Here is a 119039-nt window from a genome sequence, read left to right as displayed (position 1 = left end):
GAGGTGGCGCTGCAGAGTTCTCTCACAGCATTGGGACCGCCCCCAGTGCTGCGAGAGAACTCATTTGCATACCGACAAAAAACGGGATTTCTACCGAACGGCGGCGCAGAGAAGACATCTAAAGGTAGGAGACGAATAGCCATCTTAAGGCTATTCCTACGTGTTAGTCACAAAAAAAATTGTTTTTTAATGATAGGATCCCTTTAATAAGACGAAGGCAACCTTCATTCACAGGAAATCTGACAAGTCATGGCGGCTTATAGCAATGACCTGGGGTGTGGTCAGGGGCCTCCGCCTTGTCCTCTGTATATAATGGTCGACATCTCTTGGTTCTTCTCCTCGCCCCAGGAGACGTGCGGCCTCGGGATGCGGGACATCTGCTATAAGAATTGTCCATCACAGTCCCACGTCCACCATTACCTCTGAAGCCTGGGAAAGTCACAGAGCAGCTGCGCGGTGGGAGGAGTCGGGGTGATACCGGGGCCCCGCAAAATGTGCAAGGCAAGAATGGCTCCTACACGGTGGGCACGGAAAGGTCTGCAACAATTCTGTACGTGACTTAGGCAAATGATGGCTTCAGCTCTGCTACATCTGGATGGTGCCATTACAATTCAACCACAGGGGGGCGCTGCAACCTCAGAATGGAAGATCAAGTGTAAAAACCGCTACGCGCCAGGAGCTTGTAATGTGAGGCGTTGGATATACGATGGCAGCTCCGTATATTTTTTAGAGGAGGGGGATACAAAATGTCACACAAACCCCGAAAAGTGAGAACGAAGATTCTTTTTTTTTCCTCGGAAAAATACTTTCAGATGAGTGAAAACCGCAGAGCGAGATTTATAATCGCCATAAAAACGGACAAAGCCAGATTGACGAACCAGTGCGAAGTGAGACGAAAGACCCGCCCACTTCTGCTGCCATAACGAAATTGTTGATATAGAAATCGGAATTTTTTTCGGACAAATTTTTTCACCGATTCCAAAAAGACCAGATAGATTGCGATTTAATTTGCGACACTTTCGTGCGTTTATTTGTGTTGTCATCTCCGGGATGTGATGATCAGTAACAGAACCGCGTTTTAGCCGGCGACATTGAAAGCGAGCTGTCACCTGATTGGTTGAGGCAGGTTACCTGGTGCGATGTCATAATATGAACGCTCGCAGACGGAGAATTGGGACATTTTTAGTTTTTTTTATTTTAATTTATTTTGCAGAATCCGAGGTCTCGTAGACAGTTTAACAAAATTAAAGCGCAATTTGTTTTTTTTCAGAATTTTTGTTCCGATAATATAAATTTCACGCCGGGTCCAGGGGAAAATCGCACAGTTGTGTAGATCCCAATTTTGCTTGATACAGAAAGTTGTCTTTAAATTGACTTTGGCGAATTCCGAGCGATTTACGGCAATGGATATTTATCTATAAGCTTCAGTCCCGCCACGGGACAGAAGCGTGGCTACAGATATTAGTCTCATGGCTCTTGTTTTGGCCACCTTCCTATGGGGGCGGTGGTGCCCGGGGGGTTCAGGTGCTGCCAGGGCACGGCTTTAACCCTCTCCAGCCTGGACGTGGTGCTGCAGACTGGGAATACACAAGGCTCCTGTGACAGGAGGGTGTGAAGTGGGTGTAAGGTGTGCACTGGGGGGAGCACAGGGTAGGGGGGAGAGACTTAACTCCTTCATGCCAAGAGCAGCTAAACTGGGCAGGGTTGAGCAGGAGTGAGGGGACTACAAGTGCCATCCTGCACCGCAGCCCACCCCCTCCAGGACATGCTAGGACTTGTAGTCCCTCAGGCTGCAGTCAGGGTAGATCGGTCAGGGGCTGGGGGTGGGGGAGAGGAGGAGGGAGAAAGGTGCTGAGGGGCAGACACAGCAGGACCGGTGGGCAGGAGGCTCTGGGGGAGGGAGGAGAGGAGGGGCGGCCGGATCATCTGCAGCAGCTCCGGGCTCAGACACCGACCAGTCCGCGGGGCACGAGCAGCCGGGGCGCACAGGGGTCACCGGGGAGGAGGACGGCGGGCACCGGAGGGTGAGGGGGCAGTGCAAGGGGCTGGAGGGGGCAACAAGCAAAGGGCAAGTGGGTGATAAAGGGTCTTATTCAGAGGGAAGGGGTAAATAGGGGGTCAATTTAAAGGGGAAGGGGGGCAACCAAAGTGGAAGGGTCAGTGTAAGTGAGGGCTGGAAGGGGGGCAGAAACATTGGAAAGTAGGTGAGAAGGGGGTCAATAGGAAAGTAGAGGGGGGCACTTTAATTGGGGCTGCAGGAAAGGAGGGGCAGGACAAGAGGAGGAGTCACTTAAGGGTAACAGGAGGGGTCTATAGTGGGGCAGAAGAGTCTATGTGGGGTGTAGGGAGGGGTCCTATTATAGGAGGGGGCGATACATAGAGCAGGGCTGGGGGTATTTATAGGACACACACAGGTGAGGAGCTCATTGGCTCCTCAGGGGAGGGACAGGGAGGAGGAGACACTCCAAGAGGGCAGAGGAGGCTGGAGGGGCGCCCCCTGTCTGTCACCATGAGGTCCCTCCAGTTGTTATTGCTTCTGCTCCCTTTCTGCACCTCATCGCACCCCGCCGGCCGGACCCACAGCGGTAAGTACCCCCCCATTGGGTTACCCTTACATACACACAGATGTGTAACAGTGATGCTAAGACGTCGGTGCTGCGGGTCTTCTGACCTTGTCCGTTTTAGAAGAAACCGCAGAAGGTTCACTAGATCCCGTGTCCGTCGGGGACCTTAGTGATAAAAAGACGCAGGAAGGTAAATCCGAGGCTCGCCATAAGGGCGCAGCGATGTCCCAGCCCAGGTATCCAGGCAGCGGCCCACATTGGTAAACATCCAGGTCGCGTCCGCGTGGAGCGATTGTACCAACACCAGGAATGTGGAGAATTTATTTACTGACGTCACTTTTCTCCTGTGACATTGACCCGGTGACGTGGGTGAGAGATTATAGGGCGCCCCCATTGTCCTGCCTGGTATGTGTCCCCTCCGCCGTGACGTAAATGACCCTCCATTGTAAAACTACCGATCTGTAACTTTCTAACGCTTCTGCTTGCTGTCAGTGAATGGACACGGTATTGTTTATGTGGAGGTGGCCGTGTTCACAGAGCTGAGGGTTCGTTACAGATGTTTCCAGTCTGGATACTTATAGGAGCCCGGAGTCATAGGTTACCTGCGCCGATACACTGTAACAAACTGTGTAGACAGGAGATGTCACAAATGAAACAAATAGCTTGTAGAACTATTATTTGCCCGGTGATGTTAACCCCTAATTTGCTGGATAGTTCTGTGGGTTACATATGCAGTCAAGGTCCTTCTAGCTGTTGGAGTACTACAAGTGCCAGTACGACGGGCTGCCGACTTACAATGCAGTATTAGCTCCCCTGGTTTGTTCTTCGTTACCCGATACAGGGTGGCAGGGCTTCTGTGCATGCTGGCATTGGTAGTGGGTTCTTGTGCCATCTATAGGATAGGATGCCCTTATAGATGATTGACTACCTCTGCCCCCGTACAATGCCCCCAGGTCCTCCGAGGTGTAAATGAACTGGCCTTAGTTGACCTCTCCTAATAACAGTGTGGTATTCCATGGGTTAAACACGTTCTGTCGTGTGTGTCCGTATACGATGCCTATATCTTCTGATACAAGACTACATTAGTGTGACACTCCAGCCCCCTGGGATCCAGCGGTGACCCCCAGGCCATTCCTTTCACTCTTATAACCACTAGATTTATTGCTTATGGACATATTGGTTGTCACCCAGCTTTCCCGGAAAATGATATGACTAACAAATGACTGGTCCAATGTGACGGCAATGGAAATGTCCGGGAGGTGAAGTCATTTAGAAACAGAAGAACTCCACGAGCAGATGTGCGGAGTGTCCGGAGGGGTCACGGACGTCACCAGGGTGCACCGGGCTTTGGGAAGAATTGTGTTTGTGCAGGAGTTAATGGAAACACTACAAGTGCCACAATGCAGCGCAGTAGAGACACCGAACCAGCAGGGGCCAATAGTTAGGCATGATGTCCTGCAGCAGAATTGTGAGTGCAGCTCTGGATATGACTCGAGTAGAAAATGTGATGTGACGGCAGAATTGCGATTTCAGCTCTGGATGTGACTAGGGCATAACATAATGTAAATGCAGAATTCTGAGTACAGCTCTGGATAGGACTGAAGTATAAAATACAATGTAAAGGAAGGATTGTGAGTATAGTATAAAATATGATGTGACGGCAGAATTGCGATTTCAGCTCTGGATGTGACTAGGGCATAAAGTGTAATGTAAATGCAGAATTCTGAGTACAGCTCTGGATAGGACTGAAGTATAAAATACAACGTAAAGGAAGAATTGTGAGTAAAGTATAAAATATAATGTGACGGCAGAATTGCGAATTCAGCTCTGGATGTGACTAGGGCATAAAATACAATGTAAAGGAAGAATTGTGAGTATAATATAAAATACGATGTAACGGCAGAATTGTGAGTGCAGCTCTGGATATGACTAGAGTATAAAATGTGATGTGACGGCAGAATTGCGATTTCCGCTCTGGATGTGACTAGGGCATAAAATGTAATGTAAATGCAGAATTCTGAGTACAGCTCTGGATAGGACTGAAGTATAAAATACAACGTAAAGGAAGAATTGTGAGTACAGTATAAAATATAATGTGACGGCAGAATTGCAAATACAGTTCTGGATAGGCCTATAATATAAAATACGATGTAATGGCAGAATTGTGAGTGCAGCTCTGCATCTCTTATTTGCTACTTTCGGTAAGCAGCTACCATTGCGATTGTGGTTGTATCCTAAATTCTTGACCTCTTTTTTTTTCACCGTTTCCACGTGTCGGCTTGCCCCGTTAATACTCACAATGCTCTCAGTATTCCCTCTCGCTGCGACCTGATACGCGACGTTCAAACAACAAATCCGTCTCTTACATGGAGGGTTATTTGCCAAGTTCAACTTTCCAGTCAAGTTCCTGGGCAGCAGACACATCATTTATGGGATTTAGTCATTTCAATATTTCAAGTAGGACAGGACGCTGGAGGAGAACAGAGGCGGCCATTTTCATGAGTCCGAGTCTCAGGTAAAGGCCGTCATTATGTGACTGGGGATAAATTTAGTGCAAGTTGTAAAACTACATGACCCAGCAAGCCCATCCCGGTGAGAGGCGAGAGACTGTTGTATATCACTAACAATGGTCGGTTTATCTGTAAGACAGTGTTCACACAGATCCTAAAAGGTTCCCCATACACATTAGAGCAAAGTTGGCCAAACTTGCAGATTTCTGCAGGCTGCCGATAGAGAAGTCCCAGGGGACAGAGAGGTCTGGAGAGGGACAGAAGGTTCTGAAAAGGAGGCAGACAGTGGGGTCCGCAGGAGGAAAGAGGGGTCTGGAGGGGGACTGAGAACTGGGATGTCCAAGAAATGGGCAGATAGTGGGGTCCGCAGGAGGAAAGAGGGGTCTCGAGGGGGACTGAAGGATCTTGAGAGGAACTGGGATGTCCAAGAAGTGGGCAGAGGGGTCTAGAAGTAACCAAGGGGGCTGGAGGGGTACAGAAAGTCTGGAGGGGAAATGAAGTATCCATGAGGTGCACAGAGGGGTCCGGAAGTGACCAAGGAATCTGGATGGGGAAAAAAAAGGTTCTAGAGAAGAACTGAGGTGTCCAAGTGGTGCATAAAGGGGTCTCGCAGGAGGCTGAAGGGAGTATAGAGAGGTCTGGAGGGGGGACAGAGAAGTCTGACACTAATTTACTCTTCCCCCTATTCAGAACACATGCACCCTCTGCTTTTCTGAGTCTGCATGTGTATGGGGTCTCAGGGCCGAGTGTTTGGTGGCCAGCTATGGATGGTGTATCGCTACCTGTTCACTACTGAGTCTTTAAAGCATCATCATCTTGTTGCAGCTATTGGAAAACAGATCATATGGGGGGGGGGGGTATATAACTGCGCAACCAAGCAGATTCTCCATCTACATCTCTATCATGTCAGGTGACGGTCAGTAAAGACACGTTGTGGAGTCACGAAAAGATGAGCGACAACCGCCATTTTTTGCGCCATTCTCACCACTTTCTTAAAAGGGCGATTTATCCGTTTGTCCGTATTCTTAGATGGCCTGGTCTAACGTTACACCATTTAATAGTTAACTTAAAAAATTCTTGACGTATTTTTGGCGCTCAATGTCACAACTGGCCACACCCCTTTTCACAGACCACACCCCTTATGGCGTAAACCGTGTCTAAAACACTTGATAAACATGGCAGACGGCGCGTTAGACACTTAAACGTGGCGCTCCTGGATTTATACAACAGGTGAAGATGGAGAAGTCAAGTATCTCGTCGTGTCTCCAAATAAGCAGAAGGTACGGTGGAGGAATGGCTGCCAAAGTGTGACAGAAACCAGAGGCCGAGCGTTACCTCACAGAGAGCGAGGAGGAATGCGGCCATGATGTAAGCGAGGGCTCGGCACGGAGAACTGGACTGAGGCGTTAGCCACGCTCCTTATATCTACTGTAGGCTACAGAATATTACATAAGCATAATATTACAGCAGAGTCCGCTCACCTTTGCCGCCATCTTTGTGGTTTATCACCTCATAAAAACCAAGAGAAAAATATGGACCAATCAGAGATCAGCTCTCATTTTACCAGACAGTAGAAAATGAAACAAGCAATTTGATTGGATTCAGTGAGAGGAGTTCGGCAACCAATCACGTGATTCCTTAGCTTTACCCACAGCAACCAATCACATGACTCCTAAGCTTTACCCACAGCAACCAATCACATGACTGCTGCATCTGCCGATCTAGAGCAATAAAGCTGAGTGTTGATTGGCTACTATAGGCAACAAGTCCTGAGACTTATTCCTATAGTGACAACATGGCGTCTATCTAGTCATGTGATCAATGTGAATAAACTGAAGACGTTCCTAAGTTTTCATATCCTGAAACGTCTTGTTATGCCTATAGCCTACATAGCTCCTCCCACTCTATACCAACATCCAATCAAATCTATGCTTTCACTTTTAAACCATCTAATTGGTTGGTATAGGCAACTACTACTACTTTTGTACGTTTATGGTACAAAATTCTGGGAAATTGGCACCCCAAGTAGCCTGGGAAGGCCCTCTCGTTTTGGGGGGGCTGGGATAACAAACTTTAAGGCCAGGGCCCCACGGGCCGGAAACGCTGCGTCGTTATTAGTTATATTTAATATGTCGGACTAAGGCCCCCCGCCCTACCCGATATTTGCACTTGTGGCGAGTACGTTGCGGAAACGGGGGAAATAAGGGTGCCCCAATATCTGTTAACCTCTCTCTCTCTCTCTCTCTCTCTACAGGTGTTGATGAATGCGCCCTGGGCACAGATAACTGCCACATCGATGCCATATGCCAGGACACGCCAACATCATACAAGTGCGTGTGCAAAGCAGGATTTAAAGGGGAAGGCACAGCTTGTGAAGGTGAGGGCTCCATGGATTAGGATAAGACCCTCTACCATAAGCTGCAATGACGGCGCCAACGAGGGTGCAAAATATCACATAGGACGTATTCACGCCATTCATCATAGAGCCGCAGTCACGTGTTATATATGTATTTCCCCGATACACACTGTATTTATAAGGGCGGGCTGCACTTACTTTTGTCTGACCTTTAATCCATCACGTCCTCCTAAGGCACAATAAACATGTAATGGGTCATGTAAGAGATTTAACAGGACACCACGGAGAAAGGCGCTTGTGGGTTTAACCCTCTCCGGCAGGGCCAGCTCGCCTCATCAATCAGCCGCTCTGTCACTTGATACCACACTCACTCGGCAGCCACTTCAGCTGGGAGAGAAGTGCAACAAAAACACTTGATTTGCAAGACAATCTGGCTCTTAAAGGGCCGGCGAGTGTTTTCACTTGTGTCACTGAGCTGTGAAGGCCTTTTCTAGAAAGCTGAGCATCCATCATAATCACTTGTGTCTTTATCCCGCAGACATTGATGAATGCGATAATGAGTACAATGGAGACTGCGTCCACGAGTGTACAAACATTCCAGGAAACTACCGCTGCACTTGCTACGACGGATTCGAGTTGGGGCACGATGGGCACAACTGCCTGGGTGAGAATGTTACGTGTGCACATGCATGTGATTGAGATAACTGGGACCTAGACTGACAGCACGACCCCATTGCAGCCCCATTGCGCCTCAATGCAGATTTTGCAACACTAATTGTGCACCAAATACACGACGTGCGAAGTTGGTCTAAATCGTAGGTACTAGGGAAGCGCAGAGGTGACAGTTCCTAGTGATCTGATGATAAAGCAGGACAGGACTGCAGGGATCAGATATTATAATGTGAACATTCACTGACAGCAAGCTGAGATCTTGAGAACGGCGAATAATTAAAACACAAAAACTTATAAAGAACTTGTATGTGGGTTCGTGGCGCAGGAGCAGGGGGTGAATGGAGGGTCTCGGATCAATTACTTTCCATGTGATTGGAGAAAGGATAAGGTGTGATGAGATCATGGTGAATGGCCCCCGTGTCATCATTAACCTCTTCACTGCTGCCTTGAGTGCTCATGTTCCATGAAAAATGTGGATCAGCCTCCAACAACTGTAGCTGACCGAGATACTATATTAAACTTCTCAGTATAAGAAGCTGCTATGGCCATGTTTGCACATAGGTAAAAATAAAAGAAATATGATATATGGGGGACAAGATAGTGTAAGAAAACGCAGTGTGACCTAAAAACTATTGACCGTGTTGACCTCTTGCTGAAATACATGTAGTGGAATCTCTTCCATACTGCACAGTGATGATTCTCTCCGTCCTCTTATAGATGTGGATGAGTGTAAGTCAAATAACGGAGGCTGTCAGCAGACATGTGTCAACACCATGGGCAGCTACGAATGTCGCTGTAAAGAGGGATTCTTTTTGAGTGACAACCAGCACACATGTATACATCGCTCTGAAGGTGAGTGAAACATTACATGGTTTTATTTGTTTTCTTAATTTTCCTTTTCCTGTGTACAAGAATATAACTACTATAATACTACTCCTATGTACAAGAATATAACTACTATAATACTGCCCCCTATGTACAAGAATATAACTACTATAATACTGCTCCTATGTACAAGAATATAACTACTATAATACTGCCCCCTATGTACAAGAATATAACTACTATAATACTACTTCCTATGTACAAGAATATAACTACTATAATACTGCTCCTATGTACAAGAATATAACTACTATAATACTACTCCTATGTACAAGAATATAACTACTATAATACTACTCATATGTACAAGAATATAACTACTATAATACTGCTCCTATGTACAAGAATATAACTACTATAATACTGCTCCTATGTACAAGAATATAACTACTATAATACTGCTCCTATGTACAAGAATATAACTACTATAATACTACTCCTATGTACAAGAATATAACTACTATAATACTACTCCTATGTACAAGAATATAACTACTATAATACTACCTCCTATGTACAAGAATATAACTACTATAATACTGCCCCCTATATACAAGAATATAACTACTATAATACTGCCTCCTATGTACAAGAATATAACTACTATAATACTGCCCCCTATGTACAAGAATATAACTACTATAATACTGTTCCTATGTACAAGAATATGACTACTATAATACTACCTCCTATGTACAAGAATATAACTACTATAATACTGCTCCTAGGTACAAGAATATAACTACTATAATACTACTCCTATGTGCAGGAATATAACTACTATAATACTGCTCCTATGTACAAGAATATAACTACTATAATACTACTCCTATGTACAAGAAGATAACTACTATAATACTACTCCTATGTACAAGAATATAACTACTATAATACTGCTCCTATGTACAAGAATATAACTACTATAATACTGCTCCTATATACAAGAATATAACTACTATAATACTGCTCCTATATACAAGAATATAACTACTATAATACTGTTCCTATGTACAAGAATATGACTACTATAATACTGCCCCTATGTACAAGAATATAACTACTATAATACTGCTCCTATATACAAGAATATAACTACTATAATACTACTCCTATGTACAAGAATATAACTACTATAATACTGCTCCTATGTACAAGAATATAACTACTATAATACTGCTCCTATATACAAGAATATAACTACTATAATACTGCTCCTATATACAAGAATATAACTACTATAATACTACTCCTATGTACAAGAATATAACTACTATAATACTGCTCCTATGTACAAGAATATAACTACTATAATACTGCTCCTATGTACAAGAATATAACTACTATAATACTACTCCTATGTACAAGAATATAACTACTATAATACTACTCCAATGTACAAGAATATAACTACTATAATACTACCTCCAATGTACAAGAATATAACTAATATAATACTGCTCCTATGTACAAGAATATAACTACTATAATACTACTCCTATGTACAAGAATATAACTACTATAATACTGCTCCTATATACAAGAATATAACTACTATAATACTGCTCCTATATACAAGAATATAACTACTATAATACTACTCCTATGTACAAGAATATAACTACTATAATACTGCTCCTATATACAAGAATATAACTACTATAATACTACTCCTATGTACAAGAATATAACTACTATAATACTGCTCCTATGTACAAGAATATAACTACTATAATACTGCTCCTATATACAAGAATATAACTACTATAATACTGCTCCTATATACAAGAATATAACTACTATAATACTACTCCTATGTACAAGAATATAACTACTATAATACTGCTCCTATGTACAAGAATATAACTACTATAATACTGCTCCTATGTACAAGAATATAACTACTATAATACTACTCCTATGTACAAGAATATAACTACTATAATACTACTCCTATGTACAAGAATATAACTACTATAATACTACTCCTATGTACAAGAATATAACTACTATAATACTGCTCCTATATACAAGAATATAACTACTATAATACTACTCCTATGTACAAGAATATAACTACTATAATACTACCTCCTATGTACAAGAATATAACTACTATAATACTGCTCCTAGGTACAAGAATATAACTACTATAATACTACTCCTATGTGCAGGAATATAACTACTATAATACTGCTCCTATGTACAAGAATATAACTACTATAATACTACTCCTATGTACAAGAAGATAACTACTATAATACTACTCCTATGTACAAGAATATAACTACTATAATACTGCTCCTATATACAAGAATATAACTACTATAATACTGCTCCTATATACAAGAATATAACTACTATAATACTGTTCCTATGTACAAGAATATGACTACTATAATACTGCCCCTATGTACAAGAATATAACTACTATAATACTGCTCCTATGTACAAGAATATAACTACTATAATACTACCTCCAATGTACAAGAATATAACTACTATAATACTACCTCCAATGTACAAGAATATAACTAATATAATACTGCTCCTATGTACAAGAATATAACTACTATAATACTACTCCTATGTACAAGAATATAACTACTATAATACTGCTCCTATATACAAGAATATAACTACTATAATACTGCTCCTATATACAAGAATATAACTACTATAATACTACTCCTATGTACAAGAATATAACTACTATAATACTGCTCCTATATACAAGAATATAACTACTATAATACTGCTCCTATATACAAGAATATAACTACTATAATACTGCTCCTATATACAAGAATATAACTACTATAATACTACTCCTATGTACAAGAATATAACTACTATAATACTGCTCCTATGTACAAGAATATAACTACTATAATACTGCTCCTATGTACAAGAATATAACTACTATAATACTACTCCTATGTACAAGAATATAACTACTATAATACTACTCCTATGTACAAGAATATAACTACTATAATACTACTCCTATGTACAAGAATATAACTACTATAATACTACCCCTATGTACAAGAATATAACTACTATAATACTACTCCTATGTACAAGAATATAACTACTATAATACTGCTCCTAGGTACAAGAATATAACTACTATAATACTACTCCTATGTGCAGGAATATAACTACTATAATACTGCTCCTATGTACAAGAATATAACTACTATAATACTACTCCTATGTACAAGAAGATAACTACTATAATACTACTCCTATGTACAAGAATATAACTACTATAATACTGCTCCTATGTACAAGAATATAACTACTATAATACTGCTCCTATATACAAGAATATAACTACTATAATACTGCTCCTATATACAAGAATATAACTACTATAATACTGCTCCTATATACAAGAATATAACTACTATAATACTACTCCTATGTACAAGAATATAACTACTATAATACTGCTCCTATGTACAAGAATATAACTACTATAATACTGCTCCTATGTACAAGAATATAACTACTATAATACTGCTCCTATATACAAGAATATAACTACTATAATACTGCTCCTATGTACAAGAATATAACTACTATAATACTGCCTCCTATGTACAAGAATATAACTACTATAATACTGCTCCTATGTACAAGAATATAACTACTATAATACTGCTCCTATGTACAAGAATATAACTACTATAATACTGCTCCTATATACAAGAATATAACTACTATAATACTGCTCCTATGTACAAGAATATAACTACTATAATACTGCTCCTATGTACAAGAATATAACTACTATAATACTACTCCTATGTACAAGAATATAACTACTATAATACTGTATACAGTGTATGAGAGAGCCCAGTGGATTGTTCAACTTAATCTTTCTCCTGTGTTCCCCATTTACCCCTCGTCTATAATTTAGTATTAGTAAATCTGCCCCAATGTCTTTCTTTCTGTTTCGCTCTTTGTCGTTCTCTATCTCCTTCTCTGCTGCTCTCTCTGTTCCCCTCTCTCTGTTTCGCTCTTTGTCGTTCCCTCTCTTCTTTCTCCTTCTCTGCCGCTCTCTCTGTTCCCCTCTCTCTGTCGCTGTGACTCTCTTATTTGCATTCATGGAGCAGTCTGTGATATTTAGTGCTGTCTATAATGTATTCTCCATGTAAATAAGGCATCGGGGGACACAGAGCGCCATCGCCCCGTTGCTTTGCCTTTTATCGGTGAACTGTTTTATGTGTGTTCAGTGAACTTTATGGCGCTACCTGCTATAGAGGGGCCCCGTCCCCAGCGGCCGAATCCGCCAAGAGAAAATGACTTTCGTTAAACAATAATAAAAACGAAACAGTTAATTCCCGCAGTTAGTTAGTTGTCGGATCGCATTGCGCTTGTTAGCGCCGAAATGTCACGGGGGACAGCGGCATTAATACGACTAATTTGTGTCCCCGGAGCGGTGATTGACAGCGGGACGGTCCGGGCTCTTTCATGTCTTGCACATTTGCTGGGATGGAGGAATCTTTGTTTTGTGTGAAGTTCTCACTGTGGGAAAAAAAGGATCAAAAAGCCAGCTGGGCGGAATAATGGTAATCGGGCCGACCTCAGCTCCATTGTTGGAGTAGGATGCTCTCTGGGGCCATAATGTCAAAGGCAAGGCATTCAGACTAAGTGACTAATTGAGATGTGATTGAAATTCACGCACCCTCTTCACACCGGGCACTTCTTTAAACTCGTTAAGTGATTACGTGGCCCCTCCTCTGCACGCCACGAGGGGCCGGCCAAAGATCTGCACAAACCGGGGCTGCGCTCATTTACTATGGCCTGTATGCACAGTGTCTATAAAAAGTATTCCCACCCCTGGCCTTCACGGAAGGTATCTGTAATGATTGCAAAAGTATTCACACCCTTCACCCATCAAGTCAGCATTACAGTCTTTGTTCGTTTCGGCTATGAAGATTCCCCCCCCTTTCTTTGTTCACATATTTTATGGGGATTGCGGGTTAAATTCTGGACTCTTGGGAATATGACATGAGAGCCTGCTATAGAGAGGTCTGCACACAGCGCCCCCATCAGCGTTCCAGTGGGGGTGACGTGTTTTTTGCTCAACAGCTTCATTATGAGGCTTCAGAGCTGGGGTTCACTGGAGTTTGTACAAGTCCTCTTACCACTCCCTTCACATCTGCGTTGGTATTACATCTGGGGGAGTCCGCATGGGACCCCCCCCCCCCCCCCCCCCGAATGGAATGCCCAACAAAATTGCAAGCGCTGTGCAGTAAAAGCTCAGGGACTCCATAGACTATAATGGGGTCCGTGTGCTTACCCTGCGCTGCCCGCATGAATCATGTGGACAGGTAAGTAGATTGTGAACTACTTTCCTGTCTGCATGATCCCTGCAGAGATCTGGCGCAAGCACATGGACCCCATTATAGTCCATGGGGATCTGTGTGCTTTTATTGGCATACCGCTTGCAGTTGCCAACGGTATTTCCCTACTTTGCAGGTTGATAAGATTATGAATGGCGTCCCCTCGCTGCTGCTAGCAGTAAGTATTCTACACCTGGCTGAGGATTCAACGGCTATGTTATGTCTTCTAGAAACAGCATCCGTTTATCATGGGGTTAGATCTGGATCATTGGCCCCCCAAATCCTCTGATTGTTCGTCAGGTTCTCAGTTTGTGGATTTCAGTGGCGATGTTTTGTCTCCGGGCGCAGATTATTTTCTATCTCCTGATCGGTTGTTTCTCTGATTCTTCTGTGTTTTCATTCCGATCATGACCTGCAGCGAAAACCCAGTGCAAGAGAACTGTAAATAGTGTAAAGCATCCCTCCGAGCAGCGCTATGTAACTGCTATAGGGGGTATCTAATCCTAGCATGTCCTGAGATCCAGCAGCCTTACATTCCTCATCATTTGCCGCTGCAGTGACGTATCTAAGCCCTGGCCTGTGTGATATTGCCTGCTGAGCTCTGTGTAATCCAGAGATGTTGGCTGCTTCGTTCTGACTTCTGTGTTGTGCACCTCGGATACATTTCAGTCTCCCATTATGAAGTACATGTAGGGCTTCCAGCAGATTAATTTCCCTTGCCCATTGTTGGTTTGGTCACCATGGCCTGGTTGTGGTTCATTCATCTCTATTCTTGGTTTGGTCAGTTGCCCAGTTGTTGGTTTATATTTGGTTGTGCTTTGGTCACCGTTGCCGATAATGCCCAGTTGCTAATTTTGTTCCAGTTGCCTGATTGTTGGTTTGGTTTTCACTATCTGGTTATTGATTTGGACACTGTTGCCCAGTTGTTGGTTTGGTCACCATTGTCCATTTTTGGTTTGGACATTTTTGCCTGGTTGTTGGTTTTGTCATTGTTTCTCAGTTATTGGTTTGGTCACTTTGGCCTGATTGTCGGTTCGGTCATTGTTACTCAGTTATTGTTTTGGCCACTGTTACTTAGTAGAGATGAGTGAGTACTATTCGAAACGGCCGTTTCGAATAGCACGCACCCATAGGAATGAATGGAAGCAGCCAGCACGCAGGCTGCGTCCATTCATTCCTATGGGTGCGTGCTATTCGAAACGGGAGTTTCGAATAGTACTCGCTCATCTCTTTTACTTAGTTGTTGGTTCGGCCATTGTTACTCAGTTATTGTTTTGGTCACTTTCGCCTGGTTGTCGGTTCGGTCACTGTTATCCGGTTATTGGTTTGGTCACTTTTTCTTGGTTGTTGGTTTGGTCTCTATCGTCCCTTGTTGGTTCGGACACCTGTGACTGGTTGTCATTTCGGTCACTGTTGCCTGGTTATTGGTTTGGTCACTGTTACTCAGTTATTGTTTTGGTCACTTTGGCCCAATTGTCAGTTCGGTCACTGTTGTCCAGTTATTGTTTTGGTCACTTTTGCTTGGTTATTGGTTTGGTCTCCATCGTCCCTTGTTGGTTCGGACACCTGTGACTGGTTGTCATTTCGGTCACTGTTACCCGGTTATTGGTTTCGTCACTTTAGCCTGGTTGTCGGTTCAGTCACTGTTACCCGGTTATTGGTTTGGTCACTGTCGGATGGTTGTTGGTTCGGTCACTGTTACTCAGTTGCTGGTTTGGTCACTGTTGTTTAGTTATTGGTTTCGTCACTTTAGCCTGGTTGTCGGTTCGGTCACTGTTGTTCAGTTATTGTTTTGGTCACTTTGGCCTGGTTGTTGGTTTGGTCTCCATCATCCCTTGTTGGTTCGGACACCTTTGACTGGTCGTCGTTTCGGTCACTGTTGCCCAGTTGATGGTCCAGTCACCATTGCCTAGTTGATGGTCCAGTCACCGTTGCCCATTGTTGGCTCCGTCCCCGATGCAGCTCCTGTTACCTGTACAGGAATTCTTGGTAACTCCGTTCTGGCTCATTTATTCTGGCTGTATAATGAGGAGGGGGCAGGAAACAGCCGCCCCACGGGTTCTGATGGGGGTTGTAGTGTGGTGTGTAATTGCACGCGTCATTGAGCTATATTACCCTGCTGACTGGGACTGGATACTGTTACAAGCTCAGACAAGAGGGCGGCAGAGTGAGGAAAAGCACAGGAATTGGGGGCAATTTGTTGCAGAGCCCTCAGGGGTCAGAGGTCGCCCGGTGGATGATTACAAGGGCGCATTAAGTGTAATTTAAAGGCTCAGATTGAGACAAATGGACTGGGCTGGATCAGTTGAGGAAATGGGGGCCCCCACCGAGAGCAGGTGCTGGCCGAGCGGAGCCATTTGTACTGTATAAACATCCCCCCCTGCAGCACAGAGGAAGATTCTGCGATTTATTTAATGGGGTTTCCAAAGTTTAGGAAAATGTGACAATAGTAAACTCCTGAATATACGTTACGCCCAGATTCATGTTTGTATTGGCGCCGCTGATCTCTGGCTCGCCTGCTGCTCCGCTGTTTATTGTTAGTGCTTCACTAATGAAGTGACGCAGTCGGGGGCCGCGGTGCTATTTGGCGCTGTGTATAGGGCAGACTGTATTGTATAGGGAAGCCAGGCCGCCAGGGGCTATATTACATCATCTCATGGTAATAGTGATCCTAGATTACGGCTCCGTCACCGCTCAGCTGACTAAAGGGGCCACATTGTTACGGCAAACACTTCACTGCTTACCAGACAGCGCCATACTTCTCTAGTAGCGGCTCCTTGTACTGTAACTCTTTGCAACCCACTTCCTTTTACCTGCAGTACCGGGCACAGCCACTAAAGGATGAACAGCGCTGTGTAAATTCACAGGAATGCGCCAGCCCGTCCATCAGCTGATCGGAGAAGGTGTTAGGGACCCCATATGCCCTGAGGGGCCCCATATAACCAGAGTGCTTCCATTTGTCATCCTTTTCAGCATCTCTCCTTGCTGTCAGTGAATGCATACATTTATCTAGAGGCTTAAAGGGGTATTCCCATGTTAACAAGTAATGGGGTTCGCTGGCCAATCTGACTGGCCAGACCCCCACCAATCACTGAACTTGCAGGTATAACCACCCACAGCCTCCATTCTGATAGGAGCAGTGGTCGGGCCGCTGTGTGCACCATTCTATTGGATGGCCTTGGCTATAGTTTGGCTATCTCCCACATTTCCGTTGAGTCGAATGGAGCGACACACCTGCTGGCAGAACCACCGCACCCCTTCAACTGAGCACTCGGGAATGGGAATACCCCTTTAAAACCCATTTGGCCTTGTCCTGCTCACACAGATGAAGGGTTTGCATGCAAAAATGTGCCCATTCCTTGACAGCAAGAAGAGATCTTGTCTATGATGAACAACCGAAACACGATTTACGGCGCGGAAAGCTCCAGATTTATTAAAGGCACATGCCACCATTTTGGCGCGGGTTTAGTTGAGAGGACTGTGATCTCCCCAGATCGCTGGTGGTGTGCGTTCCCAGGCTCTCCGGCTCCTTAGCCAGTGACCCGTAAGCGCCCGCTGCAGACCCCGACCTGCTATTACTCAACTTTTGACCCCGTGATTACGAGGCAGAACAAAAACCCTAACGAAATCCAGAGACTTTGTGCCGCGCGTTCCAGCAGCCAGAGCCGCTACTTTATAGGCTGTTACATGGTTGGCTTCGGTTTCATAGACGGCGAGCTGTTTTCTTTAGCAGTCGCTGACTATTTTACAACACCTGAATTATACATGTACAAGTTCCCGGCGTTTTCCCATGGATTCATTCCCAGTATTCGGAGGCCAATACAAACGTCTGGCGTTTCCAGGATCTCGCCCTGCGGTCGTCCTGGTAATACCGGCAGTCGGAGTTGAAAAAAAATCAAGTGCGCCCGCGGGGTTTCGTTGGCAGAGCCGCCATATTGTAGCAGCGGCCCGATGCTCAGGATTTATAGACCAGCCAGCACTTGCGTATTACACAATAAAGGGATCGTGTTTCAGGTCAGATCAGACGATGACAGATCCGTCTTAACTCCGCCGCCCAGCGCTGATCTCCCCCGATCTCCGGTTACATTTATTCTGGCAGATAAATTCAACCAAAGTTTTAAATTTTTGTCTAGAATTTGTGAGAGAAAAAAAAAAGACAATGTAGAAAACATATGTTTGTGCGTCGCGGAACGGAAGTTGGAGGCGGCCATTTTGTTACCGGATAAAGTGCGACTTCCTTCTTTGTTACAATCAGGTCATTGTAATAGAATTTAATATTGTAATAAAATCTAGTCATTTTTGCACATTTTATGACACTTTCTACATCAGGGTCAGTTACTGGCTCGGATCTACAATAGGCAATCTACATCTCCAATATGGTATAGATCATGAAAATGATCAGTGATCACATAGTGTGGCTCCACCTAGTGTTCATAGTGTATATCAATGTGCACGTCCACCTACTGGTCTGAGTGATGGTGGACGCACATGCTCAGTCACTGTTCTTAGAGCCAGGTCTGTGCATAGTGATCCTCTGTTCACTGTAGGGCAGACAATAGGAATCACCCATCCATCCATCCATCCTGTGATGAAAAGTATCCAGACACCTGGCTGAGAATGACTTACAAGTTGGTGGCGCCCTCCATCGGTAATGCTGGAATTCAATATGGTGTTGGCCCACCCTTAGCTTTGATGACAGCTTCCACTCTCGCAGGCAGACGTTCAATCAGGTGCTGGAAGGTTTCTTGGGGAATGGCCGCCCATTCTTCACGGAGTGCTGCACTGAGGAGAGGTATCGATGTAGGTCGGTGAGGCCTGGCACCAAGTCGGCGTTCCAAAACATCCCAAAGGTGTTCTATAGGATTCAAGTCAGGACTGTGTGCAGGCCAGTCCATTACAGAGATGTTATTGTGGTGTAACCACTCCGCCACAGGCCGTGCAGTATGAACAGGTGCTCCATCGTGGTGTAAGATGCAATCTCCATCCCTGATTTGCTCTTCAACAGTGGGAAGCAAGAAGGTGTTTAATACATCAATGTCGGCCTGTGCTGTGATAGTGCCACGCAAAACAACAAGGGGTGCAAGCCTCCTCCATGAAAAACACCGCCACACCATAACACCACCGCCTCCGAATTTTACTGTTGGCACTACACGCTGGCAGATGGTGTTCACCGGGCATTCGCCATACCCACACCCTGCCATCGGATCGCCACATTGTGTACCGTGATTCGTCACTCCACACAACATTTTTACACTGTTCAATCGTCCAATGTTTACGCCCCTTACACCAAGCGAGGCGGCGTTTGGCATTGACCTGCGTGATGTGTGGCACCCAATCACCTGACCATGTTCAAAGCCCGTGAGTTCCCCCTTCTGCTCTCTCACGATGTCTAATGTCTACTGAGGTCGCTGATATGGAGGACCTGGCAGTAGGGGCAGCACAATGCACCTAAAATGAAAAACGTATGTTTTTGGGGGTGTCTGGATACTTTAGATCACATAGTGTATCTATCCAAAGATACAGATGAATAGATTTGCCTGAGGGAGAAGGAGACTGACTGGGAACATTATAGGGACTATATTCTTATCTGCAAGGAGGGGAAGGAGAGTGACTGACTGTGAATCATGTGTATCAGTCATCCCACGCCTAGGTGGCACTCTAGCTGTCTGACTATTTGGAGAGCCGGGCCATATACCATATCCTTCTGTTACAATTCTGCCAGGTTTTGTGTTTCCCAGCCATGACTCTATTCTCGGTTTGTGTTTTTCAGAAGGACTGAGCTGCATGAACAAGGATCATGGCTGTGCCCACATCTGCAGGGAGACCCCTCGGGGCGGTGTGGCCTGTGACTGCAGACCCGGCTTCGAACTTGCCAAGAACCAACGAGATTGTATCTGTGAGTTTTCCCCTGTCAATAAGAAGTGCCCCATCAGGGGCCAACAAGGAAGCAGATTATGGAGGGGAGAGGGGTTCACTCATTTATTGGACACCCTATTCTTCTTCCTCGCCACCCCATCTTATAAATGTTCCTGCAGCATAGGGGTATTCAGTTGTTATTTTGCCACCTCATTCACTTCTATTTGATTTCCCGAGATAGCAGAGAACTTCTATTAGAGAACGATCCAGCGCGAGCTGCCCCTCCAAATTGTGTAACAAGTCCATTGGTTAGACCTCCACCACTCAGCAAGTTATCCTTTATCTTTGGGATATGTAATAACTTGGAATTTCATGCAGCTTCCTGGTCTGTATATACTGCCCCAAAGGGACAAAGTGACTCACAGACCCCGCAATGGTCGTTACACTGTAGTCAGACCCCGCAATGGTCCGCGCACTGTAGAACAGAATAGACTCCTTATTGCTGGGTTCACTGTAGTCTGAATTCTCATTGGTCGGTTCTCTATAATCAGACTCCTCATTGGTCAGTCCACTGTAGTCAGACTCCTTATTGGTCAGTCCACTGTAGTCAGACTCCTTATTGGTCAGTCCACTGTAGTCAGACTCCTTATTGGTCAGTCCACTGTAGTCAGACTCCTTATTGGTCAGTCCACTGTAGTCAGACTTCTCATTGGTCAGTCCATTGTAGTCAGACTTCTCATTGGTCAGTCCATTGTAGTCAGACTCCTCACTGGTCGTTTCACTGTTGTCAGACTCCTCATTGGTCAGTTTACTGTAGTAAGACTTCTTATTGGTCAGTCCACTGTAGTCAGACTCCTTATTGGTCGGTCCACTGTAGTCAGACTCCTCATTGCTGGGTTCAATGTAGTCAGCGTTGGTTGGTTCAGTGTAGTCAGACTTCTCATTGGTTGGTTCACTGTAACCAGACTCCTCACTGGTTGGTTCATTGTAGTCAGACTCCTCATTGGTCAGTTCACTGTAGTCAGACTCCTCATTGGTCAGTCCACTGTAGTCAGACTCCTTATTGGTCGGTCCACTGTAGTCAGACTCCTCATTGCTGGGTTCAATGTAGTCAGCGTTGGTTGGTTCAGTGTAGTCAGACTTCTCATTGGTCAGTTCACTGTAGTCAGACTTCTCATTGGTCAGTTCACTGTAGTCAGACTCCTCATTGGTCAGTCCAGTGTAGTCAGACGCCTCATTGGTCAGTCCACTGTAGTCAGACACCTCATTGGTCAGTCCACTGTAGTCAGACTCCTCATTGGTCAGTCCAGTGTAGTCAGACGCCTCATTGGTCAGTCCAGTGTAGTCAGACGCCTCATTGGTCAGTCTACTGGACGCCTCATTGGTCAGTCCACTGTAGTCAGACACCTCATTGGTCAGTCCACTGTAGTCAGCATTGGTTGGTTCAGTGTAGTCAGACTCCTCATTGGTCAGTTCACTGTAACCAGACTCCTCATTGGTCAGTCCACTGTAGTCAGGCGCCTCATTGGTCAGTCCACTGTAGTCAGACGCCTCATTGGTCAGTCCACTGTAGTCAGACGCCTCATTGGTCAGTCCACTGTAGTCAGCGTTGGTTGGTTCATTGTGTTCGGTTTCTTCATCTCTATATTCAACTCATAAAGTTTTACTTCAATAAACAAATGAGGGAATTTCTGCGCCAAAGAGTAAAACAATAGTAAAGTGTGAGAGGTCCCGCCTGTTGGCCGGCAGCTTCTCTCCATCACATACACGTCCACCAGCCATTCCTCCACACTATAATCCCCCCCTCTTTAAGAATAGTGCTGGATCCAGGGGGTGGGGGTGCTAAATAAACTAGTGGTGAGGGGAGAGTGTCCATCATTGGGGTGCGGTAGAGGCTCAGATTTCAGTGCAGTAACTAGAGGGCAGATTACACCGGAGATAGCAATGAACATATGACCTGTAGGGGGCAGCACAAAGGTCCAAGACATGACAGGATCTGTCCTGTAGTCCAGAACTTATTCCAGCAATCATGAACCAATGAATGTTCATGAGCCTGGAATTCTCATTGTCATGCAATGTCCTGTCTGTCTCTTCACAGTGACCTGTATTCACGGAAATGGCGGATGTCAACATACGTGTAATGATACAGACACCCGGCCAGTCTGCATGTGCCACCCAAAGTACAGCCTGCAATCTGATGGCAAGACCTGTGTTGGTAATTTAGTTTTGTGGTTCTAAAGCCTTAAATGATCTGATCTGACATCTAATAATTTACAAATAGAAATAATTTACATAGTGTGAGATTATACCCCGGATCAAAGGACGTATTTCTGTTTCATGAGAAGAGGCCAAACAGCAAAATCTGACACAGGGTGCAAGTATACAGTAGAAATATATATATACATTGTATTTACTGATTCATTATTTATACTCCAGAGCTGCGCTCTCTATTCTTCTGGTACAGTCACTGTGTACATACATTACATTACTTATCCTGTACTATACTCCAGAGCTGCGCTCACTATTCTGCTGGTACAGTCACTGTGTACATACATTACATTACTTATCCTGTATTATACTCCAGAGCTGCGCTCACTATTCTGCTGGTGCAGTCACTGTGTACATACATTACATTACTTATCCTGTATTATACTCCAGAGCTGCGCTCACTATTCTGCTGGTACAGTCACTGTGTACATACATTACATTACTTATCCTGTATTATACTCCAGAGCTGCGCTCACTATTCTGCTGGTACAGTCACTCTGTACATACATTACATTACTTATCCTGTATTATACTCCAGAGCTGCGCTCACTATTCTGCTGGTACAGTCACTGTGTACATACATTACATTACTTATCCTGTATTATACTCCAGGGCTGCGCTCACTATTCTGCTGGTGCAGTCACTGTGTACATACATTACATTACTTATCCTGTATTATACCCCAGAGCTGCGCTCACTATTCTGCTGGTACAGTCACTGTGTACATACATTACATTACTTATCCTGTATTATACTCCAGAGCTGCGCTCACTATTCTGCTGGTGCAGTCACTGTGTACATACATTACATTACTTATCCTGTATTATACCCCAGAGCTGTGCTCACTATTCTGCTGGTACAGTCACTGTGTACATACATTACATCACTTATCCTGTATTATACTCCAGAGCTGCGCTCGCTATTCTGCTGGTACAGTCACTGTGTACATACATTACATTACTTATCATATATTATACTCCAGAGCTACGCTCACTATTCTGCTGGTGCAGTCACTGTGTACATACATTACATTACTTATCCTGTATTATACTCCAGAGCTGCGCTCACTATTCTGCGGGTTGTTATTGAAATTATGGGAAACAGTCATCAAACTTGTGAACAGAAACACCTCTAACTTGAAGTTCTTTATTTTTTGTAACGTTTTGTTAGCTTCAGGAAACCTTTTAGTTGTGTCCTGATTGACAACCGTTGTCTCTTTTATCCACCAGAGAAAGAGGAATCTGACGGCAATTCTACGTCTGTGGCTGAGATGGATAAGAGGGTGAAGCGCAGACTGGTGATGGGTAAGATGTTGCGGGTCTTTCTGCGGTCTGTATAATGTCCTTGTCTCTCCAGTTTCGGCTCTCTCTATAATTCTGTATGATGACACGTCCGGCGCAGTCGTAGATGGCATATCATTTTATATAGAACAATCCTATCATCTGTTGCTGTAATGGTGTCGCGTCCCCTTTAAGTCTCCCCCCCCCAGTGGTTGTGTGATGTGAAACGCTCTGTACACGAACCGTCCTGATAATGATTTCTCTGTCTCGGCAGAAACGTGCGCTGTTAATAACGGCGGGTGTGACCGGACGTGCCGGGACACATCTACGGGTGTACGCTGCAGCTGCCCTGTTGGATTTACGTTGCAATTTGATGGCAAGACATGTAAAGGTGAGCGAGGTGGTAATTAAGTCTGGAAAGCGCCGTCAGCCGCAGGCGGAGCGGGCCCTAACCGCCACTTGGATTCGGCACTTTGGTCTCTGTGCCAAGTAGAGCTGGATCCATCCAGGAGGAGAATGATTTATGGATTTGGCCTTCATTCCCACACTCAGGACGATCCATCTATGGAGTGTCATCCTAAAAAATAATCTTTTACCCAACTGAATGAGTTGTACAAACAACGCCACCTATTGGCCAGATTAACAATATTATCAGGGAATTTGTGGATTGTTTTATACTTCAGTTTACCTACAAAATTTGCAGAGTAGTCTCATAATAACCTGAGGGGGGATTACAGATGTCTGCAGCTGCCTCAGAGGGTCTGTCAGCAAAATAGGATCTCCAGATAAGATCAGGTTATATATTAGAAATCACTGTACCTGATCCCCCATATCTGGGTCAAATATGCAAGTATCCGGTATGAGTATAGGGGAGTCTGCTCCCACCAGAGCCCTCTGTCCTCCCCACCAGACTCCTCTGTCCTCCCCACCAGACTCCTCTGCCACCACATCAGACTTCTCTGTTTCCTGCTTCCAAACTCAGACTCTGTCCCGCCTTCCAGATTCCTCTTTACCCCCTACCAGACTTCTCAGTTCCCCTCCGCTAAACCCCTTTGTACTCCTTCAAAACTCCTCTATCCAGCACCAGACTTCTCTGTCCCCCTCCTTCCAGACTCCTCTGTCCCCCTCCTTCCAGACTCCTCTGTCCCCCTCCTTCCAGACTCCTCTGTCCCCCTCTTTCCAGACTCCTCTGTCCCCCTCTTTCCAGACTCCTCTGTCCCCCTCCTTCCAGACTCCTCTGTCCCCCTCTTTCCAGACTCCTCTGTCCCCCTCCTTCCAGACTCCTCTGTCCCCCTCTTTCCAGACTCCTCTGTCCCCCTCCTTCCAGACGTCTCTGTCCCCGTCCTTCCAGACTTCTCTGTCCCCCTCTTTCCAGACTCCTCTGTCCCCCTCTTTCCAGACTCCTCTGTCCCCCTCTTTCCAGACTCCTCTGTCCCCCTCCTTCCAGACTCCTCTGTCCCCCTCTTTCCAGACTCCTCTGTCCCCCTCTTTCCAGACTCCTCTGTCCCCCTCCTTCCAGACTCCTCTGTCCCCCTCCTTCCAGACGTCTCTGTCCCCGTCCTTGCAGACTTTTCTATCCCCACCAGACTTCTCTGTCTCCCTCCTCTAGACCCCTTTGTCCCCCTCCTTCCAGACTCCTCTGGCCCCCCCACCAAAACTCTATCTCTCACCCCTCCAGACTTCTCTGTCCCCCTTCTTGCAGACTTCTCTACCCCCCACCAGACTGCTCTGCCCCCCTCCCCCCAGACCTCTGTCTCTCACCCCTCCAGACTTCTCTGTCCCCTCCTTCCAGACTTCTCTGTCCCCCTTCTTGGAGACTTCTCTACCCCCCACCAGACTCCTCTGCCCCCTTCCCCCCAGACCTCTGTCTCTCACCCCTCCAGACTTCTCTGTCCCCCTTCTTGGAGACTTCTCTACCCCCCACCAGACTCCTCTGCCCCCTTCCCCCCAGACCTCTGTCTCTCACCCCTCCAGACTTCTCTGTCCCCTTCCGGGAATACCACCATGAGCAGTTTGTTCCTATACTTAGGTAGCTCCAAACTAAACACACAATTTAAAGGGGAACTCCATATAAGTGTATGGTCTCCTCCTTTAACATGTGACTATTGATTAATAATGATACAACATCTAACATGATCTTTGGTTAGACATGATTGATTAAGTTAAAGGCAATCATTGCCCATGTGGCGCCATATTGTACGTAGCCTGCCATACTGCGATCCTCCCTCCATACAGACATTGTACTGCAGCTTAATCTCTCATTTCTTGTCTTCCCTTCAGATGTTGATGAATGCCAGGGCAATAATGGAGGTTGTGATCACTTCTGCAAAAACACGGTGGGCAGCTATGACTGCAGCTGCAAATCGGGGTATAAATTGCTGACCGATGAGAAGTCCTGCCAAGGTAGGCAGCGCCAGTCGCTGGCCTGAGGTGTAACCATAGCTGTAACCAGTGCTCGGTGGTGGGTAGTCTGCAGCGGGCACCCCCGATGACCCCAGTGCATGATGGTACCATGAAACATAGGGGTGTGGGCATTTATTCACAGAAGTGACCCTGGAGAGGGGGTCCACGTGGATGCTGATTGCGTCTATGTATTATATATTTTAGGGGGGTGAGGTCCTTGAATATGTGGGTGTGTCATGTGACTTGTTGAACGAATAAGCTGTATGCATATCCCCCGACATAGCGGTGGAATAATTGGGGGTAGAGGGCCCTGTCTCCGGTGAAATCCTGAGTGACCCCTCTCTTCTTCCAGATGTCGACGAATGCTCCTTTGAGCGCACCTGCGACCACACCTGCATCAACTACCCGGGATCGTTCACCTGCACGTGTGACAGGGGTTATACTCTGTACGGAATAACGCACTGCGGAGGTAAGGGCACGGTAGAGATCTGTAGGTATAAAGGGGTCCTCCTAGTTTAATTCCAATCTCTTGTTTGTAATTCTTGCAATTGTTGTAGAACTACAACTTTCAGCATTCCTAACAGTTGCAGGCAGTGCATGCTGGGACTTGTAGTTCAGGTCACAGGTCGCAGACCCCTGACGTAATCTACCTTCCGCATAGGTCGCACCATTCATTGCCAGTTGAGCCCTGCACTGCACAATGCTAATTTTCATGGAAAATACCCGCTCTGGTTAAATATGCCCGGATTGTCTTCTGTGAGCGACGCAATGAGCGCGGCGTCTGTGGGTAAACGTCTGCTATTTATACCTGACTCCAGGGCGTTTGTTTGCGCAGTAGAAGCTACACTGAGGTTATTATACTGGTGCAGGCTGTGGATTCACTGCTGGGTGACACATTATCTCCCCTCTGAGGTTCATTCCCTGCTCTCCGACCATGTACACAAACCGCGCTGCGATGTCACGGTCTGCACCCAGGGTGTCACTGAATAGGGCTGCAATGTAGTGGAATAATCCAGCAACATGCTGCAAGTCTCCGGAGAGGTCAAGGATGTAATACTCTGCAGAATGTATCAGTCAGGAGGTAGAGAGGACAGAGCAATGTTCTGCAGATCTCTAAAGATGTCAGAGCTGTAATAATCTGCAGAGCACATGACTATGTATCTGTGAGGAGGTAAAGGGGACAGAGTGATGTTCTGCAGATCTCTAAAGATGTCAGAGCTGCAATAATCTGCAGAGCACATGACTATGTATCTGTGAGGAGGTAAAGGGGACAGAGCGATGTTCTGCGGCGTAATAATCTGCAGGATACATCACCAGGTATCTGTCAGCAGCTACAGAGGACAGAGCGATGTTCTGCATCTCCCCAGAGAGGTCATTGCTGTAACAATCTTGAGTGTCTTCCCTTACATGACGGGGTTAAACCATGGGTATCGCACCCTCTCAGAATTAAAGTGTCAGTGCAACCGCACTGTAGACTTTTGTGGTTTGGCGTCTAACCACCGTGAAATTATAAAACGCCAAAAATACGGTTTCCTAATGCCAAGTGGTTCCTTGTGGTGCGAGAAACCTCACAGCAATTTATTCAACCGTTTCTTGGCAGCTGGAAAGTTCTGGGGATGAAAAAATATTCCTTGTTGACGGAGCGGTGAGGAGGGACGTGTGCGCTCCGCAGCGGCTCAGACTCAGCGAGAGCCCAAAATATTCTGCAAACTTTCTCCAAAACGCTTGTGTGAGCCCTGGCGCCTCATGCATGAGAGATATTATATATTACAACCTGGCGCCTAATACACCAGAGACGGTATATTCTAACCGGACACCCAGTAGTTGGGACTATTGGAAGGAACAAGGACCACAGCAGCACAAAGTATTAAAGGAGAGGAGTGTTCTGATCTTGTGAAAATCACACAGCAGCACAGAGTATTTTCTGACCTGACGTCTTGTTCTTTCTTTCTTAGATGTGAATGAATGTAGCATCAACAATGGCGGCTGTGAATACACGTGTGTGAATACGCCGGGGGATTATTACTGCCAGTGCCCGCCTCGCTTCAAGTTACATTGGAACCGCAAGGACTGTGTGGGTAAGACGCGGCGGCGGCCACCTGGGTAGAGATTCCATCCCTTCATCCTCCGGACGTGTCTGTCTGTGTGACGTCACCTTTGTCAGTAGCGGGGTTCTTCTTAAATGTGAAATAAAACAGGAGATACTTCATGTGTGACCTTTCCGTTGACCTTGCGTGTTGCATGTTCCATGTCTGTACAGATGATGAACCCTGTACTAATGCTGTCCTGTGCTCCATACTCACTCCGTACCACGCTGTCCGCTTGCAGTGCATGCTGGGAGTCACATCGACATCGGCCGTTCTATGGTGTCAGCTCAGGACAAGTAACGACGGGGAATGGGTTAAAATTCCTTGGCTGATACAAAGTCACAGTCAACTAGGGATCTATAGAGCGGGTGGATGTGCCTTAACCTTTGGCGCGGCGTTGCCAGATACCAACAAAGGCTTCATAGATGCCGCAGATCCGAGGTGACGGTGCCAGGATCCGGTGTCGGTTCAGTTCTGACCATTGTTCTTGCTTTATGGCCGTAAATCAAATATTTTATTATTTACGAGCCCAGAATTTCCAACTCCGCTGTGTCATGTGACCCCCGGCCTCTGCAGGCGAGATTAACCGCGCATAAACCATCGACCTCACGACTTTACTGACACATTTGTTGCAAATAGTGAATCGCATTGTATTGTTTCCTACAGCCGATCCAGGAGGTGAGTGACCCCCCTGATGTACAGAATGTTCCCCACTGTTATGGCCCGGGGCCCCCGCGCTCCCCAATATAAGGGCCAGGCTGTGTATTATTATTTTATTGATTGTTTTGTCTATCTTCGTGTTCGATGCCTTTGTTGTGTTCTTATATTTCATGTACATATTGTTATTTTCTAATATTTTTGTGTTTGATGTGTTTGCTTTGTTCTTATATTTCAGGTTTATTTTCTAATATTTTCGGATGTAATGTTTTATTCTTATTTTATGTACATGTTACTATGTTTCTAATATTCTTGCTATAGCTTATATCTGCCCCAAATGTGATTGGATAGGGTGTTGTCCTCAGTAGGTTTAGGGGTAAGGTTTGTTACCTGGATGTTGTGCGTTCCCTATTTGGATTTCTGCTTTTATCTTGCTCAGAGGTAGAGAGCCTCATGTTGGACTCTGCGCCCCAAAAGGCTGTTCTACAATGTATAAAGAATGGTGGAAGCGAGCGTTGCCTCATAAACTGCCAATCCCACGTCTACAATGTCCCTGGTAAGTGCGACTCTTCTCCATCCTCAGTGACCGCTGTGTTCCCTTCATGTCGCAGCAGCTTAAAGGGAACGTCGCCATGAAATCTAATCCAACAGTCGCTGATTATAGAGCAGGAGGAGCAGATGGTACATAGTGTCAGATCTGTAGGCAGCAGGTTATAGAGCAGGAGGAGCAGACTAGACTGAGATGCAATTTTTGCGGAATGATTCAGAATAGCTTGTAATTTATTGATTAGATATAGAAGTCCAGTGTGAATTCCTACTCTGTGACTGGTAGGTTTCCCATATGGTTATACATAGATAGCTGTCACTCTCTGAATAGAACCGACTACTGGACTTCTCAGCCTAGAAATAGCAGCGATATCAGTCAATAAGTGACAAGTTATTTTGAATCTTTTCTCACATAACTATACTTCAATCTGCTCAGTAACCTGTATGATCACAACACTACAGCGTTAGTCGCAGAGCTGCGCTCACTATTCTGCTGGTGCAGTCACTGTGTACACACATTACATTACTTATCCTGTATTATACTCCAGAGCTGCGCTCACTATTCTGCTGGTACATTCACTGTGTACATACATTACATTACTTATCCTGTATTATACTCCAGAGCTGCGCTCACTATTCTGCTGGTACAGTCACTGTGTACATACATTACATTATTTTTCCTGTATTATACTCCAGAGCTGCACTCACTATTCTGCTGGTACAGACACTGTGTACATACATTACTTATCCTGTATTATACTCCAGAGCTGCGCTCACTATTCTGCTGGTACAGTCACTGTGTACATACATTACATTACTTATCCTGTATTATACCCCAGAGCTGCGCTCACTATTCGGCTGGTACAGTCACTGTGTACATACATTACATTACTTATCCTGTATTATACTCCAGAGCTGCGCTCACTATTCTGCTGGTGCAGTCACTGTGTACATACATTACATTACTTATACTGTATTATACTCCAGAGCTGCGCTCACTATTCTGCTGGTACAGTCACTGTGTACATGCATTACATTACTTATCCTGTATTATACCCCAGAGCTGCGCTCACTATTCTGCTGGTACAGTCACTGTGTACATACATTACATTACTTATCCTGTATTATACACCAGAGCTGCGCTCACTATTCTGCTGGTGCAGTCACTGTGTACATACATTACATTACTTATCCTGTATTATACTCCAGAGCTGCACTTACTATTCTGCTGGTGCAGTCACTGTGTACATACATTACATTACTTATCCTGGTCTGATCCCGAGTTACATCCTGTATTATACTCCAGAGCTTCAGAGCATAGTGAGCGCAGCTCTGGAGTATAATACAGGATGTAACTGAGTATTGTGGGTAATAATTCCAGATATAAATCATGAACTCTTTGTGACTTTCTCTCTTTTTACTTACCAGGTCTGCAGGATTCTTACACAGTCATCTGTGGGAAAGTGAAGAACCTCAGGGTCAATGAATCTCTCAGTTCAGGTACTTTTTGTTCCATTTTCCTTGTTGTCAGTTTCCCTGTATACATCGCACTGAATACATTATAGGAGTATTCTATCATTGTAGACTCGCTGTGCCACTGAATGGATTGGATTTCGGGCGTCTTGTTAGAGGGCGTTATCTGTGAGGTCCTCCTGATCTTTGCCCTTCATCCTCCATATGAGGATGTGGACCTCACTGTAGGGATCCACCAGGTCGCTGCCTCTAGGACTGGTGCTCCATGTAATAGCTGGTGATCCAGAGGGACATCGCAGTCACTGGCAGAGACTTAGTCTATGGGGAGATTGAAGTCAGGCCAGAGTCTGTTCACTACAGTATATTGACCAGAAGGTGTATGGGATTCTTAAAGGGGTTTTCCTTTTCATACTGATTACCTATCCACAGAACAGGTCATCCATATACAGTACAATCTGGGGGCCGCGCACAGATTAGCCGTTGTGGCAGCCTTTAGGGAATGTGCACAGCATTGACCCTATTCAAGCAATAGTAGCAGCAGCCCCATCACTGCATTGTGGTGGTTTTGGGGAACTGCACCTTTGCTATTACTTGGATATAAGAGGCACAGCATTCACTTCGGGCACCCAGCTGACCTGTGCAGGGTCTGAGTGGATAAGTTATCAGTATGAAAAATCTATTTGGGGCTGGAAAACCCCTTTAAGGCTCATTTCCTCTGTAACTCAGAGACTGTTAGAGAGAAAATTTCAGAGAAGCCACATGGAAACTGCAACTGAAGATGACTTTTATGGGAGATTGTTGTGGTCATGCTCTGTGTGGAGGAGGGGCGCTGTTAAAATTACCTACTGACTTATATTGAAAGAATAATGACTATGCTCTGTGTTCTGTGTAGAGGTAATTGTGGACGGACGGGGAGGAGGTGAGCTATGATCATCACGTACGAGATTGGAGAGTATAGTGAGCATGCTCTGTGATATATGCAGAGGTCATTATGCAGGGAGGGGAGCAGGTAACGTGTGGCCACCATCTATTCTATGGAAGAGTGTTGTGGTCATGCTTTCTGGTCTGTACAGACTTTGTTATGCAGACAGAAGTAAGATGTGAGCTATGGCCATACTTATTGATTTCCATAGGAGAGTGTAGTGGGCATGCTTTGTGTTTTCACAAGGAAGAAGGAGGTGAGCTATGAACATTGCTATTGATTTCTATAGCAGAGTGTAATGGGCATGCTTTGTGGTTTCAGCAGGAAGGAGGAGGAGGTGCTGAGCTATGACCATAGCGATTGATTTCTATAGAAGAGTGTAGTGGGCATGCTTTATGCTTTCAGCAGGAAGGATGAGGTGAGCAATGACTATAGTTATTGATTTCTATAGCAGAGTGTATTGGGCATGCTATGTGTATTTATCTGGAAGAATAAGGAGGTGATCCATGCCATAACTATTGATTTTTATTGAAGTGTATAGTGAGCATGCTTTGTGTTTTCAGCAGGAAGGAAAAGGAGGTAAGCTATGATCATATTTATTTATTTCTATAGGAAAGTGTAGTGGGCTTACTTTGTGTTTCTGCAGGACAAGGGAAGTGACCTGTGACTCTCAGCTATTCACTATTGACCTCTATGTGAGCCCGTAGTGGTTGTGGGCATGCTTTGTAACCTGTGCCAAAAGGAGGAGTTGTGAACTGTAACAAAAAACACCCTATGGACACAGATAATGCTGCATAAAGGCATCATCCTACTGTCCAGAGTGCCGCGGACTCCTAGAGACTTTCCAAGTCACCTCTGATGGGATCAATAATCTATTGACTTCTATAGGGGAGCGTAGTGGGCATGCTCTATGACCTGTGCAGAGGTCACTGTGCTAGGATCAGGAGTAGCTGAGCTGTATCCATCTCATATTGTAAATGGTGAATTTTCTATTATCAGTATATGAGCGTTACTTGCCATATTACCCCTACCTATGATGATAATAAGGTGATCTCCACAGAACAGGGAGTGTCAGGCTATTGTGAAGCTCAGGCTTCAATGTGAAATCTGCAGAATTACAGGATTATGTCTTTATACACACACAGGATTATATAGAGAGATATAGTCACCGACTTGGAAACTTGAACTAAAAACCTCCCTAGAAATTCTTATAAAAACACTTAAAGATGTTCTAACAATCCCGGGTAAGTCTTCTGGGGTTGTCTTGTTTCTGCAGCGATGATGAACCCCCCCCCCCCCCCCCCCTGCAGATCCCCGCTCTGAGATTACAGTCATTTCTAGATGAGAAAGATGTTTATCTCAGACTTGTTGGTTTTATCTCAGACACATCCAGTCATCTGAAGCCTCCTACACCATCCGGCAGCGCACAAATCACAGGTGTCGGGGCCCCAGAAGGAGACACAATGTCATTATATACCGTCTGCGGCTGCACAGATTACAGGGACAACTCTCTGCTTAACACTCAGAAGTTGCCAAAAGCCTAAATATATGAGATGTCACATTCACCGGCCTGTGATAGTGTAATATACAGTAGAGCAGTAATGTAGTGTAATATGGAATAAGGAGGAGAGGTTATTGTATAGTATGTGCAGTATAATGTTAGATCTATCTACAGTCCTATGAAAAAGTTTGGGCACCCCTATTAATCTTAATCATTTTTTGTTCTAAATATTTTGGTGTTTGCAACAGCCATTTCAGTTTGATATATCTAATAACTGATGGACACAGTAATATTTCAGGATTGAAATGAGGTTTATTGTACTAACAGAAAATGTGCAATATGCATTAAACCAAAATTTGACCGGTGCAAAAGTATGGGCACCCTTATCATTTTATTGATTTGAATTCCCCTAACTACTTTTTACTGACTTACTGAAGCACAAAATTGGTTTTGTAACCTCAGTGAGCTTTGAACTTCATAGCCAGGTGTATCCAATCATAAGAAAAGGTATTTAAGGTGGCCAATTGCAAGTTGATCTCCTATTTGAATCTCCTCTGAAGAGTGGCATCATGGGCTACTCAAAACAACTCTCAAATGATCTGAAAACAAAGATTGTTCAACATAGTTGTTCAGGGGAAGGATACAAAAAGTTGTCTCAGAGATTTAACCTGTCAGTTTCCACTGTGAGGAACATAGTAAGGAAATGGAAGACCACAGGGACAGTTCTTGTTAAGCCCAGAAGTGGCAGGCCAAGAAAAATATCAGAAAGGCAGAGAAGAAGAATGGTGAGAACAGTCAAGGACAATCCACAGACCACCTCCAAAGAGCTGCAGCATCATCTTGCTGCAAATGGTGTCACTGTGCATCGGTCAACTATACAGCGCACTTTGCACAAATAGAAGCTGTATGGGAGAGTGATGAGAAAGAAGCCGTTTCTGCACGTACGCCACAAATAGAGTTGCCTGAGGTATGAAAAAGCACATTTGGACAAGGCAGCTTCATTTTGGAAACAAAAATTGAGTTGTTTGGTTATAAAAAAAAGGCGTTATGCATGGCGTCCAAAAAGAAAGAGCATTCCAAGAAAAACACATGCTACCCACTATAAAATTTGGTGGAGGTTCCATCATGCTTTGGGGCTGTGTGGCCAATGCCGGCATCGGGAATCTTGTTAAAGTTGAGGGTCGCATGGATTCCACTCAGTATCAGCAGATTCTTGAGAATAATGTTCAAGAATCAGTGACGAAGTTGAAGTTACGCCGGGGATGGATATTTCAGCAAGACAATGATCCAAAACACCGCTCCAAATCCTCAGGCATTCATGCAGAGGAACAATTACAATGTTCTGGAATGGCCATCCCAGTCCCCAGACCTGAATATCATTGAACATCTGTGGGATGATTTGAAGCGGGCTGTCCATGCTCGGCGACCATCTAACTTAACTGAACTTGAATTGTTTGTCCAAAATACCTTTATCCAGGATCCAGGAACTGATTAAAAGCTACAGGAAGCGACTAGAGGCTGTTATCTTTGCAAAAGGAGGATCTACTAAATATTAATGTCACTTTTCTGTTGAGGTGCCCATACTTTTGCACCGGTCAAATTTTGGTTTAATGCATATTGCACATTTTCTGTTAGTACAATAAACCTCATTTCAATCCTGAAATATTACTGTGTCCATCAGTTATTAGATATATCAAACTGAAATGGCTGCTGCAAACACCAAAATATTTAGAACTAAAAATGATTAAGATTAATAGGGGTGCCCAAACTTTTTCATAGGACTGTATCTATCTATCTATCTATCTATCTATCTATCTATCTATCTATCTATCTATCTATCTATCTCCTATCTATCTATCTATCTATCTATCTCCTATCTATCTATCTCTCTCTCTATCTATCTCTCTCTATCTATCTATCTATCTATCTATCTATCTATCTATCTATCTATCTATCTATCATCTATCTATAGTATAGTATTCTGGATGTAGCATACTATGTGCAATATAGTGTTAGATCTATCTATCTATCTATCTATCTATCTATCTATCTATCTATCTATCTATAGTATAGTATGTGTAGTATAGTGTTCTATATAGTATAATATAGTATGTGCTATATAGTGTTGTATATGTAGTATAATATAGGATGTATATATTATATATTATATATATTCATATATATTATATATTCAGCAAATTGCTACTGTTGATGGTTTGCCTTCTCTGGCGTTTCGGCAGCTCTCAATCTGTTCTGCTGCTGAACTTGTTCCTTTTACCTTGCCTGTGATTGTTCCGGCATCTCAGCAGCTCGCTGGGACGCCATATTATGAGCGTGTTGTTGGGGTCGATGATCCGCCTGCTCCAGTGTTTCAGCAGCTCTCAAGCTGGTCTGCTGCTGAACTTGTTCCCGCACCGTGCCTGTGATTATCTCAGCAGCTCGCTGGGACTCCATATAATGAGCGTGTTGTTGGGGTCGATGATCTGCCTGCTCCAGCGTTTCAGCATCTCCCAAGATGGCCTGTCGCAGAACTTGTTCCTCACACCATGCCTGTGATTGTTCCCGCAACTCAGCAGCTCACTGGGATGCCATATAATGAGCGTGTTGTTGGTATCGATGATCCGCATGCTTTGGCGTTTCGGTTGCCCTAAGAGCCGCTTGACGCCTAGCTTGCTCAATCCTCCTGAGCTCCGCTTGCGGAGAAGTCTGTTGACTTCCAGCTACCTTCATAGCTTTCATGATTTTAGAATTTTGCAACAAATTAAGATTTTTGTTTTTCTGGTATGTTTAAAATTGGCCAACAGCCAATTTGGATTAAAGGGGTTTTCCCATCTTGCACTGGAACAGATCAGATAATATGCAAATACTCGTACACAATGGACTCAGTGTTATCTGTGTGTTTACATAGTGAGATAACAGACCAGGCTTTATCAGCAAACTCCAATTAGCCGATAGTGCTGCTGCAAGAGTAGTGTAATATAGTATATGAACATAAATTCATAACAGTCGTCAAGCCATGTCATTTACCGGGATAATAAGTAGCCGATGTGTTAATCGAGGTTACAAACTATCTATGTGCCAGATCTCATCCAAATCCGTTCAGTAAGTAGTATAGTATGTATTATAGCGTGTGTGTGTAGTAGAGTGTGTGTAGGATGTAGTCTGTGTCATATGGAATTGCTATGGAATATGTTGGTGCTATATAAATACAATGTATTATATTAACCTATAGAGTATTTTTTTCTTTTTTCCATTCATCCTTGTTGCTTCCCCTCTTAGACACGGTGCGAGCGAGCGTCACGTTCAAGCTGAATGATGGCGCGTGCAGGGTGAGGAGGACGGAGCTGCACCAGGGCCTCACTCAGCAGAAACTGTCAGGTATGAACTCGCCCCAAAAAAGTTAATTGTGCAAGATTTAATTACAATTCTGGAGAATTCCGAGTTTTATCAGCAGTTTCTGAGCTGAACGCTAAAGTGTCTGCCCATTGTAGAGGCCAATAATGGAGAAATCTGTAGCCAAGGTCTGGGAAAGTTGAGTGATCACCATTATGGCCAGCACTGATAGGGTTACTCTCCACGTCCTCTCTTGGGAGGTATATAGTCTGTGTACACACAGTGTAACCACACAGGATAATACCGTAATCACATGATCCTATAATGGTTATTATGGTTATACCGTACACATTACCGCAGAGTTACTTCAGACATAACATCACAGCGATGAGCGGAATCTGAGGATATAAACATCCATTTCTGTGGCGTTGGCACCGGCGCAGATAACAGAGGGGAGAGGGATAAATGGGGTGTTGCGATGTTACATTGTATCCGGCACTGTCATTACCGCCCTGTGGAATTACCGCGGCTGCCGCTTCTCTTTCATCTCCTCTTTCCGCACAGAGAGACAGTCCCACGTCTACGAGAGTCTTTCCTTCGTCAACATAACGTGCAAGAGACGGGCGGGCGGACGCAAGCCATCTGCCAAAGAGACTCTTCTAAGCGCTCACTTTGAGCTGGACATAAACCAGAAGGAGGTGACAGGTTGGTTGGTTGGACGTTTTCGTACCGCGCTTTCGCTGTCCTGACTCCTCCCGCTTCTGCTTCTTAATGACAAGTATCTCCTGTTTTGTGTTGTGTGTGGGGTGACGGTTCTCTAGGCCCTGTGTCGTAACAAGGCGCGATGTACTCCACGCTTTAGAGCGTCAGTGCTAAAGCTACACCCTTCTATGTTTTCAGAGACCTGCACGCTCAGCTGTGTGCGCGGGAAAGCAGAAAAACGGCTGCGCAAGACAATCCGGACCCTGCGGAAAGCGATCGGCAAGGACAACTTTCACCTCCGACTGTCCGGAAAGGACTTTGAGGCTTCCAGAAAATTGCCGCGATCATCAGAAAACCAGGAGAAGTGCGGAAGCGGGCAGATACGAGTGGACAATCGATGCGGTAAGCAGCGACACACTGAGCACGACGTGGCGATAATAAATTGACCATAATCCATCATCGCCATCCGGGACCGGAACGCACATTTAAAGGGGTTGTGCAGGATTACAAAACAGGGCTGCCATGTTTTTTATTCCTGCACAACCATGGTCGTTGGTCACATGGCCACGATCGTATTCATTGGTCGCATGGCCATGATCGTATTCATTGGTCGCATGGCCATGATCGTATTCATTGGTCGCATGGCCATGATCGTATTCATTGGTCGCATGGCCATGATCGTATTCGTTGGTCGCATGGCCTTGATCGTGTTCGTTGGTCACATGGCCTTGATCATGTTCGTTGGTGCATGGCCTTGAATATATTCATTGGTCGCATGGCCATGATCGTATTCGTTGGTCACATGGCCTTGATCGTATTCTTTGGTCACATGGCCATGCTGCAGCTCAGTCCCAATCATTTTAATGGGACTGACCTGTAGCATTGTCACGTGACCACTGCACTTTAAGAAGAACAAAGCAGCCATGTTTTCTTTCCCTCCCGCACATCCCCTTTAAATAGTAAGATTTGTTATAATGTATTTGGTGGTGTGCGGTGGGTTTTGGGGGGTCGTGGTCTATTTTATGCATCAAATCCATAGACCAATCTACGCAGCGGCGGCCGCAGAGCTCTCCGTACTGACTGAAGATTGTAAATAACCCTTTAATCCCCCCTTTTGTCAGTACCATTCTGTCACGGCGGTCCTGGCGTGTAAACATTGGCGGGCCCCGGCACGAGGTGACGCTCATGGGATGTGACAGGCCTTCTGCAGGCTCTTTGTTCCTGGAAGGTAATTACAAGCTGAACGTGCGGCATGGCTTCCATAATCCGCCAAGGATTTCAGGCCGTTATTGAGATAACATCTGACCCTTGTCCCTAACACCTTGTCCGTCACGGTCGTTTATCATCCGGCCGGCTCGACACATTAATGGGCCGCAAAGAAAACGGCCTCAGAAGCCGCCGAGAGAATTCGAGTTAAGTAAATAGTCAGATTGTATCAAGATGAAATCCTCGTACCAAGCGCGGTTTGCCGTCTCTGCGTCTGGCTCTATTCACCGCCACTCAGGGTAATGGATAGAAGGACGCCGCCAAGACTCCGATATACCGGCCGCTGTACGCGGCGCTTATCGGTCACAATATTCAGTGTTTTACTGTATGTCACATCTGTGTCTGCTCTTCTCTACAGTGTCTGGGAAGGAGCTTGTAAGTCTGTTCATCCTGAGCCCCCTGGTTCATGAATAGAATTCCAGACCAACAGTACAAACTGACACACAGGGTAATTTTATATGTCAACCAGGATCACAGCCTGATACCGAGGGAGATAAAACAGCGCCCCTGGTGGTTACTATGTGGCATAAACATTTTCCACGCATCATTAAGAATCTGACGCGCCCCCTCCCCCACCGCCGCCTCTTTCATGTTATTTTTAACACTGATCTCAGATGAATTGTAGGCAAAAATAACAGAGAGAACATTGTACAGCCAAAACACTGCAGAATTTACTACAATAGCGCCCCCTTCTGGGCCTCTTCATCACGTACAGCCAATGGAAGACCTAGTGTACCGTATGTGTAGGGGACGTCCAAATCCACTAATCTGGTATTAACTTGAGTTTTTGGGGTCATTTCCGGACTATGAGGCGCCGGATATAAAATATCAGAAATATACGGATAGCGATGTCACCTCTGGGTAGTCCGCCATCTTTGCATCTCAGGTCAGCAGAATTTCCGGATTATCAGATGCTGTCACTGGGAATATTTCAATCGCCCTGACCAAGGATTTCCCAAAATTAGACCCAATTTGTTAGCAGAGTCGGAAAAAAAATCGGAATTGCGGCGACACTTTTGGGGTGGGGCAGAAGGAAGAAGCTGCTCTGACCTCGTAGTCGAGTTCACATTCAATGACTGAGAGCGCCGGGGCTTTTTCTGCGGCATCAGATACTAAAGGACACAATGTGTGAATGGAGGCGAGGGGCCTTTAAATGTCTTTGTGGCCACTAATCCGGAGCGCCCCCTGCGGGGCCCCATTTTGCATCACAAAAGCCCCAGAGTATTAAAAACCAGCTGTGCGGAGACCCCCGAATGGGCTCTTAATGGTCACTGGAGACTCACAAAAGACCCCACTATGAAAATGAAGTCTGCCGAAGCCAATTGCTCCATTGTCCGAGGCCAAAGACGAAAGGGATTTGAATTCTTGATTTTTTAATACCCGGAGTCAATGGGGGTCTGAAGTGCAGCCCTGGAGCGCAGGCGTCATATCAGGACCCTCTAATATCGCCATATACACGCTCGGACATGAAGGTCAAGGAGTGGCGTTCAGTCCTGAGCCAGTTGCATAATTCCTGGCGCCCCCCATTGTTTATAGACAGGCATTTGTTAAACGTGGAGTGAAATAAAACGTATCCGAGGATTTCACAAGACTTTTCGGGAATCCTGCGTCGCGGGTCAGAGGCGAAAACCTGACAGCTGAGCCGAGGCAGATCCCGCAGCTCAACATATACACAAGACATGGCTGTTCTGCTTCAGACGGGTTACACCTGGTCTGCATCAAGACTGAAGCCAAGTCTTACTACACAGATGTAGCAGAGCTGATTGAGTCACTGCGAGAACGGCTTCATTTGTGTATCGTGATTAGCAGTCCTATGTAACACCCTGCGATAATCTATCACCTGCTGCCTGCAGACAGGACACTGTATACAATCTGCTCCTCCTGCTCTATAACCTGATGCTTACAGATAGGACACTATGTACAATCTGCTCTTCCTACTTTATAATCTTCTGCCTGCACATAGGACACTATGTATAACCTGCTCCCTGAAGTTAGGACACTATGTACAATCTGCTCCGCTCCTCCTGCTCTATAACCTGCTGCATGTAGATAGTACACTATATACAATCTGCTCCCCCGCTCTATAACCTTTTGCCTATAGATAGGACACTATGTACAATCTGCTCTGCTCCTCCTGCTCTATAACCTGCCGCCTGCAGATAGGACTCTATATATAATCTGCTCCACTCCTCCTGCTCTATAACCTGCTGCATGTAGCTAGGACACAATGTACAATCTGCTCCTCTTGCTCTATAACCTTCTACCTATAGATAGGACACTATATACAATCTGCTCCTCCTGCTCTATAACCTACTCTCTGAAGTTTGGACACTATGTACAATCTTCTCGGCTCCTTCTGCTCTATAACCTGCTTCATGTAGATAGGACACTATGTACAATCTCCTCCTCTTGCTCTATAACCTTTTACCTATACATAGGACACTGTACAATCTTCTTGGCTCCTCCTGCTGTATAACCTGCCGCCTATAGATAAGACACGATGTACAACTTGCTCTGCTCCTCTTGCTCTATAACATTCTACCTATAGATAGGACACCATACAATCTGCTCCGCTCTTCTTGCTCTATAACCTTCTACCTATAGACAGGACACTGTACAATCTGCTCCGCTCCTCTTGCTCTATAACCTTCTACCTATAGATAGGACACCATACAATCTGCTCCGCTCTTCTTGCTCTATAACCTTCTACCTATAGATAGGACACCGTACAATCTGCTCCGCTCCTCTTGCTCTATAACCTTCTACCTATAGATAGGACACTGTACAATCTGCTCCGCTCTTCTTGCTCTATAACCTTCTACCTATAGATAAGACACTATGTACAATCTGCTTCTCTCCTCCTGCTCTATAATCTTTTGCCTATAGCTAGGACACTATGTACAATCTCCTCCTATTGCTCTATAACCTTTTACCTATACATAGGACACTGTACAATCTTCTTGGCTCCTCCTGCTGTATAACCTGCCGCCTATAGATAAGACACGATGTACAACTTGCTCTGCTCCTCTTGCTCTATAACATTCTACCTATAGATAGGACACCATACAATCTGCTCCGCTCTTCTTGCTCTATAACCTTCTACCTATAGATAGGACACCGTACAATCTGCTCCGCTCTTCTTGCTCTATAACCTTCTACCTATAGATAGGACACCGTACAATCTGCTCCGCTCTTCTTGCTCTATAACCTTCTACCTATACATAGGACACCGTACAATCTGCTCCGCTCTTCTTGCTCTATAACCTGCCGTCTTAATAGTTTAATGAGGCACAAAAAGTGTCTAAAACATTAAATTTGATGCAAAGCATGCGGCTCAGAATAACAGTTGTTATTGGAAACAGTCAGCAGGCCTGTGGACAGTGTTACAGCTTGCCTGAGCTCCTTTAATGAGGGGGGGGGGGGGTAAGGTCTTACTGCGAAGCTGTTGGTGTAAGGTTGCGGCTCCTCTACAGAAGACTGTATTCCACTTTATTGCTTGTTTTGCTTGCTCCTGCTCAGCGCTTGTCTCGCTTCAGCCGCCATTAACCAGCGCAGTTTTCTCCTCTTTCTATCAGCTAGCTGCCGTGCCGGGACGTACTACGATGAGGACAAGGAGCAGTGCGTCTTATGTCCACACGGAACGTATCAGAACGAGGAAGGGCAGATCACGTGTGAAATCTGCCCCGACAACCGAGACAACCCAAAGTATGGCGGCGCTCGAGACATATCTGATTGCGGAGGTAATAGCCGCAGGCCTGGTGTCCGGGGAGCGCACTGTATGGGATAGCTTGCAGCATTTCAGGGGTTAAAGTGGCACACACTAGATTCTTCACTTATCTTGTATTGTTCTTATGTTGCATGTTATACTCCGGTCACATCTAGAGCTGCGGGGAGAATTTTAGGGGTTATCTGTTAGGCCTGTCCCATGTACAGTATCCACAATACTAAAGAGCAGGATGGTGGGGATAGGAGTCTGCCCGCGCAGTGCAGATGGACACCAAAGTGGCAGCCTTAGGGGCGTGCTTGCAGATCTGGATGTGGCTAGAGGAGTCAGACTGTTACAGAGTGAATGATAAAGATAAACTTAGAGGAGCCTCTTGTATGGGGGGAGTGTGCAGTATGTAAAGGAGAGGGGGGATCCCCAGAAAAGTGGTAGAGCCGAGAATAAGGGGTATCCTGAGATACAATGGGAGGGGCTATAACCCCGGGACACAGTGCCCAAAATAAACCATAGATTGTTTTTTTTTTCACTTTTTATATTTTCTTTAAATAATGTGAAATTCCTCGTCTGAGCCGAGAAATGTGAAATGTTCTCATCAGAAAGTTGTCAGAAATGACCGGAACGCGGTGAGCGCTGATGTAACGCCGCCATCTAGTGGTCAGCTGAGATATTGCAGGAATGTGAAATGGTAGAGATTGGAGTAGACCATAGTGCACACGACCAAGTCTCCAAACCCTGACCGTCATCCTACAATAAAGTCTACTCCATCTGTTTATACCCACAGACTCTAAGCTCTTCTCTTCCTTATCCCCCTCATTCAGGCTTGTGTCCCCCGGGAGAATTCTCCTCAGATGGTTTTCGGCCTTGTGGTCCATGTCCAGCTGGAACGTATCAGCCGGAATCTGGGCGAACGTCTTGTTTTCCCTGTGGTGGAGGACTAACAACGAAACACAGCGGAGCCTCATCCTTCCATGACTGCGAAACTAGAGGTGAATGTTTGTAACTCCAGCAGAATAGTGAGCGCAGCTCTGGAGTATAATACAGGATAAGTAATGTAATGTATGTACACAGTGACTGCACCAGCAGAATAGTGAGTGCAGCTCTGGAGTATAATACAGGATAAGTAATGTAATGTATGTACACAGTGACTGCACCAGCAGAATAGTGAGTGCAGCTCTGGGGTATAATACAGGATAAGTAATGTAATGTATGTACACAGTGACTGCACCAGCAGAATAGTGAGCGCAGCTCTGGAGTATAATACAGGATAAGTAATGTAATGTATGTACACAGTGACTGCACCAGCAGAATAGTGAGCGCAGCTCTGGAGTATAATACAGGATAAGTAATGTAATGTATGTACACAGTGACTGTACCAGCAGAATAGTGAGCGCAGCTCTGGAGTATAATACAGGATAAGTAATGTAATGTATGTACCAGCAGAATAACGAGCGCAGCTCTGGAGTATAATACAGGATGTATATTGGGGTCACACAATGATGACTTTTGTGTCTTTTCTGATGGTTCTTACAGTTCAGTGTTCACCGGGACATTTGTATAACACGACAACACACAGATGTATTCGCTGCCCAATCGGAACGTATCAGCCAGAGTTTGGAATGAACTATTGTGTTTTCTGCCCGGGGAACACCAGCACTGACTTTGATGGATCTACAAACATCACTCAGTGTAAAAGTGAGTGACTACAATAATGAGTATCCTGCCTCATTAGTGACATCAGATCCTAAAATTCTCTCACTGTCCATCCTCCAGCTGTATAAAGAGGCAGATTTGACATTCAGGAGTGTGGGAAAGCTGGGTGACTTGACTTGTGGTAGCCGTATCGTTAGCACCCAGATTACACTTACTATGGATATCTGTTTGGGTAAATACAGTAATAGGGAGGGGGGGGGGATAGTTATTTCCATTACTGGAAGTAGCAGAAGAGGATTAGTCAGTGACTGGGGATGACTTCAGTGTAGAGGGGGTTACATATCTGCGCGCTGCATGTCACGGGTTAAGCACCTAGATGGCAGGCAGCTGTGATATTTGGCACCACGTATCTCAGCCAGCCGCTGTTTTCCATCACTTTCCAGAAACGCGGCGTGACACCAGGGGGGGCGATTCTGTGTTCAGCGCTCGGCCAGCACGCGCCCTCGTCACCGCGCCAGCTGGAAACTCCATAATACAGACACTTAAGACTTGGAGTAAATCCTTATTGATACAATGTAAATCTCAAGAAAGATGAGATACAATGTAACAGCACAGGACTGTTTGAGAGCGGGGGGCATGTGAAACTCTGCCCCCTAGAGACTGAACGTCTCTGCCCATTATTACCCACAAGGAGGGAATTCCTGCCAGTTATTACCCCACCGAAGGCATTCTCTGCCTGTATACAACATGGCGTCCGGTATAACGTGCCATCTCTTCCCTTCAGATCGGCAGTGTGGTGGAGAGCTTGGAGATTACTCCGGTTACATCGAATCTCCCAATTTCCCCGGAAATTACCCCGCCAACACTGAGTGTACGTGGAACATCACCCCGCCCCCCAAGAGGCGGATCCTTATCGTGGTGCCAGAAATCTTCCTACCGATAGAAGACGACTGTGGAGATTATCTGGTGATGAGGAAAAGCCGTGAGTAACTCTACACCGGATATTGTAACTAATCCTTACTGATAATTAGTGCGAATGCAGCCCAGATAACCCATTATCTAGTGTTCAGGTTACAGCATCCCTTATCCAGTGCTCAGGTTACAGCATCCCTTATCCAGTGCTCAGGTTACAGCATCCCTTATCCAGTGCTCAGGTTACAGCATCCCTTATCTAGTGTTCAGGTTACAGCATCCCTTATCTAGTGTTCAGGTTGAAGCATCCCTTATCAAGTGTTCAGGTTACAGCATCCCTTATCTAGTGTTCAGGTTACAGCATCCCTTATCTAGTGTTCAGGTTACAGCATTCCTTATCTAGTGTTCAGGTTGAAGCATCCCTTATCAAGTGTTCAGGTTACAGCATCCCTTATCTAGTGTTCAGGTTACAGCATTCCTTATCTAGTGTTCAGGTTACAGCATCCCTTATCTAGTGTTCAGGTTACAGCATCCCTTATCTAGTGTTCAGGTTACAGCATCCCTTATCTAGTGTTCAGGTTACAGCATCCCTTATCTAGTGTTCAGGTTGAAGCATCCCTTATCAAGTGTTCAGGTTACAGCATCCCTTATCTAGTGTTCAGGTTACAGAATTCCTTATCTAGTGTTCAGGTTACAGCATCCCTTATCTAGTGTTCAGGTTACAGCATCCCTTATCTAGTGTTCAGGTTACAGCATTCCTTATCTAGTGTTCAGGTTGAAGCATCCCTTATCAAGTGTTCAGGTTACAGCATCCCTTATCCAGTGTTCAGGTTACAGCATTCCTTATTAGTGTTCAGGTTACAGCATCCCTTATCTAGTGTTCAGGTTACAGCATCCCTTATCTAGTATTCAGGTTACAGCATTCCTTATCTAGTGTTCAGGTTACAGCATCCCTTATCTAGTGTTCAGGTTACAGCATCCCTTATCAAGTGTTCAGGTTACAGCATCCCTTATCAAGTGTTCAGGTTGAAGCATCCCTTATCAAGTGTTCAGGTTACAGCATCCCTTATCCAGTGTTCAGGTTACAGCATCCCTTATATACTGTTCATGTTACAGCATCCCTTATCCAGTATTCAGGTTACAGCATCCCTTATCCAGTGTTCAGGTTACAGCATCCCTTATCCAGTGTTCAGGTTACAGCATCCCTTATCCAGTGTTCAGGTTACAGCATCCCTTATCTAGTGTTCAGGTTACAGCATCCCTTATCTAGTATTCAGGTTACAGTATCCCTTATCTAGTATTCAGGTTACAGTATCCCTTATCTAGTATTCAGGTTACAGCATCCCTTATCTAGTGTTCAGGTTACAGCATCCCTTATCTAGTATTTTGGTTACATCCCTTATCTGGTTATCAGATTTCTATAGGTTGAAGAATCTTTTCACATTGTCTCATGACAATTCAGTCACTGCCTCTCTATTTCTTGTAAAGCTTCTTCCAATTCAGTGACGACCTACGAGACTTGTCAGACCTACGAGCGTCCGATCGCCTTCACCTCACGCTCTAAGAAGCTCTGGATACAGTTCCGGTCTAATGAAGCAAATAGCGCCAAAGGCTTCCAGGTCCCGTACGTCACATATGATGGTAAGACTGGATAATAAGAGTTAACCCCTTCTGGCCACCACCAAGAATACAGGCTAGACTCTGCCATTCCATTTCAGTGCTGACCCCTCCCCTTTGGAATGGATGGCTAGCTCTTCTGCCCAGGACTCTCACAGCCTTTCTTTGATCTCTCATAATCTGTTTTTAATATTTTTTTACAGAAGATTATCAGGAGCTCATAGAGGATATAGTGAGAGATGGGAGATTGTACGCGTCTGAAAATCATCAGGAAATACTAAAGGTGAGGATTATATCTGTCACTGCGACACAGAGCGATGAGCTGTAGTGATAAATACAGTCTACTGCTCCCTGTTATCAGCCATGTCAGGCCAGGGGGAGGCTGAATGTATGACAAGTCAATACAATCTATTACTATCTGTTATCAGCCATGTCAGGAGAGGAGAGGCTGACTGTAGGACCGGGGAATACAATCTATTACTATCTGTTATCAGCCATGTCAGGAGAGGAGAGGCCGACTGTAGGACAGGGGAATACAATCTATTACTATCTGTTATCAGCCATGTCAGGAGAGGCCGACTGTAGGACAGGGGAATACAATCTATTACTATATGTTATCAGCCATGTCAGGAGAGGAGAGGCCGACTGTAGGACAGGGGAATACAATCTATTACTATCTGTTATCAGCCATGTCAGGAGAGGCCGACTGTAGGACAGGGGAATACAATCTATTACTATCTGTTATCAGCCATGTCAGGAGAGGCCGACTGTAGGACAGGAGAATACAATCTATTACTATCTGTTATCAGCCATGTCAGGAGAGGAGAGGCCGACTGTAGGACAGGGGAATACAATCTATTACTATCTGTTATCAGCCATGTCAGGAGAGGCCGACTGTAGGACAGGAGAATACAATCTATTACTATCTGTTATCAGCCATGTCAGGAGAGGCCGACTGTAGGACAGGAGAATACAATCTATTACTATCTGTTATCAGCCATGTCAGGAGAGGCCGACTGTAGGACAGGAGAATACAATCTATTACTATCTGTTATCAGCCATGTCAGGAGAGGAGAGGCCGACTGTAGGACAGGGGAATACAATCTATTACTATCTGTTATCAGCCATGTCAGGAGAGGAGAGGCCGACTGTAGGACAGGGGAATACAATCTATTACTATCTGTTATCAGCCATGTCAGGAGAGGCCGACTGTAGGACAGGAGAATACAATCTATTACTATCTGTTATCAGCCATGTCAGGAGAGGAGAGGCCGACTGTAGGACAGGGGAATACAATCTATTACTATCTGTTATCAGCCATGTCAGGAGAGGAGAGGCCGACTGTAGGACAGGGGAATACAATCTATTACTATCTGTTATCAGCCATGTCAGGAGAGGAGAGGCCAAATGTAGGACAGGGGAATACAATCTATTACTATCTGTTATCAGCCATGTCAGGAGAGGCCGACTGTAGGACAGGAGAATACAATCTATTACTATCTGTTATCGGTCATGTCAGGAGAGGCCGACTGTAGGACAGGGGAATACAATCTATTACTATCTGTTATCAGCCATGTCAGGAGAGGAGAGGCCGACTGTAGGACAGGGGAATACAATCTATTACTATCTGTTATCAGCCATGTCAGGAGAGGAGAGGCCGACTGTAGGACAGGGGAATACAATCTATTACTATCTGTTATCAGCCATGTCAGGAGGGGAGAGGCCGACTGTAGGACAGGAGAATACAATCTATTACTATCTGTTATCAGCCATGTCAGGAGAGGAGAGGCCGACTGTAGGACAGGAGAATACAATCTATTACTATCTGTTTCACTGTGTAATACTGCCACCTGCTGGACATACGAGTAACTTCTATACTGTTTGGATCTGAACCTCTGCAGGATAAGAAGCTGATCAAGGCGCTTTTTGACGTCCTTGCACACCCACAGAACTACTTCAAATACACAGCTCAAGAATCCAGGGAAATGTTTCCGAAATCCTTCATCCGACTCCTGCGCGTTAAAGTCTCCAGATTCCTGCGACCGTACAAATAAGGGGTTATAGTGTGGTCTGCTGCACCGTGATACATTATCTGGCCTGAGCTCTCATCTCACACCCCAGGGGTCGGGGTCAGTGGCGCTATTCCTGGCAGGACGCGTCGCTGTTTTCCACGGACATTGATGACCCATTGGCTGCCATATTTTGCAAAGCGCAACCTAAACCAGGACAACGTCTCAATGGACCTTTCGAGTCATCGAGAGCATCTGAGACGGCTGAACTTGTTGGACTTTCCTTATATCGATGAGATGGAATCGAAGATGTTACTATTGGACTCAAAGCTGAGGCCGTGAAGGTAGAAGGTGATCGGTGACATCACTGCGGATGGACCGAACCGCCAGGAACATGGCGGAATATAAGAAAAACGTGACAATGAGGCCAGCGGGTGGGATTCTCTTTGGAGTAAATGGGCTCGCTGGCAGCTTACTGACACTGAGCTAAGCATTCATCCATTCCTTAGGGGTGCACCAAGTTTTGCACCGACATTTGACACCAATTTTTAGGCCTCAAAAATCACAAAAATGGTGAAAAAAGTGCAAGAAAGGCAAACGGTCAGTGAAGCTTTTCCCCAGGAGGTCATAGACTTACAGTGCTGGACGCTGAGGTCGACTCCATGTACTGGACTGTTGGGGGAAGGGGGGGGGGGGTCTCCGCAGAGTATTGGACTGAGGTTTATCACACTGGTTCTGCAGAGCATTGCAGGTTCTGCAGAGGACGCGCCCTTTCATGTATTTGGCTGTAAATGTTGTACAGAGTTTTTACGCACTATAAATATACACCGTATACTCTTTACAAGAGTCCGGGGCGGCCGTAGTGTCCTAGATTATCGGGATATTAAGAGAATATTTTTTTAGTTTTGTGGATTAATTAAAGCGCTTATTCCCTATAACTCAGTCTGGAGACGAGATGTAATACGAGAGACTCTCTGTAATATGGACGACTCTCTAATACAGACCACTCTCTGCCGGTGACAGCTCTCTATAATACAGACTACTCTCTGCCGGTGACAGCTCTCTATAATACAGACCACTCTCTGCCGGTGACATCTCTCTATAATACAGACCACTCTCTATAATACAGACCACTCTCTGCCGGTGACAGCTCTCTATAATACAGACCACTCTCTATAATACAGACCACTCTCTGCAGGTGACCGCTCTCTATAATACAGACCACTCTCTACTAGTGACAGCTCTCTATAATACAGACCACTCTCTGCAGGTGACAGCTCTCTATAATACAGACTACTCTCTGCCGGTGACCACTCTCTATAATACAGACCACTCTCTGCCGGTGACAGCTCTCTATAATACAGACCACTCTCTACTAGTGACAGCTCTCTATAATACAGACTACTCTCTGCCGGTGACAGCTCTCTATAATACAGACCACTCTCTACTAGTGACAGCTCTCTCTAATACAGACCACTCTCTGCCGGTGACAGCTCTCTATAATACAGACCACTCTCTACTAGTGACAGCTCTCTCTAATACAGACCACTCTCTGCCGGTGACAGCTCTCTATAATACAGACTACTCTCTGCCGATGACAGCTCTCTATAATACAGACCACTCTCTGCCAGTGACAGCTCTCTATAATACAGACCACTCTCTGCCAGTGACCGCTCTATAATACAGACTACTCTCTGCCGGTGACCGCTCTCTATAATACAGACCACTCTCTGCCGGTGACAGCTCTCTATAATACAGACCACTCTCTACTAGTGACAGCTCTCTATAATACAGACTACTCTCTGCCGGTGACCGCTCTCTATAATACAGACCACTCTCTGCCGGTGACCACTCTCTATAATACAGACCACTCTCTACTAGTGACAGCTCTCTATAATACAGACTACTCTCTGCCGGTGACCGCTCTCTATAATACAGACTACTCTCTGCCGATGACAGCTCTCTATAATACAGACCACTCTCTGCCGGTGACAGCTCTCTATAATACAGACCACTCTCTACTAGTGACAGCTCTCTATAATACAGACCACTCTCTGCCAGTGACCACTCTCTATAATACAGACCACTCTCTGCCGGTGACCGCTCTCTATAATACAGACCACTCTCTGCCAGTGACAGCTCTCTATAATACAGACCACTCTCTGCCGGTGACCGCTCTCTATAATACAGACTACTCTCTGCCGGTGACCACTCTCTATAATACAGACCACTCTCTACTAGTGACAGCTCTCTATAATACAGACCACTCTCTGCAGGTGACAGCTCTCTATAATACAGACTACTCTCTGCCGGTGACCACTCTCTATAATACAGACCACTCTCTGCCGGTGACAGCTCTCTATAATACAGACCACTCTCTACTAGTGACAGCTCTCTATAATACAGACTACTCTCTGCCGGTGACAGCTCTCTATAATACAGACCACTCTCTACTAGTGACAGCTCTCTCTAATACAGACCACTCTCTGCCGGTGACAGCTCTCTATAATACAGACCACTCTCTACTAGTGACAGCGCTCTCTAATACAGACCACTCTCTGCCGGTGACAGCTCTCTATAATACAGACTACTCTCTGCCGATGACAGCTCTCTATAATACAGACCACTCTCTGCCAGTGACAGCTCTCTATAATACAGACCACTCTCTGCCGGTGACCGCTCTCTATAATACAGACTACTCTCTGCCGGTGACAGCTCTCTATAATACAGACCACTCTCTGCCGGTGACCGCTCTCTATAATACAGACCACTCTCTGCCGGTGACAGCTCTCTATAATACAGACCACTCTCTGCCAGTGACAGCTCTCTATAATACAGACCACTCTCTGCCGGTGACAGCTCTCTATAATACAGACCACTCTCTGCCAGTGACCACTCTCTATAATACGGACCACTCTCTATAATACAGACCACTCTCTGCCAGTGACCGCTCTCTATAATACAGACCACTCTCTGCCGGTGACAGCTCTCTATAATACAGACCACTCTCTGCCGGTGACAGCTCTCTATAATACAGACCACTCTCTGCCGGTGACCGCTCTCTATAATACAGACCACTCTCTGCCGGTGACAGCTCTCTATAATACAGACCACTCTCTGCCAGTGACAGCTCTCTATAATACAGACTACTCTCTGTCGGTGACAGCTCTCTATAATACAGACCACTCTCTGCCGGTGACAGCTCTCTATAATACAGACTACTCTCTGCCAGTGACAGCTCTCTATAATACAGACTACTCTCTGCCAGTGACCGCTCTCTTTAATACAGACCACTCTCTGCCAGTGACCGCTCTCTATAATATAGACCACTCTCTGCCAGTGACCGCTCTCTATAATACAGACCACTCTCTGCTGGTGACCGCTCTCTATAATACAGACTACTCTCTGCCAGTGACCGCTCTCTATAATACAGACCACTCTCTGCCAGTGACCGCTCTCTATAATACAGACCACTCTCTGCCGGTGACAGCTCTCTATAATACAGACTACTCTCTGCCGGTGACAGCTCTCTATAATACAGACCACTCTCTACTAGTGACAGCTCTCTATAATACAGACTACTCTCTGCAGGTGACCGCTCTCTATAATACAGACCACTCTCTGCCGGTGACAGCTCTCTATAATACAGACTACTCTCTGCCGATGACAGCTCTCTATAATACAGACCACTCTCTGCCAGTGACCGCTCTCTATAATACAGACCACTCTCTGCCAGTGACCACTCTCTATAATACAGACCACTCTCTACTAGTGACAGCTCTCTATAATACAGACCACTCTCTATAATACAGACCACTCTCTGCCAGTGACAGCTCTCTATAATACAGACCACTCTCTACTAGTGACAGCTCTCTATAATACAGACCACTCTCTGCCGGTGACCGCTCTCTATAATACAGACCACTCTCTACTAGTGACAGCTCTCTATAATACAGACTACTCTCTGCCGGTGACAGCTCTCTATAATACAGACCACTCTCTACTAGTGACAGCTCTCTATAATACAGAACACTCTCTGCCGGTGACAGCTCTCTATAATACAGACCACTCTCTGCCAGTGACCGCTCTCTATAATACAGACTACTCTCTGCCAGTGACCGCTCTCTATAATACAGACTACTCTCTGCCAGTGACCGCTCTCTATAATACAGACTACTCTCTGCCGGTGACAGCTCTCTATAATACAGACCACTCTCTGCCGGTGACCACTCTCTATAATACAGACCACTCTCTGCCGGTGACCACTCTCTATAATACAGACCACTCTCTGCCAGTGACAGCTCTCTATAATACAGACCACTCTCTGCCGGTGACCGCTCTCTATAATACAGACCACTCTCTGCCAGTGACCGCTCTCTATAATACAGACCACTCTCTGCCGGTGACCGCTCTCTATAATACAGACCACTCTCTGCCGGTGACCGCTCTCTGTAATACAGACCACTCTCTGCCGGTGACCGCTCTCTATAATACAGACCACTCTCTGCCGGTGACAGCTCTCTATAATACAGACTACTCTCTGCAGGTGACCGCTCTCTATAATACAGACCACTCTCTGCCAGTGACCGCTCTCTATAATACAGACCACTCTCTGCCGGTGACAGCTCTCTATAATACAGACTACTCTCTGCAGGTGACCGCTCTCTATAATACAGACCACTCTCTGCCGGTGACAGCTCTCTATAATACAGACTACTCTCTGCCGGTGACAGCTCTCTATAATACAGACCACTCTCTGCCAGTGACCACTCTCTATAATACAGACCACTCTCTGCCAGTGACCACTCTCTATAATACAGACCACTCTCTGCCAGTGACAGCTCTCTATAATACAGACTACTCTCTGCCGGTGACCGCTCTCTATAATACAGACCACTCTCTACTAGTGACAGCTCTCTATAATACAGACCACTCTCTACTAGTGACAGCTCTCTATAATACAGACCACTCTCTGCTGGTGACAGCTCTCTATAATACAGACCACTCTCTGCCGGTGACCGCTCTCTATAATACAGACCACTCTCTACTAGTGACATCTCTCTATAATACAGACCACTCTCTGCCGGTGACAGCTCTCTATAATACAGACCACTCTCTGCCAGTGACCGCTCTCTATAATACAGACCACTCTCTGCCAGTGACAGCTCTCTATAATACAGACTACTCTCTGCAGGTGACCGCTCTCTATAATACAGACTACTCTCTGCCGGTGACCGCTCTCTATAATACAGACCACTCTCTGCCAGTGACAGCTTTCTATAATACAGACCACTCTCTGCCGGTGACCGCTCTCTATAATACAGACCACTCTCTGCCAGTGACCGCTCTCTATAATACAGACCACTCTCTGCCAGTGACCGCTCTCTATAATACAGACCACTCTCTGCCAGTGACCGCTCTCTATAATACAGACTACTCTCTGCCGGTGACCACTCTCTATAATACAGACCACTCTCTGCCAGTGACAGCTTTCTATAATACAGACTACTCTCTATAATACAGACCACTCTCTACTAGTGACAGCTCTCTCTAATACAGACCACTCTCTGCCAGTGACCGCTCTCTATAATACAGACCACTCTCTGCCAGTGACCACTCTCTATAATACGGACCACTCTCTATAATACAGACCACTCTCTGCAGGTGACCGCTCTCTATAATACAGACCACTCTCTGCCAGTGACCACTCTCTATAATACAGACCACTCTCTGCCAGTGACAGCTCTCTATAATACAGACCACTCTCTGCCGGTGACCACTCTCTATAATACGGACCACTCTCTATAATACAGACCACTCTCTGCCAGTGACCACTCTCTATAATACGGACCACTCTCTATAATACAGACTACTCTCTGCCAGTGACCGCTCTCTATAATACAGACCACTCTCTGCAGGTGACAGCTCTCTATAATACAGACCACTCGCTACGAAGTGACAGAACTGAAAATGTCTGGTTAGGATTTTTAACAACTAGACAGACAACTGAAGGATTTATCATATCTACTGCAAAAATCTCCAGGGCAACAGAAAGAAAGCAGAAGGAACCGTGTCCAAGGTCAGCGAGGAAGAATCTGCAGCTTTATCTCTGACGCGCGGGATACCAGGATGATGGAACGCTGACGGCAGAAAATCCAGCCCGCACTGGGGCATTAACCCGCTCGTACAGGGCATTTCCACACTATACATGGAGCAGCAGCCTCTCAACTTGCATCACATTACCTTGTCAGAATTGCAACACTTTCATGAAAATCTGTATAGGACTTTGTATGCAGTGAGCTCCCCCTAGTGGTGTCTATATAATCTGTATATGGTGAGCTCTCCCTAGTGGTGGAAATATAACCTGTATGTCGTACGCTGCCCCTAGTTGTGGCTGTATAATCTATATAGGAAGCTCCCCTTAGTGGTGGCTGTATAATCTGTATGTAGTGAGCTCCCCCTAGTGGCGGCTGTATAATCTGTATGTAGTGAGCTCCCCCTAGTGGTGACTGTATAATCTGTATGTAGTGAGCTCTCCCTAGTGGCGGCTGTATAATCTGTATGTAGTGAGCTCCCCCTAGTGGTGGCTGTATAATCTGTATGTAGTGAGCTACCCCTAGTGGCGGCTGTATAATCTGTATGTAGTGAGCTCCCCCTAGTGGTGGCTGTATAATCTGTATGTAGTGAGCTACCCCTAGTGGTGGCTGTATAATCTGTATGTAGTGAGCTATCCCTAATGGCAGCTGTATAACCTGTATGTAGTGAACTCCCCCTAGTGGTGGAAATATCATCTGTATGTAGTGCGCTCCCCCTAGTTGTGGCTGTATAATCTATATAGGAAGCTCCCCTTAGTGGTGGCTGTATAATCTGTATGTAGTGAGCTCCTCCTAGCAGTAGTTGTATGATCTGTATGTAGATGAGCTCCCCCTAGTGGTGGCTGTTAGTAATGAGTGAGTAGTATTCCATCGAGTAGGTATTCGATCGAATACTACAGTATTCGAAATATTCATACTTGATCGAATACTACTAGCTATTCGCAGTAAATATTCGATTCAGAACCAGCGTTGATTGGCCGAATGCTATACAGCTATACTCCTAAACACTCTCCTCCTGCTATTCGTGGACTTGGTGACTCTCCTTTAGTTGAATAGTGGTTTCCCCTGAAATGAGCATTTTGTCCCTTAGACTATAATGGGATTCGATTGAGTAGTCGAATATTGAGGCTCTACTCAAAACGAATCTCGAATATTTCACTGTTCGCTCATCTCTAGTGACTGTATAATCAATATGTGGTGAGCTCCTCCTAGTGGTGGCTGTATAATCTGTATGTAGTGAGATCCCTCTAGTGGTGACTGTATAATCTGTACGTAGTGAGATCCCTCTAGTGGTGACTGTATAATCTGTACGTAGTGAGATCCCTCTAGTGGTGACTGTATAATCTGTATGTAGTGAGCTCCCTCTAGTGGTGGCTGTATAATCTGTATGTAGTGAGCTCCTCCTAGTGGTTGAGTATAATCTGTATGTAGTGAGCTCCCCCCAGTGGTGGCTGTATAATCTGTATGTAGTGAGATCCCTCTAGTGGTGGCTGTATAATCTGTATGTAGTGAGGTCCTCCTAGTGATGGCTGTATAATCTGTATGTAGTGAGCTCCCTCTAGTGGTGGCTGTATAATCTGTATATAGTGAGCTCCCTCTAGTGGGGACACTATAATCTGTATGTAGTGAGGCCTCCCTCCTTGTACTGTTGGCTGTATAATTTTCTCCCTCTAGTGGTGGCAGTATAATCTATAGACAGCAAGCACCACCTGTGGGTAGTAGGTAAAAAAAAGCCACATCACAACGTATAGTGGTATTACAGTAATTCTAATAGTGTTACATGACTGTGTACAGCCTTATTACAGTGCAGTTAGTGTCACATCACTGGATCAATCTTAGTACAGTACAGTTATATTAGTGACATCACTACTACTGTATATTATTCACATCACTATGTACAGCCATATTATAGTACAATTATAGTGTCACATCTCTCTAAGTACAGTTTTATTACCATTATAGCAGTGTCACATCCAGTCTTCCAGACTCCGCTTATAATAAGAGCAGAGATTAATATCAGGCTGCTTTGTGTATTATTGGGACGTTTTGGAACCAGTGAAATGATAATCTCTCCTAAACTGGAGCCGCCAGTAAGTAATGGCAGGACAGATGTCAGGGGCTTTATGGGGTTTCCATGGCTGTCTGGAATGGATAATGGGAGTTGTTGTTGTTCGAAAGATCTTACAATAGGACATAAAGTAGTCGTCAGCCCCCGGTGATCCAGTGATATATACAGAGCCCAGCCCCTGATGATCCAGTGATATATACAGAGCCCAGCCCCTGGTGATCCAGTGATATATACAGAGCCCAGCCCCTGGTGATCCAGTGATATATACAGAGCCCAGCCCCTGGTGATCCAGTAATATATACAGAGCCCAGCCCCTGATGATCCAGTGATGTATACAGAGCTCAGCCCCTGGTGATCCAGTGATGTATACAGAGCTCAGCCCCTGGTGATCCAGTGATGTATACAGAGCTCAGCCCCTGGTGATCCAGTGATATATACAGAGCTCAGCCCCTGGTGATCCAGTGATGTATACAGAGCTCAGCCCCTGGTGGTCCAATGGTATATACAGAGCCCAGCCCCTGGTGATCCAGTGATGTATACAGAGCTCAGCCCCTGGTGATCCAGTGATATATACAGAGCCCAGCCCCTGGTGATCCAGTGATGTATACAGAGCTCAGCCCCTGGTGATCCAGTGATGTATACAGAGCTCAGCCCCTGGTGATCCAGTGATATATACAGAGCCCAGCCCCTAGTGATCCAGTGATATATACAGAGCCCAGGACCTGGTGATCCAGTGATATATACAGAGCCCAGCCCCTGGTGATCCAGTGATATATACAGAGCCCAGCCCCTGGTGATCCAGTAATATATACAGAGCCCAGCCCCTGATGATCCAATGGTATATACAGAGCCCAGCCCCCGGTGATCCAGTGATATATACAGAGCCCAGCCTCTGGTGATCCAGTGATATATACAGAGCCCAGCCCCTGATGATCCAATGGTATATACAGAGCCCAGCCCCTGATGATCCAGTGATATATACAGAGCCCAGCCCCTGGTGATCCAGTGATATATACAGAGCCCAGCCCCTGGTGATCCAGTGATATATACAGAGCCCAGCCCCTGGTGATCCAGTGATATATACAGAGCCCAGCCCCTGGTGGACCAATGGTATATACAGAGCCCAGCCCCTGGTGATCCAGTGATGTATACAGAGCTCAGCCCCTGGTGATCCAGTGATGTATACAGAGCCCAGCCCCTGGTGATCCAGTGATGTATACAGAGCCCAGCCCCTGGTGATCCAGTGATGTATACATAGCCCAGCCCCTGATGATCCAGTGATGTATACAGAGCTCAGCCCCTGGTGATCCAGTGATGTATACAGAGCCCAGCCCCTGGTGATCCAGTGATGTATACAGAGCTCAGCCCCTGGTGATCCAGTGATGTATACAGAGCTCAGCCCCTGGTGATCCAGTGATGTATACAGAGCTCAGCCCCTGGTGGTCCAATGGTATATACAGAGCCCAGCCCCTGGTGATCCAGTGATGTATACAGAGCTCAGCCCCTGGTGATCCAGTGATGTATACAGAGCCCAGCCCCTGGTGATCCAATGATGTATACAGAGCCCAGTCCCTGGTGATCCAGTGATATATACAGAGCCCAGCCCCTGGTGATCCAGTGATATGTACAGAGCCCAGCCCCTGGTGGTCCAATGGTATATACAGAGCCCAGCCCCTGGTGATCCAGTGATGTATACAGAGCTCAGCCCCTGGTGATCCAGTGATGTATACAGAGCTCAGCCCCTGGTGATCCAGTGATGTATACAGAGCTCAGCCCCTGGTGGTCCAATGGTATATACAGAGCCCAGCCCCTGGTGATCCAGTGATGTATACAGAGCCCAGCCCCTGGTGATCCAATGATATCGAGTGATTATGAAGATAATCTTGTTTCCCTTAGTCCTAACAGCGGCACAATGTGGGGTATTTCTGCCCCTGTGTGCTGGTAGGACAGGCGGATATTTAATTAGCCAATCAAATGCGTGGCAGGCCCTATAAGAGGGCACAAGAACCTCCCCTCTGCGTGTAAATACAAAAGTACCTCCATTACATTTATATACAGTTTTATACATAAGATATGATTCCCAGGGTGGGAAATCTTGTGCCGCTGTTAGGACTAAGGGAAACAAGATTATCTTCATAATCACTCGTTCCCTGTCGTCCTCAACAGCGGCACAATGTGGGGATATAGCAAGCAGGTCCCCAAGATGGGTGGGACAAACCCATGACCGATCTTAAACTGGTCTGGGCAAAGGCAGTGGAATCTGCCACTTGGTCCTTCAGGCGGTAATGCCGAATGAAGGTGGATTCAGATGCCCAAGAGGCAGCTGCATATATTTGGTCCACAGACAAAGCACTTCTTTCCCCGAGAAGTGGACACTGCCCTGGTTGAATGGGCATGAAGGAAAGATGGAGCCGACAGCCCTTGGGCTGGGATATTGTAGCTTTGGCGGCTTTGGCGCCCTTGTTTTTCCCCGTGTAGCTGACCAACAGGTTTTCAGTCCACCTAAAGGGGCGAGTGCGCTGCAAGTAGATCTGCAGGCATCTAACCACATCCAGCTTGTGCCATCTTTCTTCTTCAGCAGAAGAAGGGAACGGAAAAAATACTGGAAGGGAAATCAGTTGGTTCCTGTTTACAGCAGATGGCACCTTGGGACGAAACCCAGGGAGGAACCTAAGCTGTACATGGTCAGAGAAAAAGGTGGTATATGGCTCCTCAGCGGACAAAGCTTGTAGTTCACTAACGCGTTTGGCAGGTGTGACTGCCAATAGCAGCGCCATTTTGCCGGTTAGCGACTTGAGGGAGACCTCTTCCAGAGGTTCAAATGGCTGGCCACATAGGGCGTTCAGGACCGGAATAAGGTTCCATTGGTGGACAGGGGTGTTTACCACCGGTCTCAGTCTAGTTGCCCCTTTAATAAAGGTGCTCACTAAAGGATCCTGAGACAAACGCCTCCCCAGATAGGCGGACAGGGCCGCTACGTGTACCTTGAGTGTGGCCGCAGCAAGACCTCTGTCTATTCCGTCTTGAAGGAAGTCCAGGATCGCCTCCGTAGGGGGATCGGTGGAGTCCACTTGATGCTGCAGACACCAGGCATTAAAGATGTTACCTATTCGACGGTAGTTCCTGTTAGTCGAATCTGCTCTGGCGCTGGATAGGGTCTTCAAGACGGCTTGTGACAGTCCTCTATTTCTCAATAGGGACTGGTCAACCTCCAGGCTGTCAGGTTGAGTCTCCTCAGATCCTGGCATCTCAGCTCTCCTTGGGTTACCAGGTCTGGGAGTGGGGGAAGCCTCCAATATATGCCCTGACTCATTTGTATGAGCTGAGCAAGCCAAGCCCTTTTTGGCCAGAACGGGATTATGGCTATTCCCGAGGCTTGGTCCTGTCTTATTTTTATCAATACCTTCGGTATGATTGGAATTGGAGGGAATATGTAAAACAGCCTGAACCTCCATGGGATGGACAGGGCATCCACAGCCAAGGGATTGTCCTCCTGGTACAGAGAGCAGAAGGTCCCCACCTTGGCGTTGAGTCGGGTAGCCATAAGATCGACCTCCGGGAGACCCCATCTCTGGACGATCTGTTGAAATACGTCTGGATTGAGAGACCATTCTCCTGATACGGTAATACCCTGACTCAGCTGATCCGCTACTATGTTCAGGGAGCCCTTTATGTGAACAGCGGATAACTGGACCAGATTCTTCTCCGCCTAGGCAAATATGAGATTCGTCTCTCTCAGCAAGGTTGGTGACCTGGTGCCCCCTTGTTTGTTTATATAGACTACCACCGTCATATTGTCTGACCGGTTTTTGACAGACTTGCCTTTCAATTCTGGGGCAAAGTGTACTAGGGCCAGGTACACTGCTCTGAGTTCCTTGAGATTGGATGACCCCAGCTCCGGACATCTCCATCATCCTTGTACAGTTTTGTCTTGACAATGGGCTCCCCATCCCCACTGGGATGCATCTGTTGTCAACAGGGTCCACACTGTCGGGACCGTGGACCTTCCGTCTTTCAGGTGTATCCACCATCTGAGGGAAAGACGGGTAGCGGGAGAAAGGCAGATCTTCTTGTGCAATCCCCGTGGAGACCTGTTCCAGGTTCTCAACACTTCCATCTGCAGGGGACGCAAATGCCATAAAGTCCAAGGCACCGCCCTGGCCGAGGATGACATCAGGCCCAGGACTCTCATGGCGGTCCGGATGGTTACCTGCCGAGTGCGCAATAGGAATCGTGCACTGGCTTGGATTCTTTCCTTCCTTGGACTGGAGAGGAAGATCTGCATCGCTTCTGAATCCACTATAAATCCGAGGAATTTTCTTCAGGTGGATGGAACGATTTCGGACTTCTCCCAATTGATAATCCTAACTCCTGTAGGAAGTTGATGGCAAGGTTGAGCTGCTGGAGGAGGGCAGCAGGAGACTGAGCTTTCAGTAGCCAGTCGTCTAGATAAGGGACGATGAAAAGACCCTGAAGTCTGAGGGCCGCGGCGACCGGAGAAATCACCTTGGTGAATACCAGTGGGGCGGATGTGCCGAATGGCAGAGCTGTGAATTGATAGTGCTCCCTGTGGCCGGCCATAGCGACGGCAATCCTGAGGAACTTCCTGTGGAAATGAGCAATGGGGACATGTAGATAGGCGTCCTTCAAATCAAGGTTAACCATCACCTCTCCTGGCTGAAGAAACACAGCCACGGAATCCACGGTTTCCATTCGAAATGACCTCTTCCTGATAAACCGATTGAGGTACCTCAGATCTATTATCATCCTCCAGCCCCCGGTGAACTTGGGGACCAGAAAGACGGGGGAGTAGACTCCCAGACCGAGGTCTGAGGCTGGTACCTTCTCCAGGGCGCCCTTGGTAACATATTCGGCAACCAAGGCTTCTAGACTGGCCTGCTGAGAAGGTGGAAGAGTTTGGGTGGAAACGAACCGATCTGGAGGTGGAAGATGAAAGTCGATGTGATACCCGTGTTGTATGATCTTCAACACCCATGGGTCTTGGATATGGGTGAACCATGCTCTGGAAAAGGAGGAAAGACGTCCTCCCAGGAAGGGGGGCCACAGGGAGCTGCCCCACGTCAAAACTCAGGCTTCCTCTTGGTGTCCTCCTTGGAAGCGCCACGACCAGCTCCCCTAGGGCGATATCTAAAACGCCGTTGTTGGGAAGGGCGTCTATAATTAGAGGAAGAACCTCTGCCTCTAGAGGGAGCACGTCTGCCCCTGGATGCTTGAGGTAGGGACCTTCCCCTACCTTCAGCTAATCCCTCCATAATGGCATCTAAGCTTTGGCCAGACACCCTTCCCGGCTCAAAGGGGAGAGCACAGAGTGCTGCTTTAGACGCAAAATCTGCCCGCCAAGGCTTTAGCCAAAGGGGTCTACGGGCCGCAGTAGACAACGCCATAGATTTGGCGGAGATTTTTAATTGATGGCAGGAGGATTCCGCCAAATAATCTGCAGCCCTATGAACTCTTTTCATAGAGGCCAGAATCTCATCTCTGTCTACGCCCAAGTCTATATCCCGCTCCAAGGCGGCTAAGCGGTTGCGCAAAAAGTCACCAACCATAGAGGAGGCTATGGCCACAGAGGCTTGCGCGGAGGAAGCTGAGTAGACCTTCTTCAGAACGGAGTCCGCCCTACGATCCAGAGGGTCCTGAAGATTTGAACCATCTTCCAAGGGCACCAGGGTTCTGCGGGACAGCTTTGCTATGGCCAAATCCACCTTCGGGGGAGGCCCCCAGGAATCCCACTGGGTAGTGTTAATAGGAAACAAACTCTTGAAGATCCTGGAAAGCGAATGTCCTTTCTCTGGCTGTTTCCACTGCTGCGCCATAAGGTCGGTCAGCGTGGCGTCCGCATGGAAGGCAATATGTCCCCCAGAGGCAGACGTGGAGGCTTCCCCGTCAACATCTCGGCCCACTGTAGACCGGATGGACTTCAGCAGCCTGCCCGTTTGTTCATAATGGAACGCAGTTCTGCTGGAATAACTGAGTCGTCCTCGGAGGAAACATCCTCTGCCACCCGCAGGTGTTACAAGGGGGGGGGGGGAGAGACGAGGAACGGAGCTCAGAGCATGGTCTCCTGGTGAGCTGAGACAAGGTGCAATGGATCCCTTTGAGGGAATCATCCTGCAAAACAAAAAGGAGAGTACAAGCAAGGGAAAAACTATTTACCCAAGCGATGCCCAACCTCACCATCTCCTTGACCCATGCCATCATATCTCTGGGAGAGGGCTCCACAGGTGGAGGACCTCTACACCCGCGACAACGGGCCCACTCATAGCCTGAAAATAGGCAAGTTATAGGACCAGTAGTACCCCGCAGGGCACAACCTTTCAAGCCGCTACCTACCATCAGGGAGGGGTGTGTCGCAATCGAAGCAGGAAAGATGTTTCCTCTTGGAAGAGGTTTTCCTCCTACCATCCCCAGGAGGGGTAGTAGAGGATGACATATCCTACAGAGAGAGATAATAGACCATGCAACACTGTCACCATGACATCATACCAGCTTTTAAAAAAAGGGTAAATCTTACCAGGTCCTGTAGACCGGACAGAGAGGTGACTTGGCGCCCAACGTGCGACCCGAACCCACGACCTTGAGATTAAGAGTCTCATGCTCTACCGACTGAGCTAGCCGGGCTGGCGCTGTGAACAGGATCTGAACCTGTGCGGGGAGACCCCATTGGATTTCGAGTCCAAAACCTTAACCACTCGGCCATCACAGCCGGTTCCCAATAAAGTTTGCAAACTGGAAAAGAGTTCAAGATCAATGAACACCACAATCGCACACCTTCAGCAGATACTGCAGGAAGGTCTCTGACACCAGGCCAGCCAGCCTCTTAATTCTGGCCGGCTGGAAGTGGGCGGAGCCACAATCAAAGCAGGTGAGGCAACCTGCCCAGACAACTAACCCTGTAATCAGGGGTCTGCAAAGATATACATTCCCCCCCACCAAGAGGCCCTTAACACGGGCACTTACCCCCACATCTCCCCGTCTTTTCCGGCCTTTAATAAGGCCTGAATCTTCCCTGAGTGAGCGGCCGCCAGCGCCAGGCCGTTGCCATGGCGCTATGATACTTCCGGCGAAACCGGAAATGCGCGCTTACAGCGGCCGGCGGGGAACAGGATACACAACAGTGTGGTTCCACCCGCCGGCAGTCCACGCGGCCACCAGAGGCGGCATGCGGAGTCCCCGGACTCTCACCAAAATGTCAGGTAAGTCACAAGGAGCAGGGGAAGCGGAGGAGAGGGGGGGCAGGGGGGATAGAGGGGGGTAGCCACACATGGCTAACAAGCACCTTCTCCCCGCAGGGCACAGAAGGTGACAAGAAGAAAACAACCGCTCAGGAGGTGAGTGATCCTGCTGAGCTTCTCAAAGAGGACACAAGTCCTCCCACCTGTCCTCTGTCCACACAGGACAGAAAAAAACACGCAGAGGGGAGGTTCTTGTGCCCTCTTATAGGGCCTGCCACGCATTTGATTGGCTAATTAAATATCCGCCTGTCCTACCAGCACACAGGGGCAGAAATACCCCACATTGTGCCGCTGTTGAGGACGACAGGGAAATACAGAGCCCAGTCCCTGGTGATCCAGTGATATATACAGAGCCCAGCCCCTGGTGGTCCAATGGTATATACAGAGCCCAGCCCCTGGTGATCCAGTGATGTATACAGAGCTCAGCCCCTGGTGATCCAGTGATGTATACAGAGCTCAGCCCCTGGTGATCCAGTGATGTATACAGAGCTCAGCCCCTGGTGATCCAGTGATGTATACAGAGCTCAGCCCCTGGTGATCCAGTGATGTATACATAGCCCAGCCCCTGATGATCCAGTGATGTATACAGAGCTCAGCCCCTGGTGATCCAGTGATGTATACAGAGCCTAGCCCCTGGTGATCCAGTGATGTATACAGAGCTCAGCCCCTGGTGATCCAGTGATGTATACAGAGCTCAGCCCCTGGTGATCCAGTGATGTATACAGAGCTCAGCCCCTGGTGATCCAGTGATGTATACAGAGCCTAGCCCCTGTAATCTAGTGACATATACAGTACTAAATTTCAGGTGATCCAGTGGTGTATACAGTTCTAAGACCTCTGTTTCCTCAAATTTGTTTTATTTTGGACTGTCCTAAAGTTAGAAAATGAAATCTAAACGTGTTAGCGCAGAAACCTAGAACGCTGTGCAGTTTGCAACTTTTTGTGACTTTTTGTGCAAAATTTAACACTTCAACAACTATAGGGTAAAGCTGTATAAATGTAAAATGTTCTCACGGCTGAGAGAGTTTGCTACAATTGTATCCAGTCTAGACAATGTCAGGTAAACTGATCCCTGTTATCTGCACTGATACATTGTAACAAATGATCAGGAGAGATGTAACAAATCTGGAGCCTAGAAACAGATGTCAGGGATGTTGTGTGTACAGAGCCGGAGCTGTGAGAGGTGGTACCAGAGTCCGCGGCGTCTACAGCACAATCCTGCGTCCAGGGGCCTGGCTGTACGTCAGCGACACACGCTATAAAGCCGCAGACTGGGAGCCGCTCACTTCTCCCGGAGCTGAATTCCCGACATGTTCTACTCCGGGATCCTCACCGATGGCAGCAGGAAGGACGCGGATCTGCGGGAGGCAGCGTCCCTCAGGCAGCAGAGGAGGATGAAACAATCCGTACAGTTTATCCATAAGGATTCTGCCGACCTCCTGCCTCTGGATGGCCTCAAGAAGCTGGGGACCTCCAAGGACACAGTAAGACAAATACTGGGAAAAGGGGAGACCCCAAATAGGAGGACATGTGGAGGGGAGTCAGGGGAAACTAGGAGAGATAGTAATAGAAATCGGAATGAGAAGTGGTGATGATGGTGATCATGAGAGTAGTGATGAACATGGTCGTGAGGATGAGGAGGATGGAAATGATGAGAATGATGGTAGTGATGAGGAGAGTGATAATAAGGATGGCGGTGGTGATGAAGATAACGATGAGAAGATGATGGTAGTGATAGTGATGATGGTAGTGGTAATAAGGAGGATGATGGTGATAATTGGTTTTACAGCTCTACTCAGTATGCTATAATTATAAAACAGGGGAGAGGAGACATCACAGCAGAGATTCATAGGGTGGGGAGGTGAATATGTATAAAGGGGGGCCCCTGATAATAGAATAGTGGATATGTATAAAGGGGGCTCCTTATAATAGTATAGTGAGTATGTATAAAGGGGGGATCCTTATAATAGTATAGTGAGTATGTATAAAGGGGGGATCCTTATAATAGTATAGTGAGTATGTATAAAGGGAGGATCCTTATAATAGTATAGTGAGTATGTATAAAGGGGGGCTCCTTATAATAGAATAGTGGATATGTATAAAGGGGGCTCCTGATAATAGAATAGGGGATATGTATAAAGGGGGCTCCTGATAATAGTATAGTGGATATGTATAAAGGGGGCTCCTTTTAATAGTATAGTAGATATGTATAAAGGGGGCTCCTTATAATAGTATAGTGGATATGTATAAAGGGTGCTCCTGATAATAGTATAGTGGATATGTATAAAGGGGGCTCCTGATAATAGTATAGTAGATATGTATAAAGAGGGCTCCTTATAATAGTATAGTGGATATGTATAAAGGGGGCTCCTTATAATAGTATAGTGGATATGTATAAAGGGTGCTCCTGATAATAGTATAGTGGATATGTATAAAGGGGGCTCCTGATAATAGTATAGTAGATATGTATAAAGGGGGCTCCTTATAATAGTATAGTGGATATGTATAAAGGGGGCTCCTTATAATAGTATAGTGGATATGTATAAAGGGGGCTCCTTATAATAGTATAGTGGATATGTATAAAGGGGGCTCCTGATAATAGTATAGTGGATATGTATAAAGAGGGCTCCTTATTAGTATAGTAGATATGTATAAAGGGGGCTCCATATAATAGTATAGTGAATATGTATAAAGGGGGCACCTTATAATAGAATAGTGGATATGTATAAAGGGGGGCTCCATATAATAGTATAGTGAGTATTTATAAAGGGGGGCTCCTTATAATAGTATAGTGAGTATTTATAAAGGGGGGCTCCATATAATAGTATAGTGAGTATTTATAAAGGGGGGCTCCTTATAATAGTATAGTGAGTATTTATAAAGGGGGGCTCCATATAATAGTATAGTGAGTATTTATAAAGGGGGGCTCCTTATAATAGTATAGTGAGTATGTATAAAGGGAGGCTCCTTATAATAGTATAGTGAGTATGTATAAAGGGGGGCTCCATATAATAGTATAGTGAGTATGTATAAAGGGGGGCTCCTTATAATAGTATAGTGAGTATGTATAAAGGGGGGCTCCTAATAATAGTATAGTGAGTATGTATAAAGGGGGGCTCCTGATAATAGAATAGTGAATGTGTATAAAGGGGGGCTCCTTATAATAGAATAGTGAGTATGTATAAAGGGGGGCTCCTTATAATAGTATAGTGGATATGTATAAAGGGTGGCTTAGATTTACCCATAAATTCATATTATACTCTAGTCACACGTAAAGCTGCATTCACATATTTGCGGACATCTAGTCCTGATTTAGTTCTGCTCTCACAGCTGAGGACTCGTTACAATGTATCAGAGGTGGATACATCAGCATCACATGTTAAATGTTCCTTTGAAGAAGGGGGTGTCGGGTAATTGAGTGAATTTGGCAATTTTTTTGTGTTTTTTGCTCGCAAGATTAGCAAATGATATAAAGAGAAACCGCGAACACTACAGACAATGGAGGCCAAAGCGCCCAATACAGGAGATTAGATAGTGAGCTCTGCAGGTTAGGAAACGGCCAAGATCCCGCTCCAGACCGGACGCTGATCTCTCGCCATGAAATCATCATATCGGAATGTGAGAACCAGCAGAGACGGAGCGGGGTCAGAGGATTAAACCCGATCAAGAACCTAATTCTAAAGTATTTACCGCACACACCATGGCTACAACACCTGCAAAGCAACAACCCCCACCCCAAAAACCAGAGTCACCAGGCCCTGCTGACATCACTGAGGCGTGAGGTGCAGAGAGCCGCACTACAGATAGGGAGAACTCTGCAGCTCCTGTAGGGCACCATTCACATTTAATGCTAATTTAGGAGGACCAGAGGCGTCACTCCGAGCTCCTGGGCTCCTCATACCATGTGCTAGATATTAAACTGGTGGATACTTATGTTGTAGAGAGGGCGTTGTGGGCCCTGAGGCTCCCGGGCCCCTGTCTGTGACCCCTCCCCTGCTATACTGTAAGCTCCTCCCACATCCCCTATAGGGCTATAACGGAACAGGAAGATATAGATGTATAAGGGGCGATGGCGGAGGATGTGACCGCTGTATAAAATGATGAAATCTCCTCCGAAGCTTCCTGCCGTCTATTGTACAAGAAATAATCATCAATAAGAGGAACAGCGAGGAAAATAATCAGATTATAGACCCAATGTAACAATTATCTGATGTATCCGAGCTATCACCCCAGCAACATTGTAACAATTATCTGATGTATCTGAGCTATCAACCCAGCAACAATGTAACAATTATCTGATGTATCTGAGCTCTCAGCCCAGCAACAATGTAACAATTATCTGATGTATCTGAGCTCTCAGCCCAGCAACATTGTAACAATTATCTGATGTATCCAAGCTATCAGCTCAGCAACATTGTAACAATTATCTGATGTATCCAAGCTATCAGCCTAGCAACATTGTAACAATTATCTGATGTATCTGAGCTCTCAGCCCAGCAACATTGTAACAGTTATCTGATGTATCCGAGCTATCAACCCAGCAACATTGTAACAATTATCTGATGTATCTGAGCTCTCAGCCCAGCAACATTGTAACAATTATCTGATGTATCCAAGCTATCAGCCCAGCAACATTGTAACAATTATCTGATGTATCTGAGCTATCAGTCCAGCAACATTGTAACAGTTATCTGATGTATCCGAGCTATCAACCCAGCAACATTGTAACAATTATCTGATGTATCTGAGCTATCAGTCCAGCAACATTGTAACAATTATCTGATGTATCTGAGCTATCAGTCCAGCAACATTGTAACAGTTATCTGATGTATCCGAGCTATCAACCCAGCAGCATTGTAACAATTATCTGATGTATCTGAGCTATCAACCCAGCAACATTGTAACAATTATCTGATGTATCTGAGCTATCAACCCAGCAACATTGTAACAATTATCTGATGTATCCAAGCTATGAGCCCAGCAACATTGTAATAATTATCTGATGTATCTGAGCTATGAGCCCAGCAACATTGTAATAATTATCTGATGTATCTAAGCTATCAGAGCACAGCAACATTGTAACAATTATCTGATGTATCTGAGCTATCATCTCAGCAACAATGTAACAATTATTTGATGTATCTAAGCTATCAGAGCCCAGCAACAATGTAACAATTATCTGAGGTATCCGAGTCATCAGAACAGCGCAACAATGTAACAAAGGGCAAACCCCCCCCCATAAAACATTATATACTCTCTAGAGAGCTTTTTAGAGCTGTGTATCTAATCCCAATCCATCATGCGTGATACTGTCTGCTGGGCCAAGTATCTAATTTTATGAAGTCTGATACTGTCTTATGAGCTGTGTATCTTATCCCATCATGTTCGATACTGTCTGCAGAGCTGCAGTATCTAATCCTATCATATGTGATACTGTCTGCTGAGCTGTGTAACTAATCCTATTATATGTGATACATCGTGCAGAGCTGCTGTATCTTATCCCATCATGTGTGATACTGTCTGCAGAGCTGCTGTATCTAATCCTATCATATGTGATACTGTCTGCTGAGCTGTGTATCTAATCCTATTATATGTGATACATCGTGCAGAGCTGTGTATCTAATCCTATTATATGTGATACATCGTGCAGAGCTGCTGTATCTTATCCCATCATGTGTGATACTGTCTGCAGAGCTGCTGTATCTAATCCTATTATATGTGATACAGTCTACACAGCTCAGGCTCTTCTGTATATACAGTAGTTATAAGACTTGTACAGATGAGACATTTCCACCTCTGTGCGGCTCGGCCTCCCCGTGAAGGGGTTAATTAGTCCCTTTGCCACTTTCCCCGTCACCAGTGTCACACGTAATTCCCAGTCACCTGCACAGCAGAGTCTCTTAACCCTTTTCATGCCAGCCACTAATTACCATCCACTTCAGCAGTCTATACAGTCCACCCACATTACACTGAGCGACGGCGGCTGATAACAAGCGATCCGTCTGCTGGAAATCTGACATGACAACAAACAACCCACGTACTACGACTAACACTACCAAACCGCCGCATGTGACTAATACAGGGGCAGAATGACTCCATACTGTATGCATGCACAGTACCACTTCTCTTATACTGTATATATGCACAGTACCACTTCTCTTATACTGTATATATGGACAGTACACAGTACCACTTCTCTTATACTGTATATACGGACAGTGCACAGTACCACTTCTCTTATACTGCATATATGGACACTGCACAGTACCACTTCTCTTGTCCTGTATATATGCACAGTACCACTTCTCTTGTCCTGTATATACGCACAGTACCACTTCTCCTGTCCTGTATATATGGACAGTGCACAGTACCACTTCTCTTGTCATGTATATATGGACAGTGCACAGTACCACTTCTCTTATACTGTATATATGGAGAGTGCACAGTACCACTTCTCTTATTCTGTATATATACACAGTACCACTTCTCTTGTCATGTATATATGGACAGTGCACAGTACCACTTCTCATGTTCTGTATATATGGACAGTGCACAGTACCACTTCTCTTGTCCTGTATATATGGGCAGTGCACAGTACCACTTCTCTTGTCCTGTATATATGGAGAGTGCACAGTACCACTTCTCTTGTCCTGTGTATATGTGTATATATGGACAGTGCACAGTACCACTTCTCTTGTCCTGTGTATATATGGACAGTGCACAGTACCACTTCTCTTATCCTGTATATATGGACAGTGCACAGTACCACTTCTCTAGTCCTGTATATATGCACAGTACCACTTCTCTAGTCCTGTATATATGCACAGTACCACTTCTCTTGTCCTGTACATATGCACAGTACCACTTCTCTAGTCCTGTATATATGCACAGTACCACTTCTCTTGTCCTGTACATATGCACAGTACCACTTCTCTAGTCCTGTATATATGCACAGTACCACTTCTCTAGTCCTGTATATATGCACAGTACCACTTCCCTTGCTCTTCTGGAGCTCTGTGATTCGCTGCTGTAGGATGATGGATCTTGGTCAGGTCTGTTTGATGCATGGAGTCAGGTAGTTGTCAGGCAATAGTCCGGCAGTGCTCATGGAGGATGATAACAGGTTTCTCAGCTTCAGAACTGAAAAATTCTGTATAACAAGAATGCAGGTAATGCAGGGTCTGAGGAAAGTTGGGTTCTGTAGACTCTGTGGTGGGAAATTTAATAGAACTGGCAAATCTTTCATGAGTGGCCCCAGTTTGTGCCAAGGGCCAAGGATGCTCCAGGTTGTTCCTTTTCTCCCTTTTTTAAGACCGTGGACACAGCAAGGTGTGGATGAAAGTTGTCCAAAGAATAGTAAACACAAAAATACGAGACCCCCCCTCCCCCCACGTATTTATATATACACTGTGCACATTTCAGGATGTCATATCCCATCAGGGGGACGTATTTTCCTGATGCACACATCATCATTCACCAGGCTAGATATGGAGTCATCCATTGCCTGCTGCCTTAGAGACCATATTATTTTCCACCCAGCTTTCCCAGAAACAGATACATTTATTTATAGGACCCTGACTGCCATTTTGGGGTGGAACTGTCATTAAGGGGGCGCTGCTGCTGATTTACATTTGTAAGGATCCCCCACAGGCGACAACACGCGAGGATGACCTTGTCTCATGGTGAAGTTTCGGAGCACTGGGTGGTCGTGCAGGTTAATGGGATCCGGCACTCGGCGACTTTCACGCCTGATCTATAATTTCTCTTCTGTTTCGGACGCTGATGTGACTTGGCAGCGACTGCGGAGGAGGAATATTCCCTGTAATCTGCAGTCACACGGCAGGAGAAGCCGCTGACATTGGGGCGGAAACAACCCGGAACGTTCTGCTGAATTATCTACAAATTATAGAGAACATTCAGCCGACACGTCCCTAGTACAGTGCGACACCGAGAGCTGCTCCACCTGCAGAGACCCAAAGAGAATCAGCTAAAATCTAGAAGAATCCAACTGTTCTAGGTCCTGTAAATGCTGGATTAAGGAACGGTAATGTGGAGAATATCTGATCGATATCTGATCATCTGCAGAGAATATCTAAGAATCCAGAATAATTAATCATCTAGAATATCTATATAATAATCCGACTCCTTTAGGTTGTATAACTGATGTATTAAGAAAGAGGATTATGCGGAATATTTGATGATCTAGATCTCATCTAATAATCTAGAACATATGATAATCCAGCTCCTATAGCCAGCTAGTAGCTCCTCTGGTTTAGGAGTCACAGTTCACCTTTGCAGGTTCTTGATTTTGGGTTTCGTGCTCTTTTCCAGCAGCCGCACAACATTCTGCAGCGTCGTTTACTGGAGAGCAATTTATCGAAACTGAGGAGTAATCGGCCGACGTGGGTCCCAAAGAACGAAGTCTCAACCCAGAGCAACAGACTGCATCATGGGAAGGGAGAGAGCTCCAGAAAGAGCGAGGACGATGATGCCGTGTTTGTTTGGTGTCAGGTAGAGGGAGCTAATACTAATGATGTGGAGATGGAACGGTTATCCTCCCCTCAATCTCTGTAATGAGAGGGTTAATTTTATATATATGTTATAGCCTGTGCATGATCGGCATTCCATCCCTTCCACATGCTCCTCCCACATTGTATTGTTCCCCTCCCACACGCCCTCACCTTGTCATATGCCCCTCCCACCTTGCCACATGCCCTCACTTTGTCATATGCCCCTCCCACCTTGCCACATGCCCTCACTTTGTCATATGCCCCTCCCACCTTACCACATGCCCTCACTTTGTTATATGCCCCTCCCTCCTTACCACATGCCCTCACTTTTTTATATGCCCCTCCCACCTTACCACATGCCCTCACTTTGTCATATGCCCCTCCCACCTTGCCACATGCCCTCACTTTGTCATATGCCCCTCCCACCTTGCCACATGCCCTCACTTTGTTATATGCCCCTCCCACCTTACCACATGCCCTCACTTTGTTATATGCCCCTCCCACCTTACCACATGCCCTCCCACCTTGTCATATGCCCCTCCCACCTTGCCACATGCCCTCACCTTGTCATATGCCCCTCCCACCTTACCACATGCCCTCACTTTGTCATATGCCCCTCCCACCTTACCACATGCCCTCACTTTGTTATATGCCCCTCCCACCTTACCACATGCCCTCACTTTGTTATATGCCCCTCCCACCTTACCACATGCCCTCACTTTGTCATATGCCCCTCCCACCTGACCACATGCCCTCTTTCTTATATGCCCCTCCCACCTTACCACATGCCCTCACTTTGTTATATGCCCCTCCCACCTTACCACATGCCCTCCCACCTTGTCATATGCCCCTCCCACCTTGCCACATGCCCTCACTTTGTTATATGCCCCTCCCACCTTACCACATGCCCTCACTTTGTCATATGCCCCTCCCATCTTACCACATACCCTCACTTTGTTATATGCCCCTCCCACCTTACCACATGTTCTCACCTTGTCATATGCCCCTCCCTCATTGCCACGTGCCCTCACCTTGTTATATGCCCCTCCCACCTTACCACATGCCCTCACCTTGTCATATGCCCCTGCCACCTTACCACATGCCCTCACTTTGTTATATGCCCCTCCCACCTTACCACATGCCCTCACCTTGTCATATGCCCCTCCCACCTTGCCACATGCCCCTCCCCTGAGGTAATACAGTTTCTCTTGTCACCCCATAGTGTGCAGGGAAGGAGATGAAGGTGAAGATCGACACGTCCTGCCAGTATAGCATCATATCCTCAGCTTGTCTGGACCGACTTGGGTAAGTATCAGAGATGTCGCTTTTTCCTCCTCCCGCACTCCATGACTTAAAGGACAACTCCACTCACTACTGACATGCCCATGACTAGGGCAGGAGTTCTCCCTAAATCACCCAGTGCAGATATTTTATAGTATAAGCTTTGCCGCATCCTTTTATTTCCAGTCTGACTGCCTCTCCCATCATGCATCGGGGCGGAGCGGAGACTCTGCCTGCTCTTAGTTCAGTGTCACGACCGATCCTGGATTTTCTTTCGTGCCCTCGCATTATATTCCGCAGTCTACACTGAATGTTCAGTAACTTTGCACCCTGCTGAAGGACACCTCAGATAATTTGTGCGCCTGGAGTCGTCCCCGTTCCTGCTGGTTAGATCCGCACAGCTGGATTACGCAGATTGTGCTGACTTGTCGCTCCTCTGGCAGAATCAGGTCACCGCTCATTAACATAAAAGAGCAGCAAATATTACAATGGTGCAGGATTACAGCCGGAGACCCCCGGTAATCCCTTTGCTGAATATTACAGACACCCCCCCGCTGCGGCCCACCCAGGTCACATTCTCACACATCTACCCCATCTAGTTATACAACAGTAAGAGGGCGCTGTAATGGCGGTTATACTGGTTGTCACCCAGCTTTCCCAGAGACAGATAAACGAGATAGTCCCATCGGAGTGTAAGAGGCGTTGGCTGGGCATGATCACTGTTCTTTTCATTCAGGACCCTTCACTCCACTTGTTCTCCTAATGGGTGGGGGTCAAAGTGCTTAGACCCCCAGTGATCAGACATGTATACCCTATCTGGTATTTGAGTACCCCTTTAAACACACTCTGTATTTCCATTCCTCACCATGGCTTGTTACAATGTATCAGTGCAGGTGATCTATACCAGTCTGAAGACTAAGGCCCGGGTCACATCTGTGTTTGGGTTTCCATTCGGGAACAGAAACCTATACGCATTAAAAGGCGGTTACCTGAGGAAACCACATGGACCCCATAGACTATAATGGGGTCCGTGTAATTTCTGCTCAGCGTCCACACTGCAAGCGCTTTTCTCTCCACATGTTTCGTGCAGACACCGAGCGGAAACCACACGGACCCCAATATAGTCTATGGGGTCCGTGTGGTTTCTTAGCCCACTGCTTTTTAATGCGGACAGGTTTGCGGGGGGGGGCAGAATACTGAACACAGATGTGAACCGGGGGTAAGAATGTCTAGATTGGATACAATTGTAACAAACCCTCAGCTGTGAGAACTATTAGGTCAAGAGGGGTTTTAGTCATGAGATGTCTTTCTCTCCTCTGTCTCAGGCTGAAGGAACATTTCAGGGTGTACAGGAACGAGGAGGAGAACGTGACTTTACCCTACAATGTGAAGAGTATCGGTCAGGCGGAGCATCTGGCGGTGACACTGGGCGGCGTCTCCCTGGACTGCAGCGCAGCCGTCATTGGTGAGTGGTACACATTACATCATGGCGGATTATAGGAATCTGTACCATAGACTTGGCTAGGTTTTATGTCTTTTCCATATTTGAGATCTCCGTTTGCTGTCAGTGAATGGAAACAGTCACATAGAGCGGTGGACTCTAACCTGTTGCAAAACTACAATTCCCAGCATGCAATGCACACTACCCTCACGTCTCTGTCTCTCTCCTCCAGATGACAAGGATCGCAGCTTCTCTCTGGGTCTCCAGGCTCTGCGCTCCCTCAAGGTAAGACCCTGAAGCGTATATATATATATACTTTATATAGGTGGGAGGAGCCGACAACAATCGGATCTGATGATGTCAGAGCTCTGGTGCTCCCTGCACTGGATACAATGTATCTGGGAGGGGTCATTGTGCTGTAATCAGGGCAACAAGTGTAAGATCAATCGCCGGGATCAGCGTCATCCAATGGCATCTGTTCTTTCTCTCCTCAGTGTGTGATAAACCTGGAGAAGAATCATCTGGAGGTGGGAAGATCGGACAGAGTTGTTGTCCCGTTCATTGCGAGCCGCAGCACAGGAAGAGAAGAGCAGTAAGTACTGACACCATACGGGGCCAAGTGCTAGGATGTATTAGAGGGGAACATCACAGACTTGTCTAAGATAAGTGATAAGACCAGGCACGGGAATATGGCGCAGGGTAGTGGAGAACCCTTGGAGACCCATCTCGCGATGTGTAATAACTCTCTCGTCATGTAATAACTTCTAGGATTCCGTTAACCCTTCCCTCTCTTTCTATCAGTTCCTCAGATGCATAAGAAGAAGAAGGACCCGAAACCAAACATGAAAACGAGCGTCAATATCACCACATCCGAACAACCCTCCTGTGTCGTCGTGTCCGCAGACCCTGTGGCGCCCCCCGGTCTCTCTGTGCTTTTTATACCCGCCCCCCCTGATTTCACTAGAACTGAAGATTTTTTAGTAGATGTATTTTACTATTCTGCTATTTATAGAAAACTGTTTGCACATGTCGTACCCTGGTCATAGACAGGTATATTTTACTCTGCACAGCTGCTAAGATTTCCTTGCCCCCACAGCGCCGCCAGGTGGCAGGGGCAGGAAGTGTTTGTGAAATATTTTACCCTATATATGAGGTTTGATTATAACCATACGAAGAGACTGGCGGTGAGCACCGCAGCTGAACCCGGCCGCAGGGGGTGAATACTTTACTGCTGTTAGTTAGTTGCCCTGCAGGATGTATATTTTTATATTGATGCTACAGTAAAGTGAGTGACAGATTGTGAGATGAACCCAGGATGTTAGACTGTTACTATCGCCTTATATGCAGGACATGGCAGGAAGGAAGAAGTATTCACGCCCCCCCATATCTACCTTACTCATGGCTAGATCAGTATATCAGCCAAGTCCTGGACCTCATAGAGAATCCGCAGGAGGGGAGAGAGAAGTCTGGAGGGGACAGAGGTATGAGGAGGGGGAGAGAGGAGTCTGGAGGGGACAGAGGTATGAGGAGGGGGAGAGAGGGGTCTGGAGGGGACAGAGGTATGAGGAGGGGGAGAGAGGGGTCTGGAGGGGACAGAGGTATGAGGAGGGGGAGAGAGGAGTCTGGAGGGGACAGAGGTATGAGGAGGGGGAGAGAGGGGTCTGGGGGGGACAGAGGTATGAGGGGGGGGAGAGAGGGGTCTGGGGGGGACAGAGGTATGAGGGGGGGGAGAGAGGGGTCTGGAGGGGACAGAGGTATGAGGAGGGGGAGAGAGGGGTCTGGGGGTGACAGAAGTATGAGGAGGGGGAGAGAGGGGTCTGGAGGTGACAGAAGTATGAGGAGGGGGAGAGAGGGGTCTGGAGGGGACAGAGGTATGAGGAGGGGGAGAGAGGAGTCTGGAGGGGACAGAGGTATGAGGAGGGGGAGAGAGGGGTCTGGGGGGGACAGAGGTATGAGGGGGGGGAGAGAGGGGTCTGGAGGGGACAGAGGTATGAGGAGGGGGAGAGAGGGGTCTGGGGGTGACAGAAGTATGAGGAGGGGGAGAGAGGGGTCTGGAGGTGACAGAAGTATGAGGAGGGGGAGAGAGAAGTCTGTAGGGGACAGAGGTATAAGGAGGGGGAGAGAGGAATTAGGAGGGGGGGAGAGAGGGGTCTGGAGGGGACAGAGGAGGACAGGCTAGTCTGGAGGGAGAGAGAGTAATCTTTATTAGACAGAGGATTCTGAAGGGGATAGAGGAGTTTGCAAGATGATATGGGATTTACTAAGGGGATACAAGAGTCTGGAGGAGGACAGAAGGGTTTGGAGGAGGACAGAGTAAACTAAAGGGGTACAGAGGGGTCTGGAGGAAGACAGAATAGATTACAGGGGACAGAGGGGTCTGGAGGAAGACAGAATAGATTACAGGGGACAGAGGGGTCTGGCAGTGACGTTCTCCCATCTCCCCATTCAGAGCACATGCATACTCAGCAGAACTCAGACTACATGTGTATGGAGCTGCTGGGAAGAATAGCTGAGGGCTGAGCGAGATTTGGCCCATCTTCCATCTTGTATTTCCAGTCTTTGGCTGCTATTACTGTCCTTTAGTACATTATTGGTTCCTGGGTGTAATATGAGGTGGTGTACACAGACCCCCAGTGTGACCCGCGGACATGGTCTGGAGGGGGTGAATACTTTTTGCTGCTATCACTGTATATATATACATATAGCGAGATATTAGTCCTATAGTCTACAGCAAAGGCCTGCAGTGGGTTATAACAGTCTGCAGGTTTACATATAACTCTGATACTATTCCATGACCCTGGGCCTGTGCTTCTTACCCACTTGGGGAACTACAAGTCCCTGCAATCTTCTGCATCTCCTTACATGATGCCTATTACTAGACAAGCCATAGACAAGCCATTCTCTGATCTCTCGGGGTCACTTTGCACCTTAACAACGCGGCTCATATATCAGTCCGCGAATGACAGAAAAATGGCGCAAATATGGAGCTCGGGGGGGGGGGGGTCCATATCATTATAATCCCGGACTCTCTGTATCTTGTGTCATAGGTCATCAGTGACTCCGGAAATGAACGGGTGATTCATTTATTGGCTTCTATACAACGTCATGTGGGCGGGGGTGTAACCTACAGCAACCATATAGGAGAGTATGGCCAATATAGAGTTAATTAGGCTGGGTGGCTGTACCTTTAAATCTGAGGCTCTATAGTAAATGGTGACACCTTGTTTTGTTTTTCTTCCCTCACTGCTCCAGTCATGGGAAATGTTGTGCTTGCTCTGGGGTTGCTAGGGTAACCTCCACAGTAGGCAGGAAACTGGAGATCACATGACAGGAAGTTCATGCTGCTATGGCAACTCCAGAGCAAGCACTACGTGAACAATCTGGTTGCTATAAGTTATGCCATAACTGGCCATAAGAACGGCAGTACTTAGTAGGCCTGTAAACTGGACGTGTCACCTACATACAGGGGAGGGGGCCATTTTGTACAGTGTGTAATTCACTAGGTGGTGGTTACCCTGTAGAGGTATGAGGTCCTGAGCACCTCCGGCCTCCCCGATTGTATAGCCTGACCCATAAGATGGCCGCCTTCTCCACTTGTAGGTGAGCATTGAAGCATTGAATCTATTAGCCATGTCTGCACAGACAATCTGTCTCTGATGAATCGTGCCAATATTCACTAGAAAAAACATTTATTACCGAATATTCTTATAATAAACAGTAATGCATGCCAAACCGCCAATAGTGAGTCACTGTACCGCACTACAGCCCATAACAGTGTATCTAATGTGTGATACTGTCTGCCGAGCTGTGTATCTAATCCTATCCTGTGTGATACTGTCTGCTGAGCTGTGTATCTAATCCTCTGATGTCTGATACTGTCTCCTGAGCTGTGTATCTAATCCTATCCTGTGTGATACTGTATACTGAGCTGTGTATCTAATCCTATCCTGTGTGATACTGTCTGCTGAGCTGTGTATCTAATCCTATCCTGTGTGATACTGTCTGCTGAGCTGTGTATCTAATCCTATCCTGTGTGATACTGTCTGCTGAGCTGTGTATCTAATCCTATCCTGTGTGATACTGTATACTGAGCTGTGTATCTAATCCTATCCTGTGTGATACTGTCTGCTGAGCTGTGTATCTAATCCTATCCTGTGTGATACTGTATACTGAGCTGTGTATCTAACCCTATCCTGTGTGATACTGTATACTGAGCTGTGTATCTAATCCTATCCTGTGTGATACTGTCTGCTGAGCTGTGTATCTAATCCTATCCTGTGTGATACTGTCTGCTGAGCTGTGTATCTAATCCTATCCTGTGTGATACTGTATACTGAGCTGTGTATCTAATCCTATCCTGTGTGATACTGTCTGCTGAGCTGTGTATCTAATCCTATCCTGTGTGATACTGTCTGCTGAGCTGTGTATCTAATCCTATCCTGTGTGATACTGTATACTGAGCTGTGTATCTAATCCTATCCTGTGTGATACTGTCTGCTGAGCTGTGTATCTAATCCTATCCTGTGTGATACTGTCTGCTGAGCTGTGTATCTAATCCTCTGATGTGTGATACTGTCTGCTGAGCTGTGTATCTAATCCTATCCTGTGTGATACTGTATACTGAGCTGTGTATCTAATCCTATCCTGTGTGATACTGTATACTGAGCAGTGTATCTAATCCTATCCTGTGTGATACTGTCTGCTGAGCTGTGTATCTAATCCTCTGATGTGTGATACTGTCTGCTGAGCTGTGTATCTAATCCTATCCTGTGTGATACTGTCTGCTGAGCTGTGTATCTAATCCTATCCTGTGTGATACTGTATACTGAGCGGTGTATCTAATCCTATCCTGTATGATACTGTCTGCTGAGCTGTGTATCTAATCCTATCCTGTGTGATACTGTCTGCTGAGCTGTGTATCTAATCGTCTGATGTCTGATACTGTCTGCAGAGCTGGTTTGTTCTGGAAAGTTCTTCCCTTCTAGTAATGGCGCCCGCTGGGCTCTGTGCCTGGGCCGGGGTCGGGCACATTACACAGACACCACAGTAATGACTCCAATCTCTCATTGGTCTTGTTTCTTCGTCCCCATCATATGAGTCTCTGTCAGTGGCCGGCTGTGCCAGCGGGTGACAGTAACATGGTTAATGCACAATGCAGGAGTCGTGGCGGGTCTGTAATAGTCTGGCCGGATACAGACTGCGACACTGTCACGCACCATCAGCTTCGCTCAGTAGTAGACATGAGTCACAGAGCAACCATCAAGTAACACTAACGAACCAGGAATATATGGGGAAGGGGGGGGAAATGCTCTTAAAGGGCCAGTGACCTGTACTGTAAATGAAACATCACCCTTATAGTATACAAAGTTGTCTGATTTTCAAGATGCTTGTAGTCAGTGAATGGAAACATTAAAGGGAATGTCCAGGAATTACTGGAGACTCAGGAGTAGTCGGGGGCTGGTGTAAAACCAAATAAAGTCAAACTGGCCTATCCCTAGTCCTCCATTGTACAGTCCCAGTCCTCTTTCTCTCCGGTTCCTGGACTTGCTGGGCCAGAGCAGAGAGGCTCCTATGACTGCTGAGACGAACCAATGACCTCAGAGGTGTCTGGAGAGGGACCGATGACATCACTCAGACATGTCCCACCCCCACGAGTTCCAGCAGAGGAGGGATAGGAGTCCAGGACTGTACAAGTGAGCGCCAGGGGTAGATGAATACGGATTTTTCGAAAAATATTTTATACCGCCCCTGATTTGCCTGTAATTCCTGGACAACCCCTTTAATTGCGGTAGATTTGGAGGCCGAAACCCTCCTGACCTATTACTTCTCAGGCCCGCTTCACATCAGCGTTTGGGTTTCCGTTCGGGGAGTCCCAATGGAAACTTATACACATTAAAAAGCGCTTACCTGGGAAACCCACAGACTCCATAGTAACCGCTTTTTAATGCGGATAGGTTTCCGTTAGGGGGGGTCCCCAAGCGGACTCCCCAAATGGAAATCTGAACGCTGATGAGAGTTTGTTACAATTGTATTCATTCTAGACAATGTTTTGTAATGTGTCCAGTCTGATACATTGTATGATACAAGGCAAATATGTATCACAGCCGTGTTTAAGACTGATACATTGTAGCAAACCCAATGCATACAGATGGCAGTATAATAATTGTACATCTGTGGAGCAGATCGGGGGTTTCGACAACTCCTGAAGCTGCTGTTGTAATCTGGTGTCACGCTGCGTCCTGTGCCATCACTGTCCTCCTGCCGTTTACCTGATTGATGGCGGTGCATTGCCCGCACGCCGCGCTCAGATAGCTCAGTCCAATTAGACAGGTGAGACCCCTGGGGGCCGTGGCCTTTATACAAGGGGAGAGGATTATCCCACCTGTTAGGTGACAGGCAGCCCCAACGGGGGGCTCAGCAGGTCCTGCAAGTGACGTCAGAGGGACAGCACAAGAGAAGACCCGCAGCAGATGCTCTAGGTGACTGTACACACCTAATAAAGAGGGATTAGAACATGGCAGAGCAAATCTGTACTGTGGCCGCCTAATACTGTCTGCCATTTAGAATAGTGGTATATCTTATGTGGCAGAAGGAACTTAGGGGCCGCCTTAGGGTCCAGGGCCTGGTAGCGATTGCAACTTCTGCACCTATAACTACACCCCTGGGGAAAACACAGGGATCCCATTATAGTCTATGGAGTCCGTGTGGTTTCTTTGCTAAATGCTTCCCCCAAGGGAACTCCCCGAATGCAATACCAGGCGCAGATATGAACAGGGCCTTAGGTCTGTGTGGAGTTTGCAGCCGTTGGATGTCACTTTTCGCCTCCTGACATCTGGTGTCGGATAGAATATAAGAGAGTTGTATCCCGGGCACATGATGGCGGCGTTCTCCCCCCTCCTCCGTCCCACATTGACTGCATACAATCTAATTAGGCGACTTTTCTTGCACAAACACAAAACCCAGAGCAGGTGGGCGGCAGCGGAGACCAGATGTACGAGGCAGTCAGCAGGACACGGGTTTCCATGGTAAACTTCTACAACTAGGCCATAGCAGCCATACCCCAGCCCCATGCAATCAATAACGCAAATCGCTGCTTTATCATCCATGTGCGAAATCTCAGCAGGAGCCGCACGTGATGTGTCGTGTCGCAGATCCTGCGCTGTTAATTTCACAGCAAACAGAAAAAAATCACAGCTTACGAGATTTTTATAGCAACACTAAAAGCCTCCGACATGTGTGACTGTGTCCGCTAAAGTAGGAAGAACAGCTCTGGAGCACCAGGTGGTGCAAGTGATATCCGTCATGGTGTATAGGACTATATAGGAGGAGTCTGCAGTGTGGGTCTCATTCATTATTGGTGTCTGTTCACACCTCTTACTCAGAGACACAAATTGAAGCCCCAGGACCCCCAATGCAAATGCAACGAAGCCCTCACTCACCATATATAGAGGAGTACATGTTTATGGCTGCAGTGCCCTCGGCGGCCGCCAGGTGTCAGACGTTCCCTCTGCAGAGCCAAGTGCGGAAGCGGAACCTTTCTTCTACGCCGGGAAGACTATTGCGGCGCGCACTGACCCGGAAGTCAGCCGGAAGTGGGGCAGAGCCTGTTATCAGCCAGAGTCAGCTGACTGCAGGGTCGGTGCTGCCGGGAATTATACATGATGGCGGCCTTAATGGTATACACATACACGGCGGTGGCGATCCTGGTGCTGGCCCCGGTGTACAGCTCTGAGGAAAAGGTAAGAAAAGCCGCAGCGTGTGGACGCGACACTACAGTATATGATGCCGCACCATATCCCTGTATACTGTATAAATAAGGGTCTGTGTGTGAATATACTCTTGTCATCATCCTATGTGTATACACTTATGTACCCTGCCTCTTATATACACCCTGTGATCTGCATTGACCCCGCCCCTGCATAGATCCAGACCCCGCCCCTGCATAGACCATAATGCCAAACACATATAGACTCTTCCTCCAGATTGATCAGCTGACCACTCCCTGGTATGACTCATAATCACCTGACCCTGATCATAGCTGACCCCTCCCGAGTAGTGTGATCACTCTGACCCCTCCCCTGAATAGTGTGTGATCACTCACTGACCCCTCCCCTGAATAGTTTGTGATCACTCTGACCCCTCCCCTGAATGAGTGATTGCCCTCTGACCCCTCCCTTGAATAGTCTGTGATCACTCTGAGCCCTCCCCTAAATAATGAGGGATTGCCCTCTGACCCCTCCCCTGAATAGTCTGTGATCACTCTGACCCCTCCCCTAAATAATGAGGGATTGCCCTCTGACCCCTCCCCTGAATAGTGCGTGATCACTCTGACCCCTCCCCTGAGTAGTGTGATCGCTCTCTGACCCCTCCCCTGAATAATGAGTGATTGCCCTTTGAACCCTCCTCTGAATAATGAGTAATTGCCCTCTGACCGCTCCCCTGAATAGTGTGTGATCACTCTGACCCCTCCCCTGAATAATGAGTGATTGCCCTCTGACCACTCCCCTGAATAGTGTGTGATCACTCTGACCCCTCCCCTGAATAATGAGGGATTGCCCTCTGACCCCTCCCCTGAATAGTGTGTGATAACTCTGACCCCTCCCGAGTAGTGTGATTGCTCTCTGACCCCTCCCCTGAATAATGAGTGATTGCCCTTTGAACCCTCCTCTGAATAATAAGTAATTGCCCTCTGACCACTCCCCTGAATAGTGTGTGATCACACTGACCCCTCCCCTGAATAATGAGTGATTGCCCTCTGACCACTCCCCTGAATAGTGTGTGATCACTCTGACCCCTCCCCTAAATAATGAGGGATTGCCCTCTGACCCCTCCCCTGAATAGTGCATGATCACTCTGACCCCTCCCCTGAGTAGTGTGATCGCTCTCTGACCCCTCCCCTGAATAATGAGTGATTGCCCTTTGAACCCTCCTCTGAATAATAAGTAATTGCCCTCTGACCGCTCCCCTGAATAGTGTGTGATCACTCTGACCCCTCCCCTGAATAATGAGTAATTGCCCTCTGACCACTCCCCTGAATAGTGTGTGATCACTCTGACCCCTCCCCTGTGTAGTGTTATCACTCTCTGACCCCTCCCCTGAATAGTGTGTGATCACTCTGACCCCTCCCCTGAATAATGAGTGATTGCCCTTTGAACCCTCCTCTGAATAATAAGTAATTGCCCTCTGACCGCTCCCCTGAATAGTGTGTGATCACACTGACCCCTCCCCTGAATAATGAGTAATTGCCCTCTGACCACTCCCCTGAATAGTGTGTGATCACTCTGACCCCCTCCCCTGAATAGTGTGTGATCACTCTGATTCCTCCCCTGAATGAGTGATTGCCCTCTGACCCCTCCCCTGAATAGTGTGTGATCACTCTGACTCCTCCCCCGAATAGAGTGTGGTCGCCCTCTGACCCCTCCCCTGAATGAGTGATTGCCCTCTGAACCCTCCCCTGAATAGTGTGTGATCGCTCTCTGACTTCTCCCCCGAATATTGTGTGGTCGCCCTGTGACCCCTCCCCTGATCTCCACCGTCCACCTTTCCCATTATAGAACCTAGTAATTTCTTCTCTCTGGCATAGCTCCAGCAAACTACTGACCCCTCCCCAACATAGAACCAGATTAGACCCAGATCACCCCTAACCCTACCACACACAGTCCCAGATCACTGCTAGGCCTCCCCCCAAATATAAATAGATCACTTCCAAATCTCACCCCAACATAGAGCCCGATGACCCCTGCCTGGAATGAGATTCCCCCTTGACCCCTCCCCATCATAGACCTGGATCACACTCTGACCCTTTCCCTGCAAAGACTTGAATCACACCCTGACCTCTTCCCCACATACATCCAGCTCACACCCTGACCCCTCCTCTACATAGACCTGGTTCACCGCCGACCCACCCACCACATATTGCTGACCCCGCCCACTTCAGGGTGACTACAGTTTCACTTCTTTCTTTTGGATTTCTCATCTTATCGTTTTCCTTCATTTCCAGAATTCGGAGGACGTGCGCTGCAAATGTATCTGCCCCCCATACAAGGACAAACCTGGGAACATATACAACAGGAACGCGACGCAGAAGGACTGGTCAGTGTCCACCGGCGCCCCCTATCTGTCACCGCTATGAGACATGAATGTACTGAGCTGTAGTTCACACTGTCACGACTCCTCCTGCTTTCCTGGGGTTGCTCAGCTTGTGCTTGTCCGCTGCAGTTTTTGCTGTTTCATGTACTAAGAAGTTTTTGAATTCTGTCCTTAAATAAGTTCCTGTCAAAAACCACTGTGTGAACATGTCCTGATGGGCGAGACCAGACCTCTGCTCTGTCTTTTTGTAGTCCTGCTCACACAGTGCACGGTCTGTTACAGTGTACCAATGTCGTGTGCAGAGATCTGTGTTGCTGTGTCTACATTGATACATTGTAACAAAGCACTAATCTAGGTGTGCAGGATTCTGTACAATAGGGATTGTCAGGCCCGGCCTCTGTATACAGCACAGCTCGCTGGTATAGGTCAGTTATACAGCGGAGAAGAATTCAGCATCACATAATATTATAAGATTATATAAAACACCACATCTCAGGAGAAACCAAAAACCTTCTCATCTTATGATATCACCGAGCTGATCAATGTTTATCATTTCTTTTGGCTCCAGCAATTGTCTCCATATGGTGACTCCCATGCCTGTGCCTGCAAGTGACGTGGAGGCGTACTGTCTGCGCTGCGAGTGTAAATACGAAGAGAGGAGCTCGGTCACCATCAAGGTGAGATCAGCAGAATAGTGAGCGCAGCTCTGGAGTATAATACAGGATAAGTAATGTAATGTATGTACACAGTGACTGTACCAGCAGAATAGTGAGCGCAGCTCTGGAGTATAATACAGGATAAGTAATGTAATGTATGTACACAGTGACTGCACCAGCAGAATAGTGAGCGCAGCTCTGGAGTATAATACAGGATAAGTAATGTAATGTATGTACACAGTGACTGCACCAGCAGAATAGTGAGCGCAGCTCTGGAGTATAATACAGGATAAGTAATGTAATGTATGTACACAGTGACTGTAACTCAGGATCAGTACAGGATAAGTTAGGTAATGTACAGTATGTACACAGTGACATAGCGCTGTACATTGTATAGTGGTAGTGTTTGGTATTGCAGCCAGCCACATTCACTTGAGTTACAAACAGTCCATATGAATGTGACATGGCTGACTGCAGCCTCTTCAGTGGATCTATGGTTAGACTGATAAATGTATTAAAATCCCAGAAAACCCCTCTTTAGTTTAGGCTCCTACTCTAGGGAAGGACAGTTAGATTTTGGTGATGGTTGGTTCCCTTCTCCTTGCACTTAGCTGCTGTTTTTGGTGTCTCTGCAGGTGACGATCATCATTTACTTGTCCATCCTGGGTCTTCTGCTGCTCTACATGGTGTACCTGACCCTGGTGGAGCCCATACTGAAGAGACGTCTCTTTGGTCACTCTCAGCTCATACAGAACGATGACGATGTTGGGGTGAGTCTGAACACACGCTGCGGTTCCCTAAGCGCTAATAGGGCTCTGACCCATATAAGTAGTCGCTCCATATTATAAACCTGTCATCAGTAAGCGGAGCTGCCCTTTAGGATATCAGTTGGTTCTTACCCACAGTTTTGGGGGCTGCAGCAATAACTTCCCGTTACACATCAAATCCCCGAAACAATAGCGCCTGTTTACAAAGCAGAGGCGAGGTGTGGTGACAATAATGCCGCGCTCACACCGTGTCGTGTTCTGGCTCCAGATCTCTCATTCATGTATGTTGATTCCTATAACAAAGGGGTAACCCGATCCGTGTGCCCAGCCCCCGTCAGCTGCCCGTGTTTTAGAAACATGTCGTGTGACAATGGATGGTTGCATTACTTATTATTACTGGTGTCCCTATGTCATACAAGGACAGACGTTAGAAATATCACCTGTCTGACCCCTCCCCACAAGGAGAGATGTCGCAGCAGCTTTGCTATTATATCTCAGTACCTCTAGGGGGCAGACATTAGGTTTTTGATGCCTTGGCTGCCTTCAGTACAGTTCTGAATGTTTTACAGCATGGCTGGCCAGATTGATAGGAAAGCTGGGTGATGGTGACGACCCCTCTGCTGTGACAAGGACACTGTATTTGTCATTACGCAGGTTTCAAAGCCATAACGCTTGTGGTTTTGGTCCCTTTTGGGCTCTGTGCCCAATGCCGACACCCCCCTGATGTAAATAAAGGTGTGAACAGCTCTTTATAATGAGCACTCTGGGTGTATCACCTGGCAGGTGCAGCCAACGGGGAGGGGGCACATGGCAGATATGTCTTAAAGGGGTTTTCTAGAACTTGAAGACCAGTCCTTAGGATAGGATAGGCCATCAGTGTGTAGTTGGTGGATGGCTGACACCTAAAAACCCCACAGATCTGCAGCATTTGGGTGAGCACTGCAGCCTCTTCACCGACTCCCAAGCAAAGCGCCGTACATTGTGTGAGATCACAAGCAGATCAGCCCCATTCACTTGAATAGGACTGAGCCGCTGCTGGGACACATGACCTCTTCCAACAGCTAATGTCTGAAGAGCTCTGCTTACAGTCAGTGAATGGTGACATTTTTTTCTCGATCACACGTAGGAATAGCCTTAAGAAAGGCTATTCTTCTCCTACCTTTAGATGTCTTCTCTGCGCCGCCGTTCGGTAGAAATCCCGGTTTTCGTCTGTATGCAAATGAGTTCTCTCGCAGCACTGGGGGCGGTCCTCAGCGCTCAAACAGCACTGGGGGTGTCCCCAATTCTGCGAGAGAAATCTCCAGCGCCGCCTCCATCTTCTTCAGGAACGGCCTCTCTGCGCATTTTCTTCCAGAGCTGGGTTCATACTTCTAGGCCTCGGGCAGAGCCGACTGCGCATGTTCACAGTCCACAAGAAAATGGCCACTTACACCAGTTTACTGTGTAAGCGGCCATTTTTCTTGTGGTTGCGGGTATGCGCAGTCTGCTCTGCCCGAGGCCCTGAACCCAGCTCCGGAAGAAGACATGCAGAGAGGCCGATCCAGAAGAAGATGGAGGTGGCACTGGAGAGTTCTCTCGCAGCATTGGGGACGCCCCCAGTTCTGCGAGAGAACTCATTTGCATACAGCGAAAACCCGGATTTCTACTGAATGACGGCGCGGAGAAGACATCTAAAGGTAGGAGAAGAATAGCCTTTCTTAAGGCTATTCCTACGTGTGATCGAGAAAAAATGTGATTTTAATGGTAGAATCCCTTTAATGCCGCCATTCACTGACTGTAAGCAGAGCTCTTCACACAGGGTTGCAGTAAACGCTGCGTCACGTTATTGGCATCATTGCCCCGTGACTAACGTCTTGCGTTTCTCCCTTTCAGGATCACCAGCCTTTCGCCAACGCCCACGACGTTCTAGCCCGCTCCAGGAGCCGCGCCAATGTATTGAACAAGGTGGAATACGCTCAGCAGCGCTGGAAACTACAGGTGCAAGAACAGCGCAAGTCCGTCTTTGACCGCCATGTTGTATTGAGCTAATCGCAGGGCGCTCGCAGTCCTCGTTCCGATTCCTGCTTATGTCTTATCTTTGTGGAGCTGCCCTACTCTCCAGGAATCTGCAGGGTCTCCTGTAACGCGCCGATTCTCGGGTAGTGACCACTTTGTATATACAGATGTTCCTAATAATAAAATGGTTAATATATTGTTTCGCCGCCGCGATCACGTGTTCATCCTCCTGCATCAATCGATTCTTGTCCCTGTGATTTTTTGCATCTTTGTTAATTGAAGGACTTAGACCTCATCTCTGTCGCCTGCCGCGTGACCGGCCGCTGCCTACACACTCCTCGCATGATGGATACGTCCCCTCGGATCATACGCGACAGGATGAAGACCCTGTGCAATAAATGTAATGATCTGCAGGATTGCCATCTCTCAGACATCATTGCTGTGCTGCATTGTAGGAGATATAGTGTATATAGTGCAGCAGGGTACAGTATATCCATCTATATACTACCAGTGCATGTCCTCATGTGTCTGCAGGGGCAGAGAACGGACACGAGACTTCTTGTAAATACAGTCTGACATTTTCTCTAAACTGGAAGGTTTAATGTCGCTCTTATTTTTTTTTGGGGGGGGGGGGGTCGTAGCGCGGTCTTGTGGTTAGTTATATACTGACTGTAGTATACGGGTTTGCCTCCTGCTATATACACAGGAAAATGAACCATCCTGCAGCTGTCTAATAGACTTTGTGCTTTAATCTCAAGTTGCTGTCGGTGAATGGAAATATCTTGATTTCACTCCGAGCCTGAACACCGTCCCTGAATGAATACTTCTCCGAGCTGAGGGTTTGTTACAATGTTTTTAGTTTAACAGTCGAGAGATGAGGAAACATCTCGGTCCGGTCTTGGAATCCAGGCTCGGAGTTGAGGGAAAGTTGTGTTTTTTGTTGCAGATTTTGCTGCATCTGGGTGGAAAGCCAAATCTGCAACCTGTGGCCTCAGACTTAAGGCCGGATTCACACTTTGCATAGTTGTTGCCAAATTTCGGTTGCAGAGTCCGCAACAAAATTCTGCTACCTAACATTGTACAATGTGAACCCCAATCACGAGACACTATCTGCGCCCTGCTGTCTGTCTGCTGTAGCAGGATTTCATTTACTGCAATGCTGTGAAAATCAACCAAGGTAATAGCGCTCACCTATACTAATACATTGTAACAAAGCAGCAGCTGTAAAGTTCTTTAGACTGGAAATTCTCCCCTGATTATTATTAGTATGACTTATATGGAGTCCTGCGGATTAAGTCTCATTGGTCACGCTTGTATTTACCGTCAGTATTATGTGCGGAGACACAGGAACTCTCCTAAAGTATATGGAGCTAACCTAGTCATGTGACTGCCACCCCCCTCCCTGAAGTGGAATGGAGAGACAGCGGTCCCTGCTCCACCTGTTTTGTAGCTGAATTGAGTCTGGAATTTCTCGATGTTCAGAGATTTGTATGTCGAGATGAATAAACACTGAGTTAGTCCCTGGTTTATGTGTCTTGTGTTGTATTCCTCTGCGGCGATACCTGTGTATTACAAGCGGCAATTAGTGATATCACCGAATGTCAGTAACAAACCATTGTACACGTCATGTCCGATACTGAGCACCTTGCATAACATCCACAGTGCAGGAGAAGAAGTAAGTGAACCCCAATGACTTGTCTAAGAGATTCATGCAAAAGGTATTTCAATAAAGGAGATGGAAAGCGTCCATGAAATAAAGGCACTGAAAGCCTGGTGAGGGACAAATCTGTTCTTCATCAATATTGGTTGACGATATAATCAGACAAAAATGGACAACGCTTTTAATGATCAGCTGGAGGAGGAAGAAAAACAGAAAAAAACCATACACACCTGCCCCCACTGCTCTGGGTCTCTTCCAGAGTTGCGGTAAAGCCACTGATTGACCTCAACAGTCTTGTGATCAATGTGGCCAATGAGAGGCCTCAGCAGTCACGTGATCACTGTGGCCAATCAGAGACCTCAGAAGTCACGTGATCACTGTGGCCAGAGGCCTCAGCAGTCACGTGATCACTGTGGCCAATCAGAGACCTCAGCAGTCACGTGATCACTGTGGCCAATCAGAGGCCATAGCAGTCACGTGATCACTGTGGCCAATCAGAGGCCTCAACAGTGACATGATCACTGTGGCCAATCAGAGATCTCAGCAGTCATGTGATCACTATGTCCAATCAGAGACATCAGCAGTCACGTGATCACTGTGGCCAATGAGAGGCCTCAGCAGTCACCTGATCACTATGGCCAATCAGAGGCCTCAGCAGTCACCTGATCACTGTGTCCAAGCAGAGACCTCAGCAGTCACGTGATCCCTGTGGCCAATCAGAAGCCTCAGCAGTCGTGATCACTGTGGCCAATCAGAGGCCTCAGCAGTCACGTGATCACTGTGTCCAAGCAGACCTCAGCAGTCACGTGATCCCTGTGGCCAATCAGAAGCCTCAGCAGTCGTGATCACTGTGGCCAATCAGAGGCCTCAGCAGTCACGTGATTACTGTGGCCAATCAGAGGCCTCAGCAGTCACGTGATCACTGTGGCCAATCAGAGACCTCAGCAGTCACGTGATCACTGTGGCCAATCAGAGGCCTCAGCAGTCATGTGATCATTGTGGCCAATCAGAGGCCTCAGCAGTCATGTGATCATTGTGGCCAATCAGAGGCCTCAGCAGTCATGTGATCATTGTGGCCAATCAGAGGCCTCAGCAGTCACGTGATCACTATGGCCAATCAGAGGCCTCAGCAGTCATGTGATCACTATGGCCAATGAGAGGCCTCATCAGTCACGTGATCATTGTGTCCAATCAGAGGCCTCAGCAGTCATGTGATCATTGTGTCCAATCAGAGGCCTCAGCAGTCATGTGATCACTGTGTCCAATCAGAGACTTCAGCAGTCATGTGATCACTGTGGCCAATCAGAGGCCTCAGGAAGAGGACCCGTAATGACACAGGTAGTGACATTTAGGTCCTTCGCTGATTGGTCACGTTACCGGAATCTGCCTCAATATTGTCACCCCAAAGCTTCATTCTGCATGCTACATCTCTTTGGAAGTTGCGATCGTTACACAAACATGTTCTCCTAAATGATTAGTTATCTTACAGACTTCCTCACTACTCTGAGCTCGCACCGCCTGGTAGTTCCTTCTGGATCACATAATGTTCTGCTGCTTTGTATTCTGGGCAATGCAATCTTATCATGAAGCATTATACAGTAGGCAGGACCCATTATCAGAAGCATTCGCTCAGTATCAGGAGTCATGGTGAGGCCGACAACCACCGGCTGTTCTGCAGTAACACCGATGTAACCATGCAGGGAGATGACGGCCATATATTCACTGTAAAGCTGCAGGAAAAAGCGTACAAAGAAAGTGCCAACACAAACCTCACATATTGTCCCATAAACAGGACTCTTGTTGGGGCCGCAGCCGTCTCTGATTTCCCTGTTTGTTTAGTGGAATTAGGAGTAATAATTCCAGCACTGCTTCATGTATACACAACTGCGGCATTGTCCTGGGCACTATAAATGTCTGCAGGCTCCATAATGGGAGTACAGGAGAGTGGTCCAGCACCGGGGAGGTAAGATGTGCACCAGGATACCATAGCAGGCTGAATCATGGGAATGGGTAGTGCACATTATAGTACAGGAGGCTGCATGGTACTGGTCACATGTGAGCGACATAGATATAAGGCGAGATCTATCACAGGACAAAAATACATCAGCACCCAGTGGAGCCCATCAGTATAACCCGGATGTAACTCAGGATCAGTAATGTATGTACACAGTGACTGCACCAGCAGAATAGTGAGCGCAGCTCTGGAGTATAATACAGGATAAGTAATGTAATGTATGTATACAGTGACTGTACCAGCAGAATAGTGAGCGCAGCTCTGGAGTATAATACAGGATAAGTAATGTAATGTATGTACACAGTGACTGTACCAGCAGAATAGTGAGCGCAGCTCTGGAGTATAATACAGGATAAGTAATGTAATGTATGTACACAGTGACTGTACCAGCAGAATAGTGAGCGCAGCTCTGGAGTATAATACAGGATAAGTAATGTAATGTATGTACACAGTGACTGTACCAGCAGAATAGTGAGCGCAGCTCTGGAGTATAATACAGGATAAGTAATGTATGTACACAGTGACTGCACCAGCAGAATAGTGAGCGCAGCTCTGGAGTATAATACAGGATAAGTAATGTAATGTATGTACACAGTGACTGCACCAGCAGAATAGTGAGCGCAGCTCTGGAGTATAATACAGGATAAGTAATGTAATGTATGTACACAGTGACTGCACCAGCAGAATAGTGAGCGCAGCTCTGGAGTATGATACAGGATGTAACTCAGGATCGGTACAGGATAAGTAATGTATTCTCCCTCCTCCCTACTTGTGTCCTTTATAATAATAATGTTCTAATTCTTCAGGTTTTGGCAGAACAATGAGTAACAATCCATACAATTCACTGGAGAGGGCGAAAATTGTTGGGGACATGTTAACCCCGTCCTCCCTGTCGCTGCCCCCATTCTGTGTGGATACATCCATGATGTTCCATTTGCCCTCTGAGATGTACCAGTTGCACCGTTGTCAGGACATGACCCTTTTCTCCTATATGGAGACCCCGGGGTTAGAGCATTACTACAACAGCCTGTACGGCCTCTCTGCCCAACCTCCTGCTCAGCAGTATGACAATGGTGACAATTATTATGGACCATCCTACGTCCGTAAGAGGAATGAAAGGGAGAGGCAGCGGGTGAAGTGCGTGAATGAAGGCTACGTCAGACTCCGGAAACATCTACCCCAAGAATATTCGGAAAAACGACTGAGCAAAGTGCAGACCCTGAGAGCTGCCATTAAATACATCAGTCATCTGCAAGACGTCCTCTGCTGGGAGAGCAAAGAAGATTCCGGAGAGGGCAATGAACAGTATGAAAGAGCTACAAACAACCAAAGATATGGACGATGAAGTAGTGATCATTAGGGCAGAGAAATTTTAGGCAGAAAGGCGGAGTCGTGATTGGACATTCCAAGATGTGAAAAAGGGGAGGTGGGGGGGAGGGAGGAGGCACCCGGGCCGGAATTGTGGCTAAGCACAAGCCAGGAGTTTCTCATTCCAAAAGACTGGAAATAACTTGGAACTTTGTCACACCCTTGGAACCCGCCAAGCTGGGCGCTGGCCTTCTCCATTCTTCTAGACTCCATAGAACCAGAAGGACTCGAATGTAAAAAGTTCTTCTGTTTTTCTCCTTTTATTTTTACAACTGTTTTGCTTCTCTTGTCATCTTTTATTCATCCGGTTTAATATACACAGCACCGAACCCCTTGGGTATAAAATTGTTAAATCTAATGGAACTCTGTGTTTGTTCTTTGAACCCGTTATCTTTTTAAAGTGTGTTTGTGTCTGACGCGTGTATGAATGAATAAAATTTTCTGCTAATCCTGGCAAGTCAGTGCTGGTGGCAGCATGTACTTAGGGTGGGATTTATGCTCAATTTGTAACCTGAGTGAAGGATGAGACCAAGATTGAGTGAGTGGAGTGAATTGACCCCTGACAACCGCACCCACATCACATGCTAGGACATTCCGTAGATGACAAGGTTGTATCCACCTGTCCTATAGTCGGCCTCTCCTCTCCTGACATGGCTGATAACAGGGAGCAATAGACTGTAGGCGAGGTGAATACACTCAGAGGAAGGAGGGGACAGGAGGGGGTGCTACCTCCATTCTCATTGTGTTTTCTTCACCGAACAGGTTACACATTGTGATGAGTCTCAGCTGAAAGAAGGTTACAGAGGAAACAAACAAGATCAGGTCACTCCTCTGCTGAGATACTCTGTGCTGCTGGGGACCTGCTCCTTACACTATGTCACCCTCAGTCTGTGACCGCCCACATGATCAGCACACTCCTCTCCTGAAATACTCTGTGCTGCTCTCAGCCTGTGACCTCCCTCTGCTGGCTGTGAGCAGTATGACACCCCTCCTACAGATGGTTGCTGTGGTCTGGGTGTGTGACTTCCTCATCCTATTACTTAGGAGACGCACGCTCCCGTCACCAACACAATGCGGATCAGTCAGTGATAGGAAGACCGGGAGATTATAGGGATTGTAGTCACTCCGATGCCTGTGGCTAGAATAGTACAAACCCCGGCATAACATTCTTATAATACTCAGGAAATCACTGTTCGTAATATGTAGCGCCCCCTGAGTGTCCAGTATGCTCAGAGTATTGCAGCTTTACAGTTTCATGTCAATGCATCTCACATTACTGTATTATGTATTTATTTCGCTTACTTGTATAGTGCTAACATATTCCGCAGCGCTGTACAGACATTGTCAATCACCGTCCCATATAGTAGAATGGAAACTTAGATCTCGGTTTGCTGCCACTGACCAGACACTTTCTAAAATAGTCAAAAGTGGCGTTTTTTCACTGGCTTTTAACCCCTGGCTCGATTAGGGGTCACCCCCCGCCGATGCAAGAGACATCGAGATCGGCGCACAATACTCCGATCCAGAGGAATCAATAAAAATTCTGTAAAACACTCATCACGGAACTAAGCTAGGTGTAGCCATGAATCAGAGCAATGTTCTGCAGATCTATGGAGAGGTCAGTGGTGTAACAATCTGCAGAATATATCACTATGTACAGTATACCCAGTCCCCACTCAGTAGTCACAGATGAAGTGTCCAGGCGGGTGTGAACAGGCTCATGTCTCTCCTATCAGATCACATTCCCAGAGGCTTCTATAGTAACCAACACAGTAACCAGGAAACATGAGAGCGAGTGACTAGTAAACCGTGCCTGAGCCGCCTGGAGTCTGAGCACATCACTGCAGGACTGGAGGTGAGGGGTAGGGGGTCACTGCCGGGGGACTGGAGGTGAGGGGTAGGGGGTCTCTGCCAGGGGCTCAGACTGACCACATGACTGCAGGACTGGAGGTGAGGGGTAGGGGGTCACTGCCGGGGGACTGGAGGTGAGGGGTAGGGGGTCTCTGCCAGGGGCTCAGACTGACCACATGACTGCAGGACTGGAGGTGAGGGGTAGGGGGTCACTGCCGGGGGACTGGAGGTGAGGGGTAGGGGGTCACTGCCGGGGGCTCAGACTGGCCACATCAATGCAGGGCTGGGGGAGTAGGTGGTCTCCGCTGGGGGCTGTGCCAGCAACTGATGCTAAAGTTGCAAAATATCTGAGGTATTAACAATTTATTCACAGATGGAGCCCTGTGTGCGGTCACTGTGCCTGGACCACAAATACTGCAGTGTGACCTCCCCACTGTCTACACTCACCTGTCATAGCCTAGTTACACATCCAGAGCCTGTGTGCAGATATACAGCGGGACACCCATGTATGACCACTCATCATCATGACATCCACAGCAGGTATGTACCAGCAATCACAGGGAAGCTTTATAAGAACTGTAGTTATATTCTTGTACATAGGAGTAGTATTATAGTAGTTATATTCTTGTACATAGGAGTAGTATTATAGTAGTTATATTCTTGTACATAGGAGTAGTATTATAGTAGTTATATTCTTGTACGTAGGAGTAGTATTATAGTAGTTATATTCCTGTACATAGGGGGCAGTATTATAGTAGTTATATTCTTGTACATAGGAGCAGTATTATAGTAGTTATATTCTTGTACATAGGAGCAGTATTATAGTAGTTATATTCTTGTACATAGGAGGTAGTATTATAGTAATTATATTCTTGTACATAGGAGGTAGTATTATAGTAATTATATTCTTGTACATAGGAGCAGTATTATAGTAGTTATATTCTTGTACATAGGAGCAGTATTATAGTAGTTATATTCTTGTACATAGGAGGCAGTATTATAGTAATTATATTCTTGTACATAGGAGTAGTATTATAGTAATTATATTCTTGTACATAGGAGGCAGTATTATAGTAGTTATATTCTTGTATATAGGAGCAGTATTATAGTAGTTATATTCTTGTACATAGTAGTAGTATTATAGTAGTTATATTCTTGTACATAGGAGCAGTATTATAGTAGTTATATTCTTGTACATAGGAGTAGTATTATAGTAGTTATATTCTTGTACATAGGAGGCAGTATTATAGTAATTATATTCTTGTACATAGGAGGTAGTATTATAGTAGTTATATTCTTGTACATAGGAGGTAGTATTATAGTAGTTATATTCTTGAACATAGGAGTAGTATTATAGTAGTTATATTCTTGTATATAGGAGCAGTATTATAGTAGTTATATTCTTGTACATAGGGGGCAGTATTATAGTAGTTATATTCTTGTACATAGGAGTAGTATTATAGTAGTTATATTCTTGTACATAGGAGTAGTATTATAGTAGTTATATTCTTGTATATAGGAGCAGTATTATAGTAGTTATATTCTTGTACATAGTAGTAGTATTATAGTAGTTATATTCTTGTACATAGGGGGCAGTATTATAGTAGTTATATTCTTGTATATAGGAGGTAGTATTATAGTAGTTATATTCTTGTACATAGGAGTAGTATTATAGTAGTTATATTCTTGTACATAGGAGCAGTATTATAGTAGTTATATTCTTGTACATAGTAGTAGTATTATAGTAGTTATATTCTTGTACATAGGGGGCAGTATTATAGTAATTATATTCTTGTACATAGGAGGCAGTATTATAGTAGTTATATTCTTGTATATAGGAGCAGTATTATAGTAGTTATATTCTTGTACATAGTAGTAGTATTATAGTAGTTATATTCTTGTACATAGGAGCAGTATTATAGTAATTATATTCTTGTACATAGGAGGTAGTATTATAGTAGTTATATTCTTGTACATAGGAGGTAGTATTATAGTAGTTATATTCTTGAACATAGGAGTAGTATTATAGTAGTTATATTCTTGTATATAGGAGCAGTATTATAGTAGTTATATTCTTGTACATAGGGGGCAGTATTATAGTAGTTATATTCTTGTACATAGGAGTAGTATTATAGTAGTTATATTCTTGTACATAGGAGTAGTATTATAGTAGTTATATTCTTGTATATAGGAGCAGTATTATAGTAGTTATATTCTTGTACATAGTAGTAGTATTATAGTAGTTATATTCTTGTACATAGGGGGCAGTATTATAGTAGTTATATTCTTGTATATAGGAGGTAGTATTATAGTAGTTATATTCTTGTACATAGGAGTAGTATTATAGTAGTTATATTCTTGTACATAGGAGCAGTATTATAGTAGTTATATTCTTGTACATAGGAGCAGTATTATAGTAGTTATATTCTTGTACATAGGGGGCAGTATTATAGTAGTTATATTCTTGTATATAGGAGTAGTATTATAGTAGTTATATTCTTGTACATAGTAGTAGTATTATAGTAGTTATATTCTTGTATATAGGAGGTAGTATTATAGTAGTTATATTCTTGTACATAGGAGTAGTATTATAGTAGTTATATTCTTGTATATAGGAGGTAGTATTATAGCAGTTATATTCTTGTACATAGGAGTAGTATTATAGTAGTTATATTCTTGTACATAGGAGTAGTATTATAGTAGTTATATTCTTGTACATAGGGGGCAGTATTATAGTAGTTATATTCTTGTACATAGGAGGCAGTATTATAGTAGTTATATTCTTGTACATAGGAGCAGTATTATAGTAGTTATATTCTTGTACATAGGGGGCAGTATTATAGTAGTTATATTCTTGTATATAGGAGTAGTATTATAGTAGTTATATTCTTGTACATAGTAGTAGTATTATAGTAGTTATATTCTTGTACATAGGGGGCAGTATTATAGTAGTTATATTCTTGTATATAGGAGGTAGTATTATAGTAGTTATATTCTTGTACATAGGAGTAGTATTATAGTAGTTATATTCTTGTACATAGGAACAGTATTATAGTAGTTATATTCTTGTACATAGGGGCAGTATTATAGTAGTTATATTCTTGTACATAGGAGTAGTATTATAGTAGTTATATTCTTGTACATAGGAGTAGTATTATAGTAGTTATATTCTTGTACATAGGGGGCAGTATTATAATAGTTATATTCTTGTACATAGGAGCAGTATTATAGTAGTTATATTCTTGTACATAGGGGCAGTATTATAATAGTTATATTCTTGTACATAGGAGTAGTATTATAGTAGTTATATTCTTGTACATAGGAGTAGTATTATAGTAGTTATATTCTTGTACATAGGAGTAGTATTATAGTAGTTATATTCTTGTACATAGTAGTAGTATTATAGTAGTTATATTCTTGTACATAGGAGTAGTATTATAGTAGTTATATTCTTGTACATAGGAGTAGTATTATAGTAGTTATATTCTTGTACATAGGAGTAGTATTATAGTAGTTATATTCTTGTACATAGGGGCAGTATTATAGTAGTTATATTCTTGTACATAGGAGTAGTATTATAGTAGTTATATTCTTGTACATAGGAGTAGTATTATAGTAGTTATATTCTTGTACATAGGGGGCAGTATTATAATAGTTATATTCTTGTACATAGGAGCAGTATTATAGTAGTTATATTCTTGTACATAGGGGCAGTATTATAATAGTTATATTCTTGTACATAGGAGTAGTATTATAGTAGTTATATTCTTGTACATAGGAGTAGTATTATAGTAGTTATATTCTTGTACATAGGAGTAGTATTATAGTAGTTATATTCTTGTACATAGCAGGCAGTATTATAGTAGTTATATTCTTGTACATAGGGGCAGTATTATAGTAGTTATATTCTTGTACATAGGAGCAGTATTATAGTAGTTATATTCTTGTACATAGGAGTAGTATTATAGTAGTTATATTCTTGTACATAGGAGTAGTATTATAGTAGTTATATTCTTGTACATAGGAGTAGTATTATAGTAGTTATATTCTTGTACATAGAGAGCAGTATTATAGTAGTTATATTCTTGTACATAGGAGTAGTATTATAGTAGTTATATTCTTGTACATAGGAGTAGTATTATAGTAGTTATATTCTTGTACATAGGAGTAGTATTATAGTAGTTATATTCTTGTACATAGGAGCAGTATTATAGTAGTTATATTCTTGTACATAGGAGCAGTATTATAGTAGTTATATTCTTGTACATAGGAGCAGTATTATAGTAGTTATATTCTTGTACATAGGAGTAGTATTATAGTAGTTATATTCTTGTACATAGGAGCAGTATTATAGTAGTTATATTCTTGTACATAGGAGTAGTATTATAGTAGTTATATTCTTGTACATAGGAGCAGTATTATAGTAGTTATATTCTTGTACATAGAGGGCAGTATTATAGTAGTTATATTCTAGTACACATGGGGTTATGTGTATAGTATTATAGAAGTTATATTGTGGTAATTGTCCTCTTCCTCTTGTTATTTTACAGATGTCACCATCCTCATTACACTAGTGTGACATGTAGACAGATGACAGTGTCCCCCACATTCCCATGTCTAACCCCAATCATTAGACGAGAAATAGTGCTGGCCAGAAGAGACCCTGATGGATTTTACTACCTCGGTGTGGTCAGACAAGAGGTAAGAGAACAAGAGGCTGAATAATATTATTTAAAATAGCGACCAAGCATTGATGTCTTAACCAAGCTCCCAATTAATATCTATTATATCTTGCCCATTTTACACTAGGAAGAACCTGGGGTGTTTCTGATTGAATTTACCAAACCATGTGTCGAGGGTGAACGCTTCCCCGCCATGTTGCAGAAGACACGTGCATGTGACATGATCCAACATGAGGAGGCGCTGAGACATTGCATTGTGCCAGGAGACAACGTTTTAGCCCCCTGGGAACCACAGTTGTCGAGATATGGGCCCGGGACGGTTCTTCTTGGCCTGGAGACAAGAGATCCCCTGCGAGGTAGGGCTCATCACTTCTACAGCCCCTGTACAGCAGAATGACATTTACAGAACGATATCCAATTCTTTGCAGATTCTTACCTCTTATAAAGCATATACACTGGGGTAGAAGTATTAAGCTGAGGGTTTGTTACAGTTGTATCTAATTCTAGACAACCCTCTGTGAGGCTTCATGCACATAACAGTAATTCGTGGCTGTATACTCTCCGTAATTGCGTATAATTCATTTGCACACGGCCATATTTTGCACAGATCTGTCCTCTGCCTGTCTGTTTTTGAGGCTTGGTCCATTCATTCAAATGTATGGGCCAGTGAAAGAAAAGGAAGGCAATCCATGTGCCATCCGTTCCGTTTTTACAAACCCGTACACTGCCTATGGATGTGTCTATGAAGCCTGAGCTGGACTCCAAAACGATGCAAACTGTCAGGACAGAGGACAAATGGGCACCAATGATGCGATCAACTCACAGTCACTTTGTCTCTGATACATTGTAACAAAGTCTCAGAAGTGCAGGGTTCTGGAGCCGATGGCTGATTGTTAAAGGGATTCTACCATTAAAACACTTTTTTTTTTATTTCTGGTTGACACATAGAAATAGCCTTAAGAAAGGCTATTCTGCTCCTACCTTTAGATGTCTTCTCCGTGCCGCTGTTCGGTAGAAATCCCAGTTTTCTTTGTTATGCAAATGAGTTCTCTCGCAGCACTGGGGGCGTCCCCAATGCTGCGAGAGAACTCTCCAGCGCCGCCTCCATCTTCTTCTGTCCTGGGTTTTCAATTTTCTAGGCCTCAGACAGAGCCGACTGCGCATGCCCGGGCCACAAAAAAATGGCCGCTTACACAGTAAGCTGGTGTAAGCGGCCATTTTCTTGTGGCCCGAGTATGCGCAATCGGCTCTGCACGAGGCCTAGAAAATTGAAAACCCAGGACAGAAGAATACACAGGAAGAGCCTGTTCCTGAAGAAGATGGAGGCGTCGCTGAAGAGTTCTCTCACAGCATTGGGGACGCCCCCAGTGCTGTGAGAGAACTCATTTGCATACCGAAGAAAACCCGGATTTCTACCAAACGGTGGCGCGGAGAAGACATCTAAAGGTAGGAGAAGAAGAGCCTTTCTTAAGGCTATTCCTACGTGTTATCGAGAAAAAAAGGGTATCCAATGATAGGATTCCTTTAAGCCTATTTAAAGAGAAGAACAGAAAAAAAATGGAAGTGGAAATAGAAGAAGTGGAAGGTGTGAATAAAATGTATTATTTCTTACAGCCGCAGAAGACGAGGAGCTGACAATTAGTTTCTGGAACGGCAAGAAATCAACCATCCCACTCAAGGTGGCCGTGTGGATCTCGCCATCGGTTTACCATCGGATTGTAGACTCCCTTCACCGACCAATCACAAGCCGCCTGTACAACCAGGACACGACATCTAGCAGCTCCACCTATGTCATCACTGACCGCTGCGCCTCTGTCCCGCTCCCCGTCTGCTCCGTTGACCATTGGTACAAACACAGGTGGAGCTATCACAACGTCCACCCACATCTCCTCCACAACCCCCACTGCTCCTGCTGCTGCTTCCCCACCCGCTCTGTATGTACCTGCTGTCATGACCCCAAGTGTCAGGAGTGGTGGTCTCTGTCACCCAGGACTACGGTCTACGTCCAGGGCAAGAAAGATTCAGATGACAAAGAATTCCAGTCATCGATGAAGATGAAGGCCGAGAGACTCAGGCAAAGTGAGCGCCGTTACTCGTCATCCTCCGAGACTGAAGGCGACGAGTCTCTGGATGATGAGAGCGATGATGAGACGAACCTGTCCAAGACCACACAGAGTACGATGGTGGACAGCGCGGTCAACACGGACTCCAGTATGTGGGAGAAGCCAAAACTGGACATTAGTGACCGTCCTGAGTGGAAGTATTGGAAGAGGGGTCAACCAGAGCCCTTCCATCGCAAGCCAGGTATGGACTGATGGGGACGCAGTATTTCCAAAGTTCTGCACCCAATGCAGTAAATGGCTTGTATTATTTTGCATATTATTATATATATATTATTTCTTCCATATTTTGCAGGGAACCTACTAAAGTGACGTGTCCGCAGCTCGTTTTTTTTTACCGCAAAGTGGGCGCGGAATTCACTACAATCCCAACCACTTTGCTCTTACTGCGTTTTATTTCACGCAACGTTTATGTCATGTGGGGCCGCAGCCTTAACGTGGCAAGTGGCAGGGTGAATAAAGCCTAAGAACCACCGCCCCACCTTCCTCCCTCTTGTAAAATCAAATCAAATCAAATAGGCTTTATTGGCACGTCCGAATGGATATTTGGCATTACCATTGTATCTAGAAGAATGTTATAAAGGTGCGTTATAACAAATATAATAAATTATTATAAATAATTCCGTCTTTTCCAGGAATAATTAAAACTAAGAATAAATCGCCCACTTCAGATTTGAGGGTCACACTGTCTGATATTATCGGGTCGTCCAATCAGAGCGCTTTATTTGAGACCATTTCAGATTCACCATCCAGACGCCTAACTATGAAAGAGGTTCTGGTGCACACGGACTTTAATCCTTCTCAAAAAGTGAGTAAGCGGAAGGATTTTATTGTATATATTAGTGTTCAGTTACTTTATAACATCACTGAGAATACAGACTATCCATATACTAGAGAGCAGCGGTGACATCACTGAGAATGCCGCCTATCCATTCACTAGAGAGCAGCGGTGACATCACTGAGAATGCAGCCTATCCATTCACTAGAGATCAGCGGTGACATCACTGAGAATGCCGCCTATCCATTCACTAGAGATCAGCGGTGACATCACTGAGACTGCCGCCTATCCAATCACTAGAGAGCAGCGGTGACATCACTGAGAATGCCGCCTATCCATTCACTAGAGAGCAGCGGTGACATCACTGAGAATGCAGCCTATCCATTCACTAGAGAGCAGCAGTGACATCACTGAGAATGCCGCCTATCCATTCACTAGAGAGCAGCGGTGACATCACTGAGAATGCCGCCTATCCATTCACTAGAGAGCAGCGGTGACATCACTGAGAATGCTGCCTATCCATTCACTAGAGATCAGCGGTGACATCACTGAGAATGCCGCCTATCCATTCACTAGAGAGCAGCGGTGACATCACTGAGAATGCCGCCTATCCATTCACTAGAGATCAGCGGTGACATCACTGAGAATGCCGCCTATCCATTCACTAGAGAGCAGCGGTGACATCACTGAGAATGCCGCCTATCCATTCTCTAGAGAGCAGCAGTGACATCACTGAGAATGCAGCCTATCCATTCACTAGAGATCAGCGGTGACATCACTGAGAATGCCGCCTATCCATTCACTAGAGAGCAGCGGTGACATGACTGAGAATGCCGCCTATCCATTCACTAGAGATCAGCGGTGACATCACTGAGAATGCCGCCTATCCATTCACTAGAGAGCAGCGGTGACATGACTGAGAATGCCGCCTATCCATTCACTAGAGAGCAGCGGTGACATCACTGAGAATGCCGCCTATCCATTCACTAGAGAGCAGCGGTGACATCACTGAGAATGCCGCCTATCCATTCACTAGAGAGCAGCGGTGACATGACTGAGAATGCAGCCTATCCATTCACTAGAGATCAGCGGTGACATCACTGAGAATGCCGCCTGTCCATTCACTAGAGAGCCGCGGTGACATCACTGAGAATGCCGCCTATCCATATACTAGAGATCAGCGGTGACATCACTGAGAATGCAGCCTGTCCATTCACTAGAGAGCAGCGGTGACATCACTGAGAATGCCGCCTATCCATTCACTAGAGAGCAGCGGTGACATCACTGAGAATGCCGCCTATCCATTCATTATATAGAACGTTCATTATTCTTTCCTTTTATAGGAACAGTCGCCCCCTGCAGTTGAACGTCTTGGGGAGTCAGAAGTCGTAAAGCTGCAGTATAAGAAGGAGATGCAGGAACTACAGCAAAAGAACAAAATGAAACATCTTGAATGGGAGCGAAAGAGGGAAAAGGAGGCTGAACAGAAATACAGCGACAGCCAGGAGGTGCACAGGTGCAGTGATCAACATCCCAGATATATACACATACTACATGTATACAACAACGCTCTCACCCCTCCTCAAATGACTAGGGCTATAATAGCGTCTTCCATTTCCAAGCTTAGGATGAAGACCCTTCAGCGCTTAAAGAACGAGGAGAAGCAGCTGAAGGAAGAACAAGTCAGAAAAGTGAGTATCATGAAGGCCAAGATGGCGGCACAAGAGGAGCGCGGCGAGCGCCACCAAACCATAGCGACTGAGGATAAAAAGAAAGAACAACGTCGGCTGGGGCATCTGAGGAAGGTCCGGGAGAAGATCGACCAGAGGGAATTCAACAAGTGTGTGGCCAATGAACAAAGAGAAAGGAATCACATGGTAAGTGAGCGCCTACCTGAGCAGGACTAGTCAGCCCCCTGCAGGTCATCAGACAGGTCTACACTCACTGACAGCAAGCAGAGCTTCACACTGGTGCAAATGTCTGGGCTTCAATAGACAAGACCAGTGATGTGTTAAACTCCAGTCACAACCAAAGCTGCAATAGCACTTCAGCCGTCTCAGCTCTCATCCCCTTGATATCTCCTGCTTGCTCAGTGTTTGTATAGACCATGATGTCTAGTAGTGCACTAGTAGCCATGTGCACCAGGTATTTGTAGCATCACTACATAGATTTTCTTGCACCGGTCTGAACTTCGGTGACCACTTTATCTCCCCAGGAGTCGCAGAAGAGAAAGTTTCAGGATCACTATAAACAAGTGGCTGAAAGAGTCTTCCAAGCTGAACAACAAGGAGGGAGAAGCGGAGACAGACTGCAGTCTATGGAGGTGTAGGAGCCATACTGAGCGGGGGGATAATCCACAAATCACAGGACGCATCAGACCGGCTACAAATACAGCGCTCCTTAGCAGAAATGGGTCTGATCGTCTTATAATATTCCATAATAACCAGTATTGATCATCCATATCACTGGTGTTCTCTCATTGTCAGTACACGGTGCATTACATGTTATCGCCTGCAGGTGTCAGCGCTGCTACAAACATGAATTTCTGATCTGGTCTCGTTTTTTTGTGCCTGAACATATCAAATACAGAATGCCGATCGCTCACAATATTTGAGGGGCGGGGTGGATGATTTTTCGGCTGGGAAGGGGATAGATTCTAATATATAATCCTATGGTGTCGGCAGGTTGTGCGAGTGAAACATCGGGTGCACATCAGTATACACATCATACCCTAACACATACACCCAGGGACAGAAAATACGGGATTGTTCGGATAAATAAAAAAGGTAAAATCTTTATTACAAAATAAATAACAACAAAGAACTAAAAATTAGAGAGAGATCTGGTGCCCCCTCCTGGCCACGGCAGATACTACAGATTATCCATCCACAAAGGCATCGCAAGATTTTTTTTTTTTTTTAGGGGTAAAGCACAAAACTAAAGAATTTTCCAATACAACCGGTTACGATAGGTTCACACTAGCCTCGGCCTATTGGTTGTTTCGGTCTGTCGGAGGACCAGAACAACAGACAGGCAGACTGCTGTAACAGCGGTAACACACAGTGTCCGGCGGACTCCATTGACTATAATGGGGTCCATCGTCCTCCGCGGAGTAGATGTCATTCGCCGATTTCAGGCCGACATTGGAACGGAGTCTCAAGTTGTCACGGCTGATATCCGATTTCGCCCGCCATTTGCAGCAGTACGTGAGAAACGCTTTATGTTTGCACTTTGTCCCCGCTTTTTAAACTCCTGAAAATCCCTTTATCCTTATAATGGACATGTAGTATCTTTCGGCTGAAACACAAGATTCCTGAGAGCTTTCTAGATTTTTGGCGACTGTCCACCTGGCGTTGACATTCAGCTTTACATCCATAATTTGGTTTGGTATTCAGCTCATCGGACTTTACCCAGGACACTTGTCCTTACATTGGTTGCATAGTCATACATGTTACACGCTCAGTTGCAGCGTATATATTACAGGTATATCACACTCTCAGTTGCAGTGTATATATTACAGGTATATCACTTACTCCGTTGCAGCGTATATATTACAGGTATATCACACGCACACTTGCAGCGTACATATTACAGGTATATGACATGCACACTTGCAGCGTACATATTACGGTACATCACACGCTCAGTTGCAGTATATATTTCGCATACGTCCCACCTTCAGTCCCTTCGGTTACTTCTATCAGTTGTGTATAATATTATTGGACCGCTCCAGTCCTTTTATACCGTCACCCCCTCCCAGGGGATGTAGACTACACATTGAAGGTGAGGTCCACGCTCTGCCCAGGGGTGATGTGCACCAGGTGAGTTTGCCTCTGACAGTTGGGTGCGCCGGCAGAGATACTGTAAGTTCCTGGAGCCACTTCAATATTAACATCCCGAAGGTCCCTCCTCCTCCCAGAAGACTGAAGGGGAGCAGCGGCAGAGCTCTGCATAGAATGTAGAAACACAGGATGTATGGAGGACGTCACCACAACTGAAGACACTACATCGGCCATGAGGCCCGGAAAGACCAGTAAAGGTGCCGAATTTTCACACTGTGTCAGGATGATCACATGGCGCACTATAGCGTCAGATTCACAACTTCCAACATATAAAAAAAAAATGTGTGTGTCAAAGCCATTATTGTTCTTACTGTAACTTCTCCTGACATCTTCCATCTTACACAGAGACCTATAGAAGCCTATCCACCCTCTGGGACGTTATCACGTATTACACTGTGCAGTAGGCTTATTCATCATTGTCTGACCCTGGCCAACACACTAGAAAAATCACTGCAAATAACTAGGTTTGAACAGTTTTGCAAAAAATGGGGATACATTGCAGTGTCCAATAAGATGCTATCCCTCGTATCAGTGAGTATTGCATGTCAATGACACACCTGCAGTGTAAGATATGTGTAACTGCACCTTTAGTGCAGAGGTCTGTGCACACTCATGGCTGAAGCCGCTGCCAACCTGCCTCATCACATATCTTGCATTGGACAGCTGTCATGAATGCAGATCGCTTGGTAGAAATGGTTTCCCTGAGTGTAGTCTTACAGTATGTAGCCGCTGAATACACCTGAATATGGAAATTTACCCAATTTACTTACAGACCCAATGTGGCATGGCTGAACAGACACGTGGAGTCCAGTCCAGGTGAGCTCTCAGGTAGGTAAATGCAGCCAGACTAAGGCCTCATGCACATGTGATGGCCGTTTTCAGAACTTATTGATTTCAATGGGACTATTCACTGTCAAAAAAGTAGGTCCTGTCTTATATTTGTCTAGATAATGTATGAAGGATCAACAGATGCAAAACTACAATGAAAAAAACACCCAGATTTTGCATCTATTTTCCACTAGTGTTTTTTCAACATCTACATGCATGAGGCCTAAGGCTACATTCACATTTGCACTGGAATCTCTGTCTCAATGTCTGCCTGACATTGGTGGACGAATAAGTCCTGCAATACACAGATTTTTCGTTCACCAGTTTCAGTTTTAAAACAATTATGTCAATGTGGTCTGCCAGTCTCCGTATACAATGCTAGCTTTCGACGAGCCAGAACAACGGACAGGTGATGCCAGTGTAATGACTTATTGTAAGTCATAAAACCCTGATTAAACAGTGCATGGGTGTGAATACTTTCTACGAGCGCTGTCCATGTGACCATTACATTCCCTATGGAGTCTGATCGTTTCACCACTCACCAGATATGGCGGAGAAGGCCTCAGGAGCGATCGCTGGAGTTTGCGACAGTGAAATCTGGAGAAGTGCTGTATCTCACTCCTGTTCATCTCCGGCCTTGGGATACAGCTGTGATACCTCTAGAAGACGACAAATAACATTCATGTATCTAAAGGGTTTCAGTACTCACCAACGCAAAGCTAGTCAGGCACGCGACATCACCGTTACCTCACACTGTTCTGTCGTATGTCGCATAAAGCGTGACAAGGTGCTGAAGGCCTCTTCTAAGCCTGGTGGATGTTCCTCCTGCGCAAAGTGACAAAACAGAAGCTCTATAATCATTTCTGTAATGCTAGGGTCACACCAGTGTTGGAGTCTCTCTGTCCCAGATTCCTCTTAAAATTGGCAGATAGAAAGGTCCTGCAAGGAGGACATTTCTTTGCCGTTTTCAGCCGAAACCAGGCGGGCTCCATATAGGCTATGGGGTCAATGGATTGACGCATGTAACCAATGTTTAAGCAGATAGGGTTTCTATCCTACAGTCCTTAAGCGGACCCGAAGAATGAAAACCCCAACACAAGTGTGTACTGACCTCTGCACTCTCCACTCCAGGACAAATCCTAGGACTCTGACCGCTATGTGTCTGTGCAGACCACCAGTCCACATCCCTGCGCTGCGCTCGCTCCAGCACCTGCCGGCCCAGCTCAGATGTTCTTCGCAGGGAATCCTCCATCCACACGTAGGTTTTCTCCATTCGATGTGATCTACAGATGATAAGACGGTGCAAGACGCCTTTACTAGAAAAACCCTGGAAGAGACACAGAGTGCACACAAGTCTTACCACTCAGATGTAGACTCAAAGGGGTTAATACAAGCACAGTGAAAGGGGTCGATGCAAACACCCTTAGGCCAAGACCCCGTGATGCAGAAATGCAACTTTTTTATTGCAGATTTTGCAGTGGGTTTTTTGAGCCAAAGCCAGGAATGGATTTAGCCGAAGGTAGAAGTACAAGAACTTCCTGGATATTTCCTATTCCTTTTGTAGCCATTCTTGGCTTTTGCTCAAAAAAACCTGCAGCACAACCTGCAACAAATGAAGCTGTATCTCTGCAACATGGGGCCTTAAAGGGCTTAATGCAAACACACGTACACTAGGTTCCCACCTGAGCTCAGGTTTCTGTTCTTTGGGTCTGCTTAAGAAGCGGTTATCCGTGGACCCCATAGACTATAATGGGGTCCGGCAGCTTTCCGCCCAAAAAATGCAGAGAGAAAGTCCTGCTTGCAGAATTCGCATATGTGAACCCAGCCTTAAAGGGGTCACTACATACACACCTATGGGGATTAATAAAAACACACTTAAGGGTGCATTCAGACTACGTAACGCCGGGCGTGTATGAGAGCCGTACACGCCGGCATTACGGCAGACTGCCGAACACTTCCCATTCACTTCAATGGGAGCGCTCGTAAACGCCGCTGTTACGAGCGCTCCCATTGAAGTGAATGGGAAGTGTTCGGCAGTCTGCCGTAATGCCGGCGTGTACGGCTCTCATACACGCCCGGCGTTACGTAGTCTGAATGCACCCTTAGGGTGCATTCACACTGAGTAAACGCTAGCTTATTCTGAACGTAAAACACGTTCAGAATAAGCGGCGTCTAAAGCAGCTCCATTCATTTCTATGGGAGCGGGGATACGAGCGCTCCCCATAGAAATGAATGGTCTGCTTCTTTCACTCCGTGCAGTCCCATTGAAGTGAATGGGGAGTGCCGGCGTATACGGCAAGCTCTGCTCATGCCGGAGCGTACACGCCGGCACTCCCCATTCACTTCAATGGGACTGCACGGAGTGAAAGAAGCAGCCCATTCATTTCTATGGGGAGCGCTCGTATCCCCGCTCCCATAGAAATGAATGGAGCTGCTTTAGACGCCGCTTATTCTGAACGTGTTTTACGTTCAGAATAAGCTAGCGTTTACTCAGTGTGAATGCACCCTTAAGGTTCGGTTCACATCTGCGTTGGCGTCTCTGTTAGAGACTCCACCATAGGTCCAGTCTAAAATCGGCAGAGGGAAAAGTCCTGGACGACAGACACTTGGTGGACGCCATTATAGTCTATGGGGTCTGCGGGTAACCGGTTTTTTAGCGAATGGACTCTCCGTCTTTCGTGTCTCCATATGGACCCAAATGCTAGTGTGAACCTGGCACCAATGAGTTAAAGCAAACACACTTACACTAGGTTCACACTAACATTCGGGTTTCCGTCCCCCACAGACCGAAACCCTAACCACTAAGAAAGTGGTTATATGTGGAAACCCACCTACCCCATAGACCCTAATGGTGACCGCCGGAGTCCACGTAATTTATACCGAAACCAACCAAGAGGAAAGTCCTCCGATTTTAAGCGGAATACAAGACGGAGTCTCGTACGGAACGCTAGTGTGAACCCCGCCATAAACAGGTTCATGCGGACACACTTAAAGGGATTAATACAAACACTCTTAAAGGGGTTCTTCCATAAGATAAGCCGTCAGTATCCCATTGGTGGCGGTCTCCCAACCGCCATTACTGGAACTACACCGTGAAAGGCGCCAGAGGCAGATGGTATGGAATAGCGCCATCTACTGGACTATCCCACATGTACAGTAGTCGGGGGATGACTAATAGGCCGCTCTTGGCCTCAGTCCCATCTCAGACGTGATATTTTCTGCCATATGAGATCAAATATAAAACCGCATCCTAAAAACGCGATCCTGGCGTGATGTTATGTGTCTATAAAATGGCAACAAGTAAGTGTCCTCATATAAACAGCCCATTATTGTGACAGGTCCTCTCACAGACATGGCTGCCTCATACATTATACACAGACTCATAGGTCATGTGGTACCAAAGAAAAAAGCTACACACACCACGTCAACGTCATACAATGTGTCTGTTTTTACGTCACTCTCTCAGCTGTCTCCTAGGTCATGACGTCACCGCTCCGGACCCCACACTGCCCGCCAGGAGAGGCTCGCGCCGCGCTGCATGCCGGGAAGCTCAGCTGTGAAGGACACGTGACTGAGGCTCCGCCGCGCTGACTGCCGGGATGTGTAGTTCGAAAGCGGAGACTCTGACTGAGAGAGAAAAAAGGCGGGAACAGACCTGAGGCGAACAAGAAGAGGAATTGTGAGGTGGAGAAGTGTGATGGAGTCACTGGCATAGCATATTACTTGTCTAGTCTAGAGATAGATTAGTAATGGCTGTATACTGTATATAATATATGTATATAGGTCAGGAAAATCATAATCGGGGTAAATCAACCATTATATATACACCGTAATGGCTGATTTTTGGCACTTACAGCTACACATTGGAATAAAACTGAAGCAGTGAATGGGATTAAGCCTACATTCACACCATAGAGGAGTGCCATTTTTTACGGATCCCTCCTAGGTCAATGTGTATACAGGGATATGTGAAAATGGACAAAAATAGAGCCGTCAAAACATCGGTCGTGTGAATATTAAAGTAGCCGAGGATGACGTTGGTGTGAATGTAGCCTTAATCTCATCCACACGGTAGGAAACGCCACAAAAATCGCAGCGTGTTAATGTCGCCCGCATTCTCCTCATAGACTTAAATGAGGGAGTCAAAAAAGAAAAATGGCAACAGAAAAAATGCTAAAAAAAAAATCACATAAGTTCCTGGCTTTTTTTTTTATATAGACGGACACAAGGGTACGGTATATGGCGCTATTGTGTCCTTCAAAAACAGAATATTTTTGTAAAACATGGATGTCTATGGAAATGCTTGACCGTCCATTTACATGAACTCGCCTTTTCTGTCTGTTAGGCTTAGAGTCCGTTCACACTGAGTTCTTTGGCGAGGATTTTGGCGCCAAATCTGTGTCAGAATCCACGTGGAAAGAACGCCTGCCCATAGAGTTCTAGGGGTGCCGCTAGCTTTTTTTCCCCGCTAGCGGTAAAATGGCTTCCTTCAGGCGGATTCCGCTTGCAAAAACCAACGCGGTCAATGGGAGACTGAAAAGCCACGTGGAATTGGCAAAAAACGTGTGGAAAAACCACTAGCAGTTTTTAAAGGTGCTAGAGGAAAAAAACATTTCCTAATTCCTGAAGCAGATTTTTTCCTTGCGAAAATCCTCGCCAAAAAACTCCTTGTGAATGGACCCTTAGGCCGGGTTCACACAATGTATTATGGCACGTAATGTGGTACGTAGACGCTCCCATTGTTTTCAATGGGAGCTGGTACCGTATATGTGGCGCTATTGCGGCGGCCGCAAAATTGCGCTGCGTATACAGTACTGGCTCCCATTGAAAACAATGGGAGCATATACGGCCCGCAAAAGCTCCCGCGCCGTCTACGTACCACATTACGTGCCATAATGCATCGTGTGAACCCGCGCTTAGGCAAAAAAGCGCTGCGGGAATAAACATTGCAGCAACGCATAGCGGTTTCTCCCACAGCACTTTTTACAGAAAGTCTGCAGAGATTTCCTATATGGATTTTCTGCTTCCATTATACCTGTAGGGAAACCACCGGTGTTTCCATAGGTATAATTAACATGGTGCGATTTCCAGTAACGCGACAGTTTCGGAAGTCATAGCGTGTCCACTGCACATTTTTTTCCACTAGGTGTGGATGGGACTCGCTAGAATCTTATCAACCTTGCTGTGACTGTGAAAAGCTGTGTTTTTTTTTCTGTGGAGTTTTCGCTGCGGCCATACTGCAGCATTTACGCAACGTGGGCCCCCAGTCTTAAAGAGAGCTGCTAAACGGATGTAAAAATCATGATCTGAATGGAGTTTTAGACCGGGTTCAGATGGGGTTTTTTTGGTCCGGAATTCAACGCAGAATTCAGCTCAAAAAACCTCCTCCCGTTGAAATCAGTGGAAGCCGGTAGAGATGAGCGAACACTGGTCGGATCAGCCGATCCGAACAGCACGCTCCCATAGAAATGAACGGAAGCACCTGTGACGCCGGCCGGCCGCCGGCAAAGTCAGCGTCACAGGTGCTTCCATTCATTTCTATGGGAGCGTGCTGTTCGGATCGGCTGATCCGACCAGTGTTCGCTCATCTCTTGAAGCCTGTCATTTCCTTGTTTGTTCCCTCTCGTGGAAAAAAAGAAGCGACATGCCCTTTCTTCAGGTGGAGACGTCCGCCTCGCGACACCTCCCTCCCAACTAGGCCCATTCATTTGGGCCTAATCCGGAGCGGAGTGCTGCGACTGGATACTGGTGCACTGTATGCACTGCGCCAGATGAAAAGTGCTGCAGGTCCGAATGCGTTGTCCCGTGGTTTCCGTTTATAGTCAATGAGTCTGTCAGTCCCCACTATTGTCCACTGTTTTAGTGGTTTGTGTGTCCATTGTTCTAGCTCCTTTGATGGAGCAAAACAACAGACACCTGGGCACAGATGTTAAAATAGCGTTAGGCTACATGCACATGATCAAATGCGCTGTCCAAGCGGGGTTCCTAGGCTCCGTTTCGACCCCACAAATCATGACTACCCCTTTAACTCGCTCCCTTAAACAGTTTGTAGCATTGTTACACCATCTGGAAGGAAGTAAACGCTTGTCGGACTCCTCCATTTCCATCACTTATTCAATCACCATCCTCTTACCAATTTTGGTGATATATCGCCTCCTGCAGCCCCTTTCTATGCAGCCTCGGAGTCATTGGCCCCTGTGACGGGTCAGGACATATATTTCAATGGGCTTTCTCTTTGCCCCAGTATCAGTACACTGCCCCCCGGTGGTTCAAACCTCTTGAGGGCACTTGTTAACATCACTGTAACTTCAAAGACTTTATCAAGTGAATGAGGAGGATGAGATTTGTCTTTTATATCTGACCGTATATTTAACATATTTTCATAAATAGTCGATTGACATTTGGTGATGACTCTGGAGAGATGAACAACCACCCCCATCATGGAGGAATGTTATCACTTCCGGAGAGGAGTTGTTGTGTTACTCGTTGGGTCAGTGACACTTGGGTTGTGGGAGAGTGACTTCTGAGAAGTTCTGTATTTTCCTTGTAACTTGGGCATGGCATATTTAGGCCTATCTTCTGACATGTCACTGACTAGTTCGCATTGCCCCTTGCTTCTGCAAATATCATAGTGGAAGTCTTCATCCTCAAACTCTCTCTTTTAACCAGTATTGACATGTTTGGTTTATACAACCTATGACACGTCAGAAGATGAATGTAAATGAAGCGAGCCTTTAATTCTTGAAGGGTTTCTGGTTTTACGTGCATAAAGCTTAGGCTGGTCTTACACGACCGTAGTGGTTTTTGCGGATCCACAACACAAATTTCACTTTAAAAATTAATTCCGCAGACATCCGCAAAGAGCATCCACAACTTTCCATGTGTATCAGTATTATGCGGATCTGCTAAAAACAAAACTGATGTATGTTCAGTGTATATCCGCAAAAATGCACGCGCCCATAGACTTCTATTGGACGTGCCGTGCCGTAAAAGCACGGCCATTACGGACATGCGGTATACTGTCCGGACCACTGTTGCGGCACGCCACACCACTGACAAAATCTACTATCGTGTAAGAGGCCTCATAGAAAATTATGGGACCGTAAATGGTCCGCAATTTTGAACCCGCAATTGCGGACCATTTGCAGTGCAAAACTACGGTTGTGTAAGACCAGCCTTAAAGGGATTCTACCGTTAAAATCACATTTTTTCTCACTAACACTTAGGAATAGCCGTAAGAAAGGCTATTCTTCTCCTACCTTTAGATGTCTTCTCCGCGCCGCCGTTCGGTAGAAATCCCTTTTTCCGTCTGTATGCAAATGAGTTCTCTTGCAGCACTGGGAGCGGTCCCCAGCGCTCAAACAGCACTGGGGTGTCCCCAATGCTGCAAGAGAAATCTCCAGCACTGCCTCCATCTTCTTCAGGAATGGCCTCTTCTTCGGCGTCTTCTTCTGGAGTTGGGTTTCAATCTTATAGGCCTCAGGCAGAGCTGACTGCCCATTCCCGGGCCACAAGAAAATAGCTGCTTACACAGTAAGCTGGTGCAAGTGGCCATTTTTTTGTGGCCCGGGCATGTGCAGTTGGCTCTGCCCGAGGCCTAGAAGATTGAAACCCAGGATGGAAGAAGACGCCAAAGAAGAGACCGTTCCTGAAGAAGATGGAGGCGGTGCTGGAGTGTTCTCTCGCAGCATTAGGGACACCCCCAGTGCTATTTGAGTGCTGAGGCTCACCCCCAGTGCTGCGAGAGAACTCATTTTTCTACAGACGAAAACGGGGATTTCTACCGAACGGTGGCGCGGAGAAGACATCTAAAGGTAGGAGAAGAATAACCTTTCTTAAGGCTATTCCTATGTGTTAGTGAGAAAAAAAATGTGATTTTAGTGGTAGAATCCCTTTAATAATCGCAACTTTCTAATAGACATTTGAGGTGCAGAGATGGTTACAGTGTCTCGGAGCTGTGTGAACGGACTTCAGGATGTCAATAACAATGTGGCCATTCACAGCAAACAGAAAAAGTGACTCTTGATGATACAGTTTATCAGTAGTAACACTTCCTTCCTCATCCATGGACGTTCACTTGTGCTTTTTTCTCATCTTTTTCAGCTTTAGGCCAGGAGTCTGCCACACGGAAATCAGGAGCGAAGAATGTGAACGTCACCGACTTTCAGATGAGTTAAAAATATTCCTCTGCGTCTTCCAGTCATTTCCTATATCAGGCGCAGGAGGATATTTTTAGGATTGTGATACTTGGGGAGGAAACTAATGAGTCTTCTTCAGGAAGTTTGGGATGTTTTGAGCAGATGTCAGTGCAGCCACGGGAGCAAGTTTACATTCACAAATTCATTGACATATAACGGGTGATGCCTTTATTGTGCTATAGTATGGGGGGGGGGGGCTTTGTATAGAATTAGGTGCCATGGGGGAAATTTATTAAGACTGTTCTGTAGGCCAGGCTCCAGCCTCTTAATAATTCAGGCTTCTTACCATGCACCAAAATGTAAGGTACTGACCTAGATTTCTTATATAATTCAGTTATAGTAAATTTGTCGGGTTGAGGTATCTCCACCTGGCTCTGCCCATAAGTAGCAAATGGGGTACAGAAAAAGGGACGCAAAACAACAAAGTACCCATGTGCCGAAGACATCCAACAACTACTCCCATGTGTGGCAGATTTCTGGCACAGAGGGAATAATAAGTTATTTTCATTGTCCATTGTTTTAGTGTGAGGTAGTCTGAAATCTAACTAAGGTTGCAGCTCTGCCATCCACCCTTGCTTTACACTGCAGCTTTGCTTGTTCAGATTGGCAAAAGCACAGCAGGACGTTATTCAGAGCCCAGATAACTGATTTCTATTGCAACAAAGATAGGACGATTAGAAAGTACCAGCAGCAAAGCTCCTAGTAATACAGATGAGGTAACTGATGTACATAGACCACGGTGAATGCACCTCAATAAGGTGGAGGGCCCTTTTTTTTGAATAAATAAATAATGCAATCGTATGATATAGTATATGATTATTATTAAAAATGGGACCCTAGGACCCTAGTCACCACAGGTGAGTGACCTGTGAGAGCACACCAGCCACATCACTTATCACAGTTGAAGGTGGCCACTAGCCCTCATAGTCTGGGCACCTGAAGCATACAACAATAATCCAACATTAGAAGTTTAAGTTGATGCAAGGGATCTATTATAAGTATTATTATTAGTGTTATTTCTACTCTGCATCCATATTCAATTCATATAACATCTAGTCAATAGCTATTCTTCCCAATTGTGTCTAAGCATGCATGTTTTCAGAGCGAAGAGACCCTCTGATGACCAGTGACCCTAACCTATCTATCTGCCGGGTTGGGTTATGGTGACATACTCCCTTTAAAGGGATTCTACCATTAAAATCAAATTTTTTGTCGATTACATGCCCACAGACTACAACAAAATGGCCGCTTACTTACTGTGTAAGTGGGCATTTTTCTTGTGGCTGCGGGCATGTGCAGTCTGCTCTGCCCGAGGCCTAGAAGTTTGAACCCAGCTCCGGCAGAAGACATGGTGAAGACCTCTTTCCAGAAGAAGATGGAGGTTGCACTGGAGATTTCCCTCGCAGCATTGGGGACGCCCCCAGTGCTGTTTGAGCGCTGAACACCGCCCCCAGTGCTGCGAGAGAACTCATTTTTATATCGACGAAAACCGGATTTTCTACCGAATGGCGGCGAAGACATCTAAAGGTAGGAGAAGAATAGTCTTTCTTAAGGCTATTCCTACGTGTGATCGACAGAAAATTTGATTTTAATGGTAGAATCCCTTTAAGCTGGTTCTGATAGTAGCAATGCCCATGTCTACAATCTACATCTACAACCTAATATCTATATGTATGGCTGATTTTCTTCTGATTGTTTTACAGGAGTCAAGACCCTTCCTTTGGGAGTAAAGAGGAGAATGAAGACAGAAAGCCGAAGCCCAGTGTCTGAAGCTAAGTATGATGGTAATTATACTATCTGTAATTTATGTGGCAACAACTTATTACACCATGTTTCACTTGCTCGGTGCTGTGTGCTCCGGTGTGTCTACTTTATTCTGCATTTAATTACTTTTGCAGGAGATAACCCCTTTTCCTTGTGTCACTGTAATGTTCCATTGTTCCAGCAATGCTGACATTTTACAGAACAGCCCCCCTGGTGGACAGATTGTGCATTGTTACAGAGCAGATTCCTACTGCAATAAAATGAATGTTTGCATGTACCATGTGTGTATAGAGTATGAACAGGACTCTGAAGTGCTAGGTAACATGATTTGTGGCTTCATCCAGAGATGGAACCGCTTTGGGACGCAGGACACAGGAGGAACGCATTCCATACAGTCAGATAATAAGGAATGTAGATTGTATTTATCTTGGAGCTGGGAAGCATTTCCTGCTGTGCGCTCGCACTATCCTTCTCCATTCTCCATCCTGGAGCTGTTGTTTTTACCTCTTCCCCCGGCTATTCTCCACATAGATTACTTCACTGTCTGATCGCCGTTGTGCGCCCCTCTTATCTTGAGCAGTAACGTTTCCCCCCTGAGCCTGAGACGTGGATGTTTTATCGATTGGCAAAAAGAGTCTTGTATTTTATGGAAATTCATAAAGCATTCTCCTCTCCGTGTAAGGAAAGGATGGGATTAACCTATTAATGGTGCGGCCTCTCAGAGACCACAGGTCACTGTATGTTATAGACATAATATTTAGGAAGAGCTATTTTTATTGTGAATGCCCAGGAGTCTCTGCAACATGTTACAATGAATGTTAATGAGGAATAAAGATTGATCCTTACAGAATGAGGCTAGGTTCACCTATACGTATAGGTGCCAGATAGCTAAAACAGCGGTTACCTGCGGACACTCGCATACCCCATAGACTCTAATGGTATAAAAACTGCACAGGACTTTTCTATACGCCGGTTTCTTTGGCAGAGTCTCCAATGAAGAGAGACTTTACTTGCAACTTTATACATTGGAGGGAATTAATTAATTAAAATTGACCAATCCATGGGATAAGTCATCAGTATGTGATCTGTTGGGGTGCAACTCCAGGATCCTATACAGATCAGCTGTTACAGCAGTGTCTCGTCACTGGAAACTATAAGGGTATGTTCACATGGGGTTTTTGGTTCCGGAACCTGAGGCAGAGGCTGCCTCAAGTTCCGGACATAAAAACGGG

The 119039-nt window shown here is 45.8% G+C and overlaps 4 protein-coding genes and 1 non-coding gene across 7 annotated transcripts; 3 read left to right on the top strand and 2 right to left on the bottom strand.

The window, feature by feature from the left end:
- Positions 1–2398: 2398 nt before the first annotated feature.
- Positions 2399–49451, top strand: SCUBE2 (signal peptide, CUB domain and EGF like domain containing 2). Its single transcript, XM_075280969.1, has 23 exons — positions 2399–2585; positions 7329–7451; positions 7969–8094; positions 8820–8954; positions 20112–20237; positions 22296–22412; positions 23695–23769; positions 24020–24136; positions 26026–26148; positions 26501–26617; positions 28104–28226; positions 29332–29448; positions 30867–30938; positions 36614–36712; positions 37232–37372; positions 37568–37771; positions 42211–42375; positions 43178–43345; positions 43890–44051; positions 44794–44991; positions 46410–46562; positions 46742–46821; positions 48440–49451. The coding sequence occupies exons 1-23, from the start codon at positions 2510–2512 to the stop codon at positions 48590–48592; spliced, it is 2970 nt and encodes a 989-aa protein (XP_075137070.1). The 5' UTR covers positions 2399–2509; the 3' UTR covers positions 48593–49451.
- A 13901-nt stretch (positions 49452–63352) lies between these two features.
- TRNAS-CGA (transfer RNA serine (anticodon CGA)) lies at positions 63353–63434 on the bottom strand. Its single transcript has one exon. It is a non-coding gene; the product is annotated as a tRNA-Ser (tRNA).
- A 1794-nt stretch (positions 63435–65228) lies between these two features.
- NRIP3 (nuclear receptor interacting protein 3) lies at positions 65229–76564 on the top strand. Its single transcript, XM_075280987.1, has 7 exons — positions 65229–65447; positions 72295–72474; positions 73696–73778; positions 75080–75219; positions 75428–75480; positions 75690–75787; positions 75997–76564. The coding sequence occupies exons 1-7, from the start codon at positions 65274–65276 to the stop codon at positions 76010–76012; spliced, it is 744 nt and encodes a 247-aa protein (XP_075137088.1). The 5' UTR covers positions 65229–65273; the 3' UTR covers positions 76013–76564.
- A 6218-nt stretch (positions 76565–82782) lies between these two features.
- On the top strand, positions 82783–90227 carry TMEM9B (TMEM9 domain family member B). Its single transcript, XM_075280951.1, has 5 exons — positions 82783–82934; positions 85196–85287; positions 85853–85961; positions 86576–86710; positions 88580–90227. Exons 1-5 carry the CDS (start codon positions 82854–82856, stop codon positions 88733–88735), a joined length of 573 nt encoding a protein of 190 aa, XP_075137052.1. The 5' UTR covers positions 82783–82853; the 3' UTR covers positions 88736–90227.
- Positions 90228–105949: 15722 nt separating this feature from the next.
- On the bottom strand, positions 105950–111365 carry AKIP1 (A-kinase interacting protein 1). 3 transcript variants are annotated; one of them, XM_075283626.1, is made up of 5 exons: positions 111266–111365; positions 108957–109172; positions 108593–108670; positions 108388–108504; positions 105950–107122 (listed from the first exon to the last, which is right to left on the bottom strand). In XM_075283626.1, exons 2-5 carry the CDS (start codon positions 109116–109118, stop codon positions 106946–106948), a joined length of 534 nt encoding a protein of 177 aa, XP_075139727.1. In that variant the 5' UTR covers positions 109119–109172; positions 111266–111365; the 3' UTR covers positions 105950–106945. The 3 variants fall into 3 exon arrangements, with proteins under 3 accessions (XP_075139727.1, XP_075139729.1, XP_075139728.1); XM_075283628.1 differs by having other exon boundaries at positions 108957–109112; positions 111269–111365; XM_075283627.1 differs by having other exon boundaries at positions 111282–111365.
- Positions 111366–119039: the final 7674 nt, after the last annotated feature.

The sequence above is a fragment of the Leptodactylus fuscus genome, chromosome 7, assembly GCF_031893055.1.
Source record: "Leptodactylus fuscus isolate aLepFus1 chromosome 7, aLepFus1.hap2, whole genome shotgun sequence".
In the NCBI taxonomy this organism is placed as follows: domain Eukaryota; kingdom Metazoa; phylum Chordata; class Amphibia; order Anura; family Leptodactylidae; genus Leptodactylus; species Leptodactylus fuscus.
The sequence above is the reverse complement of the archived record's forward strand: the minus strand, read 5'-3'. Positions and strand labels throughout refer to the sequence as shown.

Bases quoted from the DNA above. Each gene is read 5' to 3' on its own strand.
- SCUBE2 (XM_075280969.1), top strand. From the start codon at position 2,510: ATGAGGTCCCTCCAGTTGTTATTGCTTCTGCTCCCTTTCTGCACCTCA. The intron at 30,939-36,613 runs GTACTTTTTGTT...TTCCCCTCTTAG, and splicing joins CAATGAATCTCTCAGTTCAG to ACACGGTGCGAGCGAGCGTC. The intron at 44,992-46,409 runs GTGAGTAACTCT...TTTCTTGTAAAG, and splicing joins TCTGGTGATGAGGAAAAGCC to CTTCTTCCAATTCAGTGACG.
- NRIP3 (XM_075280987.1), top strand. From the start codon at position 65,274: ATGTTCTACTCCGGGATCCTCACCGATGGCAGCAGGAAGGACGCGGAT. The intron at 75,220-75,427 runs GTGAGTGGTACA...TCTCTCCTCCAG, and splicing joins CTGCAGCGCAGCCGTCATTG to ATGACAAGGATCGCAGCTTC. The intron at 75,481-75,689 runs GTAAGACCCTGA...TTCTCTCCTCAG, and splicing joins AGGCTCTGCGCTCCCTCAAG to TGTGTGATAAACCTGGAGAA.
- TMEM9B (XM_075280951.1), top strand. From the start codon at position 82,854: ATGATGGCGGCCTTAATGGTATACACATACACGGCGGTGGCGATCCTG. The intron at 85,288-85,852 runs GTCAGTGTCCAC...TTTTGGCTCCAG, and splicing joins AACGCGACGCAGAAGGACTG to CAATTGTCTCCATATGGTGA. The intron at 86,711-88,579 runs GTGAGTCTGAAC...TCTCCCTTTCAG, and splicing joins AGAACGATGACGATGTTGGG to GATCACCAGCCTTTCGCCAA.
- AKIP1 (XM_075283626.1), bottom strand. From the start codon at position 109,118: ATGGAGAAAACCTACGTGTGGATGGAGGATTCCCTGCGAAGAACATCT. The intron at 108,505-108,592 runs GTAACGGTGATG...GTCGTCTTCTAG, and splicing joins ATACGACAGAACAGTGTGAG to AGGTATCACAGCTGTATCCC. The intron at 107,123-108,387 runs GTGAGTGGTGAA...CATTCTATGCAG, and splicing joins GGCCTTCTCCGCCATATCTG to AGCTCTGCCGCTGCTCCCCT.